Source organism: Lissotriton helveticus, chromosome 6 (genome assembly GCF_964261635.1).
Source record: "Lissotriton helveticus chromosome 6, aLisHel1.1, whole genome shotgun sequence".
NCBI lineage: Eukaryota > Metazoa > Chordata > Amphibia > Caudata > Salamandridae > Lissotriton > Lissotriton helveticus.
Genome location: NC_136067.1, coordinates 1,948,308,615 through 1,948,452,793, shown reverse-complemented (window position 1 = coordinate 1,948,452,793; position 144,179 = coordinate 1,948,308,615). Strand labels below are relative to the sequence as shown.

Genomic DNA, 144,179 nt, shown 5'->3' with positions numbered 1-144,179 from the left:
ACGTCCACAGCACTTGACCTTCGCCGTCGTAGTGACAAGATAAGGAGTCCCGGGCATAAGACTACAGCATCTGCGGTCTACAATAAGAATGTAACTCCCATTATAGAGTCTTTGAAAGAATGGTTCTATTTCAGTCGCAGGTGCGCCTTGCTGGTGACATGAAAGGTTGTATGAATTCCCTTCACAGGCTCCGTGCAAACTAATACCGTTACACAGAAGCGTGCCGCTTAGTGACATAGCACAATTGTTGCCACTAAGAAACACTTTCTGTCCTTTGTTACTGACACATGCATGTGAATAGGGCAGGTTCCAAGTTGTTTTAAGGTACCCCTTTCCCAATTTCTCGTACATGCCAGCCTGTATATATTTTTGGCAGTATTGAAACCTGAAGGTTGAGATTGGAATATTTATGATTCCGTGGATTATCCATTCACTGACAGGTCGTTCTGACATTGTCATTGGGAATCTTTCTAGTTTTTCAATGCTCAAGATTGTATAATCAGCACCCTTCTGCGCCATACCGATTTGTCTATCAGTAAGGTTAAAGATTTGGAATAGTGACGTAGTGTTGATTAAACGCCAAGGCACGTAGCCTGAACGCAGATTTTGTAACGTCCAGCCAAGCTGTACAATAGAACGCAATTGTGACTGACCATGTTGTAATAACAGTAAGTCTTGCGATAATATATCGATTGCTGAAGACACAATGCTGTCCAATGAAAAAATTCTGGAGGACAGAGTCATTAACCCATTGTCCACTACAGAAAGTGATTTTTCCAAATTAATACGGTCAATTTCCCGTATTCTTTCTGCTGTCTCAATTTGAGTAACCTTCCAGGCCTCATTGTATGCTGCATATACAGAGGCTGCTATGAAACGCTTATGACGCTGTTTGCGTGGTCCCAGTATGAAATCACGCAAGTCAGCACCATCAGTAAGTAAAGTTAGGTGTTGCTTAATTTCAGGCAGTGTGGAAGTTTGTAGCCATTGAAGGCATAATTTGCCCACACTGTAGGTTGTTATTATCCCTGGGTGATGTCTTTGGGGATATCTAGGGTCTGGCCTGTTCATTTTGAAACCCTGTGTTTTATTCAGGAATCTATCTTGACAGTTATTTGTATCTGTGGGCCAGATCAACCATTGTTTCCAATCAGGATGTGTTCTGTTTTGGTTAAGTATATGGTTTATGTCTATATCAGAGTTATTGCTAAACATTGTTGGCTTTGGAATAGACAGGTTATTTAAATCTTTGATTTTTGCTAGGCCAAGACAGGTGGTTTGTTGAACGGTGTCATTTAAAAATATCATTTGTTCTGGGATCATGCAGGCTCTAAACAAAGCTTCTAAACCCTGTACTTGCCATTCTTTTGTACCCCAAACACTTTTCAAATCAACATTTTTGTCCCAATAATCAAATCCAAAGGTATTCATTTTTTCAAAGAAAGAATCTGAATATATCAATTTTGTGTTGGTTATCATGGTTTTCATCCCTGTCTTGTTTGACAATTTGTAATAAAATGTTTCAGCATTAGTTATGTTAAAACCTGAAAAATATGAATATTTGTCATAAACGGTTCTAGAGCTCCCTTTTGGAGGTGTAGCACAATGTTCCCATTGATTATAACTTAAAACATTTCTAGGTTGTGCAGATTTATGCACGAAATGGTTACCATAATGGTTATAGCAGTACATGCTGTCATAATTTGTAGAACCCTGCAAATAATCATGTTTTGTAAATTTAGCAGACATTACTAAGTCAGACATCATATTGTTAATACTTTCAAAGTCCCAATCATCAGCAAATGAGTTTGGTTTTGCAAAGTCACTCAAAGAGATCTTAATTTGGTGTGGATATTTCAGGATCTCGACCGGACCATAAATTTCATAGTCAGTGTTGTCCCAGGCTACCCCACCAGGTATTGGAATTGCTGTGAAGTTGGCTGAAGAAAGTTCTGAAGAAAGTTCTCGTTTCTCGACGTGTGAAGATGTGTGTGGTTTGAGGACCAAGTTGATGTTCTGACTTGCTGTGTCCATTTTAGCATATTTTCCCTCAATGAAGCGTCCCAAGGTAAATACCATGATGAGCCAAAGTATGAGGATAAATGCACCAAAACCCACCCAAAATTCAATCCATGGAGAGATCAGATATGTTTCTTTTAGTTGTTTCAAAAGTTCCTTCGCTTTGTCTTTAAAGGATTTTGATGATGGCTGTGTCTTTTGTTCGCTGAAACCGTCGGAGGAATCATCGAAGTTGATGAAGTAACCGGATGCAGTTCTGTCAATTGTTCCAATTGGTTCAGGATTTTTGTTTCTTGCATTTTCACTTGGAACTTCATTGTAGATTGGTGTGTCTCTGCTAAATGTCTTTATTTGGGTTTTCAGAGGTCTTAGTTCTATTGCATTGTTGCATAGTCCTTGTTGTTCTTCTGTAGGCGTTTCGAATGTGATGAGCCTCTTTGTTAGGACCTCTGTACTGGTAGCAAACCTTGGTGTTCTGCTACTTATTGGGAGTCCACTTGGCCTACCGTTGGTTATCGGCCACATGTTGTGGTTTTACCAGGTCGATGGATACAACTCGGTTCTCCTTTTTTCCAGCAAGTGGCGGTAGTACAACTGATCTTGTCCCGTTGACAGACAATACAGGAACTGCTTTTCTGTAAGAAGGCCCAAATTCCTTCTTTACCGCGATCTTCTCCCTGACTAGATCCCCGACTTTTGGAATCCAGACAGGTCTTGCTGGGACAGGTGGTGAATCTTCAGTGGTCGTTGGCTGTTCTTTCAACTGTATGTTGCTCAGGTCTTTTCTTGTTTTGTTTAAGTCCTGCAAAATAGCCAAACGGTCTTTGACATCAAAGCTTTTTTCTGTTACCACTGAAGTCTGACTATCAAGGTCAGAGATCAACATCCTAGTTCCGAATAATAATTCGTACGGACTGAATCCCTTCAGAGAATTTCTTGGCAAGTTATTTAGACTACGTTGGACACTTATTAGATGTTTGACCCACCCAGCTCCCGAACCTAATATCCTTTCTATTATAGATTGCTTTCTGTCTTGGTTTTTTCTTTACACCATCCCATACCCTCAGGAAGGAAGTGAGAAGATTCCCGCTGGGCTGTGCTCATTTGGCCATTCTTTCCCCCCCCCAGGCTGGATTGCCTGAGAAAAAGAAAAAATTGGTCGAACGTAGCATGCTCTTAGCGTATATGCCATTTAGACTCGCAAATCTTGTATAACAGTCCGGACTTCAGCCGAGTGCTGTGGATCTACATTATAAGTGGGAACTAGCCTGTATATGTTAATCGCAAGCCATTCTTTTTACTGGTAATATTATCTGCCTTGATACGACGAGGTATTAAACTGCTTCTCTCCCCACTGCGATCTCTGTTGCAGTTTGGGCAGTTTTTTACAAACATGGTGTAGTGCAGGCTCATGCCTGGCCACCAGTACCGTGATTGTAATTCTTCCAGAGAATCTTTTAATTTAAGGTGTCTGAGACCCTCGCCCATGTGTGCGTCTGCGATTAACAAGTTTCTCCTGTCCATGTTTGGAATCACTCTATCCCCCACTCCAGGGATTCGAGCAAAAGGAATGGAGTTTGCATCTATGATGTATGTGTAATTGAGTGGATAGTTGATCGGTAACGCCGAGCAGTCGCCTTTTGATGACGTTTTTACTGCCAGCAATGTTTCGCCGTCAATGTATTTTAATGTACGCTTTTTCCGATCTACGGGAGCCGGTTTACTGGCTGCCGCTGCGGCTGTTTCAGCCAATGAATTCCCTACAACGTGAACGCCATCACGCTGGTGACTCAGTGAGTGTGTCACGTGAGTCTTTGGTAGTTCTTTTTTCAAAAGAGCTACCTGTTCCCAGAGCAGTCTCTGCTTTATTGGTGCATCCGTGTCATCTTTGTAATCGTTCTGAATCCAGGTCTGCAAATCCTTGTTATATGCTTTGACGCAGAAATATGAATCTGACACTATAAGTGTCGGGAATTCGCGATCCGCATTATCTAGCGCCATTTTCAAAGCTAATATTTCAGTTTGTAGTTCTGAATTAGTTTCTACTGAGTGTGATTTTGTTAATAGCGGTCTTAGTTTACCTCCGTGCCACACTTCTTTTGTAATCTCACATGTGGGATTGTATGCATGTTCTCCCCAAACGGAGGGTTGAGCATGTCCGTCTGTATAGATTACACAGGCGTAGTGTCGTAGAGGCAGAATGTCGATTGGCAGAGGATACGTTTTTTCATATTTTAGATTTTTTAATTCTTCTAGTTCTGGATCAAAGAAGTAATATACTTTGTCCGTTGTGATTGAATTTACCCATTGTAACCATTCTGGATCCAATGTTGTTGTTGGTAAATTACACGGTGTTGTTAATGCCTCAAAGGCTGATTCTGCTGTTCTGACTGTGATATGTCTACCGTCAGCTATGTCTTTTTCTCTAGCTATTGCGGTTTGAACTGCTTGAACAATTTTTCCTTTGTTGTTGAATCTCTGTTCAGCTTTTGTGTACAAATGTGATTTGAATGCAATTGGTACCTTATCTCCTTCATTAGAAGTCAGGTATGTGAATCCGCATCTCCCTGGGATGACTCGGATCACAAGGTTGCGTGTATTATCACGGGTTTCTAATTTTGTTTTAATTAGCATGTCTGTTTGTAAGGATCTCAAAATTTCTGTGTGTGCTTGAGTCCAACTGGATCTTTTAAAGTCTGGTTTAATTAGATCATAAAGGGGTTTGACCCTTTCTGCGTAATTTGCAATATATGTTCTTCCGAAATTTAGGAAGCCTAGAATTGACTGTAGGTTTTTTAGTGTTTTAGGAGCTTGGATTACGGCACATTTCTCTAGGAAATTGTCTGCCAGGCTTTTGCCTTCACTTGATAACTCATATCCTAAGAATAGGACCGTCAGATGGGCAATTCTGGACTTTTTGAAGTTGAATTTGTAACCCTCTGCAGCGAAACCAAGTATTATGGTGTTCACTCTTTTCAAGTGAGTCTCCAAGTCATCATCTGTTAAGTAAATGTCATCGACATAAGATAATGCTTCATCATCATATAGTTGTAGTAATTCTGTTACTCTCGCTGAGAATACCCCCGGGCTGTTCTTGTACCCCTGGGCTAACCGACAGAATTGTTTTTGAGTGCCATTTACTGAGAATGCAGTTAAATATCTGCTCTCTGGTGCTATGTTTTGACAAAAGAATCCGTTGGAGATGTCCAAGGTTGTTTTGTATTTTTTGCGCACTATGTTATTCATTAGTGCAGCACTGTGTGAGTTTTGCACTGCAAAAGTTTTGCAACATGTGTTAAGGTGTCGGTAATCCAAAACTAGACGGTACGAATTGTCTGGTTTGGAGACCGGAAACAAAGGATTGTTCATTTGTGAGGTGCAAGTTTCAATCACCCCCTGGTATTCTAGCTGATCTAGTATTTCATTTACTTGTTTTTTAGCTTCTTGCTTAATTGGGTACTGCCTTTGTGCAGTTGGTTGTGATTTTAACTGGATTTTGTGAGGAGGAGAATCCTCATCCCATCCTACATGATTTTTATATAAAGCAGGTGCTAAGGCCACTGCCCACTTTCTAGCAAGTGTGTATTTTTTAAGAATCGGTATTTGATTCGAGAAGGCAGGCATAATTACTTCTTCGCCATGAGGGCACTCCCTGACAAACTCTGGTGGCCAGTCTTTTTCAGCTAGAAGTATGTCATAACCCTTTGAGAGGTTATCCCAAAATAGTCCCCTTATTTTCCTAGTCTTATCTCCCTCTATACGTAATGTTATCTCGTATATTTTGTGGGGCTTGCTAACTCTGGTATCTGCAGTTTCCACTTGAAGGTATTCATTCGTGTCCACTGTCTCCAGATGATCCATAAGGACTTTGCGAGCTATGCTCACCTCTGCTGCGGTGTCTAGCATTGTCTGAGCCCATTCTCCGTTTTTCAGTTGTGTCCTCAGTATTCTCGGCATTGTTAACTACCTTGATACTGGCTACCTTCTTTTTTGGAAATTGTGATTTCTTTTTCAGTTGAGCAGGTTCCTTGTCTTTGGACTTGGCGTGCTCTTCTGATCGTCCTCTTCTTTCCGATTTCTGCGAGGAATTCTGAAAAGAGTGAGAGGGACGTGTATCAATGTCTTGATATCTATCAGGTTTTTTAATATTATCCCTATTTCTAAGGTTATATCTATTCCCAGAGGGTTCACTCTGAGGTGACCTTTGTCTCGGGTTTGGAGATTTCTCTCTTCGCCTAGGAGACCTTCCTCTGGACTGGAATTTCTTTTCTTTTGGATTGGATTGTTTGTTTCCATCCCAGTTCTTTTTTGGTGAATTATTATTATTATTAAAAAACATTTTTTCTGGACTTGTAGTCAGTTGCGGTTTTACTGGTATTCCACCTAGACTATCTCTGCCTAGTTCTTCATAGGATTTTTCTATGATTCTGGCAATTTCAGCTGGTTGGTCTGCTATATCTGTCTCTTTTAACCTCTGGCGGATCGCCACGTTTGCTGCTTCACCCTTTATGTTGGCTAGTAATATAGCCGAGACTTGCTTGAAGTCTTTTAGTAATTTCATACCAAGAGTTAAAGCAGGTTCTGGACCATATTCATCTTGAATTTGTTTTAGCACATCTGGTATTACCGAAATGGATGGAACACCGTGCGTTTTTGTGTAGATGGAAGCAAAGACTGTACCCCAAGTGTCACAGTCCTCAATGTGTGGTGCGATTCCCATTGGGAGACATATAGTCAGAATTCTGTGTTTTTCCAGCGGGGTGGTGTCAGGAAACACCGCCTCTATTTGGGTAATTTTCTGTGCCAACCAGAATGGTATCTGTTCCCGTTTAGCTGGAACTTTACCTAGGCAGGATTGGATGTTCTGTGGTGTAATTTTATTTGTGTTCCCCTGGTGAGGGGTCAGCTGTGGAAGTTTAATCGCTGGCTGAATTGTTGAAGTCCGCATTACATACTGAACTAATTGTCTGTGAATTTTTAGTAGTTGTTTTAGCTGTATTAACAGCTCTGCTGCAGGCATTCTTTCGATGTCTGGATATGGTGTGTATCCGGCTAGGACCGGCCACGTTGCTCCTGGTCTTCCTAAAGGACCGAGCCTTGTAATGTGATTATTATGTTTTAGGGCGCCATCAAATAAGAGCAAATGCTCTTGGAATTTGAGTGGTACTTCCACCTCCTCGAAAGGAGTGTACTCATTAGGAGGTTTGTAATAGTGGAAGTACTTTGTTATAGTATTAGCTGCTGGAAAATGTATCCATGTATAGTATACCTCTGTCTGCCGATATTCGTGTGCCTCGATTACGAATATGACTGTGCCACCTCTAGGTGTCAGTCCATTTTCTATAAGTTTTAAGGTTATAGATCTCCTTTTGGCGACCGGAATGAGTATTATATCCGCGTCTGCTGCTTGCATGGTAGCATCAGCATCTGCTATTTCAGTAGCTAATCTAGTAACCTCTCGTTCTTCATCGCTGTCCATTTTGCTGACAGGATGGTATTATGTTTATTTGCAGATCAGGTTTCTTATGGAAACAGAGATTAGATGCACAATATTCTGGAACTGTTTTATCCTTCAACGTTGACTAGACCAAAAACCATACATAGGAGTTCCCTCCTGCGAGGTTTTGGAGGATATAATAACCTTTCACCCACTCCAGACGTCTTTGGAGTATTTGGAAAAAGGGGTCTGAGTGAGAAAGCACGACTGAGTTACTCTAAATGTCTTACGTTAGTTTTATCGCCCTTTCCAAACGCGTTGGGCGCCATGTAGTGTAGCTCCTATTTTCCCAATAGGCTCTGCGCATTGGAATAGTACCTACAGCAGTAAAGGCCTAGGCCAGACGTTAACTAGGTCTACTACTGTCGATACTAGACTTAATTTTTGGGTTTGCCAGCTAAGCTCAGAGTTCGCTAGAAACTTTCTCGAATGTTCAAGGAAGGATTAACTTCCCTGATTAGACAAGAAGGGATTTAGTTTCTGACAACCATAGAACATGACAACTTTGCTCTCCCCTAATCAAGAGTCAATCTCAAGAGTCGTGTGAGCACAAGGCAATTATTTTACTCAGTCAGTACGTGCATTCTTAGTCTCATCAGAATGTAGAGAAAAGGAAGAGACGGGCGTGTTCAATAAAAGATGTTATTTATTGATCAGTCTCTTTTCTCGTACAAGAGAAATGGATCGATATTATTGCAATACTTATAGTTAAGTAAAGTGCATACATTAGAAGCAATAGTATAAAATAATACTGTAAAAACATTGATATGGTTTCTGAGCCATATGATGTTTAAAATGATTAAAATATATTTACATACACATATACATTTGACTAAACGTACTCAACTGGTGTTTCTAAATACGCCTACCCCGTGTACCTGACCTAAGTCTAATACGTGGGCGGGAATAGAAAGTTACAGTTTAAGTTAAGTTTGTTTTTGCCAAGTGAATAACTAAAGAATTCTCTGTGAGGGGTTATTCAGTTCTGTACCTGGAATTTAGGATGGATGAGGAATGGTATCTCTTTCTCTGCTCTCGATATTCCAGGCTGCCTGCGAGGGCTGCCCAGAAGCGCCGGTGCTGGGTCTCTCGGCTTGAGATAGCAGCGCGTCTCTCAGCGCGTCAGGAAGGCGGGGCTGCTGCCTGCGGGGTCTGCTTCGGCTCTCTGCTTCGGCAAGTATGGCTGCTCCGTCTTGTCACCACGCGTGTGTTTTGCATAGGGCAAAAACGGACGGAATGGCAACTGAAACGGTAAAGGGGCGCCCCACTACAACAGATGACACTCCACCTGGAGAGGCCCGTTCACGCCGCCTCCCCCGGGGCGCCCCACGCCGTTATTCAGGAGCAGCATTGTAGGATACCAAAACCAGTGCGGCAACTTACTGGACATCACCTTGGTGCCATCGTTCTGCTGCCTTGGAACTATTCGCACAACAGTTTGCTACTGATGACCCACCCCCCGCGACGCCCCACGCCGGAAATCTGGACGTTGTGCTGCGTTGGGACTATTCGCACAGCCGACCGCTACTTCGTTGTTTTTCCCTAAAAATGTTTATATGTTATTACTATTTTTGTTTTCTTGTATATATTTATAAGTTATTAAAGTTTTATAATCTTACTACTTTGTCGGAGTGCTATATATTTTTAATGTGACACATAATTGTAAAAACTTTGATGTACAAAGAGTCATCCCTGGAATCTTCCGCTTCAGGCTCGGTCCCCTCCCCAATCACAATACAGGATGGTTTTCAGATAATAGGAACGCGTCTGCTGTGACGGATCTCATCGAGTGTGGGCCTTGATCTATTATAACTCATTTGAAGAGGGGTGATTCTTTACAGCTGGGGCCATAAACTACATCTGCAGGGCTAGCTGATACCCTAGGACCAGCCTGGACAATCGGACACAGAGGAAAAGGAGTGTCAGAGGGTGCGGTAGTGAATAGGGCGAAAGGGAGGTGTCGGGCGGGCACAGGGTGTGATTCTCAGGGAAGAGCAGCGCAGATGGGGGGAGGTTTATTACCCATGCATAAGACAGAGAGCGGGGGTGACCACTGCCTGGGGGAGATGCTTGCGAGGGTGGGGAGCCACGCTAAGGATCGACAGCGTGCACAGAGTGGGTCTGGTCAAGGCATCTAAAATGGCTGCCGTGCACGACAAAAGTGTGGCATTTGAAAAAAGACAAGATGGCGCAGACAATATTTTTCAACACTTCCTGATTTCCTTCGAATCGAACGTTAACAGACGTTGGGGCATATTACCAAAGTTAAGCGATATTTATCCCTAACGATGCTTAGCAACGATTTTTTTACCGCTAAGCATCGTCAGAAATTATCGCAGATAAACCTTGCTATTATCAAGGTTTATCGCAAATACGATAATAAACGACCGCAATGCATTAATATCGCTGAAAACTCAGCGATATTCATGCATTACCGAGCTAATGCTCTTAGCCATGTTATCCACCTCCCATTGGATAACATGGCTAAGAACTGCTCAGGGCAGGTGCTAGCTTTTGGAGATATTCGCGCTTATCTCGAATATTTCCAAAAGTTGATAATAGGAGATAGCGATGTTAGCGACTGTTTCCAGTCGCTAACATCTTGGCATGCCCACTTTGCATGTCATTAGTGATAAATATCACTCACATGCAAAGTGGGGCCCAAGATGGTCGCTATCTCCTACTAGCCGTCGCTAACTGGTGTTAGCAACAGCTAGGTAATACAGATATAATTTTATCTCCGCGAAGCGGAGCGCTGTTACAGATATATATCTTGTTTTTGAACGTTAATTTCTCAAAATCCACTGAAGCACATATATTGAGACCTAGCAAAGGCACATCGAGCTACCAGTCCCTACAATTTTGCCAAGTTTCGTGCAAATCCATTCAGCCGTTCGATTATTATTATTATTTTTTTTTTGCCCCGCGGGGCCCTTTTAAAACCTCCACATCAAACCTAAGAGGTCAAGGAGGATCTACTATGCCCCCTTATGGTCATTTGCCCCTTCGCTTTGGCCTCCTCTTGTCTCTCGATCCTACCGAGAGACAAGATGGCGGCCGCTACGGACTGTATGCAATGTTTACAGACGCCGGAGAACCAATCAGCTTCGCAAACCTCCGTTACGTGAAGCGGAGCGCTGTTACAGATATATATCTTTTTTTGAACGTTAATTTCTCAAAATCCACTGGAGCACATATATTGAGACCTAGCAAAGGCACATCGGGCTACCAGTCCCTAATATTTTACCAAGTTTCGTGCAAATCCATTCAGCCGTTCGATTATTATTATTATTATTTTTTTTTGCCCCGCGGGACCCTTTTAAAACCTCCACATCAAACCTAGGGGGTCAGCGAGGATCTACTATGCCCCCTTATGGTCATTTGCCCCTTCGCTTTGGACTCCTCTTGTCTCTCGATCCTACCGAGAGACAAGATGGCGGCCGCTACGGACTGTTTGGAATGTTCACAGACGCCGGAGAGCCAATCAGCTTCGCTACGCGAAGTTCCGTTACGCGTAAAGTCCGCGAACCGGAGCGCTGCCCGGTCCGCTGTTACAGATATATATCTTTTTTTGAACGTTAATTTCTCAAAATCCACTGAAGCACATATATTGAGACCTAGCAAAGGCACATCGAGCTACCAGTCCCTACAATTTTGCCAAGTTTCGTGCAAATCCATTCAGCCGTTCGATTATTATTATTATTTTTTTTTTGCCCCGCGGGGCCCTTTTAAAACCTCCACATCAAACCTAAGAGGTCAAGGAGGATCTACTATGCCCCCTTATGGTCATTTGCCCCTTCGCTTTGGCCTCCTCTTGTCTCTCGATCCTACCGAGAGACAAGATGGCGGCCGCTACGGACTGTATGCAATGTTTACAGACGCCGGAGAACCAATCAGCTTCGCAAACCTCCGTTACGTGAAGCGGAGCGCTGTTACAGATATATATCTTTTTTTGAACGTTAATTTCTCAAAATCCACTGGAGCACATATATTGAGACCTAGCAAAGGCACATCGGGCTACCAGTCCCTAATATTTTACCAAGTTTCGTGCAAATCCATTCAGCCGTTCGATTATTATTATTATTATTTTTTTTTGCCCCGCGGGACCCTTTTAAAACCTCCACATCAAACCTAGGGGGTCAGCGAGGATCTACTATGCCCCCTTATGGTCATTTGCCCCTTCGCTTTGGACTCCTCTTGTCTCTCGATCCTACCGAGAGACAAGATGGCGGCCGCTACGGACTGTTTGGAATGTTCACAGACGCCGGAGAGCCAATCAGCTTCGCTACGCGAAGTTCCGTTACGCGTAAAGTCCGCGAACCGGAGCGCTGCCCGGTCCGCTGTTACAGATATATATCTTTTTTTGAACGTTAATTTCTCAAAATCCACTGGAGCACATATATTGAGACCTAGCAAAGGCACATAGGGCTACCAGTCCCTACAATTTTGCCAAGTTTCGTGCAAATCCATTCAGCCGTTCGGGCTAAAAGTGAGGCCAACCGCCCTATGGAAAACTCAATGTTAAAAACACGTTTTGGGACCCCCCTTTTTTCTCGGCCCCCCTTGACGAACCCCCCCCAAATTTTCTAGGGCTCCTCAGAAACAAAATGTGCCATTTTCCTGAAATTTCAGCCAATTCCGTCCACAAACGCCAAAGTTATTAGACATAGAATTTTCAAAAATCCCATAGAGAAAAAATCCTAACTATATATACCTACTGGCGACCGCCAGTAGGTAATATATATATATATATATATATATATATATATATATATATATATATATATATATTACCACAAAATTCCCCAGATACGAGGCCGCACTCCTCCACAGGGGTGAGAAGCAGCCTGTTACTGAAATAAAAGTAATGTTTACCTACCTGTGGAGGAGTGCGGTCTCGTATCTGGGGAATTTTGTGGTAATACATATTGCTGCGCCTTCAGGCGGTGGAGGGAATGCACCAGTCTGGAAATCAATGGATCTGCGCAATGAACTTTTTTCACTTGCGGACAGCGAAGCAGGTATCTTAATTTAACAGGCTAAGTTTCACTCGGGGCCTAATGGTGAGCTAAGGAAGTGGCCCCTTTAAAAAAGCACGAGCAAGAAACCCACTGGAGGGTCAAATAGTGCGTGAATTGAACTGCAGGTCCCAGGAGCCATCATAAAAAACGGTACACCATAGGCAAATCAATTATGCAAATATGCAATAGGTAGGGACTTGGCAGGTTGCACGAAAATGCTTGCTTGTGCTCTTGGACTCTGATGAAGGGGAAAGTATCCCTGAAACGCGTAGGCCCAAGGGGGGCACAATGACGGGGTGAGAAGCAGCCTGTTACTGAAATAAAAGTAATGTTTACATACCTGTGGAGGAGTATGGCCTCGTATCTGGGGAATTTTGTGGTAATATATATATATATATATATACACAAATGCATACACAATAAAACCATTAACACCTTAACCGCGGCGGCAATTCCGCCTCGGTGCAGGCATTCTAAAGGGTGGGCGGGGCTGCGATGGCCAACGGTAGTTCGCAGCACCAGGGAGGGAGCACGGAACAGGTTAAACTTAGAAAGAATTTATGTAGATAATCAATACAATACTATTCAGTATGTTATGTTTAGAATTTCTTCAAGCGCACGAATACCACAAGTTGTCTTGGCACTGTCTGAAAGGCAAACAGGTGATGTTTAGAGGATAAATGGCAACGTCTTTAACTGCTTCCTAAAAGATTTAATGAAAGGATTGCTCTGAGAAGAGGTGGGATGCTGTTTCAAAGTTTGATCGTTTTGAGGATTATACCTCTACCACCCATTGCATCTTTTTAAATGTAGGGACAGCTAAGAGGTTGGCTTTATCCGATCTAAGTTCTCTATAAGTCTTCTATCGCTTAAAAGCTGTGCTAAGAAAGTCTGTCCCTGAATCATGCATTCCATTGTGGGCTAAGCAGAGGGCTTTAAATTTTGCACGGCTGCGAAAGGGATGCCAGTGAAGCTTGCGAAGTCCCTGTGTAATGGAGTGGATTTTCAGAAGCTTAAGAATCAATCTAGCCGCTGCATTTTGAACTAACTGGAGTCGACTCATCTGTTTTTCTATAATGGTTAGATAGAGACTTTACAGTAGTCCAACCTGGGAAGGACTAGAACAGTGATTAGAGTTTTCCTGTGGAAATCCGGAATAAATGGAAGAATTTTTCAGATCATTTTTAGGATATTGTATGCTGAGGACGTAATAGCTGATATTTGCACACTCATATTAAGTTTATCATCAATAATGACTAAATTCCTAGCTTTGGTGACGGGAAGAGGAGGCTGGGGCAAATTATCAGGCCACAAATTGGTGGACCATGCTGGAGAAGGCTTTCTGAACACAATGATCTCAGTTTAACCTGAGTTAAGCTTCAGGCACTGCCCACTCATTCAGTCACTGACCGCTTTGATGCAATTTTGGCATCTTAGAGGGCCCGACAAATCATTATTGGCTGCCGCAATTATCAACTGAGTATCACCAGCATAGGATGTTACCTCCAAGTTGAAACTTCTAATTAGAGGGGCCAATTTCTCTTCATAAACATTAAAAAGAGAAGGGCTTAAAGACAACTCCTGCAGGAATCTGCATGACAGGGAAAAGGTGAAGAATTACATTTCCCTAACGCTACTGTAAGTGATTTGCCACTGAGAGAATAGGAGAGTAAATCAAGCTTGACCCCCTTCATCACTATTTACTCTAGACAGTCAATAAGAGTGGTATGATCAACAGTATCGAAGGTAGCAGATAGGTCCAGTAAAATCATAACTGCTAAACCCCCTATCTACTGCCTTCATCACTTCTTCTGTTACCTTGACCTGGGTGGTTTCTGTACTATGCCCTGGTCGAAAGCCATACGGTAAGGGGTGTGGGAGCTGATTCTCTATAATACAATACAATTTTAAACCCCAAAATAACACATTTAATAAAAATACTATAAACATTAAAATACATTTAAAAAGTAAAATAAATTAACAAATGTAATACAATACATTAATGTTAATGCTAAAAAAACTATTTAATCTATATTGTGAAAAGTATTTGAGTCTAAGAATATAACATATAATATTCCCACTCTGGTTTTTGCAGCAGTAGAGATAGTGTTGGACCTAGAGAGATTCGATTTACTATTTCTATCCCAGCCATTGCAACAGTAACAAAAGCGCTGGGATTCACAGGGGTTACATTTACAATTCCCACTCTAATCTAAGCATCAGTAGGAGTAGGGAAAGTGTTGGCAGTGTTGAAGATAGGTTGCAATGAGTCCCACTCTAGGCAAACTAATTGGGCCCCCTCACTAGGGTGACATTTCAGTCTGTAAGCTTTCCTCGACACTCCTCACCCTCCTTCAACATAATCTGCATCTGTCATATACAGCGCCAAGACACCTCAGGGTATACGCTTGCTTTATAAGTTTCATTAACATTAACATTAACATATTAAAACTCACTACCATTTTCATACACACATTCCTTGTACTGCAGTTCTGCAAACCAAAGCCATAAACCTAAAGGCATTCCACGATTTGGCCCCTGCAAAGTAGATCCAAAACTCAGGGGCCCCACACTCACACGGCTGACCTCCCATAGGCAAATCCCTAACTCTGCACTGACACATACCCAACTTTCAACTTATAGGCTGCTTACTCTACACTCACAATAGACAATGTTAATCCTACATTCACACAGGTACACCGGTTATTTGGAAGGAGTAATGTTTGGACAGTTGGTGGCATAGGAGACACAGTTTGAGTATATGGGCGCTGGTCTGCTACTTTGCTTCAAAGATCTTGAAGGAAGCTCCGCTAAATCCTCAGGTTATCTAATCTCCCATAACCACACTTTGACTAGTACTACAGACTATGTGAGTCTGACCTCAGACTACATGACAATGTCTGAAAATGAATTATCCACTGCCCAATTGTATGCAGGCTGTTCTGAAGGGCTGAACTAATAAATGAATGACAATCTGATGATAAATTACTGCAGCGGTCTTGCCTTAAGCACATTTTCCCTAAGCAAGATTACGTTCTATTTTTGAGAAAACCTGGGGCTGGTGAGAAAGCCAAAACAGTCTTTTGATCTGACCTAAACCACACAGAAATAGATAGAGCTCACATGCAGGGAACATGGACACCATCTGCAGCAGCAGATAACGCCTATGTGTAAACACACATAGCAGTATATCTTCCCCTCACATGCATAACAGGTTCAAATTGGTCATCAGCAGTGGCAGCTAAGATATCCCCACATAGAAAACAGGTTTCACATTGGACACAGCATCCAATTTTATTTCATGCACAGATTACACAGAGTAAAATATAGAGGTGGGTGAGCTACTGAAGATGCGAGCCAAATGCTAGACTCTGATTCAGCTGGGGTACTCTTTAGCCCTCAAGCCCAAAATGAGCTGAGCTTTCTAGTGGCTTTTGCTGTTACCCATGTTCAAACCTCATGCAGCAGAAATGAAAAACTAAGGGGCCCATTAGGATGGCGGGCAGATGGAAGTCGGCCCGCTACCCAAGTGGTGCTGGGACCGGCTGCCAGTGGTGCGGCGGTCCCGCACCAGCGATTAGGAGGTCACCACCATTCCCAGCATTGTGGCAGGTGGTGCTCACAGCATTGCCCGCCACAATGCTGGGAATGCACTGCGTGCATTGTCATGCACAAGGTGACAGGCACTACGAGGTGCCTGCCACCATGTCCATGACAATGCAGGGGGTACCATAGGTACCCCCCATGTGTACACCGGACCTAACCAATACCCCGGGGGCCCGCAATGGGCCCCCATATGAGAATTCTGCTTGCCTTTCCGGGGCGGGATGTTTCCGCCCCCATGCTAATACGGATGGCGGTGTCTAAAAGACACGTCCGTCCCGTCCGCTCTGTACCCCCGCCTTACTAATATGGCAGGGGGTAAATGGGTGGCGAGCGGGCAAAGATGTAGGGCGGATTGCCACCACCAGGTGGGCGGTGGCGATCCGCCCTACATCCTAATGGCCCCTAAGTATTAAACTTTGATGTAAAAAAGGAGCACGACAGGGATACCTATTTAGTTGTTGAATTACACAATGTGAGACCAGAAAATATGGGACCAATCCCAACTTGGCAACTTGACCAAACTGTTTGATATTGGGCAATTATTTTATTTTATTGTTCCTCCTATTTTTACAATACTGTATTTGAGAAAACCTTGAAATATGTGAAGTACTGTGCTATACAAAAATCTTTCTTGTGTTTGACTTAATGGACTATATGTTGCTCCCTGTAAAATAAGGCTATAGTCTACATACAGGGTGCAGGTGACAACTGTGTCCAAATAAGAGGAGTCTAAGGGGGAAGAAGAAAAGGGCACAGGCCGCCCCCCACTCAAACCATAACACACAACGATAGGCCTGTCACCCAAGACGCTCCTAAGAAATTACTAATATGGCATGGATAATGGTGATACAAATAAACTTTATGTTTTATCACCACCCCTCAGTTTTTCTGGTGATTCAAATCCAGCCAAGTGTCAAACATTAATGCGGTACACACACGGTGAACTATCAATCTGTCGTGATACCAACACCCACCAGACGCTACTTGTGGAAAAAGTGTGGAAAAGAGAGTGAGCCCCTCACGGAAGAACCGCCAATCGGGTTATCTGACTCACAATTGCCAGTATACCCAATTATCATCATTGGTGACTCACTCTCATAACAGTGGGAAATGGGAACAGAAAAAGACTAACAACATGTAACAGTGTTTTTTCGATATCAGCCCCACAATCTGCTGATAGTTCCTATCAAAACAAGTCAACGTATTGCCCTTGCTATACTTTTGTGCACATATAACACAAACCACAAAACCAAGAAACCCCCAGTGAGAAAGAAACGTGAATCTCACACAGTTAAAACAGAAGAGTTCACTGGCCACTCATGATTTATTCTGGGCTGTGAATCCTTCTAACATAAAAATTACTCACACCATATATACTCTTAGGTGGGTCATAATCGCCAACATGTTTCGTTGCTTGTACTTTCTGCAACTTCTTCAGGGCAAATGGGGGTTGCCCACTGTTATTGCCACTGTATTTCAAAACACACCTGTGATGGAAAACACGACAGATTTACAAAATAAAATGAGCCACAGGTTAAAAACTTCCCATATTCACTGATGAATTTGAGTTTTAAACATAATCCAAGACTGTGGAACTTAAAACAGATGTCAATGCACATAGTCACCTGGGGTTAGCGTTTCTCACGCATACTCACGCATACCTGCTACCCCTAAAATCAGTATGCCCGTGTCCTCAAGAGATCACGTGTTGGTTATGAAAACCCGCTATCGTCGGGTGTCCTGCACACAGAAACAAGGAGAAGAGCCGATTTTAATCAAAATGACGCTCCACCGTCAACTACCACACAACCCCCTGCACATTACGTCAGGCAGTACTTGTAGTTAGATTTTGGGGCAACAAATGTTTGCACGAAGAAAAATTATTATTATTTACATTGTGCCCTTCTCAATGAAGAACCACCGGTCATCGCCCCCTATAACCCGATTGGCGGTTCTTCCGTGAGGGGCTCACTCTCTTTTCCACACTTTTTCCACAAGTAGCGTCTGGTGGGTGTTGGTATCACGACAGATTGATAGTTCACCGTGTGTGTACCGCATTAATGTTTGACACTTGGCTGGATTTGAATCACCAGAAAAACTGAGGGGTGGTGATAAAACATAAAGTTTATTTGTATCACCATTATCCATGCCATATTAGTAATTTCTTAAGAGCTTCTTGGGTGACAGGCCTATCGTTGTGTGCAGGTGACAACTGACTTACCTTTTAGGTTACTAATGTTATTGCCATCCGAGCTGGGTGTGAGGGCATGAACGCTTCTAAGTTCATGTTTAAAAACTATCACTTTTAATAAACACCTATCAATTCTATGATATAATGTGATGTACTAAAATGAAACGCTTGTCAAAGAAATATACTTTTTGAATTTTGGAGCCACTTTCTCATATGTTTACTTAATATTTGTTTCACGATTTCCGTGGTCAAATGTTCTGATGGCTCAGCCCGAGCCTGGGTTTCTTAGAGCCAGGATGAGCTCTTTGAGCTGAGACAGATTCTTAATTCAGCTTGCCCTCTCCCACCTCTACTGCAGCACTGTGTATAACAGTTACATGAGTTTCCCCTCTCTCAATATCTCGATCTGGGGAGCAACATCTTGTTTTCAGAGATTCTGGCCAGTTTCCTCAGATCACAGAATAATATATATTCCTACTTATGGTTTTAATAAGGAAAGATTGTGCATTAGCGACCCCAAGAAGTTGTTTAACACTCAAATCATTAATTTCCCAAATAAGCAATATTATTTTACAAACAGTCATTTTCTGCTCTCCAACCGTAATGCTGAATGCAGTGATTACTTTGATTGATTTGTATTCAGAAGCCACAAAGAACCTCTGGTGGTGTAAGGCAGCCAGGACGAAATGGCCCACTCTGCATTTACAATTGCCCATGGGCAGTGCTCAGTCATTCAGTGTGCACGCAATTAGGCCTTTGCAGCATCCACGCAGGTGCTTCAGTAGATTCTGCTGTCCAGAGTCTGACTACTCCAGCAGATGGAATTGGACAGGGCTAACAGCAAGCTCCAAGTGATGTGAGAACTCCTGTGGCACTACTAGGCAGTGGTGCTGGAGCAATATTCAGACTGGTGGTGCAGCCTTAAGACCCAAATGGGTGATTAGCTGCGCTCCATATGAACCCTGATTGAATGTTACATTACTGAACTTAGAAGGATTCTGAAAAATCCAAGTATCATATAAAGATTGAATGGCTCATTACGATGTTGCGCGGAAAACCTCCACCCGACTGTCGGAATCTACTCGACTGCAACCGAGTTCGACAAACTTGGTCAGTTTACATTCTGACCTCCCAATTACAATGTTCGGAGTCGGAATGTAAACCGCACGGTCATTCCAAATCAGTTACGAGTGACTGCGTAGTATTCGTGTTGGTCGGAACCGCATCTTACACACCTATGGACAGCGTTTCCACGTCGGCCTGTCCGACACAGGAAGGGTGTCAGAAAGTGACTTTTGGGGCCCCTGGCAGGGCCCCTTTGAACCACGGCCTATGGTTGATGGCCGTGGGGGGGCCTAAGGGACCCCCCTGGAAAATCCTGCACTGTGTGGCAGGCACTGTGGGATGCCTGTGACAGAGTGCAGGGTTTTTCACAAACACCCCATTTCCCCACAGGAGCCTGTGATACAGCCGGTTGTCAGGCGGAATGTGAGGTTCCATAGGAAACAATGGGACTCCGACCGAACAGTGTTCAGTCGCATTATTTATTTCGAAAGTTTTATAGAGCGCGAACCAGAACCTTGCCGATATCAGAGCGCTTTACAATCAGTGATGCAAAATTATACAACAAAATAGAAATAGGTCAATCAAGTATACATGACAATGTGAAAAGTAAATCGAAACAAAAGAGGTAGATCAAATATAAGTAACATGTTGTGCAAAGTAAATAAACCAAAAGTGTGCAGTACAAGAAAGCAACTGTGGAGCCTAGATTGACTGTTTGTACCTGTGTGATAAAAGAACTACCAGTAGAGGTAATAGTGAGGTCATGGTTTCCTTGGGGTAATGATCATGTGATTTTTTTTCCAAGAGAATCACCTTTACTTCCTTTTTGAAGAATGCAGTAGATGTAATAAGTCTGGTTTCTGGGGGTAGTGTGTTCCAAATCCTAGGAGCCATCCCTGAGAAGGAACATTTATAAGTTTTCGTCTTGTTGAATCTGTGTGGCTTCAGAAGTAGGTTTTCCGAGCTTCTTGTGGATCTATTACACCCAGAGATAGTAAGTTTCTGAGTAAGATAGCTGGGTGCCTTATGGTGAATGGCTTTGTGAGTCATGCAGGCGATTTTTAGGTGAATTATGCTTACAGCGGTAGCCAAATCAAGGCTTTTAAAACAGGGGAGATGTGGGACCTTCTTTTCTAGCCCGTGATGAGTCAGGCTGCAGCATTGATGGAGGCTTTTAGTGGTGCTGTTGTAGCTTTGGGGAGGCCACAAAGAGAGACACTTCCATAATCCACCCTATGGATAACTAGAGCTTGAACTGCCGTTTTGAGATCATTGATTGGTAAGAAGGGTTTCACCTTCCTTAGTATATTAATCTGGTAATGTGCTCACTTTGTTGTGTTACTAATATGTTTATGCATGTTAAGGTTGCAGTCAAGGGTTATACCTAATGATTTTGCTGATTCAATGATGGTTGGTTGTACGGTGATTGCCGTAAGGTGTTTGAACCAATCATGCAAGAGGGGTATTTTGGCGGGTGGAGCTATTAGGAGGAATTCAGTTTTTAGTGCGTTTAGCTTGAGATGGTTTTCGGCTAACCATGACTGGGTGTTCAAAAGCGTTCTGTTAAGCAGTTTGATGTCTTCTGGTGTGTGTATCTTAAGGTAATGTTGTGTGTCGTCTGCGTACATGTGAAATTGAATGTCGGATGCTTGCAACAGGAAGGTAAGTGGTTCCATAAATTAATTAAACAGTGTTGGGGATAATGTGGACCCTTGTGGGACTCCCAAAGTTACTGCCATGGATTTGGACAGGGAGTTGTTAACCTTGAATTTTTGAGCCGGTGTTGAAGAAAGGAGGTAAACCAATTAAGCACTGACCCTGATAGGCCCATTCTAAGATTCAGCAGATCTGTCAGGTTCTCGTGTTTGACCGTATCAAAGGCTGAGGAGAGGTCTAATAGGATGACTAGGCATGATCCATTCTGATGATCAAGTATTTGTAAAGCATCATCAATAATGTGTGTCATATCTTATTCAGTGCTGTGTCCTGCTCGGAAGCCAGATTGGTGTTTTTCAAGAAGATCGAAGTGGTCAATGTGTTTTGTCAGTTGGTGGAGTACGCATTATTCCAAGAGTTTGGCTAGGGTAGGGCTATTGGAAATAGGGCAATAGTTGTTAAGGACCATGGGGTCACCTGTGGGTTTTTTGAGGATAGGCGGTAGGAACTGCTGACCACAAGTTTGTCGGTCCCGATTCTGAGTCGGTGTCTGCCTGGCATAGTAATGAGCCCTGAAGTGTCCCAATTGAGCCATTCCTATTCCACAGGAGAATGGCAAGAGTGTAATAAGTAACTGGTGTTTCATTTATAAGCACACTGTCACAATAATATTAATAAAGCAGGGTGTGGTGTCCACTTTTATTCACAGACTGTGCATTTTACATTGAAATTAACACTAAATTGGCACAGACATGCAATTTTACTGATAAAACTAGACAGTGCACAAATAATCTGTGGAATTAGGTTTCAGTGAATGTTTGTAATTTGCACGTCACTAAGTAAAGTGTCTTAATTTGTTTTGACCTAAATAAAATCTTTGTTTCCATCACACTTTAGAATTGGAAACAATACTTCATTTGTGCTTTACTGTTTATTTATTTTTAAATATTTGTACAATTCATTTATAGGTATTTAAATGTTGATGTGTGTACATCAAAATGGCATCCTACAGCGTTTCTTTCATATCAACAAGGTTTTTTACATAGTTCAGTTTACAAAATCCTCACACTTTGCTGTAATCTGATAAAAATAAACACTAGTCTCCATTTAAAAAAAGATAGATACAAATTTGACAGAAGCCTAGACTGACATTTGACCCCTGTCTTTGAACGCACATCAAATGTGATACAGAAAAATCTAAATTAAAAGTCATCTTTATGCTCCTTTACCTTTGTACCTTCAACAAGGTTATTTAGGTGCCCTCCCGGTTCTCAAGAGGCTGTTGTAGTTGCATCCCCTTCCAGCTCTGTGCCCCGGTCAATTGCACCAGTTGCACCTTTGGGAGCTACACCCCTGAGCGTTGGCTTTCCGAGGGGTGAAATGTACTAGTCTGACTCAAGTCTATGCAACAGTACTGAAAGCGTTGATTAAAGCGTTGGAGTTCCACTCCATGCAGCACAACAGTAGGGAAAGTGTTGGATTTCAATGATGTACAATTTACTGTTCTCACTATAAACAGTGCAACAGTAGGGAAAGTTTTGGACTTTGGAGTGGTAAAATATATTATTTCCACTCCACACATCGCAACAGTAGGGAAAGCGTTCAACTTCAGCTACATTACATTTAACATCCTCATTCTAAACAGTAAACAGTAGGGAACATAGTGGACTTGGAAGGTGTAAAACGTACTATTCCCACTGCAGTCCGTGCAACAATAGGGAATGCATAAATGACTAACCCCATAAATGTAGAAAAAATGATTAAACTCTTGAAATAAAAAGTATTAATTAACATTACATATATTTATATGTGTGAGAGTGTGTGTGTGTCTGTTAAAAGAAGTAAAAACAATTAATCAATTTACATGATTACTATTCAATAATGATCAATTAATGCATACTTTGTTATTTAAATATTAGTTCACTTCCTACCCTATATCCTTACAAATTATACAACAAATATTCCACAATTTACATATTTAAAATTCAATTAAATAATTGTTATGTTATGTTATGTTATACTTGGTTTTGTATAGCGCACGGCTACTCAAAGAGTGTCCCGGCGCTTTAGTTTGCACACCTATCTAATAACATAACAACATAAAAAACAAAGAAAAGAATCCAGACAAAGGGGAAGAAGAAACCCGAAGAAGCAGCTAAGAAGTAAAAAGCCAAGTTTTGAGCCCCTTTCTGAAGGCCAGCAGGTTTGGAATACTGCGCAGGGTCACTGGCAGCGCATTCCAGAGCTGAGGAGCCAGCAATCTAAAAGAGCGGCCTCCAATACGCGCCCTTTTGACCCGAGGAACTACGGCGAGGAACAAAGATCCTGACCTCAGGGGCCTGGCTGGATGGTAAAAGGCCAACCTTTTTTGAAGGTATTTTGCTCCGGAGGCATGCAGAGCTTTATGCGCCAGAGTCAAGGTCTTAAAGATAATCCGCTTCCGAACGGGAAGCCAGTGAAGCGCCTGCAGGCAAATAATAATTTTTAGTTCATTGATTATTACTTAACTACCTTTCCCATATACCCCTACAAACCTAGCATCCTACACTAAAAATATAAGTAAACTAAATCAGTATTCCATAGTATAGTGCACATATTTAAACATCAATTAAATGATTAATGAACAATTAATAATAAATTAACTAATTATTACTTATCTAACTTCCCCTCATAACCTTCCAAACCTAGCAGCCCACAACTAAAATATAAGTAGAATAAAAAGGTATTCCATAAATGACCTAATTGAAAATCAATTACATAATTAATTAATATTCAATAGGAATTTTTTATTGAATTTGTATTTAACTTACCCAGTCTATAACCCTACAGACCTAACAGCCTGCAAATAACATACAACAAAAATAAATCAGTGTTACGTTTTCCCGTACTAAATATCAATCAAATAATTAAATAAAATGTATTAAATAATTCACAATTAATTGTTATCTAATTACCTTCCCACCTATCCCCTACAAACCTAACAACACGATATTACATGTTAAATTGCAAAAATATATATTTTAAATTACTTCAATTTACATGCTATATTAAAAAAATATTAGCATTTATAGAAACAATAGAAACACATACATTAAGATATCAATAGAACACATTGGAAAATGATATTTCTAACTACTATATCATTGAAAAGAACATTAAATCAACTATATTATTTTAAACTATAATACATCAAGAAACGAGATTCCTATCAACGATATTCTTGCATCACAATATTTATGCATCACAATATTTTATTTTGGATATTTCTGTATTCTTCCATTGTGCAGTTACGATGCTGGCGCTGTGCATGTCAACTGTCTCTTCAGCCCTGAGAGTTGCTTCTTTCCATGGCTCCTGCTTCTGAGAGGAATTTGCAACCAGGTATTCCTCATTTTGGGCTCTGACCCCTGGTTAGTTGGTAGGCACTCCAGGGTTAGCTGTCAATAGAGCAGGGGCCGTTTCTCCATTGGGTCTCTGGGGCTGCACCCCCCTGAAATTCCTACATATTCCTTCACAATTAATAAATCCATTGACTTATTTAGAGACACAATCGTATCTCTAAACAAATGGATGAATTTAAGTCTGGGCTGTCTGTCACAGGCTGCCTGCCCCTCCTCACCTTGAATCAAGAGATGGAAGCCAGACAGTAAATCAACTTTCTGAACTGTGATGCACCACGGAGGGCTTGCCGTTCAAAAGCCCTTCATTCCATTGTAGTCTATGATAGTATCCACTATAGGCCAATGACGCTTTTAAGAATCTCCTTCCCTTTCCTCCGTTCAATATTCACATGGCATTGATTTTGTTTTGGTGCCTTGTCCTTGGTAAAGGTAAGTGTTATAATGCTAATCTTGTGTTATGTATTATGTGGTGAGACCCCTGGTCATGCTAACCTCCTCTACTGTGACACCCCATGCCCTGGCTGATTGTTGCTGGCCCGTTAGAAGTGGAGCTGCAGTATTTGTTCCCTCGTGAAATTGAGCCAAAGGACGGGCAGGGTTTTTGTACCTTTGCAAAGTTGATCCAAATATCTGAGCCAATCGCAAATGGAGAAATATGTGCTTATAGTAAAGACAGGTAGATTATGCATTCTAATAAAACTGGCTCTATCTTCATGCCCTTAACATTAATGCCAAAATCAAGATATGGGGCAGTTTTGAATGTTTTTGATATATCTAGACTATATGCTTTATAAACCTTGCTTTTTCACCAGATTAATCTGATTTAAAATTCACAATTTGGCATTGATTTTTAAAAAAATTTTCTTGGGAGGAGGACCCACCCTGAACCACATCTTTGTCCATTAAGTTTGCTCGCTATGTAAAAGTCATACCCAGCTTTTGCTCCTTCACCTCTTTGAAATGTCAACAGCCGCCACTGCAATAGAGTAGTGTTTATGTTTACCTTGTTTTAAGCCTTTATTTGTTCAAGAGGCGTGTGAGAATTTTTGCCTGAGAGAATTTAAGAAACCTTTGAAGACCTGATAGAAAGAATATAAAGTGGTTTTCAAGGAAAAGCCATTTTATATGCGTTTCCAGAGACTTACATGCAGATATATATAAAAAAAGGCCTGTAAAATTTCTGAGGAACTGAAATGGGAAAAACTATGTACAGGCTTTCATTTTCTTATGAACAGTAGAGATAATGGCAATCAGTGAAGGAAAATATATTTTTCAAAGTAGCCTAGAAATGTACAAAGATACCTTTTAGGAGACATGCTAATGCCTCTGAAGTCCTGAGTAAAAGAATGCTTTAAAGAAAAAGTGTTTGCCTTTAGTGAATGAACAAAATGTGAAAGGATTGTCTAAAAGAACAATAGTAGAAACATTGTTACATTATATTTCTAGATTATTTGCCATATCAACACTCAACCCAGCTGAAATAATACTAGAAGGTGGGTGCAGATTGAGCATTTAGAAGAGAGCATAGCAGACTTCGGAGGCAGTCTCCCTTCAATCCCAATCCATTCCCCCGTGGATGCATAGCATTGTGAATAAGTCAATTCCTTGGGTATAGAGGAATATTCTTCTGCTCCTGTAGAATCTGTCACTAGGGTAGTGCCTGATGCTATTTGGTCTACCAAGATCCTGCATAAGTTAGCAGCCTCTGTTGTCCAGCCCAAACAGCAATTTTAAACTGTTCTTTCTCCTCTGGAACAGTCTCTCATGAATGAAAGTGTGGTGAAATCCTTACAAAAAAACCCTATGGCCTGATTTAGAGTTGGTGGATGGATATTCTGTCACAAACAGGATGGATATCCTGTCAGCCTTTTTACAAGTGTCACAGGATATAATGCACTTATAATAAGGTGGACTGGGTATCTGTCACAGATGTAACATAGTAACAAACCCACAAAACTCGAAATCAAGCCCCTAGTCTTGAATCTTTGCTGTTATAAACCTAAATCTTTATTCCCTGCTATTGCTAAATAAGGGGAAAGATATCTGGCCAATGGGCTCAAAGTACCTTGAATGTTATAATCTGTTAGTGGTAATACAGCCCAGCTTCCACCCACGCATGGATATGGAGACAGTACTTGTGTCACTATTAGATGATTTTAGGATGAGCCTGTGTGGTGGGCATTCTATTGGACTCATTGTACCAGACTCGGGTCTTTGATATGGTTGATCACTCAAGCTCAGTGAATGGACTTATGGCCATAGGATTAAGGGGTGCTGCACTTGCATGGTTGTATTCTGGCAGGGTTCTAGCATTTTTTCCTTCAAGTCCAAGACCAATACAGTGAGGTGTAGCATCCTTCAAGGATCCTCGTTGTCTTTGTTGCTGTTTAACATCTATTTCCAACCTCTGATCAAATGATACCTAATTCACCTTTAGATTGGACTTTGCCATAGAGGAGATTAAATATACTTTTCAATCCTGCCTTTCATTCTTGGATGAGCAGGATTATGTTGAAGTTACATGCTGATAAAACAGAGATGCTCATATGTGGCAAGTAACACTAATGGAACTGCTCTTTCTAGTCCAGCTTACTAGGAGCCAGCTCACCCTTCCTGGTCTCTTCTATGCGCTACACTGTGAGAGCATGGATTACAATAACTTGATTTCTGAGGGAGAATGAGTGCTCTACATATCTTGTTTACAGCTAAACTCTAACTATTCGATGTCAAGCAGAGTTGTGTTCCCTGAGAGTATTGTCCCCCAAATTGACACATTCTGGAGGCTTCAGTTGCTAAGGTATTTGGGCCCACAATAGAAAAGGACCCAAAATACAACAAGAAACCATCAATATTTTGCCCTGCAGATTGCACTTTTGATCAATATGGGCAGTTGTGGTTTCCAGGCTCAGGCGGCACGCAGAAAAAACTACAAAACCCAGAGATTTATGAAAACTAGACATCCACTGGAGAACAGAGTTGTGTGAGTTGTGTGGATGCTGCTGCATTCTGTTACACAGAATACTCTGGAAATTGTGGCTAAAATCACTAGTTTTTCCCACATTTCTGAGATGGAGAGTTCTGAATTCTGTGGGAATGCACAAAGGTCCTACCACACAGCATTCCCACACTTTCCAATGAAAATTGTACTCCATTTGTGTGACTGGGCTTTCCGAACGTAACAATAACCAGTCAAACCTTCGACACTGAAGTCAATGTGCTTTGAATGAGGATTTCACATGATCACAGTCTTGGTCCACTTCAATGACTTGCATTAGGTCTAACTATACACAATTGTAATTGCATTTACATAGTGCTTACTACTCCTGATGAGGCGTCGAAGCGCTTTTTCGGCGAGTAGCACCCTACTCCGGGACCCATAGAGGATTAGTGTTGAATCAGTATAGTGAAACATGCAAGTACATTTTAAGTGGTGGATAGGTTAGTCAGTTATTTGGATTTGGAATGAAAGCAGAAGGATAGAGGAGGACAAAGGTATGTATTCATATAGCACTTCAGTTATTTGCGTAGTATATTAGTATAGTTTAATATGGAATTTGAGAAGTGAACATGTTAGTCTGTTAATTTCGCATGAAAAGTATAGTGGAGGGATAAAAGAGTGACAGATTTTTTTTAGGTCTTAGCAATAGGAGGAGGCTTTTGGATGAGTAAAAAGGAGTTTTGGAGGGGAGGACTCAGAGGAAAGAGTTTAGAATGGTTTGTTTTAGGGGATTGGTATAGTAAAAGAGGTGTCAGATGATCCAAGGAGGGGTAGAGTAGGAGAGAGTCTAGAAAGGGTTATTGTGGCAATCATAGTAGTGGTATGGGGTTTGGGAGAAATGAGAGAGTGGATGTAGAGGATATATTGATAGATGTATATGATGAGAGATAGGGTAGTGCATTGGAAGGAGTAGTAGAAGAAGTTTGACATGAGCCAGAAGGTTGGACTAGAAGATATATTGAGCGAAGTATAGGCTGAGAAATAGGGTGGTGCATTAAAAATGCTAAATTAGAAGAAAGTGATAAATATATAGATCCATCATTAAATTGAAAGTATATAGATACGTAAAGGAGGTAAGTATATGTAGTTTAAAGATATTGATAGAGGCACAGGATGAGAAATAGGGTAGTGCATTGGATATGCTTTTTCAGGAGAAAAGTAACAGACACACAGATCCAAGTATATGGAAGGCACATGGATGCACAATAGAAGTATGTACATGTAGACCAAAGATGATTATTATTTATTCATTATTATAATTTTTTTCTCTCAACAACATAATTATTTTACATGTTTATACAAAGTAATACACAAATATAGGTACATATCTATAGTGAAAAAAATGCTTGTATACAGAGGGATATGCTGTAAATTTCTGTTTGCGTATGGTGCTTATGTGGGGAAGAGCCAGATCTTGAGTAGTTTTCTGAAGATAATGTGGTTGTCGGTGGACCTTATGTTGGGGGGTAAAGAGTTCCATAGTTTGGCTTCTTGAACAGAGAAGGATGTGCCACCCATGGTTTTTGTTGTATGGTGGGATTTTGAGGCGAGAGGCTCCTTTAGAGCGGAGGTTCCTTTGTTGAATGTGTTTGGTGATTTTTATCCTGTTGAAGAGGAGTCCCATTCCATGTATTGCTTTGTGGGTGATACAAAGCAGCTTGAACGTGGATCTTCTGGCAACCGGTAACCAATGCAGGGCTTTCAAGGCAGGGGAGGTGTGGTCTCGTGGTTTGATTTGCAAGAGTAGTCTGGCAGGCGACTTCTGAATCCGTTCTAGTCTTTTCATGGTTGTTTAAAGGTGATCCGTGGTAGAGGCTATTGGCGTAATCGAGTTTGGACAGAACAAGGGAGATGGTAGCTTGGACCTTGTGTGAAAATCCCAAATGAGGGAAAATTTGTTGCAGCGTTTTTATAGTAGCAAAGCTTTATCTAGCTAGTTTATCCACTTGGGCATTCATCGACAGCTTGGAGTCCATGATCATTCCGAGGTTTCTTACTTCCTTTAATACTTTAAGCAGTGATCATAGTTCATCAGGCCATGCGGCAAGCGGGTTGTAATGTTTCCAATCGCCACACGTGAGTATTTCAGTTTTTGAAGCATTCAATTTGAGATGGCTCCAGGTCATCCACTGATCCACAGCTCTGAGACAGCTGAAAATTGGTGATTTTCCAATGTCTTTGGGGCATTCCAGTTGAAGGAGTATTTGCGTGTCATCTGCATAGTTATAGCACGTGAGGTGAAATATATTGATCAGTATCGGTAATGACTTCATGTAGATGTTGAAAAGCATTGGCAAGATGATAGAACCTTGAGGGACCCCTGCTTTTGTGGAGTACGGTTTGGACGAGAAAGGTGGGGTATGGATGACATTAGTTCTGTTTCGAAGGTAGGACGCGATCCAGTCTAAAGCAGTTCCCTCTATGCCGGCTTCATAAAGTCTTTGTTCAGAGTGTCATGGTCAACCGTGTCAAAGGCAGCTGAGAGGTCTAAGAGGAGTAGCGCAGCAACCCCATTGCGGTCAACTGTATTCTTTAGGTCATCCCAGATGGCAAGGATGGCAGATTCAGTGCCTCTTCCCAGACGGAATCCTGTTTGGAATTCTGAAAGTATGTCATTCTCTTCAATGAATTGTGACATCTGGGCAAACGCTGCTCTTTCTATCAGTTTGTTCAGGAACGGTCCATTTGAAATGGGTCTGTAGTTGTCAGGGTTCAGCGGGTCCAAGTTTGTTTTCTTCAGTAAAGGGCGAATGTATGACTTTTTGAGTTCTTCTGGAAATATTCCGGTAGTTAAGGAATCGTTGATGATTCTTCTTACTCGAGTGGCAGCAGAGGTTGTTAAAAGAATTGTCTTGAAAGTTTGTGGCGGACAGGGGTCAGAAGGGCTGCCAGCAGGCCTGCTTGCTTTGACCAGGTCCATAAATTCATCTTGTGAGATGTGTTGTAAGGAACGCAGAGACTTGATTAGAGCATTCTTGGATTGTTGTTTTGTACAAGGGTTAGTGCTGGTGCTTTGTTTCTGTTTTAAGTACGATTCCAATGTGTCTGCTTTGTCCGTGTAATGATTTGCCAGTTTGTCTGTGAAATCTTGATTAACAGGATGAGTTCCTACTAGGCAATTTGGTTTGCAAAATTCATTGAGTATTTCATATAATTCTTAATTTGCACATTTAGCGTTTTGAATTCTGTCTGAATAGTACCTTTTCTTACCTTTTTTTATTGCAGACTTGTATAAACTGTTAATTTTCTGTAGGTGAAGTTTGTCTTGTTTGGCGTTTGTTTTTAGCCAGGTATGTTGCAGCTTTCTAATTTTTTGTTTTATGTCTTTTAGTTCTATGTTCCTCCAAGGCACTTTTTTTTTGTTCTGTTGTGTGGTTTTGAGTGGTATCACGATGTCAAAAGCTTCCTGTAGCCTCATATAGATTTTGCTTTCCAGATTTGTACTGGATGTTAGTTGTGTTTCCAAGTGTTCCAAATTGAGTTTGTTCCACGGCCGATAGGTGGATGGATGTAAGGTAGTTTTGGCTGAGTCACTCAGCTTTGTTTTATGTTGGAAGGCAAGCAAATGGTGGTCTGACCATGTGACTGGAGTTATAGTTTGAAAGATAACTAGTTCAGTATTAGCAAAAATGACATCTAGGATATGTCCAGCGGTGTGTGTCAGATTGTGGACAATCTGTTGCAGGTTCAATGCGTCTAGTCCGGTGATTATAGTTTTTAGATGGGCCATATTGGGTTTAAACCAAATGTTAAGGTCACCCAGAACGCATAGGTTGGAGTGTATTGTTATCAGGTTTGAAACTGTGTCTAGAAGTGCGTCTGGGAATGTTGCCTTGCTAGGTGGAGGTCTGTAAATGAGCAGGAAGTTACAGGAGGAAGACGGTGTAGGATTGCATCTTGGTAGAAGAGCCTCACAATTCTTTATGGAGATGTTGTCAATTTTAGTGATATATATTGTTTGCCTGAATACAACAGCTAGACCACCTCCTTTTTTGGCTATACGATTTTGGGTGATTATTTGATACCCTAGAGGAATGGCTTCATAAGGGACTGGAGCCATATCTTCTCCCAACCATGATTCAGTTATGAATAGTATGACTGGTTATGCAGCGGTGAGAAGGTCGTAGATGTGAGTGGAAGTGATGAGTTTTCGTTCACATTAATATGGTGAAACAAAAATATAACTTTTTGGGCAATCCTTTTATGTTTCTAGGGTATTGTGGGTGAGAATACATGCTAGAATGCTAGAATGCATAAAAATCTCACCATATATTCCTTTGGATGTCTAGGTTTTCAGAAAAGCCTACAGTTACCAACATACTCGGAGCCTGAATAGTGAAGCTGTTCACAAAGGCAGGTAAGAAGAAATGTTGACATATGGGCCATTAATGGCTCTTCTGAACCACAGGGTGTTTTTTTGAAGTAAAGGTCCCAAGATGGGAGAAATGCTCAACCCTACCAATGGAGTGGCACTTCATCACAAAACCTTTGGAACTGGAGTTTCTGGGACCAACCACCATTAAACGAGACTTGAAATAATTGGCAGTTAAGTCAACACCCTCCATCAAAGTAACAAAAAGTTCTGAAAGGTGTTGCAGGCCCCTAGCCACGTGTTTAATTAAAACGGGAGCGTCTGTGTATAAAAAACAGGCAGGGGACAATCGCCCATGCTCAGGACACCTAACCCTTGATCCAATTAGGCTGATTCCAGACCATTAATATAGAGATTGAAGAGAAAAGGGGCAAGACTACACCCCTTGAACACTCCTCTCTTCAAACTAAAAGTCTAGGTGCATTCTCCATTTGCCCTGTACCATACAGAGGTTGTAAAAAACAGGAGACCGGAGCTTGTTTGACACCCATGGACCCCTACAAAGCCCAGAGCTTGGCTCTGTTAACCCTGTTGAAAGCCAAGCTGGGATACATGAAGGCTAAGTGAACAGCCCCTTCCTTTGACTTTCAAAATCAGCACAGAAGGTTCAGGTTCGGTTCAACAGTTGCCTGCCCTACCTGAAACCTATATTAGAACTCAGATAACACAATCTTTTCCTTCGCCCGAGTAATTAGGTGATCCAAGAGGACCCACCCTAAAAGGTTAACCTTATTTGCCACCAGAGAGATAGGTCTTTAACAAGCGGGGTCAGCCCTGTTTCCCTTCTTAAAAATAGGGACAATAACCGAATGTCATTGCTATTGGGAAGCAAACTGCGAGTGGCAGTGTTTAAATACTGAGTCAACATAGGGGCTGAAGATCAATCTCTGATTCAAACAGATCCCCCAGTATTCCGTCTGGGGCCTTGAAATCTGGGAGAGACATGATGTCTTTCCTAACTTCCTCCCACTGAAAATAAAGTCCAGCTGCCTCCTGATTGTCAAAAGGCGATGCCTCACTAGTCTCCAGGTCATAAATGGCCTCAAAGTGGTCTAACCAGGCCTGAGGGGTGATATTGAGGGTTTGCCCAGATACCTTGTCTGGAGAAAAAAAGGAGGGTTCACTACCTCCCAGAATGCCACACTATCCTGTAGGACACTTGCCTCCAATAGATTGTCCCATAATTCCTTTTTTAGATGTCTCTTTCTTTCTCTGTGTGCCTTACTGTAAGTAGCCCTGGCCCTCCTTACCTCCTCCCGAAAACAAGGTTGCTCTTACAGGGATTCCACAAGCACTCTATGGGCCTGAGAAAAAGCCTTACTAAACCATTTAGAGAGCACTATCAAAGGCTCGATATTAGGGAGAGGAAGATCTGACTTGATACACTGAGTAAGATTAGAAAAAGCAGCCGGAATGTTAATGTCAATAGCTCCTTCATCTAGGTAGGTAGAAAAATCTCATTGACAAAAAGATAAGGCAAGATGATTGAAATTGACCGGAACCACCTCTGTCCGTTTTAGTCTTCGACCCTGTGCTGTGGGATTGACAGTTTCCTGATATAAACTATCAGCCCTGTATAAGGTCTTCGAATACCAGAACATGGGCAGAAGAGGGTTATGGTCACAGCGAGCGTGCCAAATCCAACTGAGGTGTCCCAGCTCAAGCAGCGGATTCAACAGTAAGGGACGAGGGAACTTAAGGTCGGTTAAAAAGCCAAGTCTTCAGTGCTTTTCTAAATGCTTGTTCAGTCTCAGACTTTTAGCCCCTTCGCTGCGGGGGTTAATCCCCCGCTGTGCTGGGGGTGAAGGGGGCGCGCACAGCGCCCGCATGCTCATGTGAGCTCGTCATGAGGCACGGCGCTCCTGTGCTCATGACGAGCTCAGCTTGTCACAGGTGCATTACCTGCCATGGAACGCTCAGCACAGCAGGGGAATTATCCCTGCATGCGAGCGTTCCACGGCTCATGACGAGCTAAGCTCGTCATGAGCACCGGAGCGTCGTGGCTCATGACGAGCTCATCTCGTCATGAGCCGCGAAGAGGTTAGCACACTCTAGGTGAGATGTGACCAAAGCATGGACCACAGTCTTCCAAACAGTCCATAGGCAGGAGATAAAGAAATCTCTGCAGGGCTTTTAGTTTCCAGAAACAGGATAAAGAGACCTGGCAGATCTTGGCCTTACAAGAAAGGCGAGTGTCAAACTTAAACCCAAGATTCCTAGCTGAATCAACTGGGATCGGTGGAGGGTTTAGCTCTGGTGGCCACCAAAGATTGGATAGCAGAGGAGAGAAATGATTGAAAAATAATACCTCTGTTTTATTAGTATTCAATTTCAAGCAGGTTTCCATCCTCCAAGTCGAGATGTTGATCAGACACTGCTTAAAGTTGTCGAAACAGCTGACATGAATAAAGATGCATAAAGGCAATCCAACACAAAAAGTTTAATCAATTACCAAACTGGATCCTGTTCCCTTAAAGGTAGGAATTCACTTTGTGCTATTTATATCCCCTAATTAAGAAGTTTCACAAGTGTGTGCTCAATAAACATAGTATTGAAGGAATCCCCCTGTGGTGTATGTTTCAAATGTGCCTGATCTGCAAGCACCAAGTCTTTATCATGATGATCCCAATAGCAGTCTAAACAAGGGTGTAGGTTAAAACTTCTCCTCAATAAAACACTGTAAAACATGAAGGGGTAGCGACAAAATATATGTTCACAAATAGAACCCTGAGCTGGTTCGCCAAAGTCAGAAGGGTGCCCAAAATGAGAGGAGATTGTGTGACAACCCCCTCCATTTTGCAGTAAAGTTCAATTTAATAAAAAGGACTAAGCCCCCATTAGCTGTACTGCAAGGCGAGGGCGTGGCAAGTGACACAAACGAGGCAAAACTATTCAAAACAAGGATACCCCTAATATGCTATGCTTCTTGTACACAGATAAAATTGTGAAGAGTCAATAGGTCAATACACTTCTTGTCCACTAGTTTCCCTCGAACCCCGATGATATTCCACCTCAGCACCTTAAGAGTCCCGGAGAGACATTGTTGATTAGGAGTGGCGAGATAGACCAAGTCTGGGACCAAGTCAGTCCTGAGTGTATAGCTCACATAGAGGATTAAAGCGAGTGATCAATAATAAGCTAGGAGTTTGTATAACCTGGCGTGCCCAATAAGTGGCAAACCCCTGGGCAACATTTCTCTCACCTTGATCCTCCTCTCAGGAATCAGGTCTGGGGGTATGTAAAAATAACCCATGGGGAGCAAAGTGATTCTGCCTAGAATGATTCCCACTCCCATGTGTTAGAGAAATTATTCACTATATAATCACCAGCAACGGTTTTAGGAGAACATCCTATCCAGCCCAGTCTTTGGTCCATAATCATTTTATTAGCAAAGAAATGGTCAACATTGATTTTGCTTTGAAAGCCAAATTGTAACTTTGTTACTGAGTTACTGGTAACTCTCTGTAACCTTTTTTTAGAGGAGAAACATTGGCCATAACTAAAAGATAGAGAGTAGCGGCTGGTGGAAGCTGGATAATGGCATCACTAGAAAGGGCCCCCCGAAGGGTGCTTCAGGTACACAGCAAACTCTTCACATCTGCTGGTGGGCTGAAGATCACTTATATACAGAGGTTGGTTGATGATAATTGAGATTGGGCGCCCTGCCTGGTTGAGAGACAGAGTGTAAAGATAGTGGCATGGGAGAGAAGGGAAGGGAAGAACATGGTTCGCAGTGGAGTCAGTCCGTCTTGGTCTCTGGCCCTCAACGACTAGTTGAGGGGTGCAGTGGGCCTTGGCTTGAGCTTGGGGGAAACACTGGGGATATTGGCCAAGTTATCAGATGAACCTTGATATCTATTGGAAGTGGCCAGAGAAAGGAAGTGCAGCCACAGAGTCATTCAAATTACTCATACACTTTTCTGCCTTAAAAAAGTGAGCCACCAAATCATAAAATACCTGTGTAATAAGCCATCTGATTATCGCAAATGAGTCAAGATGGGCACATGAGTCTACAACTGTTGATATTTCAGGAGGCAGATTCCCTTTTTTTTAATCAGGATGCTTTGGTGACCACTTTAGATTTACTATATGGCCCCAGTTCATTGTTTCTAGACCGTTCACCTTATTAATAAACATTCTCCTTTTTTGTCCATTGTAGACCCGGTTTTGCAAAGAATGGACCAGTTCGGCCCTTGATGAGTCCCTCTCCGGACAGATGGTCAAGGGGGATGGCTGAATGGGAGAGCTGTCAATAGGCCCAGAAAGCGTCGACAAAGAAGCCCTCTGCCTTGAGACCATATTGGGCTCAGAATGTATCATAGCCACTTCATCTTTCGCAGAGGTTTTCTCCTAGGCGAGTACTCCTGTTTAAGAAGGATAGGCTAGATTTGCTTGTCATTGGGCTTTTATTAATAGGTTTTGTAGAGGCCACCGTTCTGTTCTCCATTTTGCTTTAGTAGTAGACCCTTCGCGTCCATATACCATGAAGCCCACACCAGAGGTTAGATCACAGGAGGAGTGTCCAGCCACTACCTTAAGGACAGCCAGGAAACCATACTCCCAAGGGCTGGGTGCCCCGTCACTTGCCACACAGTCATAGTGCAGTCCTAGCAATCAGACCAGAGAACAGGGAAATAGTATCCCGTCTCAGCTTCAAGTCATTAACTTAAATGCTGAAGTAAATGACTTCCCTGGAGGGTCCAGTAATGATAAGCCCAAAAATGAACGGCGCCACACCACAGGGCCAATGGGGGAGGCCCTGTCCGGTAAACAGCCATTTCTACGAGTTTTCTACTTCACGATACCATTACAACGCAAGCATTACCACGCATGCATTGTACATCACAAAGTAATTACTATGCATTTGTGTAGAACGCATGGTCATTTACCAAGCATGCCTTTACAACAAATTTCGTTAAAAAGGTATGTATAGTAAATGACCATGCGTTCTAAAAAAATGTAGGCGATCCATGTCGTTGTAAGGGAACAGAGGCTTTTCCGTTTCCTCATAATGACGTGCACCGCCCCTCTGAGACGACGTTGAGCAGGAACCAGGAAGAAAGAGAAACCACGAGGAGAGAGAGTGAGGGGGTTTGGGCATGGGGTGGGGGTTACTTTTTTAGGGTTTAGGGGGTGGTGGGTCGTGCTGGGTGTAGTGTTCTAGGGTTTAGGGTAGTGTAGTGGTGTTTGTATAGTGTATGGGGTCATGCAGGGGCTAGTGTTTTAGGGTTTAGGGTAGTGTTGTGGTGTTTGTGTAGTGTAGGGCAGCGTTTTAAGGTTTATGGTAGTGTTGGGGGGGGTGGTGCAGGGTAGTGTTTTAGGCTATTGACCGGACTGGGGGTCAGGGGGACGTGCTGGGGTAGTGTTTTAGGGTTTATGGTATTGTTGGGGGGGTCATGCTGAATAGTGTTTGTGTGTAGGGACAGGACTGGGGGTCGGGGGTGTCATGCTGGTGGTACACTGTTCATCAAGTACAACATAACTTCGGTACCGGAGCCCCAAAAATTCTTCTTTGCATCTCCATCAGAAATAGTTGGCATAACATTTTTGACGTTTTAAAAAATATATTTTAAAAATATTTTTTAGATATGCTTGTACGCTGTAATTCCATATTACATTAAATATTTTATACAGCATAATTGGATGTACTGCCTTAGTATTGTTCTGCAAAGCTGAATGTATTTCATAAATAGAAAACTCTATTAGTCTTGTACTGTAAAATATTTTACACCATTTATGTGTTGTATTATATTAGGCATGCATAGTTTCCACATTTTCTAGGAACTGTACCACAATACTTAACTGATTTAATTGGACATTTGCACTTTTTTGTTTGAGGGGTCTTTCATCTAAAGTTGAGAATGGTTGTACATTAAAAGGCTTCCTCTTGCATTTTATAGGGGAGAGGAGTTGGCCTAACGGCTTGCGTGGTCGACCTCAAATCTGGGGAACCGGGTTTGGTCTTGGCAAAAAAGCACAACATCCTGTGATTCTGGGCAAATCACCTAATCTCCCCATGTCTAACAAAAAAAAAAAATGAATGTCCTCATGCTATGCAACTGGTGCTCATGTAAAGTGCTCTGATACCCGATACCTTCGGGTCAAGTTTGCGCTATATAAAACTGTATAAAAAAAAAAATATATATATATATATAATTCTGTATATTTTATTGTATGAATTGCCTTTTTTATATTTATGTGGACCTCTTTCAGTTTCAAATCATTATAATAAAAACTTGAAACTTGAAGTATCACTTACGTTTAAAGAATGCCACCTAACCTCTTAATGAGTCTTTCTAGAGTAATTGATGAGCTGTCTCTTACTAATGGAAAACGGGAGTATTAATCTATAACCACCATCAGGAGATACCCATTTTCAAGTGAACCAAAGAAATCAAGAGCGATTCTCTCCTACACATACTTTGATAAATCAGACATGTTCGAGGTATGTTGTGTGATTTTGGATAAGCAATTGCATAAATAACAGACTTTCAACTCTCTTTCTGCTCTACCATCATGATGAGGAAGCCAAACTCGGTCTTGAAGAGCTCGTTTAGTGATGGACAGTTCATCTTTCACGTTTTTGAACTTCTGATATTCGCTGTCGCATGTGAGAGGTCAAGCGTGCAGTTCCTGTATTGATGTACAATGTCTTTTAGTGTCAAAAGGTCACTATCTTTGCAGTTTACAGTAATTATTTGCTCCAATGAATAAGTGGCAGGTGTACTGGACTTCAGGAGGTTAATGTAGGCTTCAGCCATTTTGGAGGGGGTATCATGACACTGTACTGGCACTCGTCAACAGTATTGAACCAGGCTTTAATCTTTCCCATTTTCCTACGATAGTATAGTCATATTCCTGTAGTCTTAAACCCCAACATTCAATTCAAGGAGGCATCTTGGCTTTTGGATTGCCAAAAGTATTAATGAATGCTTGATGAAGCCAACACCACTGTTAAACTTTCTTTCTCAGGTTGTGAATAAGCACGTTCACTCAGTCACAAACTTCTGCTTACATATGCCACAATATGCCGTAAAGCATTTGGGTGTCCTCTGTGTTGGGCAAGGACCGCCCCCAACTCAAACAGTCTTGAGTGAACAACAACCTCTGCATGAAGCTTTGGATCAAAGTAGGACATTTGAGTGGCGTTCTCATTTGCATGCTTGATTTTCTTAAAATGTTGCTCATATTCGTGTGACCAGTAAGATGAAGCATTTATTTTTGTTAAGTCTCATAAGGGAGCACGGACAGTGGCAAAGTCACGTATGCATCAGGAACAGTAACTGTCCATGCCAAGGAATTACCGTAACATGGTAACCTCTTGTGGGAGATCAGTGGCTGACAAACCTTGTACTTTAGCTGGATCCAGCATCATGCCCCAGTCAGAATAGATATGGCCAAAGAATTTGAATTTTGTTTTGTGCAACTCACATTTCTCAGCATTCAAAGTTAAACCTGCATGAGCACACTTGTGTAAGAGCTTTCTCATGTTTCTTTTGGATAGCTCCAAAAATCAATATGTCATCAATTTAATTGAAAGCATACATGACAGTTTGTATGATGTGTCGAATGACACTTGAAAAGGTTCTGCAGCTGATGACACACAGAAACCTAATCATTTATATCTGAATAAACCAATATGGGTAAAAAAGATAGTAATGTGCCTGCAATTTTCTTTGAGATCCAATTGATGATATTCTTTGTTCAGATGAAGGCGAGAGAAGTCTTTAGGGCTATTTAGCTTTGTGATCATGTCAGCAATGTGCGGACTGGAGTTTCGTTCTCTTTCAACTGCCTTGTTAACTTTTTTTTTAAAACATATTTTATTACGTTTTCAAATAAGAACTTTCCAATATGGCATAAATGGTACAGTAGCAGAATTGTAGAAGTACAGCAATTTATAATCAGCAGAGTAAAATTACTGCGTTTACAATCGGACAGACCTAGCCAACAAATAAGTTCCCTCACCCATCCCTGTGTCAATTAACTAAAGATACCCATCCACCCTCCAGCCCCAGACTCACTACTGTGTTAACATAGTGAAGTGGACGGCAGACAAGTTATGTTCTGGTACATGTCTCCAAGTACTCAGCATACCAGGTTATGTGTGGCAGTCCTGTAGGGATTGTGTGGGGTATGTTACGTGTTGTGTCCATAGTGATGCCACCAGACCTTGGAGTGACACTGAATCTCAATGCAGCGATGGCTCAGTTGAAATAAACAGCCCCAACATTACATCCCACTCCAAAGAAATCTGAGTATTTCGTAAGCCTCTGTTTTCCTCCCTTCTGATTTCCATGCTTTCAACCCTCCCCCATCGGACAACCTCACCATGCCACGCCAAAGCCGTTGGGGGCCTGTGCAGACTTCCATCGCATAGTGATTGATCTTTTTGCCAAAATTAACACCAGGTTGGCAAACCTAGACTGTGTTCCCTGATTCGTATGCTTTTTGCCGAACCCCAGAAACCAGTATTCAATTGTGTCTCCTTGCGCAACAGGCGCCACTTCACTAAGGATTTATAGCACGGTTGCCCAAAAGGAGGTCAGTTGTGACACGCCCATATCATGTTTAGTAAGTCAGCTGGTTGTGTGTGGCATCTGGGACATATATCTGCTGTGCCTGGGAACATCTTGCTCAATCTGTGCAGAGTCAAATACACTCTGTGTACAAAAATGTATTGAACTAGTTTAAACTTGACGTTTTGGGATACTTTCTTAGGGTGTTCCGGTATTCGCTCCTATTCTTTGCCTGACATTACACGCCCAATATCTCTGGTCCATTTTTCTCTAAGCTCCTGGAGTGGGATTACCGCATGAGAACAGATAAATCTATACAACCACCTAGTTAAGTGCCCCCATTGCCCATGGGATATAGCATGTGTACAAGATCATGTGTCTGGGGCTCTGTACCATCTGGTAACCAGGTACTTCTCACATAACTGCTGATGCTAGCGTGGAGGATATATAGCAAATTGGGAACCCCTCGCTCCCTGATAAATGTTTCATGGTCAATTAGCATGTTATCTGCGTACAGCATCCCAATCATGGTGACTCCCTCTTCTGACCATTTGGTCAGACATCTTGTGATGACTATTCTGGACAGTGTAGGGATCCCTAACATTGGGATGTTAGGAACATAGGGAGGTAGACAGCTTTCTTCCAGTAGGGGATAATCAACTTTAACAGTGGTGGTGCTGTCAACAGGGGCTTTCCTCTTGGCAACAGCAAGTTTTGGAGCAGACCTCTCTCCCATGCTCTTTGTGACATCCCTATTTCATGCAAGTGGTGTCCAGTATGAGAGCCACAGGAGTTGGCTCGCATAGCAATATGCCTTGAAGTCTTGAACACCGAGGATCCCCTGGTCTGTGCCCAGCTGATGTTTCAAAAGTCCTGATGTTTCAAAAGTCCCACCAACCTACGCCCCCTGCCCCATAATAACTCCAATAGGAGCGTGTTTAGTGGTGTAAAGATGTGCGCTGGGATTAGTATCAGTAAATTAGTAAAGATGTGAAGCAGTCTAGGGAGCATAACCCTTTTAGAAATAGCCACTCTCCCGCTACCGAAAGTGGCAATAAGGTCCAGAAAGCTTTTTTAGCGTCTTGATAGCACGGCCCAGAATGCCGTCCAACAGGTCCTGTGGCTCCCTGTATATTTGTATGCCAAGATACTTAAATGTGGCGTGCGCAATGGGAAACGCCCAGTGGCCAAAGTGAATGGGTTCCAACAGTGCGTGTCTTTAAAATAATAAGCATACGATTTTGACTTGTTTATAGGTAGGCCTCAAAAGGCTTGAAATTGCTGAAACACCGTGGATAGGGTCTCACTGGCACCCTGCAGATTGTTAAGGTAAAGAATTATGTCCTCCACGTAGGCGGAGAGAATATGAGTGGTGACACCCTTTTTAATATCTCTGTCTACCGCAAATGCACGTAAATTAATGGCCAGTGGTTTAAGAGCCAACACAAACAACAGAGGTGATGGAGGGCATCCCTGCCTCATGCCTATAGCTACCGGATAGGGCTGTGAGTTGTGGGCCTCCGTACGGGCCCATGTCGTGGGATTCGTGTACAGCAATCTGACCCAATTCATATACTCACCTGGTATCCTGAACTGCGGAAGGGCTTGCAGCATGTAGCGCCAGTGCAGAGTATCAAATGCCTGTCTCAGGTCTAGTGAGATACAGCCCACTGCGGCACCATCTGCCAGTACACAGGTTAGTACCTGGTGTAAGTGTCTGTTATTAAGAGAGGTACTCCTGCCTACGAGTCAAAATTTTGCTTAGGATCTTATAGTCAGTATTTAATAATGAAATGGGACGATATCCTGACATGTCTATGGGGTCCCTCCCGGGCTTCGGGAGGGATGCATCCAATGCCTGCCATGTAGTGAAGGTAGGAAACCTGTCTCTAGTGCTGCATGCTATAGTTTTTCTAGATGGGGGACCAATTGTATCGAAAATGCTTTGTAAAACTCTACAGGTATGCCATCAAGCCCTGGGGTTTTGTTACGTGGGAGGTCTTTGATTTTGGTGTTTGTTATTGCCGCTGCCTGTCTTTTTTTCTGTGATATCCAGAAGCTTAGGGAACTCTAGGCCGTCGAGGAAGTTTACAAACTCCTCCTCCTGGCGCTCTGCTGGAGCCGCATACAGTGCTTCATAATATTTCCTAAAGGCCTTATTAATGTCTAATTGCATTTTAAAGCTAGTACCCTCTAAATTGTTGACCTCGTGTATGGTGGCAGTGGCCGGTGTATCCCGTATAATCCTCGCTAGTAGGTCACCCGCCCTATACACGTCCGCCTGTTGGTTTTTAGTGTAAGTGCTGTCGTCAATGGTTCGCAACTGTTCTAAGAGTTCTGAATGTCTTATATGAGCTTCTTGCAGGGCAGCATTGTTCGTATCCTCCGATAGTGCGGCCTGTTCGAGCCTACCCAATCGGTCTTCTAGCTCCTGCAGCTCACTATCTAATGTAACGTGGGATCCCACTTTGGTACTAATGGCCACCCCACGGATGACCGTTTTGAAGGACTCTCATTCCACCTGTCTCGAGCTTGCTGTCGGTGTTTTCTGTAAAGTAATTAGATATGTCGGTGGAGAGGGTGGTGCGAAATACTGGGTCTTCTAAGGTTAGCACCTCCAGCCTCCATGTCTGCGTCTTGTCGATCAGCTCGTTCCTCAGCTCTGGCAGCCATGAGAACTCACTCCAGACTGAGGGTTTCTCCCCAAATTCATCATCTCAATTAACTTGACAGACATCTGTTGATATGTCGATAACTTGGAGATGTATAGCTTCTTTATCATTGAATTAATTGAACGTACACTGTTTGATGAGCGTATCAAGTCTCTCAACAAATTGTTTCTCCAGCTTTCTGTCATTCTTGACTGAAAATATATCTTTGATGATCGACATTCACTATTGGATTGAATTTGAGACTTAGTGCTTCTTTGATTTGACAGTATGTGACTTCATCAGTTTGCAGCAGTTTCTTTATTATTTGTGAGGTATATATTTTTTTGTTATTTCTTTCTTCCAGTGCATCGATGAAATCATTGAATACTTCTATCCAGGCAGTCCATCTGTCAACAATCTTGGCTGTATGGAATGGAAGGGGTGGGTTCATGTCAGCAGCAGTGCTATAACCAGCTGTGCTACTTATTGACGAGAGTGGAGCCCACTCCAGCATTGTCAGCTGCCCACTTGGATCTGCACCTTTGTGGAGCACTAACTGCGTGCTAACATTTGGGTAATTTCACCTGCTCTCTGTTTGTGTGTCTCTATCTTTCGCTTTGGCAGTGGGTAGCAGCTTTGTTTCTTGCACACGGTCTTCACCACTCCCACATCTTTGCACTGTATTTATTTTTGAGTATTTTTCTGCTTTTAACCACAGTGTTCTCCTGCGCCTGGCTGTTGCCACTCATTGCACGTCAGCACTTGGTTGTCGCTGCCTTTAGTGTTTCCCTGTACCTTGTTGTTTTCACCTTAAGGGTTACTGTTTAGTATGACTTATAGCTCAGTGTTGCATTAATGTGCAGTACTTTCTTCATGCACTTACAAGCAGGTTTCTGGCCAGCCATGAGTAAACCTCTCAGTGAGGCTTTCATTATCTTCTAAAGCATCACACTGAATAGAGTGACACTTTGATGCCACATACGACAAACGTCAATCTTACTACGACTGAGACATGTGTGGCAGGCATGATCAGTTTGCTGAACTATGGCAAACCATCTGGAAGAACACTGTTGACCTTCGGGTTACAGTTGCCAGTTGTAGCATCCTCCCCAGCCTGGGTACACATAAATGAATATGACACAAACGTAGCTTAGTTGTGCATGTCTTCATTGCTCTGTGTGTAACTGTGAACCCAGCATTCTAAACATTAACTATATCCATCAAACCAAAACATTTATGTCACAGTTCCACTGAGTTCATCAGGAGTCAAAAGGATCCCGTCATCACAAATTCACAAGACACTACACGCGGCTGATTAGACAATTAAATAATATTAAGAGATTGTTAAATTGCATAGAAATAAAGAGGCAAAATGTACAAAATATATATGTAAACGTTCTGTAAAGGTGAAGGAGTTTTAAATTAAAGGCTATTTAGTATCTTCAGATTGATTTATGGGAGCAGGGAAAGTACATCAAACAGAATATAGTAGGGACAATCAGTGGCTTAAATTGTATTTAGAAACACTCCAACCATTGCATTATAATTAAAATGTTGTGTGACAAATGCTTATTTCTGTATTTTTTTGTGTGTTGTTTTGCAGTTCCAATCATCAAAACTGATTTGACTGGAGTCCATGGCTGCCAGTGATAATTTAGAGAGGGGTCCCAGATTCCTATAATGATACAGTGTGGGTGCCAGAGTATCAGTAATGATTAAGTGGGGGTCCTCAGAAGTCAAAAAGTTAAGAACCACTGGATTGGATGGCACTCATTCATTTTACAGATAAGACATCAAGAAAATGTAGGACACCACCTGGTGGCAATAAGAAGGTACTCCAAAGTAACTGAAAAATATAATTTCATGTGTAAGCGGAATGAATGCTAAAACACAAAACTTCTATTTTGACTGAAAAGCTAGAAACCCTGTTCCTGCTTGTTCTTTTAGAATCACTGAGACGGAAATATCTGAATCTGCCCTTAGCTGCCACATCTTTTAAGAATTAACAGATGCTCTCAGAATAGTGCCAAAATATTGTTTTGAGAGCCCTCCAGTCTGTTAACATAATTCATGCAAAAACAGCACTCCTTCTGAGAACTGGATTTGATGATATTGTTCCATGGCATCCTGTGATCTATCCCTGGGGTAAGTTTTAAAGGTTGCTTTGCACAATATGCAAATTACCAAACAGGATCTATGGTAACTATATAACCTTTAGTAACCCAACAGCACCAAACCACCAGAATAGAATTTTTCTGAAGGAACAAGACATCTCACCACTAACCCTGCCATCAAACGGTGAGTAGTAACGCGTAAAATGTTATTTGTGAAATACTACTGTGTGGATTGTGGAGGATTATATATTTATTGGCTTTTTGGCAGAATGTGTTTAATGCTGCTCAGTACTCAGCACATGAGAAATTGGATGGGCTCCATTGTTTTTTAAATACAAGAAGTATAGCCCAAATAGTAACTTTCTCAGATTTTGTTAACATTTTTAACAATACTCAGATTTAAAATGAAGTATAAAATAAAGTGTTGGATAATGCTTGAATTAATCTGAGCCCCTGGTAATTACTCAGCCATATCCCAGTCCATCTTTATTTTGCCCACCCTTTGCTAGGTCCTCCCTGAAATGCAAAACATGCAACCTAGTCAGTACCAATAATCAATAGTCGCTGAGAATATTTCAAGCATTTCATCACTTATTTGTATTCTTTAGTCTGTCAATCTAAGTGGGACGGGTATACTCAGACGTGGGCCCTGTGCACACTGTGTCACTGGAACCAAGCTATACCTGGATGATGATTCCTAATCAGGACAAAACCGGTCTTGGGCTGCTTGTGTACCATTTCAGGAAAGACCGCCCTGGCAGTTCAGGCTTGACTGTTCCACTGGAGCAGGGTCAATACTGATTTGCATATTACCAAGTCCAAACTGAGGTGGCATGGTGTGCAGAATAATGATGGATTGGCATGTTGCCCAATGTAATTACCGACAAAATAATTCAAGCATTCCATCCATCATTTAAAATGAGGCAGTTTAATTTCTCTTTATTTTTTAAATAAAATTGCCTTTCAATTAACACCATTGGGCGCACATACTTTTTTGCTCTTTTTCCCATGTTTGCGCCCGGGGACATACAGTAAATGTAATTATTATTCAGTGTAAGCTATTGTTAACACTCTTATGATTAAATGCATCAGTTCCAAAAACTTAAGGCCTGAGTTAGATTTCAGAAGACAGGTTACTCCGTCACAACAGTGACACATATCTCGTCTTCTGAAATATAAATCCTGTTATATCCTATTCGAATTTATATTTTGGCTGATGGGATATCCGTCACCGTTGTGTCGGAGTAACCTATCCCCCGGGATATAAATCAGGCCCATAGACGTGTTCTAGATGGTTGCACTGTGTCTAATTCAAAAACACTAACTGTCACATGGAGAAGCTAGACATTTCCAGTGAAACTTGTGAAGTATCATATTTTTGTGATACCCACAAAGTTAGGTCGAATGTACCACGTTATCCAAATGCAGGAGACAGATGCAGGAGCATTTGTTCAAAGACTCATCTATTTACAACTGCAGTTGCATGCTTCAGAAAGTCCTTTTCTCCATGAAAGAATACAATTTAACTACCATAGGACTGTATGGCATAAGATGGGTGTTGGAACCTAATGATGTCAGGTCACCTAGGGTAGCCTGGCCTAGGGTAAGACATTATCCATAGAGGCACATGTGCAAAGGTTGCAAACCAACCAGCAGTAATCCAGCGCAATATCACTCAAAAATGACGCTACACCAATGTTTGGAAAAATACGAGCTTGTTTATAAAAATATTCTTTGCTCTCTTGTCTTTACAAATTACAGTCCAATACATTTCAACACACTTAACCTTAGTACTTTATCACATTTAGCAAGTACCCCCTTTTTTTTGTCTTTCAATTGGTAAAGTGCAACAATTCAACTTCTCAAGGTTTTCTTCACTCCCCTCACAGGAATTATTCTCTTGCCACAAGTTTAGTTTATAATACCATAAGTTTCAATTGCGATACAGTGGAGGGCACAACTAACTCTCAAGAGGCTTAGGGCTGGCAATCTCCTAGCTGGACCCACCAGGCATTAATCCCTTACTTGGTTTACGAGGAAAGAAGGGCACACCCAACTAAGCCTGGTATAGAACACGTGAGCACAACCAGAATTACCACCCCAAGCCCCTCCTTTACATTAGCGTGAGCTTTCACCCTCGACCAGAATCACTCGATCCTGTTGAATTCCCACAGGACTCTTCACCGTTACTCCCAGGACGTGTGGGGGGTCACTGGAGATACTGTAGCTCAATATGGTACCACTCCTTAATACTGAAGGTTTTATGATCTTATACTGAACCCAGAGAGAGTGTTGTCTCTTTTTCAAGTTGGGTACTGTTCTGCTTTCACGTTCAGTGAAGTCCGCCTCTCCGGACTAGTTCCCCGCCTTCCCCACCTTCCCGGCTTACTTCAGCTCAGTCAGAAGTCGGAGTCAGACGCCTCCCCGACCTTCCGGTTGGAAAGCCACCTGGCCGGCAGTTCTCGCGGAGAATCCCCACTCTTCCCACGCTACCTGGTGACCTGGGGAAGCAGGCGTTCCGCTGGCTCGCTTGGCCGCCCCTGGCGCTTCTTCAACAATGGAGCGAGGTACCGTTACCTCACGGTGCACTCCGGTGTCAGCGAACCTTCGCACGACCCTCGGCGGCTCCCTCAGCGGCTCCTCCCACAGGGGGTCCGCCTTCCGCCGAGCTTCGATACTGTGCCCCGCCTCCGGCCATCCTCTTCCGGGGTATTCTCCACCTACCAGCCGGCAGCTGATCTTCCGGTGACAGAACTTCCTCAGCGCTGCAACCCTCTTCACGCGTCACAGCAGCCTTCCTGAATGGCGCTCCTAATCGCAAAATTGGCAGCTACGGAGTAAGCTCTCTCCCACCTTGCCAACAGTCAGGGTTAGTGCCACGCTGCTGCGAGGGGGTGGGGGTCCAATTCGGCACCCAGTCGGAGAGTTCTTCTCCACGAGCAGGGGGGAGCTGTTTTCTCACGAAGGCGGTGTCACGCCAGAGCCCAATTCAGCACCCCTTTTTCCCTCTGTGTTGAGGACTTAAAGCAATCAGGGTTCAGTCCTTGGGTCAAGCTCTTCCTCTTTCAGGGACAGGGCTGGGTAGGCAAGCAAGAGGGCCCGTCCGTCTGCAGGGGAAAGCTGCCCTTTTGACCAGTCTCTCCCTACTCCAGTGCGCGCTCCTTCTCACTAGTCACCTTACTCCTGTCCAGGCTCACTGCAAGACAAAATGGCTGACCAGCATTCCGCCTTATATAGGCTGTCCCTCAGAGGTCAGGAAGGGACCAGAAGGTTCTGGAATGCCCTACTCTTTCCTATGGGACTGGTTCCAGGTATGTCAGTTATGACAGTTGGTAGCCACCATTTTGTGACTCCAAGGGAATTCCTATCAGGAAAGGCCTCTGAACTGAGGTGAATGATTATGAGGGTAAAAGAGCACCTATCCACCCAGGCCAACACCATAAAAATCTAGTGGACACAAAAATAAATAAAGGCATGAGGGGCAGAAAGGGGACAAAATAAATAATAAATTGGAGGGACTACACAAAAGGTCAGACAGGTCTAACAATGGGCATCTCCAAGTATAATTTTATAAAGAAGGACAGTATCCTACAAAGTGAGCACTTGAAGTGCTAATGTACGACACAGTCTCCCCAACAGTTTGAGGTTGTCTGATATCTTAATAGTTAAAGAGCTGGAACAGAGCTGTTTTACCAATCTGGACAGTGGTAAGTTGCAAAAACCTACATTACACTTAACCACTGCAGCAATATACCATAAAACAAATATGCACACACATTCTCATCACACACAACCACCTCTAGAAACCTAATTTCATAATACAGTCGAAAAAGGTGCTTACACCAAGAAATAGAAGTGAGGAAGTAAGAATGTGTTCCTCCCTTCTGTCGGTCTATTATTTCATTAGGTTAATTCCTTTTTTTTTTAAATAGAACACAGCAGTCCAGGTGGAGTAGAGTGAAGGTAGATATTTTATTTCCATTTGACACTTTTTTTAAAAAACAATCCACACTTTTTTCATCATGTTGGTATGACAATTTGTTAGGCAAAAGGAGAGAGCTAACATATGTTTCGCCCTATGTGGCAGAATGAGCCACGGCTTTCTTAAGGCAAGTTGTAATGTTCAGAAGTCATACAGCCTAATCATTCCAGATTTCTTCATAATGGTATGTGGCATTACTCATAATTCAAGATCCCAAAGTTAAGTCCCAGGGTAAGCGACGGAGTGTTTCCGTGGATCTCTGGATCATTTCTTTTTTTCCTTGAAAACCAAGAAGTGCCTTGCCTTACCACAACGAATGTCAAATAGTGAAAGTGAAGCATGTTTTGCAACACAGGCACAAAAGTATTATTTAAGAAATGTTTCTGCCACAGTTTTGGGAGGACTGGTATCTTTAATAGCTAGAGACCTGGAACAGTGGTGTTTTAGTAGCTCAGACTGTGGCTGCATGTCACTGGAACTTTAAAAATGTCCTACTTGCGGCTGGAAGTGTTGCAGTATTTGCTGAGATCTCTGAAGTGATTACAGACCACATATAGCCAAGTTATATATTAAATATAAATAATAACAATACCAATGTTAGTAATACCAATGCCTATAATGCTAATACTAGTAATCCTAATACTACTACTAATAATAATAACAACAATAATGAGAACTTTGAAAAACTACATGTTATAATAGGAGCAGAACTCGAGGTAATCCATGAAAGGCACTGACGTCCCTGACCTTTTATAGATGCTTCAGTTATACTAAAAAGGATTGTGAATTATGCAGCAAGGAACGAAAATGACTTGTTTCTGAAATATTGTGAGTTATACTCTAGAGTGATTGAGAGGTATCTTTGAATTAGTATTGATACATTTCATTTCAGACACGTGCATAGTTAGACTAAGAGCACACATAGGGCCCTATTCACATGCAAAGACAGAAAAGTAAGGACAGAGAGCCAGGTCTCTGCTTGAGTGTATTTTTCAAAGCTTTATCCATTTATAAATATTCACAAAAGTAGTACTCGAAAGTTGAACTATGTGCATGTTTCTAGGTTTATGCCGGGAAGGTCAATTGACTGCTACCCCCATGTAGAATTCTCAATTGAAGTGAAGTATGCAAAGAGGGAATGCAGCCCTGTGGGCAAACTCACACTTTTGTCATGCAGGGTAAATGCTCCCCCATGGAGAATGATTTTCCCTTTCACTTCCACTAAATGCCGGGGTCATTTCTGCTCCTTACCATCCATGAAGGTTAATCATGTCAGCCCTATGCTGGAGTAAATCTTTGACCATTTCCAAGGTGGAAAGTAGTCTAATTGAAGTTTGAGAATAAACACAAATGTAAATATTTGTGTGCATCCTACACTTTCAAGGTAAACTGAATTCTCCCAGATGAAATGGAGATAAAATGTGCTGCTTAGTGGCAAATTTGTCCTTTTTAAAGTGCCCATAATGCGAGACCTGGTATTGCATGACTCGGTGACAGCAAACAATTCTTTAAATACTTTGCTCATGGAGTAAAAGAAATGCAAGCCTGAAATAAGTTGTAAAAGTTCCTGAAAGCCTCTTACAACAAATGACATTGTGGTCCCTAATACATAATGGCCTGTGCCTAGAACGTGGCATCAAAACAGAAGTATTGCAGGACTGTCATATGAACTTTGCACTTTGGTGTTACAAAAGCATCTTTGCAGCTGCTGTAACACTGCTTGCCGCTGGGGATACTGTGGGGATTCACTCACTGAATGGAGTTTCCTGTTTTACATGATGGTAAGCTTCATGCAAAACATGCATTTTCTCAGGCCCAAACCTCACCATGTGACATTTATCCAGAAAAGAGAAAATTACTTTGGGTTGGGCATAATTTGTCTCCGTACCAGTGGCTTTAGAATGGTGCTGTGAGGTGACATTTAGGATTTCACCTCCTGCCACTGTGACCAAAGGATACTGTTCCTCTGATTTATGAAACTCTGTTTACAAACCCGAAGGTTCACATTGCAAGCAGGGCTGTGTTTTGCAATGCTGCTGATATGGTAATCAGGAGCACTAAAGTGTATATGGGTAGAAGCTTGCAATACCTTAAGCTTTGTGGAAACTAAATAGACAAGATGCATTGTGTGTCCTCTGTGAATGGCTGCAAATGCAGAACTGGAGTCTTGCGAGGGACAGCATACCTCTGTCCCTGACTTCACATTCTCTCTCTGTAAACCCATTGTTTTGTTGAAAAATAGCCTTTGCTCCTTCAAGGAACAGGAGCTGCTTTCAATAAAACAATGACTTCAGACAGGAGAGACATCTGGGGCCTATGTGACTCCCAAATAGGAGGGAGATGCCTCCTTGACATTATTTGCAATTCAGAAAGAGTTGCAAAATCATTTTAGCAGTTGGAAACACTGGCCCATGAATAAGCAGGCTTAGAGCCTCCATCACAGATTCAGATTGTAATGCCCATAGGCGTGTCACCTTGATCTGCCCTGCAATATACCAGTCACTCAAGGGGCAAGAAGGACCTCACCAGTTTGAATGCAGTCAAAGAATAAACCCACTCTTGCTTGGTTCTCCTGGACACAATACACAGCAAGAATGCATGGAAGAGCTCCATCACACGGTCAGAGTGGGGCATTGGGACCACAATTTCCAATCAGCATTCTCAGGAGCATGCATGCTCACTTGCGTAGTGTGCTTATATGGACACAACTAGGATGGCTTTTATGTCTCAAGGTGTGCAGTGAGGAGTTTGCTCCTGGGGGAGGGTGGACTTCTATGGGACTGCTAGTTATTCCAGTTCTAAGAATGGTGAAACTATGCCCATTAATAGCCCAACAGAACAAACATAAAAAAAATGTAACTTGATGATTTTTAAATAGTAAACAATCTGTTGCTCTCCTTTTCAGAAATGAAAACACTACTGCTAGCAGTGATTCTGGCTTTGGGACTGCATTGCTCTTCTGCACAGGTAAGAAAAATAAATATTATATAAGGTGTGATCAAAGAAAAGGAAACACTTCAGAGTACATAAACTCACTAAACGAATCACAAAGCTACAACTATGCAGAGCCCTGCGTTGTTTGGGGATATATCTAGCACTTCTAGTTTTCAGACCTGGTTTGTTAGATAAAACAACCACAAAGTATTGTTTTTGCTTTTCAGGAACAACTGAAAAGCACTGTAATTCACTGTATTTGTAATATTTGGTACTATCTGTTTTCAAAACAGTATTAGTTGCAGGCCTTTCTCTAAGCATCTTTCTGTGATGGATGCTGCTTCAATGATCTACTTTGACCATTGCAAATCACTTAGAATGCGATTGTGACCATCCACAAGGTCCCTGGACCTCCATGCCCTACTTCCACTCTCCAATTGTAAGCCTTGGTCCCCTCATATGGCTTCAGTTCTCTGTACACTTCAAGTTTCTGAATAATTGTTCACAGCTGAACTCAGGGCAAGCCCTCAATCTAAGTCAAGGGGCACTATCAGTATCATAGAGTTTCACTTTCTGAAACTCAGATATCAGGATTGTGGAAAACAAACATCATTGTGCTTATTGATGCCTTCAGAATCAATGTCTTTCAATAAAGAGCTGCACCAAAGACACCTCTTCTTAGTTTGACACTGTTGTGGTGTTAAACACATGACTATAGAATCTGCTTTGCTTCATACAGGAGGGTCAAGCACCTTATCACAAATATCACCTGTGTCCCATGCGGATGCCACTTTGCTCGGTGTTTCATAGTACATGCCGCCGACACCATCATTTCAACCAGAGCTATGGCTCTGGCACCTTCTGAGCTTATGCAGCACCATGAAGTTTCGTTCCTACCTCCGCAGCTTTTGTATACACCAGCACTGTTTACAATATGAAATAGGGCAAATTGGGCAGGAATAGTACATTTATTAGCACTGTCATTTCTTGGTGCCTCAAGATAAAAAACAAGGCAGTGTGACACCGACTTGCAATAAGAAAATACTAAGCACCCACAATATATATTTAAAATAGAAACGTTGCCTTTTTTCTGAAAAATAGAGCAGCAGGAAGATGGTTAAATGTCCACCAATAACATTGTATATGCAGCAATCACATGTTAAAGAGGTGTAAATACTTCTCAATCCTTGCACATGCTTGACATTGGGTTGGAGTTGGTCGGCTGGGAAAATGAGCTTGAATAAAAGAGAAATGAGACAGGCAGGGAGGTCAGATAAATAATGAAAGGTTACCAGAGTTAGAAGCTGAAAGGAGGTGACCAAAGGAATAATTGAGGGAAAAATTAAATAAAAGCAAAATCCTTTATAAACACTGAAAACATATAGTTCTGATTATGAATGGAGCTAAAAGAGCGTACACTGATAACCACTGTTTTTTGCAGCTTAAAAAACATTGGAAAACACTGATAAAACTCCGGGAAATTCACAACAGAAACTACAAAGTGGAATGCCTAAATATATTTGTAATTTTTTTAAATATATTCCATTGGATATAATGGAACTCATAATACGGTGGACAGGATAACCGTCACGTTTGTGATGGAGCAACCGTACTCCAAACTCGTAATCAGGCCCTTAGTGTTCTTTGAGAGTTGAGCTTTCAAATCTTTCAAAAATTGGCGCAGCGTAGGGGCAGTCCAGGTGGATATGTGGATGTTGTTACTGATCCTGGGTACATAGATGGGATAGACCTGCTGCATTCTTTTTTCTTTTTTTACACTACATAATTTGCAATCTCATGGTGTTCTGGCTGTGGGTGTGACTGTGCCGAGAGTCACTAAAGATGGTGAGCGTGTCTGCAAGATGAGCAGTGGTGCCAGTCGTGGTGGTCTTGTAAATGATGCAGCTAGTTTTAAAGATGGTGCAGGCCAACAAAGGAAGCCATTGGAGCTCCATTAAGATGGGGGGGATGTGATTATATTTGTCCATGCCTTGGATGAGACATGCTGTGCCCTATAGAATTTCTTTAAGGGTTGCTATTGTGGAGTCTGGGAGGGTATGATGATGATATACATATAAAAAAAAGACCATGCCCGGATTACATATTCAGAGCACTGTCTCCGTTTGCACTGGATTACCTCTCTAACTCAACGCACTCATGGCAGACCAGAACAGCTTGCTCTGTCGCACTAAAAAATAAATTGTTCTCAGGGCTTGAGCAAACATTGAAAGTTAATGCCTGTGCTAAGGTGAGCTTGTTATTGAGAGGCAGAGCCTGGTTTGAAACCAGAACTCAGTCTTTCAGTGGAGACAGATGAGCTCCTGTTTAAAGAGGGGGTTGGTATCCACCCATCCATAAGGGTATTTGAAAACCTCTCTAGTGGCAGTCCATCCCTTCCTTGGGATGTCCATCGGGTGCAGACTGATCGTGTGCCGCTCAGTCAGCACACCTTCCAACACCTTCCCTGCATCTGCTTCCGTGTCTGAATTATGGTGCAAAAAACAATGTGGGAACACCCTATTGTAATAACTCTTTCTCAATATGCGTGCCCGTGTGATTCATATTATAGAAGGGGCAAAACAAGTGTCTGTGGAACCTTCTAAAATGTAAAAGTATCCAAAGCACACAAATGAGGGTGCCAATGTGAGTTGTAGCCCTCAGCACTTTTTGGATTTGTGCTGAGGAATTGATCTTAGGTTTGTCTTTTTTATGTTGATTGAGTCGCTTTTCCCAAGGGTGCAATAGTTGTAGGTCTTAGTCTGCCTTGTACATGCTAGCTGCACAGTTTTACAGCTTCTGCAAGTGGACTCTATGTACCCTCCTGGGCTGTAATACTTGTTTCCGGCTCTTTGTCTCTGCCTTGTCATTTTCTTTCTTTCTCTTGGCACTCTCTTAGCCTCTGTAAAATGTATGAAGCCTAGCTCCTACTAGGAGTTGCATACACAAACACAAGCATGCTTGTATCAGTGTCTACTAATGTTTTGCAGACTTTATCCTCATTAAGTAGTCACAGTCAGAACCTATATAAGGAATGGCCCAACTGATCATGGCAACGTACAACAAACATTTCTGCACCAAAGGATTCCTTGGAACAATATTTTAAATATTACGCTACAAGTGGCTTCTTTTGAAAGATCCTGGTCAATAGCCATTGAGGTATGGTCCCTCTGAGGTATCAGCTATTCAATTCCTTGAACCCTAACAGCTAGCCCTGTGCTAAACTTGAGTAGTAGCATGAAGTTCAACCCTGGAGGATCCTGCAGGCAGTACTTAATTTCATTTCTGAAGCATTAATCCACTGTCCCTCTTTCTTTTAAACCTGTTAAAGATATAGCCCGCCCCTTCCTGAATATTGTGCGTCCATTTCAATTTTTAGGCCAGTTGATGATGGAGCACACGAGAGACCTCTTCCTCACAGACACAATCAAGACTCAGCGGCTTGCGTCTATTTAAAAGCAGCCTGCAATATATTAAACAAAAACATATTATAAACTTAAAGCTGATGTAGCAGTCTGTACCTGCCATTGAAGGAGCCCTCCAACGTTATGAAGGGAATGGGCCTTTAATGGCCGATAGAACCCGCTTAAGAGGAATTAAAATCCCCTCCAGCTCCCTGAAGCCTTTGTTCACAGCCAGAGCTGTGAACCAAGAAACATTGGAATGTTGGAGCTCCGGGTTTATACCAGTCATTAAAAAGCCCAGAGTACTCCATTCTTTTCAATGGAGCTACCAACATTCCAATGTTCTAATTTGTAAAACAAAGGCCTCACGGAGACCTAGGGAGTTGAAATCCCCTCAGGCTCCATGGGGCCTTTGTTCACAGCAACATTAGAATGTTGATGCTCCGGGCTTCTACCAGCCATTAGAAACCCAGAGCACTCCATTGTTCACCCCTCCGACTGGACAGCTGCTCTTGCCCGAGATCCACCGAGGAAGGCTATTAATCCCGCCTCGGCCACCAATAACTTTGACAACTGGATCTCTAGTACCCTTGACCAGGTTCTTCCCAAATGCCCTTGTAAATCCATAAGAAGACCTAAAGTTGCCCCATGGTATACACCTGCCCTTAGGTCTATGAAACTTGAGTGCCGTAAACTTGAGAGAGCTTGGAGGAAGGACCACTCTCAGTCTAGGAAAGCCGAATACAGGGCTGCAATAAAGCTTTATAAATCAGAGATCAAGATGGCACAAGTCCTCTTTTATGAAGGGAAAATTAGTGCAGCTGCCAACGCTCCAAGGGAAATTTTTAAGATAGCAAAGTCCCTTATCTCACCTTTTGCTGAGCGTCCCTCCGCTGAAGGCGCGCAAGACCGTTGCAATGAGCTGGCTGTTTTCTTTTCTCAAAAAATCCAGACCATATACTCTTCATTCAGCAATCCTAAGGACGATGCGGGACTTACCGCACCCAAAATATCTGATTCCTTGGTCCCTTGTGGGCTTGACGTAATTCCACTTCTCGATGCCTGTGGTCTAGACAGGTCAATCTCTAAGGTCACCTCTGGGTCGCCTAACGACCCAGCACCCCCTCAGACCCTTATCAATGTCCTGGACGTTATTCGTCCGGTCATCTTAGAGGTTCTAAACACTTCCATCGTCTCTAAATCTGTTCCATCCTCATGGAAGTGTGCTATGGTGAGGGCATTGCTCAAAAAGCCAACTCTGGACCAGAGTAACTTGGCAGCAAACTACCGCCCTATTTCGTTACTTCCGTGGCTGAGCAAGCTGCTTGAGAGGCACGTTAATAACATCCTAACGGACTATTTGGAATCCAATGGTCTGTTGCGTGCCTCCCAGACAGGATTTCGTCCTCAGCACGGAACCGAAACTGCCCTTCTAGCGGTAACGGAAGAAGCAAGAGCTGTACTAGATCGGGGAGGCAAGGTGTCCATCATCCTATTAGACCTCAGCGCCGCGTTCGACACGGTTAACCATGCCACGCTATTACAACGATTGGCGGGCATGGGCGTGTCGGGCGCGGCCCTGGAATGGCTGGCATCCTTCTTAAGCGAGCGTTTCTTTCAGGTCTTTGAGGGTGCGGTAGTTTCTCCCAAACATCCGCTCAGGTGCGGGGTCCCCCAGGGCTCCTCCCTGAGCCCCACCCTATTTAATGCCTACATGGAACCTCTAGACAGGATAGTACATCCCTTTGGTGTGCGTATTGTCACCTACGTGGACGATACCCAACTGGTGGTCTCTTTAGACCACTCGGAAGGATCGTCCAACACCTTAGGTCCCTGTCTAGAGGCTGTTGCCAGGTGGATGCAATCTTCCTGTCTGAAACTCAACGGGGAGAAGACAGACATCATCCTTCTCGGTAATCCTCCCCCGTCTGCTCTTGCATCCATCTGGCCACCATGTTTAGGCCTGCCCCCCGCCCCAAAGTCCCAGATAAAGAGCCTCGGGATCTGGCTTGATACTGCACTTGACTTCTCGGTCCAAGCCACCAAGACTGCCGCCACCTGCTTTGGGCTAATGAGGATGCTCCGTAGGGTGCTCCCTCTACTCCCTTTCCAGGCGAGGAGGGTCATGGTCCAGGCCCTGATACTCTCCCGCCTGGATTATGGGAACGCCCTCTATTTGGGAGCCCCGGCCTATGTCATACAGAGGCTTCAGGTCACCCATAATAGCGCGGCCTGCCTACTGTACAACCTGCCCCGTTGGCAGTCAGCGAAGAAGGCCCTAAAGGAGCTCCACTGGCTCCCAATAGCTGCAAGAGTGCAATTTAAGGCTATGTGCATTTTGCACAAATCCTTTCATCGAGCAGGCCCGGCAATCTTGCACTCCATGGTCTCGCCTTATGTTCCATCTCGCCCCCTTCGCTCTGGCACCCTCCAGCTGGCTACCTCCTTTAAAATCAACAGAGCCCGCTGGGGTGGCCGCTCCTTTTCCCATTCTGCGGCCAGACTCTGGAACTCCCTCCCTCTCCCTATCCGAGGAAACAGTAATCATATGTCCTTTAGGAAAGCTTTGAAAACGCACTTGTTTGCTAAAACCTATTGATCTACCCTGAGCCCGCGTTAAGCAATTAGTCACTAGCGCTGCGAGGCCTCCGGGTAGCTACGCGCTATACAAGTGCAATTTTTCATTTCATTTCATTTCATTTCCATTGTCTTCAAAGAAGCGATCAACATTCCAATGTTCTAATGTAGGCAGGAACCTAGATGAAAGGACAAACAGGACGAATAGAGCAAAGGAAATAGATGGGCAAGGCAAGCATTCCATGAAGACCCTGGGAGTAATTTAGGCAAGTCAATATCTACTCACTCTCTGCTAAGCACTCAAAAATGAAGGCAGTACACACCTCTCTGTCCTTGTCATAAACACAATATTTACAGCATCAGTAGAATAAATTGCAAATGCGAACCCCACCTTAAAATACTCCTGTTACCATTACCTACATAGTCAAGAACAACTTGACAGTTGCACTCATGCTTCTCAATGCAGCTAGTAATGTTTCATTTGGAAACCCACAGGACATTGCCAGATAGAGAAATAAACATACAAAGAGCCAAATATATACACCGAAAGACATCTGATCCAGCTCGGTTAAAATAAATATTTCCTTATGACACTAACCCAGAAAAAATATCTACGCAACCTCTATTCATTTACAATTCTAAGTCGTGGGGCCCCTAACACCGCAAACATACATTCACTCAATTTTCTGGATCAAACACTTATGAAATAAGCTGCTGGACAAACAGAGTACTTTGTGAAATGACAGCTTTTATAACGTTCACATTATATACATTAACATAGAATCCTCTGCATTTCAAACATCAAAGTACTCCACTCAATGGGCCAACTAGTAGAATCAGAGGATGGCTATTAAGTCCAGCTCAATCACGATTAACCCTTTGACATTTATAATTCATAATTTTATTTCAAAGAACCACAGACTCATTTAGAGTTAGCATATCATTTTTATCTAAATTCTTTGAGCAGATAAGTAAAGTTCTTTATTAGGTAAAACACTTTTAATATTTTGATCAGTGTTTAAGTAAAATTTAGAAAATAGAAACGGAAATAATTCATTACCCTTGGCCATAGGGTGATGACAAGAAAGGTTCACCAGTATAGAAAGATGAAGCTCAGATCACAGGATAGGACTCCCAAAACTGACTGTCTGTCCCACTAACCTCCTCGGACATAATTACCTCCCGGAGCAACTCCGGCAACGATCTTGTTTCTTCCCCAGTCAAAGTTCTAAAAGACCGGAATGACAGAGTCTCTCGCAGCATCAGGATAGGTGAAGCGGCAGCAATGACAACTGCTTAAGGGCAGACTCTCTTTTACCCTATTCTCCTTCTTACTTCATTCAAAAGTCTTTGGGGGCAGAAATCACGCTAATTGTTCCATTGGAGGGGTGGTGAAGGTCACCTCATAGCCCACCTTGTTAGAACCGGTTTGCAGACAATAACGAATACAGAAGTTCTCATGATCTACAATGTCCAAAGGTAATTTAACTTGTTAATGCATTTTGTAACAAAGTCTGATTATCACACATTACTTCATCCTCTGTAGCTCGATTCTCTCGTCCATTCTCATGCATTCATGCTGAGCTCTTGGCACGACTCTTGCTGCAGGTCAGACTCGCCTGGACATCTCTCACTCCGGGCATAGGCCACATACACGTGACTGAAGCATTTACTCTGCTCATGCGCGGGCCATTCTGTAACCGTATCCATTTCCAACAGCCATTTTCGAAACGCGGCCTAACAGGCCTGAATGGAATTAGTATAAGAACAAAACACATCAAAATTAGACATAGAAAATAAGCCCTTCTGCTTACCACCCACTATTCTAAAAAAACGTGGTAGCTATTACCTAGCAGAAGCGATACTTAAAGCCATTTTACGCAACACACAATCATGCAATTTGCTATATTTTACTATGCAAATCACATTTCCAATGTTACATTTGTAAATGAATTAGAATTTGCAAATTCAGCAAGTTGGCCGCATGTACTGTTTAACCAAGGTCGATTTGTTGATTAATTCATGCATTCAAACAGTTAGTGTCAATAAAGTTATGAGGTCATTAACTTCCAAGGGGCACAAAAGATATTTTGCTTCCCCTGCTCCATCACATCTTTCAGATGAGGGTGTATGGCCCAATTATAAACTGGCTTGTAAACCACATATTATGTGGTACGTAAGGCCTTGCAAAAAATACTGCACATGATAAGGGATTTGTAGAACTGACAGAGTGGACGCCCACAAAGCCTCCATTGTCTTGTTTTGATTGGACCAGATTTTGGGCTTATGTCATCCACTACCTGTGAGTGTACTTTAAAGGGGTCAACCTGTGAAAGATGTCAAAGCCCAAACAGACATCATCAAACAAAGGAACATTCTGCAATGCCTATTGTTGGTGATTTCCAGGGATGCAGGACTCGATAAGGGGAACTGTATTTCTTCTGTACACTTTATGTGGTTTACAAAACCTCATCTCAGTACACTAAACTGTATGCATGCTGTTCTCACAGCATGTTTCAACAGTGCATGCTATTTGGAAGCATAAGGTCAATTATTTACATTGATTATATTTTCAGAGATTTATTCCGGGACTGGAAACTGACAATGCTGATATTCAAAAGGCGATTTTGGACAAATGCAATGAAGTGAGGCGAAGCGTCGACCCACCTGCCAGCGACATGCAAAAAGTGGTGAGATACATTTTACATTCATATTTAAATTAACAAATAAGGATTAAATGTTAATTTAATGGATGTAAAGGAAAATATATTCACCTTCAGTATTTCTTACCTCATATTAAGTGAAATTGTTAATAGCCTTAGTGCATATCTCTAAAGGAGGCTGTTTTATATCTCCATTGTAAGCGTTAGACACATATACAATCCCACATTGTACATGGTTACCCATGCATGCCTGTTCATCTAATATTCTGAGAACTCTAAAACCTGTTCTAGCTACACCACAATCAGTAGAGAAAGATTTATGGTTGGGTAATGGAAAATCCTTTAATTTGGTGGTAGTGCCACTTCCTCTGTCTCAAGATTTGCCTTGAGTGAAAAATCCACCAAAGGAATTAAATAAGCCAAACCTTTGCTCTAGCATATTGTCTATCAAATGAGAATCTTCTATTATTCAGTCCCTTCTCATCCAATTAAAGTTGTTCTCAGGAGTTAAACATATGTCGGTAGATAAGACAAAATTCATCTTACCCCAGTGTCGGCAGACCCCACGCCAATCACTGAATGCCCCAAAATCCTCCTCTTATCTTTGACCTAAAAAAGTTATAAAAGTACAGATTCAAAATGAAATGAAATCATCATTAAAATATGTATCATTTTCCATATTGTATGCAAAAAAAGTTAAAAATGTACAAACCTTTGCAAGTAGAATCCTCATCCTCATATATTACAACTTAAATGAAAACTTAAGGTTTCAATATAGTTAATCCTGTTGTTAGTGGTCTGCTTTGCCATGAAACTTCCTTGTCTCCAAAGCACTTTAAATAACACTAATTGCAGCTAGACAGCACTTTGCTGTTAGAAGTTGCAGTAGTGCCTTCAGCTCTTGCCTGCATTGTTTAATGTTAAATGATCTTCAAAGTCATAAATAGATAATGTTTCCAAGCAGCAGAAAATAATGTGCCAAATAAAAAAGAGTGCAATGTCCTTTGCTTTGAAGGGTCATTGTATTGCCATAGAAGGCGGTTTCTAGAGGTGTAGACCGTACAAGGAAAAAAACAAGATGGTTTATGTTGTTCGGTCTGAGACGTGTCATATAAAACCTATGCTGAGTATTTTTTACAAAAAAAGGATGGGGTTCTCCTCCCTTAAATGTTACTAATTCACTGTGGGAGAGCACAGATGTTTTTCACAACACCAGGCTAACATGTTCACAATGATTGAAATACAGCTGTTTAACCTTCTCTTTGGTTTAAGCCCCATAGATTCCTGGTCTGAAAAGAGCCCTGGAACTCCCAAGATATAAAAAGTTAATTTTATGCAACCCAACAAGTGGTTAAATACTGCCTTATCAAGGGGCAAAGATTGCATTAGCATAGCTTGTAAAAAGTGTGTCCCCTGAATAGCACATATGATGAAACCCAATAAAAGTGATTGGATTTTGATGTAATCCCAGGACTCAGGAAGCCCCTGCTCATTGTGGCAGACAAAGGGGGACCACCCACCAGGAACCAAGAGCAACCATTTCCAAATTTTTTTTCCGCTCTCTCCATGAGCTAGATACACATTTACTAGAAACCACCGCAATGGAGCGCACACCGCTAGCCCCTCCTCCGGATCGCCCCTCGGGATTCTGGTACTTGTAGTTCAATAGTGGATCACCCAGGTGGGTGCAAGTCGGTACTTGTTGGACTGATGAATCTCTAGACCCGATACATGTCCCGGGTTTTTGGGTATCGCCCGAGACATGGCTCGGGTTTCGGGATAACTTCCCTCATCAGTAGAGAAATGGTTAGGGGTGGAGGAGAAGGCCGCCAAACAACCGTCAATGGCCTCGATGCCCGAACCGGCACGCAGGGCAGCATCCAGGAGCCCGTCGGCTCAAAGCTCAAGGGAGCCAATTAGTAGAAACCACCGCAATGGAGTTCAATAGTGGATCACCCAGGTGGGTGCAAGTCGGTACTTGTTGGACTGATGAATCTCTAGACCCGATACATGTCCCGGGTTTTTGGGTATCGCCCGAGACATGGCTCGGGTTTCGGGATAACTACCCTCATCAGTAGAGAAATGGTTAGGGGTGGAGGAGAAGGCCGCCAAACAACCGTCAATGGCCTCGATGCCCGAACCGGCACGCAGGGCAGCATCCAGGAGCCCGTCGGTGTGCGCTCCAATGCGGTGGTTTCTAGATACACATTTACTATTATGAATGGGAAGCTTTTCTTTTATAGGCTTGTTCCTCACTTTGGAAGCAAATCTAAAAAGGGCCGTAACCAATCCACAAAACTGTGTACCCAAGTGTTAGGAGTAGCAAGATTTAAATCCATCCAACGAACTAATAGAAAAATTATCTTTGTAATATATTGCACCATCATAATTGTTTCTCTCTGAGTTCTAAAAGATTTATGGTGTGTTATATGCCTGAAGTTGTGTTATGACTCATTGAGGTACTGTAGCAATGACCTCATTAATTAATTGTGGCTGGACTGGAAGGAGACATTTGAGAACCCATGCTTCAATCTTTCCAATCTTTGATCAGAAATGTTGGAAGGCCTAGGTAAACATTAAAGCGCGCAGGTCAACTGACTATAATTTTACCAATTGTGCATCTGGGCCCATTTATTCACTTCCCATTCATAATTTACTTTAGCACAGGTAACCTGGGCACTGTTATCAGATATATGTACTTTCTAGGTCCTATACATTTTGACTTACACTCCTGGTCATTGGTACCTGTGAACCTATTGGATCAGAGAGTTAGATATTGAAAGATAGAATAACCTTGAACAACAACATGAACACTAATATGCACTCATATAATAACCACAGACTCGAGAAGTTTTGAAAACCTTTATCTAATCTTCATCAAAAGCCATGAACCAGATATTTATTGCAAGCAAACTATCTATAATCAAGATCAGAAATAGCGTACAACTATGCAAAAGATATATTATGCCAACCATTTAGAATTCTGAAAGGAAAGGTAAGAACAAGGAACATACTAAACGGAAAATATAGATAACTGACTTGCAATGATATTTTATAAAGGACGGGTAGGATAAGGTCATGCTATAAGTCACAATTTAGTCGATTTCAAAGAGGGTGGGTAAAGAAAAGGAACACGAAATACAATGACGAGACTGAATTAACCACGTATCTATAGGGTAGGTAAGAAAATGGAACACGCTAATAATTCAGAATAACCACTTGGCTTACTAAAAGGGAAGGTAAAGAAAGGAACATCTTTACATTCATGGACAGTATTTTAACAATTGACTTCAAGGAGGGGAAGAAATGGAACATGCTAATAAACAATTAGGAAATAAGACTTCATTATTTGTCATAAAGGGTGGGTAAGAAAAAAGAATATATGGATATAAAACTTTGGCATTTTCAGGGAGGGTAAGAAAAGGACGCAAATTTGTTACCCATACAGAGTTATATTTACCTAGCACAGTGTGAAGACCAACCCTGGCCACGGGTCAGTTAAGGACAGAAACCCAAAGTTGCAAACGCCAGTAGGCCAGCAGGTGCAGGACAGAATCAGGACAGGAAAGCCAGATTTGGATCAAAACCAGACCACCAAGGCAAAGACCAGCACCCGATGTTCAGTTGCAACACCTGCGCTACTCCCTCTCTGCAGCTATCAGTTAGAACCCCGATTGGGTTATCGAATTCCCCAGCAAAGTGCTCCACCAGCACTTCAGGTCCCAGAACCCCAATTGGGTCAGCGAGTCTTCTGAGAGACTGCTCCTGAGCACCTCTGTTCTCGATCAGCTATTGAGTGCGTTCGGTCAGTAACAGGTCAGTTATTCGGACAAGTCAGACAATTTCTCTAGCTAAATCTATGCTAGTTATACTGTTTTCCAGGTCAGTGTACCACCCCCAATGTTGCAAGTGTAAGGATCCCCAATTTCGATTGGGCAAGAGGGGAGGAGAGGTCGACACACCACCTACATTTTGGATACTTCAGCATTGAATATTGATTTTTACCTTCCCACCCATCAATTTCAGGTTCACATTACATCTTCATTTCACCGTAACAATGGTCTTTTATTAACAAAAACATTGTAATATAACAGGTAAACTCTGGCTTCTCTGGGCAAGGACAAAGTTCAGGTTCTCAGGCGCATCTCGGCTGTGGCCGTCTTGGCTGGGTTTCAATGTCAAATGACTTCAGCCCTCCTCTGGTAGAGTGCCGTGTGCAGAAGAATTTTCAAAATGGCATATTCCTGTCCCTCAGGCCCAAAGATTACGATACATAAAAGGTAAAAGGAAACAGTTTTAGAACACAAAATACATGATTTCACTGTATACCATGTATTTCTACTCAATACCCCTTATCCTAATTTTACCTATAGCATTAGGATTAAGCAGAATGAACAGCTTGGCAAAAGCAGCGATGCAAGCTTCTAGCATGTGAGAACATAAAACAGCCATCTTAATTCTAGTGTGCAGGCGCGAACAGATTTCCCACCAAGACAGCGAGTACGTCAAGTCACATGGGTGTGACTAACGCATGCGCAGTCGGAATTCCCACGTAGCAGCGGCCATCTTAGATGCAAGGGTATTAGGATTAGTAAAACACATAAGCAAGCTTCACTCGGACCCCCAATGTAGGGGAAAAAAATAAAATTAGTAAGACAAACATGTTGATTACTATTAATAACTTTATTCGAGGTTCATGAGTACAAGCAAGTCGCTTTACGTGCGAATCCTTGCTCCATCAGTAGGCCTAGGTAAACATTGGACTCCCGTTACCACAATAGGAGAGTTCAGGACTACGCCATTGAATCTGCAACAGTCACTGATTCACAGTAGCTGTTCTGAAATAGTTTTGTGTATTCTACGTGGGCCAATGTAAAAGCAAATAGTTTACATGCACTGAAACGTAAATGCAACACTATAGCTCAATTGAACTTTACAGCTTTGTCTTTTTTCTTCATGTTGAAAATATATTTCCATGTGTAGTAACCTCTTTCCATACTCCCAGCCCATGTTTGTGTGTGTTCTTTTAAATTTGTAAATCAAGAAACTTGTGCCCCTAAGTTAAATGTAGGTGTCCAAATGGGTTTGTGACTTAGCCCCACAGTTTTAATAGTCCAAGTGTGACAACAGGAAATGTAGCCAGCAAGACAAGGACTATATAGATAAAAAGTAACTGTTTGAAAGCAGAGGCTTCCCAAGCATCATAGATGTATTTGAGTCGACTGTTTAACAAAAGGCCATGACTGGCAACCTAAACAATAAAAAAGCACTCTGTGGCTTTTGCCAAGTCTTTTTCTTGCAAGCTTTGTTAAGTTCAATTGGAAACTTTTCAACTTTGAGAAGTTACAATCTTTCATGATTTAATAAGAAAGGTATGAAAAACAGACTTTTTCTACAACTGATGTTGCAGAAGGAGAACTAGCCCAGACAGTTCTGTATTCATTTGCCATTGTGTATAAGAAACTCTGCAAAAGTAAACCTACAGATAAAAATTATGCATAGATTCCTCTTAGCGACTATCATGAAAATTTCCCAGCAAGGCACGGAAAATAATGGCACGGCCAAGCTTAAAATGGGAATGCATGCAACACTACTAAATTGGCCAAATGGAAGGCCTCAAAGCTTTGCAAAGAAAAATACATTAGCAAAGCCAGTTATAAGCCGTATATGGTGGCTCTGCCAATCCAATGCTTGTTAGAAATGCTTCTGTCAAATTAGCAAAAGATACATGTGCTATAATTCTATTGCAATTTTATTGCCAATATTACACCAGCACAATAAACAATCACGTTGCCTCTAATATATGTAAGGATTTGGTGCTTCCTTTGTGTTTGTGCTGCCAGTCATTTTAACCCATTACCACACATTCATCGACACACTGTCACACTAACTATCTTCGCACAATAGCTCACTCAGGCCCTGCACTCATGCTAACTCATACATTCACTCACTGTCTCACACCAGCTCACTCAATATGCTCACTTGCAGCAAGACTCTCATGCACTCACTCACTCTCAATAACCTCCAACTCACATAGGCTCACCCTAGAACCTTACTCATGCCGTCACTCACATCAACACACATGCATGATTCAAATTTGAAATGTATTTATTCATGCACAAATAATTAAAACCTTTGCATGACAGTCCATACTAATTCTTAAAAAAAATAAATGTAAACACATTTTCACTCAATCAATAAAACTAACTCACACGGTTTTAAAATCGTGGAGTGCTAAGTATGATGTATTTTAGACTGTGATTTTTATATCTGAATAAACAGGGCCTTCGGTGAGTGTGCTCAGTCTTTTTTCTGCATGTGTCAAAAATTGTGCAAGTGTTCAAAATAGGATAATTGGGATTTAGAAAAATGAATAATGGCCTGCCTGCATGCCCTGATATTCCATTGATTAAAGGGCTATTGCAGTGTGTTATTTCATTAGAGAGGACAGGACAAATGCATGACCAAATGAGAATACTCGCTGTAGCTGAGCTTAAACCAGCTCACATATGACCTGCCCACATTAATACACGCGGCTGGCAAGTTTTCAGAGTGCTCCTTGTTTGCAGTGTGCCTAGGTTTCACGCTTGCTTGCTTTTTATGTGACGTCGAGTGGCACAAAACTGCCCCGAGCAATGGAATTGCCTTCCATATTAAAAACAAATGCCCCATCAGTATAATCAATAAATCTGCAAAAAAACAACAAACAAGCTTATGCTAAACAAATGTAGCCTTTCAATGTAAAGCAGAACTTACCCCCAAAATAGATGGACTTGCCTCAGCTGACATCCTGCCTAGTAGGCATTGTGCCCATAGCAATCACCCACAGTCTGTGATGTTACAAAGCATCATGGGGCTCCCCTGCAGAACGTGGTGAGTGCACCCTGAGACGCCCGTACCTCACAGTTATACATGACATTTGGTTGAAACGAGTTCCTTTGAAGTGTTGGGGTCCCTTTCATCGCAGCGGGTGCAGGAACCAGCATTATGCTCCCGTTCACAGTGCAGCCTTTCTCATTGCCAAGACAGTGCTGAAAACCCTGTTCTTATGGTGGAGGAGGTGTTCTTTTGCTCCAGGTTCATGTAACACTTTCCTCCTTTTTCCTCCCCTCAGCCTTCTGCTGAAACCACCCACCCTCGGCTTTTATTAAGTTCTAATTACTTGATTCAGGTGCTTGCAGTATTCAGTGTCATTAGGATCACCCCTCACTCCTGGTCCTAGCTCATATATGGCCCTACCCCGACTGACTCCTTAAGCACCACCCTGTTGTTTGCTCCTGTAGTAGTCTCTGCCTACTACCTGGCTCAATAAAGTGCCCTTCCCCACTTTTTTGTGAGGCACTCCACCCTGCAGCCCCGTAATGCTTTCAATCTCTAGGCTCCATGCTCTCTCCCTTTCTCTAGCCTCAACCATTCTCCTCTCATCCCTCTGGCTTGGATTATTTACTATATGATGCCGTATTGCCTGCTAGCCACACCCATTAATGAAGTAGGTAAAAAGAACCCCCACACATATCCTGTTTCTTTGTATCTGCCAAGACATGATGTGAATAGGGACCAGGGCATTTGAGACAGTTTTGCACTAGTCCTGCAAGACTGTCTGCGGCAAAGGTCTAAACCTTGATTGAAGAGGCGGTAGCTAAAGTTTTGACTACAAGTCTAATAAGCAGGAGAAATCCTATAAACACAAAGACAAGTCAGTATCCTCTGACTTTTCTAGTGAATCTGCTACAGACATAATGAGTACTTCCTGCTCTGGGAAGTATATTGTGAGGGAGGATTTGTCCCGCTGTCTTCTTCATATTTGGAAGTACTTGAGTTTCAATCACCCTCCAGCAAGTGAGCAGGAAGATGGGTTGTTTCCACAATATTCCAGCCTCCTTAGTCAGCTTTTCTTATGCATTGAACCCAGCTGATTGATCTTCAGCAGAGGCGCTGGATCACGAAGTTGACAATAGTTATAACATTTTTTATGAAGCAAGTAATTTGTCACTTAGAGCACCGATGTATGCACTATACACTTCCCAGTCATTGGTACAGGACTTTGAAATTCTGGCACAGGCCATTCAGGAGGGAACAGATTATTTAGAACTACTCCTAAAGATGGACCAAAAATGATCATTTTTGGCAGACATGTCATCTGACATCATTAAATCTACTACAATTAAATTAGGATCCACGATTTTGTCCAGACAACATTTTTGACTTCATTGTTGGAAGGCGTATTTTGTTGAGAAGTCCTCTTTTTTAATGATTCTATTTTTTTGGTCAAGAAAGTTTTGGGGATCATCTTAATGTGATGATAACAAGGTCTTTCAAGAGAAAAGGCACACTCGGTCATACACAAGTATTTCTTTGAAGTCTTCAAGACCTTACAAGTCCTGTACGCCACCGAAACAGCACTTTTTGTTTCATTCCGGTGGCAACGGAGCTTAGCCATAACAACAAGGCCATGTATAGCCATCCTGTGTGGCTTTTCATGACTATGTAGATATGGATTGAGGCAACGCAGCACAAGTCGCTGCATTGCCTCACTCTTAGATGGGTAGGCATGCCTTGGGCTTTATGGTGGGTGTTCCCACTTAAAACTTATGGCATTTGACACATTCCCTGATTTACAACAAGTTGCAAACCTGGCAATGCATCATACATTTATGCCTCCCTAGGGGAGGTGAAGGGGAGGTGCAACGAGGAGAAATAACCATAGCATTTAGCATTTAGCAGCTCACATAGAAAAATGAAACCACCTCCATTGATTGTTTATGTGCAGTAAGGTGTCCCTTCCTCTACAAAAATAATCATCCCTACAACGGGGACACTCTTGCACCACGGTGCCTTCTTTGGCGCACAGCAGCCATTTGAGCACCAACGCAGTAAAAAGGACAGGAATGCAGCGTATCTTATGTATAAAATGCATTTATGCCATTTACTTGTGACGTAGAGCAGCACAGCAGGAAGGCTTGCGGCGCTGCCCAATGCTAAAAGTTTGTAAATGAGGGCCAAAATCATCTAGAATAAAGAGATTTCCGGCAAAAACATTTGATAAAAACACAGCGATCTGTAATGTCTGCAGATCTAACCATTGGTTCCGACAATTGGCCTTTTCTATCCATATCAGATCAGATGGGGGAAGAATTGTGGCTTATCAATCTTGTGGCTCAACTCAATCACTGTGCTGAATTTATTCAGGTGGGGATTTTTTATAGAGTTCAAATCATTGCCTCCAAACAGGGGAGCCATCAATACTCTTCTCCCCAAATCTTCAGTAATAAGGAGGCCTTGTAGTTGGTTTGGAATTTCAGCATTGGTAGCAGAGAGAGCTGTTTTTTAATTCCTTTGGGAGAAAAGGTTTCGAGGTGTATATTCCAATCTCTTTCTTGTTTAAAAACCATCTGGGAAGTTCCGACACTTCCTCCATCTCAAGAAAGTCAGCTCATGGGTAAGGACAATTTATTGAAAGATTGTCACTTTACAGCAAGTTATTCCAATGGTGTCAAACCAGGACTTGCAGACAAACAGGATCTACAGAACATGTATCTGCATATTCCTATTCACCTGGCTAATTAAGTTTCTGCATTTGGCAATGGAAGGTTCTCGTTTCCAGTTCAGAGTCATTCCTTTTGGGCATAAAGTCTGCCCCTCAGGTTTCCTCAAAAGAGTTCATTAATAGTTGTACTGCTTCAAGAAAGGATCTGTGTCCAGCCCTACTTGGGTGATTCCCTTATTCTATTGTCATCTATGCTGCTGACAGTCTCATCTAACAAAGGTTCTCATGGTTCTTGAGGGACTCAGATTTGTAATGAATCTCATGAACTCCCAGTTGATCCCCTTCCAGGATCAGATCTTCATTGGAGCAAGAATTCTGACAGAATGTGAAATAGTGACTCTATCAGACAGGAGAAAAGTGAAGATTAAGACCAGATCTCAAAGCTGTTGACTATGGACTACCCAAAGGTGGCAGCTTTGGTACAAGTTGAAGGGGATTTAGCTACCAGAGAGTTATTAGTCTTGTGGGCAAGATTCCATCTAAACAAATGGATCAGACACATCCTTCATCACTGGTCTCCTATTTTCCAGGATTAGTCAATCAGCAACTTCTGTGGTGGATGGATTCCGAGTAAACACATATTGAAAAGTATTCTTCCATGTCCACAAATTCCAGTGAAAGAGGCTGTGCTGCATGGACATACTCTCATCTGATTAATGGGTTATAGGCCTATGCCCAGTAAGGCCAGTGATCCAACAGAAAGGAGCTATAGGCGATCTGGCTGCCTCTCCTGGAATTTGGTCTTCTGCTGTGGGAGAAACTGGTGGTAATCAGAACAGACAATATGAAGACGAAATCACATATAAACCATAAGTAGGAAAAAAAAAGCTCTTTCATTATAGAAGTTTACAGAGCAGATTTTTGCATGCGCCCAGGGCAAGATCAGCTCTCAGGCAACAGGTTACTTCAATATAGTGACATATAAAATTGAGCATGGAGATTCCGTCATCTTGGAAGTTCTGTCTCTTTCCCGAAATATTTGTTCAGATTTGTCAGACATGAGGTCTCCCAGCAACAGATTTGTTTGCATCAGTTTGAAACTTTCCTCTTCATCGATTTTGTTCAAAAGCAAAAAAGACAAAGGGGCCCATTAGTATGGTGGCATACCAGTGGGAAATGGGATTGCCCTCTAAGGGTGCGGCAGTCGCGTACATCCCATTAGGATGCGCCCGCCACACTGGCGGGCGCATCCCGCATTTTTAACATTGCAGCGGGCGGCGCTGAAGCCACCGCCTGCCACAATGCCAAAAATGCATGTTGTGCTTTTCAATGCACAACTTGACAGGCACCATGCGGTGCCTGCCACTTTGTACATTGAAATGCAGGGGGATACCATAGGTACCCCTAATGTGCACCCCCAAATGCCCCGGAGTCCCTGGATGTCCGCAACGGGGCCCCCAAGCAGTCTCTGCATGCCTTTCCGGGCGGCAATGGCACCACGGAAAGGTATTTCCAAAGCCACATTGTAATATGACTGGCGGTGTCTTTCAGACACCGTCACCATATTGAACCCTTTGTGACCGGGCAGAAAAGCTGCGGACAGTCTTTCCATCTGCCGCGGACCCCCCAGCCATTGTAATATGGCGGTGGGCCATTTCTGCAAGGATGGTGGGTGGATCAACCCGCCGGGCTGGCGGTGACTACTGCCGGCCTGGCAGGTGGCGATCCGCCCCATCCTAATTGGGCCCCAAGTCTTTGTACATTGATGCCCCCGTACACCCATGGCCAGTCTCTGTGCCTTTAATCTGTTTCCTTTGATCGTCCGATATCTTGTCAGAATGAGGAGAGAGTGTGCTCAGGTTATCTTGATTGCTTCAGTTTGGCTTGCCCTTGTTGCTTTAATTTGTATACAATGTGTACTATCTTTCACTGCAGGTGTGGAGCAAAGAAGCTGCAGCGAATGCTAAAAAGGTTGCTGCAAAATGCATTTTCAAACACAGTTCTGCTGAGGAACAATTAATTGGAAGTAAGTCCAAAATTATTACTCCGTATGGCATATTCTTATTTTTATTGCACTTAAAAATTTAACAGAACTCTGCGCGCTACAGTAGCTTCTTCTTAGCTCTTTGCAAAATTACCTCCACAAGGTTTTCTAAGAGGTCATGAGAGAAGAGAAAACAATGAGAATCATGTTGTTAAATATTTTCCTATAGGGTGATGTTTCTGTTTTGATGTTTTTCTGAAATGTTGACCTTCCCAGTAGGTTTCTTATGTTGTGATTGGGGTACATTTTAAAGTGACAGGCCTCGATGGTAGAAATATTTCTCCTTTCATAGATGTGGGGCATATACATATATATATATATATATATTTCTATTACTATTACTGGCAGGCACAGACCACAGCAGAATATCCTTCAAAAAGGTACGTGGGCAGGTTTCAAGGTTCCATCGTGTAATTTATTCTTCACCCATATTGATACAGACAAGTGTCCGCCTCGATCGCCTCCAAGGTTCCCACCTGTTGGAAACGCACTCTGACATCGGATCAGCAGGCGGATCCAGTTTACAGCATGCCTGTCGATTCACGCCGGACGGGTTTCGTGCTCATTGCACTCTTCAGCGGTGCGACAGTCCCACCTCCCACTTAAAAATATGAGACCTCCAATGAGCGACTCAAATGAGTCCGTGCAGGTTTTTGTGGGTCCTGTAGTGTGTGCCTCAGTTATGTGCCGCTGTCTGAGATATTTCAAGCCCACCAATGGGCCTCCACTCGCACATCCGGCTTGTCAATCCTCCATGGATGTCTCCACATTGAGACTCCATTTTTCAGAGCTCCGTGGCCCCAAATTTCCGGGTGGTGCATCCGCCGCGGCTGGGAGGCCGCGTATAATTCAAAGCTCCAAAGTTCCCACCTATTGGAGACGCACTCTGACATCCACTGCAGCAACCTTCATGAGGTAAAAGTGCGAGTGGAGGCCCATTGCTGGGCTTGAAATATCTCAGACAGCGGCACATAACTGAGGCACACACTACAGGACCCACAAACCAATGCAGACTCATATTTCAAGCCCAGCAATGGGCCTCCACTCGCACTTTTACCTCATGAAGGTTGCTGCAGTGGATGTCAGAGTGCGTCTCCAATAGGTGGGAACCTTGGAGCTTTTATGAATATAAATATATATATATATATATATTTTTTTTTTTTTATTGACCAATTTCATAGAGACAAGCAAAGTTATACCAACAATAAGCAGTAGATCAATAGGAACCATATAGCTCAGTGCCCAGTTATTTAAGCAAACCAATCCTTCAGAGCACTGCCTCTTTCCGGTCTTTCAAAACTGATCTAAAAATACTTCTCTTCCAAAGACACTTCCAGGAATAATTCAACCCAGGTCATGACCCTCATGGCTGCATGGCATTCACATGAGCTCAATTATGTAAATATGTTTTCTATACGTGTTTCACCTTAATTATGCTACCCTTCATTTGTATAATCATGGTTGTATGTGTAACTTGTTAATATGTAAATGTCATCGCGAATCCATTATGTAACTTGCTTTGTTCTATTGTAAAGCGCTCTGACAACTTTGGGTAATGTTCGTGCTGTATCAAATTGCATTAAATAAATACATTTGCATTAATTACATCATGAATGCCGGGTTAGAGTCCTCCTCCTAAGGGTGTACCACATTCTTCATAAATTCCCTGTATTCATGGATATAGCTGGCTTCCTTGCCAGAGCCACTTGCTCCACCAGTCGACTCCGCAATCCCCACCCCTGCTGTCAAAGTTCACCAGGTCACTCAACCCATCCTATACCCCCTCCTTATGGTGTAGCCTAAGTGTGCTACCAGGGGTTTCAAGCAATTGTGTGTGCACACTTAGTGGGCACCCCACCCCATTTGCATCTTGAAACACCATCAGTAGTGTAGTCCATGCTTCAAGATTGTCCTGCAGGCTTGTCGTCCCGCCTGCAGTCTTTAATGTTTATCGCCTCTGCAAACGCCATATCCTTATACCACAGTGTAACCAAGGGGGCCCTGTTACCCAACCACCCTATTGCCAATGGCCTTTTAGCCAGTAGCAGGGCCAATTGCAAACATTTCCAGTGCATTTTCCTCCCTCTATGCTTTATGACCCACTGGAGGCATTGCAACAACCCCTCATCTATGGTAATACCAGATACTGAGGTCAGAGGTTTGACCAGCCCGGACAATAAGCGCGCACCCTGGAACATGTCCAGGCCAGATGCAAGAAGGAGGCACATCTGCACCGCACCACGGACAATCTGCACTCCTGCCCCAGAGCATCCTGCAGATGTGAGTTACATCTGAATGTCAAGCCCTGATTCACGTATCTTTTCATATGAATAGTTAAGAGAAGGAAGGCCTGATGTTTCACAGAATTTATCAGAAAGCAAATCGCACTGTTGAAAATTCATGAGTAATTTGCATCTAAGGCCCTCATTACAAGTTGGATGAAATAGAATAGTGTATTACCACTATTGGTAAATATCATTACTCGGGATAGATATTTACGAAATATGGTAGATACCTTCTACTCCAAGTCTCGAATTGAAAATGATGTATAACATACAGAAAATGTGTTTAACACACCAAATTCTACATGATTTGTCTTTTTTTCAGAACTGATACATTTTAAAAGGTTTGACTCTAACAGGGGAAAACTGAGGAATCCAATAATTCTGTCTCATAATACAGCTGTCAGAATGTAGCTATAGGTTCTAGAGCTATTGCAGGTCCTGAAAACATTCTTATTATTTCCATGGATTTGTCTTCTATATTTACTTTATTTTTAGCCTGTGAAAATCGATTTAAATTGTGCGATTATAACAGTTTCCATTGTCTTGAAATGTTTGTCTCATTGCTTTAAAAGGTTATAGGTAAGAAGTGAACCAGAGTGTTGTCTGGAACCTTGAAGAAGCTTTTGCATAAAGAGCATTTGTACCTACATCAAAAATAGAACAATCAATGTACAAATACATCAGATTATCAATTTATTCAACTATATATGAAAAAACATTAAAAACTATGTAACGGTGCAGTAGAGGTGTGGTGAGAAATGTACTTGATGTTCTCATCAAGTGATAAACGTGTGACAATACGTGGTCAAGAGTGTGTATCAAGTAAGAACAACACAGCCCATTTTATTCTAATATAAATTCAGATTGGGATCATGAACTGGTCGGCAATGTTTCGATCCTTTAGACATATAGAAGGATCTTCATCATGACTCTAGGAATACATGAGCCCAAGAAAAATAGAGGACTAAAAGAGAGCACAGAAAAAATAGTGTTAAAGTAGAAAAGGCTGTAGTTCAGGATTACAATGTTCACAATAAGCAGATATGCAATGGGCCTAATCAAAATAGCGGTAAAAATTGGAGGTGGGACATAGTGAATCAGACTAGAGTAAATCCAGAGAGACTCAAAGTTACCTGTGTAAGGATTGTATAGACTCTCGAAGGCCTCAAAAATTGCCAGTGTAGTTCGGATAGTACATGAAAGAAGTGTTTCCAGTTGTAAATTTTAAAGAAAAGTCATTGATAAAGAAGCTCTGTTTTGATGGAGTACATGGAAATCTAGACTCAAAGTATCCCTCAATGAGACAAATGAAAGGGTTATTCTGAACCCTATTTTCCACTCTATAACTGATATTTTTCATTCACCACTTCTAGGACAAGTAAAGAATGTAAAAGTAGATTCCCAACGCTTACCAAAAAATAGAAACAATATAAAATGTGTGGAATTTAAAAATGGTAACAGCAAAATCAAGAGCATAAATTTGAATTCCAATTGATGAAATACTTCCAAGAAATGTTTCTCTTTCACTTATGTTATATATTAAGTGCCTAAAAAGGGGAACAGTTTGATAATTGCAGTTTGGATGACCTCAAAAGGGGTTCTCCCACTGCACTACTGTTTTCAGCTATACAAAAAATGAGCAAAGGCAATTATCCCCTAAGGAGACATAATCTATTGCAGATTATTCTCAAAATTAATTATCTAATTCTTTGATATAGCTTAATTTCCTTCGATAAAGGCATCAGCTAACACCTCAATTACAAAGGTACTTTTTAACATAGAACTGACAGAGACTGTTATCATAAGCATATGCTCCTCTAAGAATTTTTGGCCTGGTGATGTATCTGCCTTCTGAGACTTGAGTTGATGTTAATTAATCTCATATTATAGAAGGGCATTGTTCTGTCCCTTAAACGTTATGTCCTAAAGAACAATCCAGTCGTCACTTTTTTCCTCCAAATTAGGTGAAAACTGGTCTGGGGTTCCTTGTGTCACATTCAGAGGGGACCTGGCCTGGAAGTTCAGCTGGACTGCTGATTTGCAATTGCTGGGTTATCTCTGAGGTAAAATGTCCCCAGAGACTAAATTCTAATCCATCTAGACCCTACTTTAGTTATCCTAATCAATGATTAGTAAATTTGCTAAATCAAGGCAGTATACATATAGAAAAATACACACACATAACTATCAGCAACAGCAGAATCAGAACAAATATGCCCTGTGGTGGCCTTCACTCCAATTTTCCATAATCCACAAGAGAGCCAATATACACACAGCCTTGTGGTCTTAAGTTGGACCACCAGGCTGTGTGTAAGTTGTTGGCATAATTCTCTCTACATGTGTTGCTTCAATAAAGAAACATTCCATTGACCTGCAGACTTTTGCACCCTAATTCTCTAAAGACAGAGGTTCATATAAGGCACTTATCTACTCTCTCCAGTTATGGACGGACACAGCTTAGGAACTCTCATTGGTTCAGATTCAATTACAATAATATAATTTGTAAATCAGAGCGATCAAGTGTGGCTCAATGGTTAGAGCGGCAGACCCTGATGCAGAGGTCTAGCCCGGGACCAGGGTTCAATTCCCCGCCTCGGCGGGTCTTGAGCTAAAAAATTCCACGGACCTGATAATTCTCGCCTCGGTGCCTATTCCAATCATGGAGTCCCACTCTGCAACTCTGGGCAATAGCTTGCTTAATCTCCACAACCGCCCCCACAACACTAAGGATGCCTGGCCTCCACCTGGGGGTGCCCAGGAGTGGACACCTCACAGGGAAAGCCAGGATGGGTTCCACAGCGGTATTCGTACAAGCGCCTTGAGACCCTTGAGGGTGAGTAGTGCGCTATACAAGTATCAATTTAAATTTTTTTTTTACATTTTTACTGATATGCAGGTCTAAAAAGTACTAAGTACCTTATATGACAGACAAAGATCTCAGCATGACATATTGCAGTTCATTACAAAAAAGGGACAGGCAGGTAACTTTAGTCCCGATGTTTATCCTTAACCCGTAGTGACAGCTATGTTGTATCAACTGTTACATCATATCTGAGGCTGCTGGGATGTTTTGATACTGAAGATGCCTCAGGCACAACTCCTTGTTCATGCAGATTGGCAGGCAGCAACACTTCTTGAGTAGCAACCAAAGCAACTTGAACAATCGCCAAAGCACCCGTGTAAAACCTCGGAAAGAAACACATGCATGCTGAGTATTAATCTGGTTCTGCAAGTGTGAGGAGCAATGAAGTGTGGTAATAATTTCTGAACTACTTCTTGTTCTTAGTATTCACTTCCATTAATATTTTAACCACGCTCCTTCGTAGGTTAGTAGAGCACACTTCACACACATACACACACACATTAGCGCAAGATTAACACTTAGATTGTATTTGTTTGGTGATTGGGCAAGCTTTTTCATAATATGAAAAATGTAATTAGTACTGCAAACACATTGTGCTCATAAACATCAAAATGGATGTTGCATTGGTGAGGCAGCAAATTTGAAAAAGCCTAGTTTCATTATGGCAATCGAAAAGACTGAGATTGACATAACGGTCTCTAAGACGGTTGCTATCTGGTTGCCAGACATAAAAAAAAAGGGCGGAGGGTTGATTAGAATATCTAACTGCGCCTGTTTTGAAGGGGGAAAACTACATTGCTTAATAAACAGTTTGAAGGACAACCTGGCAACAAATTAAGCTCTCTTTTCCTACGGTGCTGTTGCTGCCGGGGGGAGGAGAGGACTGGAATGTAGGTTTAATAGTGTAAACTGAAATAGATAATAGGGTTGAGGCTATGAAGGATTCCTTTTTTCTTCCACCTTTTTGGCTTTTATATTAATCTTGTTATATAGGATACATTTTGATGCAGTTGTGGAAGGAGTTTCATCATTGTTATTTAATGGGTGCTTTGAATCTAATAGTCCAGCAGATCATATATTTTTAGCTGCAGAACTTACTGCCTAATTGACTTTCATGCTAGTGTGTATGAGGACTTTATCAACTTAAGGGATTGTAAAATCCTAGCATGGACATAAGTGGCTATTTCGCCATCTTCATTGCTTGATAGCCGTAAACGGCTCTCAGGTAATTACAGCTTTGTAGATAAGCAGCTGTAAAAGAAGGGAAGATACAATATACAGACAAAAATTATACCAACAATCATCAGATTGTTCCTGATAACAATTTTTATTTTAAAACTGCTGATTGAACTCTGAATGTGTTACTGGTGAATGATGTTTTGGTCAACTAAGCGATCCATCCAGGCTTGTTAAAGACTGTCTGAAACGTAAACACATTCTGCAAAAGCCTCTTCATGACTGGTAAAGAGAACATTCTGACAAGCATCCCTCAATGTAGGAGGTCAAAGAATGTTCAGGTATAACTCAGCAAAAAAACTTCACTGAATATATAATTGGAATTTAATAGAAGATGTGATTCATTTGACTGCCTGTTGAGGGTTTATGTTTACTGATTGCACAAGGTACTTTGAATGTTTTAACCAACTCTGACTCTGGTATCCCAGAAAGTATCTGGGCTGATTATGTAGCTAAACGTGTTGCAGGAAATATGCCTGATGGTTCACCTGTGCTACAAGAGGCTGTATGTAAGAATTTCATAGTCAAACATACTGACCTACAACCTGTCCAATATTGACTACCAATTTGTGATTAAGGTAGGTATGTATAGATCATTAGAGATTTACAATTCTTAACTCCACATCTATGTACTTCAAAGATACATATATCTTTATTGAATGTAGATGTGAAGTTAAGAATACTAATTGTATTAACGACTTAGATGTAGTTGGTATTCTGTAATTGATATTTTTGCAGGGTGATGTGAATACATCAGTATTCTGGTAGTACAGCAAGTCACATCAGGATGATAATTTGTTAAAATGTTTGACAAATGATATGACAACAAATAATGAAGTTTCTCAAATCTAATAGTGCTTCTAACGCAAACTGAATAATCAGCATTGTGCTACAGTATCTTCAAAGTTGGTGGGATTGTTGTTCCTTTATTTAAGTCAGTGGTGGCTGCTTAGCTCCACCTTGGAGGGGTTGGTATTATAAGGCCTCTATTTAAATTAAAAGGAAGCTGGGGATCGTAATAAACGTCTTGGAGTATGTTTCCTGCTCCTTCAGGGGACAGAGGCAAGCTTTCTGCACATGCTTCTGTACTTTCCTCTTGATGGTGCACATAACTTCTTGAAGTCAAAAGGTGATTTTGTATGCCTGTTTTTAGATAGCCAGCTCACATTTAGAAGCAGTGACAGGTAAGGACCAACCAAGTGACCCCTGGATTTAAAGCCAGCTTCCTGAAATGTGCAGTGACTCCGGAGTCCTTGGTGAACATAGGCATGCCATATTATCCCCTGTAATCGTTTTCTGCCTGAACATCTGCAAATCAGTCTGTGTCTCTTTTTGTCAAAGCTGGACATATGATGAGGCAGGTGGACAGGCAGAACACCCCTTTTGAGAGGGTGTTTTGCAGTGGCCTTGTCCTTTGCCACATTTCTATACTCATGAGTCCAAATATTGATCCACTTTTATGAAAGGGAGTTCCTATTAGACACAAATATGGTATACAATGGCTTATACAGGGAGGGATCACAGGAGAAAGAACTGCAGAAGGAACATCAGGAAAGGGAAGCAGTCCATTTGATTCTTGTTGCCTCTGTCTAGCCCAACCCACTATTCATGAAGCTAAAGACTGATATCAGCACTGAATCTGCTGTTGACTATACCAGAGAGTTTGGGCCCATAGACACTCTAAAACCACTTACAAACACAAGGGCCTCCGATTTAGCCTTGTATGAGCTAATAGGGACTAAGATAATTAGAAAAGGATGCTATTTCCTTCATGAGTACCTGCAATGTAATGAAGAAAAGGCCTAACTAACAACAAGAGTCAAAAATATGTATCATGTCAATAGCACATTTCAAAATAAAGACACAATCTGTATACTCAATACAGAAAACAATGATAGATTGTCAATTCTTTTGTTATTTCAAATGTTACAGTACAGGTAAAATCACAATTAGAAATACAGTTCATGGTCGATACATTATAAAATCAATAGCCAGCATGAGAGGAGAGAAAGAGAGACAAAAAATAAAATAGACATTGCAATATCAATATGCAATTCAAGATTCTTATGAACCTAAGATCAATGAGCTAATGCAATAGTCAGAAAAACCCAACCCTTTGGCCGAAAAGGTATAGCTTGAGCAACATCACCAGCCGATGGAGTGCAATGTATTAGGATAATTCCATTCAAGGAAAATTCAAAGTTTGGACTGACATTATGTCACGCACAGGATTGCAAGGATATAGCCAGCCAGAGTAGCATTGAGAGTACAGCAGCAATAAGCTATCCCACTTGTTCTTTTCCCACAAAATAATTTATACCCCAAGAGGCTCACAATTTCAATCTTCAACTGTTTTTTTTAACAGTTTACACAGTTATATTGTTTAGGATCCATGAAGTGATCATTCTCCAGCCTAATTCATCGGGAACGTCTAACAAAATAGTATTTTTTTCAACTGCAAGATGTCAAGTCACCTCGGAAGAAGGAAACAGTCGAAACATCTCCATATCCGCACGCTCGCTTCCACATCGGCCTGCAACATAGTTGACACAATTACTCAAAGAGAGAAATACTCTAACTGTAGGAAGGAAATTCTAGTGATATGATGTGCACAACTAAAGCTAATAAAGCAACATTTTTTGGAAATAATGAAGGACAAACTAGGTTCCTTCCGAGGCCAACGTTACACAAAGGAAATAACACTAACATGTTTTGAGACCTTCGCAAAGAAATCATAATATCATAGTTTTTCTAAGAATAATAAACACTGTCATTAATAATGTATAAGAAAATAGAGAAAATGCACAATATAACGATATACTGAAATCATAATTTCAATTAAATTCATAAGTATAGTCTAGTTTTTGAATTATAGGTTATCACTTTCTTAATATGCAAAAGAAAACATAATCAAAAAACCTTTTACTCCACGCATTTTTCATTATCGTATTTTCTACAATTCTACTTGTAAGTTACTTAGTACATTCATTAAGTCGCACTCTCATTTCATAATCATTTCTCAAAACACTAGTTTTCTACCTTTCTGCATGATTTTCATTGCAGCTTTTGATTACTAAATGTGTTGTGTCTTTTCTTGCACGTTTTCACGTTGCACTTTAAAAACTCCTACGTTAATAATTTTCCACACTGTTAGATATGTTTATTAAAACACACTTAATGAGCAGACTTGATCAAGAAGAAATATTCTCAAATAATCATGATCCATCAGGTGAGGCCTGATTACTACCTAATCCACCCCTTCATAGGACATGAACATCCTGAGTTCCTCTTCTGACCTCCGCCTGGTTTACTTCACCCCATTTATGGTGGGCCCTGAGGGAGAGGTGTTTTATAAACCCATAGTACCTCAAAATTAAGAGGATAACTTAATAAAATACAGAAGGGTCCTGATCAGACCTTTTCTGAAAAGTTGGATTCATTTAATTAAGCGGTAACACTGTGGAAGGCCAAGGTGGTTAGAAGGCAGGCTATATCCTAGGCACTTGGGGAAAAAAAGAGAGCTAATGTATACAATTGAATCAGAAATACTTAAGATGGAAAATTCCTGTAACACTGATATGTCAAATCCATATAGAGATTTAAGGAATGGATACACTGTCTTGAATTACTGGCTCTACGATTGGTTGAGCAAGAGAGACCTGCTATCCTCCAGAAACCAAGCATCTGATGTTTTCATTCCTGCACTGTCAAAAAGAAAATTAAATCAGTAAAATCAAGCAATCGGAAAGAGTACATTACCTGATATTAACACCGTCCTTTATGAAATTTCCCTGGTTTTATGTACCGGACCCTTCATGCTTGCAGTGAAGTGCACACAGGATGCTGGGGACAGCTAATGAAAATAGGTGGAACTTGTGAGAAGTAAGCCTGGCATATGATGTCCACTAGTTCTAATGGGCACCTTGCACCAGTTTAATCGACCCTTATTGATGGTGGTTGTAAAGTCAACCTTATAGAAAGCTATCCTAGTGGTAGCATGGACCACTAGGATAGCTGGATTCAAGCTGTCCCACAAAGGATCTAGTTGACTGCAGTGTCGGGATCTAGACTGGACTCAACAAGCCTTGGCAAACACAACCCACGCAGTATGTCAAGATTGGCTTTGGTGCAGACCAGCAAAGTCTGAGGAACATCTCCTTTGCAGGGAAGTTGGGGCAAGCCTGTAGCAACCAGGAGCGCAAGTTAGATTCAAAAGAATGTCTTCAGTGGGCTCACTAGCCAATAGACTAGGAACCACGAAGATGCATCAAGCTGAAATGCAAAAGCCCACGGGTCACTCGTGGAGTAGGGGCCTCTGAGCTTCGGTGCAAATGGTGCTCGGGTTTGGGGCTTCAAGCACCCCAATGCACAACTTCGAGTTACCTCGTGGAATAGGTGCAGCTTGCAAAATGCAGGATGTCCAGGAGTTCCGGTCCCACATCTCATGTGTCCTTCATGGGTCTCAGCTTTGCTGTGAGCTAAGGTCTGGGTCAGAGATGTCTGGAAGTCCATGTCTTGTGTCACAGATTCTTCGGGATCTGACAGGGTGGTCACTCCTTGACTACAAGGGAGATGTCTTCTGTCTTCCAGTCAAAATGGAATGTCGAAGGTCCAGGATATATGTTTCAGAGTTTCGTCCAGGGTAATCTAAAGTCCTAGGGACTGGGTTCCTATACTTATACTACGTTTAGAGGCTGGACTACCTTTAAGGTCCCTCATATGTGTGGACCTGGGAAGGGGGTGGTTACACCTTTGTCCAGTTTCATGCCAGATCTGGGGCAGAGCGCCCCAGCAACCGGTTTGAACTGGGAAATGCATGGAGCACCTTGTGTGCCCCAGGCAATGTCTAGAAAGCATTTACTGAATGCAGCCCTCCCTACCCCAATACACAAAAGCCTGTCTGGGGAGGCGCCACCACCTCCTTGGACAGGAAACCTATTGTCCAGGCCTCCCCTGCTGGAGTTTCATCCAGCAACAGGAGGTCAGACTCGTGTCTGTGGCAGCAGCATCCATTTTGTGATGCTGAGGCCTTGTTTAACTTTAACCGGGTAAACCAGTAACTACATGTCTTCTCCCTCTCGAAGGGTGGAATGCCAACTCCGCCACCAGAAATGGCGGGGGGTAGTATTCCAAAGTGTTTGACACCTTACACAACATGTTTTGATAAAGCCAAACCAAAGTTAACATTTACCGTGAGGATTATAATGCACTTAAGAGTATATGGTATGGCTATATCATAAAACAGCTATAAGGAGATGGTTCCGAAAGCTGCAGAGGGACTCAGCTCATGCTAGGGCACCCTCTCAGATAAAACCAAGCACTCTGCCTCCAGGATTGTTAAGGCCTGCCATAGGAGTGACTTATAGGCGTATATGTGTCTATATGTAAATATAGATATAGGTATACTATATCTAAGCAAGGGGTGATTACACCACCTTACCCAGGTTGTGTGAAGAGACCTGTGGTGTCAGATTGGAAGGCAAACCAGGGGTGGCACAATACATGCTGCAGCCCCTGGTAGGCCTAGGGTGCACCTATGCCCTGGGTAGCTAAGGTACACTATACAGGGGCTCACAAGGGTGACCCAGTAACCAATCTGGTATGTACCTAAAGTACATGGTATCAATTTAGAGAGAGAACAGCTAGGCTGTGGGCCTGATTAGCAGGGCAACAGCCATACTAAAGTCGAAAAACCAGAGAATCACAGCAATAAAGTGTGGGTAACCATAGGAAGCAGACCCTACTCTCCTACAGAACGCTTATATTTTATGTTGAATGAGAAATCCCCAAAAAGCAGGGAAACATAAAAGTAGCATGGCAAAGAAGTCCTAGAATGTTTGATATCATAAAGAGGAGTTGTTTTATTTGGCAACTTATGGCCGATAAAATCAGAAAAGCCCACTAGTCCATAATTTCTTCACTGTATGAGGAGGCTCATTGCAACAGAAAGAGACAGCTCCACATTTGAGGATGAAATACAAACGTGAGGTACGAGGATATTTCTGTATTATTGAGCTAGATTGCGCAATGTCAGCTTTAAAATAAGATGCAATCTAATATTGTATTGCTCACAGAGCTGACTTTTGAAACTACTTTGCTCTTTATTCCATCGAATTCTGCTTCTGTACCTAACTCAATGGTTTCCACAAACAGAGATGGTTGCAGAAGCAACCTTTGCACAGCTGATTCTCATGGGTGTTGATGTGTAACAAGTCCCCCAAGAACCTCACCCACCAAAGATGCTAATGGCTGATGAAGCAGCCTGCATATAGGCACTGGAGCATTTTAATACCTAAGATGAGAAAATGTGTAATTCAATTGACTCCATTAATTGCAAGTATGTCAGATGTCTCTGTAGAACCTGGGTCAAAAATGTCTTTCTGTGCTCACAAACCAATGTCTGGTGCCAACTAATGCTTTAAGCCATGCTAAATGCAAGGAACAGGCAGAATCTGTAAGTAGACCTTGCAGCAATAAAGCAGGGCCTTGAAAAAGCGAAGTGGCCAAGTGAACACGGGCCCCTGTAACAGCCCTATGACGGCCTCACTCATTAATTGTAAACTGTTAAAAGAGGCCCTATTAGTACCCTTTGAAATTTATAGAAATGGTATAATCCACTCAGACCCATTCTAGGATTACAACCCAAGTTTTCAGGTAATTGCAAGAAGGCACATGCTGTGACTTACGAATGCCATTCCTACTGGTTCCTGTTTCAGCCCTATAAGGCCGGTCGGCCCCATTTCGCTGAAAAATCTATTTTTCTACCTACATTGAGCAATGCATTGTTTACATTAATCACATCACATTTTGAATGTATAATGTACATTGGTGGTGGTAGTAAAGGTAACTGTGCGTGTTTTATTAACACTGTCATGTTTCAGCTACCGAATGTGGGGAGAACCTATATAAGTCAACAATACCGCGGCCTTGGGAAGATATTATTCAAGAATGGTTCAACGAGAACAAGGATTTCAAGTATGGCTTTGGCGCGATAAATCCAAAGAAGATGATTGGACATTACACCCAGGTATGTAAACCTTCTGCTCTTTATTTCTTTCTCTATTGGACTAACTTTGACCTGTTCTGTCCTAAGAAATAAATGTAAGCCAAATTGACTTTGAACGTGTGGTTAGTATTTGAATGTTTTCAGCAGTTAATGCTGGCACTATATTCTGTATTGCTTTAAAAACTCACAATAATACAGTACAAAAATGCATATCATTAATTTGTTTAAAAAATTGCCAGGGCCCTCATCAGGAGCCCACTGCAACTTGCACCACTCACTGTCCCCGCCAGTGCAGCAAATGCCTGTAACAACACAACTACTAACCATCAAACTCCTACAGGTGTGCTAATTCAGACTATTCCAGACCTCAAAAGCTAAAATAAGAGCTTGAGCAGCACGTATTAGTCGTTTAATATTGTATATTTTGAATTACTAAACTACTGGTGTTGTTCGCATCTCCATATTACACAAACAGCACCACCATGTGTCAGGCTGTCATAAGTGCTGATGTTGACAATTATGTGCTGGAGCTGAGCACCTGAAACCACCAGCTCAAATTAAGCACTGTATATAATAGTGTTTAAGGCACACAGTTTCAGAACACAGGTAGGACTCTGTGTATGGCAGTGCATATTATTATGGAACAGCACATGCAGGCGCCAAATGGTTAGGACATGAAAATGACAACTTTTTATAAGTGGAAGTTTTAGAATTGCTACTTAAAATCCAACTTTACCATTAACGAGAGTTTTAATTTTCAATTTTTATAGACCAAATTCAACTACCCTCTCCTACCTGCTCCAAATTGAAAGTTATCACTAAATGTAATACCTTGGACCCACCTGTTTCTTTGCCAATACATCACCAACTGAGCTCTAGCTCTCCGTACTGGCACAGCCCCTTCCGTGGCTGGATATTTTAACGTAGAAACAGCACCAAAGGCAAGCCTGTCTACGTCCATCCATGCCCGGATCATACCTAAGGTCCGTCCCCGAGCTGGTTCTGTTTCAGATTGTACTCCCAGATTATGTTATTCCAGAAGTGAACTTTTAGCCCACAATGTCTTAGGTAAGGGCACAGACTGCATACACCTAGACTTACACTTTTGGTCCGCTTGCTCCATGTTCTTTTGTAAGCACTGTAAGCTTCATATAGATAAGGAGGGGAGTGGGAGGAAAATGTACCTTCAGGACAATTCCTCGCTTGGCACTACTCAGACCTCTAGTTCTAATAAATGGCGTTGGGCCATAATTAATGCTAGATCTCTGATTAACCACAAGCTCGAAGTTGCTGACTTGATTGAGTCCCAAACGCTAGACATCTTGTTTATAACAGTAACCTGGGCCAATCAGTCTTCTGGCTCAGATTTCGTCACTGCTACACCCCCAAATTAGCAATCATTTATCGATCCCACATCTTCCTGTTCAATTCACACATTGTGAGGCTCCATCACCCTGAGCATGCTGACACCACCTTCTTCTGTAAATTCAATGATCAAACCATAGAGCAGGTTACCTGTAGTTTAAAATCCTCTAAATCCGTCTCTCGGCTGCTTCCCTTCGGTGGCCAAGCAGGCACCATAAATAATTGCCTCATCTCTCACAATTATCTTCCAACATATGTTTACCAGTGGTGTATTTCCTTCCTAATTGAAGGTGGCATCGATACTGCCCCTTCTAAAGAAACCTTTGTTTAGTGCTACAGATACCAACAACTATCGGCCGAGTTCAAGGATACCCCTCCCCACAAAAATTGTGGAAAAAATAATTAACTTTCAGCTTGCCACTTTCATACAATAATACTTCTGGCCCATAAAGAAATACTAGTGTCTGTGTGCATTGATTTCTGAGCTGCGACTTAGGGCCCATCACAAGGTGCTGTGACGCCTGCCTGAGTGAGCAACACCACAGAGTCAATGGGTGGTTGTTTGATTCATTCTGTTTGACTATCTAATAGCTCCGACGTTGCCCTTGGTGAAACGCCGCACTTCATAGGCATCCCGAATAGAGACAAATATTTAACAAGCATTTGCAATGCAATAGGTCTTGCACTCTTTTAGAGTTAGAGCTATTGGTGTTGTAATGGAAATGTATTTTACCAATGTGAGAAACAACGCAAGTGCAAAAATGACCGAAAGGTAGAGTGAGATTATATATAGAGACAGTTAGAGTTACGTATGTATATAAGTGTGAGGTAGAGTGAAGAGAGAGAATGAGATAGAGAGTGAAAGAGAGTTAGAGAAAGGTAGAGTTACATGCTGGCAGGGATGTATGACGTTACAACGCATGCTTTTGCAACGCATGCCATTACGACGCAGGTTTTACGACGCAAGCCGTTACAATGCATTGCGTTGGGGGGTGCTGGATAGTGAATAGTTTAATTTACTATTCCAACTCCAGTCCCCGTGGATAGTAGGGAAGGTGTTGGATAGTAATTAAACTATTCCCTATCCTAGAGCGCCCTCCAGCGCAATGCGTTATAATGACTTGCATTGTAAAAGTTGCGTCGTAATGGTAGTGCGTTGTAAAAGGTGCGTTGTAAAGGTTGTTTCCCACTGGCGGCATGGGTTACTTGTAAAAAGCATTGTCAGGGTGAAGCTGCTCACAAAGCTACTGATTATAATTTGGCATTACCCTGTTTTGTTATACTTTAAAAATATACTATTGGAATGCAAAACAAAGGGGCATATTACCAAGCAATAGCGATAATTATCGCTATTGCTTGGTTAGAGACAAAAATTTACCGCTGAGCTGCGGCGATTTTTATCGCAAATAAACCTTGGTATTACCAAGGTTTATCACAAATACGATAAAAATCGGCCGCAATGCATGAATATCGCTGAAAAGTCAGCGATATTCATGCATTACCGAGCTAATGCTCTTAGCCATGTTATCCACCTCCCATTGGATAACATGGCTAAGAACTGCTCAGGGCAGGTGTTAGCTTTTGGAGATATTCGCGCTTAGCGCAAATATCTCCATAAGTTGGTAATAGGAGATAGCGATGTTAGCGACTGTTTCCAGTCGCTAACTTCTTGGCACGCCCACTTTGCATGTCATTAGTGATAAATATCACTGACATGCAAAGTGGGGCCCAAGATGGTCGCTATCTCCTACTAGCTGTCGCTAACTGGTGTTAGCAACAGCTAGGTAATAGGGAGATAATTTTATCTCCGCTTTCTTGGCTTTTAAAGCCAAAAAAGCGGAAATAAACCCCCTTGATAATATGCCCCAAAATGCTGTGGATGCATCATGGTGGCCAGTAGCACTCGCTCACCTGCTGCAGAGTGTCCTCTGGCAGCTGTGTTGCCCTGAAGAGCCAGCCCACATTGCGGCTCCCTGCTCTGCTCCCTCGTCCCACCCTCTCCATATAGCACCACTCAAACAGCCGCAGCGCAAGATGAAAATGGTGTGCCGCACTGTTTAAAAATTAAATATAATATACATTTTTATAAATTGTTTGTTGAGCCAGGCATACCAAAATGAAAGCGCATGGAGGAAATCACCCACTGTATCATTGCTTCGGAGACGTGCAGGATTTGAGGCTCTGTTTATTTGCCACAATTGTTGCGTGGTTAGGCAAATGCAGTCTAAGTATTTGAAGTGAATTAAATGGAACCAAGTGGTATTTCCAGATATCTAATGGGATATTAGGGCTGCTGACTAACATATATTTTTATAGTTAGGAATAATGTTGAACATAGCTGTAAAAAAATCTCTTGAAGCATTAAAGGAGTTTTTTATACAGGCATTACATTTTTTGATCTAAGGGATCACAAAAACACATCGCACAATAAACAAAACTAAATTATAATTGCTACAGATATTGTCCTACTTATTATCTTTCTAAAGGTTTCGCTTGTATTCATTTTCTAAAATGTGAGGGACACCTCGTTGAGAAGCAGTACTTTTTTTTAAAGTAAATTACTTGCAGAGTTCATTAGAAGTTGAACAAAGATGCACATGATTGGTTTGATTGTAAAATGAAATGATTCTCAAGAAATACTCCAAGAAAGGTCAGTTACATTTTTTTTTACTAAACCACTTCTAATAAAAATGACCAATATCAGAAAATAGATTTGATACATTGGTTACTGAGCCCTGACGAATGTTTTAACACTCACTGTGTGTATTGCCAGGAATGCCAGACAGACAAAATGATTAGGCATAAGCTTACATAGTCCATCCAAAACACCACTGCCCTCTAGCGGCACAGCTTTACCAGTCTTTAAAAGTGAACACATAACCTAAAGCTTCTTCCCGAAGGGATCGGAAGGTTTTGAAGGATTGTGACTGTTACTAAACAAGTACACAACAAGCACCACAGTAGCTGTCCACGTGATAAGTAGTACAAAAGGAAAATCCCTCCCCGGGAAAGGTTAAAATCTAGAGCACTCTTTTGGCGATACAAATCGCTAATTGAAAAAATAGGTAGAAGAAGCAAGTTTGCTGTTCTGAAATGATCCCAAATGTATTCAATCTGTAACGTTTCATATTACTGCATATGAAAAGTAGTCTATTTTCAGAGAAATAATTCCAGTAGGGAACATCAGTGATTCTTCAAAGATCCATTAACATGTTGCAAACACGCTGAAAATATCTCCCCGATGCATTTCAAGCGGTAGCTCTTCTTCAGGGGGAACTGTCTAGGGAATAAATGAAAGAAACCCAATATAACGCTATCCAAGTGGGAATGCATCAATAAAATACATGAGGGGTATCTGTAATCATTAGGGGGTGTTGGAGAACAGTAACATAGATACTGTAGGACCTTCAGTGAGAGAATAACATAAAAAAACGAAAGTGATACGAAGACACATGGATAGTGCTCATTAAAATGCTTGATAAGGTGATAATTGATGTGGAGTCAAAAGGATAAAAAAGTGAAGGATATGAAATGTGGGTCCGCTAAGAAACTAGAGAAACACGTGAGAAAGTATGGCGGAGGAACATAAAAATGTGACCGGAATAGTCAGCAACCGGATTGAGGTACGGGATCTGAAAGGTGAATCATAAAACTCATGCGAGTAGGTAAACAACATTGGTGGTGTCGCACATTGCGTTTACTCTCAATTTGATAGGGGTCCCCTGGGTAGGATGAGTTATGGTATTGCCTCAAATAATGCTGTTACAATTTCCACAGTTGTGGCATGGGACTGTCCCCTTGTATGTAGCCTTGGTGGTGCTTTTGTGTAGTTTCAACAGTTTTTGTCGATTTTTGGTACGTTGATAGGCAAATATAGGATAGTTTTGAAAAATATTGTTAAAGTCCTGTTCCATTTGTAGCAATTGCCAGAGTTTGCGAATACATAGTCTAAAAACAGCCATAGCTATAAATATGAGTTAATGTCCCACTATCGCCTTGTTAGGATCTGCTGCTCCAAGTAGGATAACGCACTTGATAAAACTATTGGGCTTTGTAGTACTGTTGATAGAAACTTCTCAATTTCTTGCTTGGCAGATCTTAATCCGTCACAAGTAGAGAAGATGTGCACAGGGTCAGTGCTGTACAGCCTGCACCTAGGGCAGCATGTGCTTTTGCCACTTCCCCACTTAGCTATTTTATCTGGGGTATAATATAAAAAGAAGCAAGTTTAAAAAAATTGTGCCTGTAATTTAGTTGACAGGAGAATCGTTTGTGACATTGAAAAAGTATAATTAAATTCGGCATCAGATACTCCCACTTTCTCTTGCCATTTCTGTGAAGTTATTACCATATCATTCGGGAACAATGCATTAATAAGTGAGTAAATCCCCCCAATAGTGTTTCTTTTGCCGTGAATTAAGGTCTCCACCAGATTTTTTTTTAATGCCCCCCCGCCCGCCAACTTTGTGTCCCTAATTTGCAGGTATTTGAAGTCCTGCCACTCCAGACCAAAATTGTTTTTCAACTCTTCAAAGGAATGTATCCCGTCCCAGGAGAGTAAGAAGCTTATTGGTACAACCCCGGCCTCCAGCCACTTATGCATGTAGCTGTCATTAAAAATTCTTGGAAGAAGGGGATTGTTTTCTAGGGGAGTGTAAAAAGACCATCTCCCTATACTCACCCTTTTCCTAACGGCCTTCCACACTTTATATCCACAGAGTAGTGTTTTAAATTTTGCTTTCTTGTGATAACTATTGTGTATGTGTCGCCAAAAATACCCTCTGTTGTCTCGTCCTAGAAGTAGTTGGGATATAGAAGGTGTGTGCTTCTCTCTCCTCCAATCCTCGGGTGTTCTGTAGCAGCTTGTTGCTATATAATAGCACTGTCGCTCAATAGTATGCTTTTAGATTAGGGAGGGCTAGTCCTCCTCTATCTTTGTGTAGTGTGAGAAGTTTAAATGCCCACCGAGGCTGTGAGTATGCCCAGACAAAATTCAAAAACATCCGTTCTAGTGATTTAAACCATGAGGATGAGAATTACAAGCAAATTGCCCAAAAAAGATATCGAATTTTAAGAAAGAAGATCATTTTGATCACATTAACTCTTTCAATGATAGAAAAGTGCAAGTTGTCTAGGCGCTGAAGATCTTTCTGTATGGCCGGTAGCATAGGTTTCAATTTTATATCAACCAGAATGTCCAAATCAGATGTGGTACTGACTCCCAGGTAGGTAGCTTGTTCCACCACCTGTGCATCCCGCATTTTGTTATTCTTGTTTAGCACAATCTGTGTTTTACTTTTATTAAGTGCGTATCCACACACCAAGCCAAACTGATTCGCCTCTCCTTCAATAGCAATCATGGCAGTGTTAGGTCCGGCTGTCACAATTGCGATGTCCATCGCATATGCAAGTTTTTGGGTGGCTTAGTCCTGTGAGATTATGGGTTTGATTGCACCATTCCCTTCTATCTTTCTGATGAAAGGGTCTATATATGTTGCGAAAAGCAATGGTGAACAAGGGCAGCCCTGCCGAGTTCCCCGTGATATCGTCAGTTCCTCAGTTAAGCTGCCATTCACCATGACTACAGCCCTTGGGTACACATATAATTTGTGATTTGCCTGTATGTACCCTTAGAGGCAAACGTCTGTGTACTTTCAGACCTCAAGATGAAAGGGGTGCACCACTCTCCTATGGTAAATCCCCATCAACTGCAGGGGTTGCATTTCTGTATGGAAGCAAGATTTTTCTGGACCATGGTGTCTGGGTGCAAAGTGAAACTTCAAAAGACAATATAAAATTCTAAACAAAATTTGAGGATGCGCAAATCAGCTTAGGTCACCTTAGTCTTCCTTGACATCCCCTAAATGAACTCAGCACTTTAACAACGAAGTAAAAAACATGAATGGAGCATTGAAGCAAAATCCGTGTGGAGTCATTTATTGTAGGTAATCAGGAAACATACACATTTGCCTCAAAGTATTATGACTATGATATAGCAACTGCTCTAGAAACTAATTCCTAGAGGCGTTTTATAATGGCGATTTAGAACAGGCACTTCACATTAAATTGTATAACAGGGTATTGTCATGTGGGAACGCAGTCGGTGATGAATGACAAAACTTTGCTCAGAAACTCACACTGAAGTTATAGCTAATAAGAACTGCAGACACACAACTTGCTGCTTCTGCTTACAGTTAATTTTTCTCCTTAGTTTGCTTAGTCAGGATGCAGCGTCCTGCAGGACAGGAGTGTGACTGCTGGGTTTACAATTGTTTACTGTTCCAATAAATAACCCCACGAGTGTCACATTAAAGGAGGGTAGCCGATAAGTGGTGCTTCAGGAACAGTGTGTTCGAGAAGGGAGCGAGGCAATCAAAAGCACATCCCCTCGACCGTTTTGCATAAATAAATCACTGTGTGCAGGAGGGAAGGGAGTTACCCCGAGGGGAAAAAAGACTCCTCCTGTTAATCTGCAGCTCAATCTCCGGAGAGGGGGCTTGCAGAAGAGAAGCGGGGGTCATGTGGTTTCCCGGGAGATCTAAGGCTGCGGGAGGGTCCCAAGTTAAACAGGGCGCCGTGCTATGCAGCGCAGTGCCCGAGCACATTATTTAAAAAAAATATGAAAGCGGGCGCCATGCTGGGCAGCATGGTGACACATAAAATAAGTAGTTCCTTGACATAACACATGAACACTTGGGGCCATATGTATCAACAAATGGTACGTATGAAGAAATTCGCAATTTTTTAGCGATTCCTTAATCTTCCTTAGTTGCGAATTTGCATTTTGCGAATTCGCAATTAAGGAATAATTTCCAATGCATTCCTATGGGCCAAGAGGCCCATAGGAATGATTGCGAAATAATTCTCAAATTGCGAATTCGCAATTTGCTAATCGCACTTTGAGAATTATTTCAAGGGTGCAGGGGTGTCTCAAAGACACCCTGCTGCACCCCTGAAATGTACATGTGTGTGCATATGGCACACATACATGCCCAATGGGCATGTGTGTGCATCACATGCCACCTTCAAAAATGCTAAATTGTGCATTTTCTGAAGAATTCGCAAGTTACCATCAACTACAAGTTGGTGGTAATTTGCGAATTCTTAACCAAAATTCGCAACCTAAAAATGCTACATACATAGCATTTAAGGAATCGCAAAATTGTGATTCCTTAAATGCTATGGCAAAATAAGGAATCGCAAATCTTTGCGATTCCTTATTTTGCGAATATTTCATACATCCCAAAACAGGCAAAAAGGCCGTTTGCGATTCGCAAAGGCCGAAATTCTGTGAATTTCGGCCTTTGCGATTCGCAAAAGGCTTGATACATATGGCCCTTGGAGCATAAGACTCAACTGTTCCAAAACCAGAAACCCTCATCCGGGGAACTTGGTCCCACTACCCCACTGGAACTTGAATCTCCACTGATAACTGACAACAAATTAAGGATCCGGAGATATGTGGTCAAGAAGTAAACCAAAAAGTGAGAAATTAACAGATCCAAACGAAAAACCTGAAGGGATGCAAGGCACAGAAATACTTGGAAAGGTAACAAATCTACAGAGAGGAGGTGTAAAAAAATACATCTTGTCAACCGATTGACAATTGAAACAAAGCAAAGGCATGTCTGTGACACCTATATGTCATGCCGTGCCATATCACAACATCAAGAAGGAAGAAAAGGAGGATAAGATGGGTGACAGTGATGGATGCGTCCAGCAGAGAGCAAGTCCTAAATAATAGACCACTCCGATCAATTGACTTCATTATCAGAAAGGACCAAAAACTATAATGTCAACAACTTAAGTTTTGACCAATGAAATGTGCCACAAGTAACAACATTTGGAAAAGAATCAGTAGAAAAATAGCTGGGTTGCAACAGATCCCTGGTCGAAGGGGCCGGGACACAAGGCAAACCCTTGCGGTAAGCGGAAGTAAAAAACTAAAATGACCCCATCAGAATGGGAGATGGCTACAATAATGAGAGGAGCATTGCTATTTTTTTATTTTCAAAAACAAAAACCCATTTTGGAGATTTTTTTTTTTTAAAGAAATGTTTTGAAACTATAACATGTTTGACTGATCCATTAAACAAAGTTCCAATACATTCACAGGAACCTCCGTCACAGTGGTTCTTAGGATGCATCTGGCACTGCCACTAAGAAGCTTGGTTCAGGGTATAAGAAGAGTGTGGATAGCGAAGTCCCAAAGGTGTCTAAATTGTGCTGGGAAGACATTTGTGGTAGCCAAAGAAGGTGGTCAGGAATGAAAGAATTAGGATAAAGGATCTCGATAAAATGCATTCCTATTGGGGTAAAATTTAAATCTGATCCCCCATTTCCCAGTAAACTGGCATTGTGAGACTCTGTAAGAAATATTGACATCTCTCTGCACCTGGCCTATCTGAGGAAAAAGATTTCCATCAGCTTCTCATTAAAACATTTTGGCCAGGATCTGGTTTTCCTCTACAGTTCCCAGCTACCTGACCCTAGACAACGAAACACATTTTTTCAAAGGTAAGGGTAGGGTGAAATCCAATTTTCTTTGGCCCAGAAATAGTTCACTGCGGTTTAGAATGGTAATGGATTCGATACATACTCGCTGAATGCAAAATGCTCCTTGTCTTATGTACTTATGGATTGTGTCTTTTATATTTCTGCTTGTATTAACCCTATAAGACCCTTATTTTTAAATTACCAAACATTTCAAATGTTGGAGGCGATGGAGCTGTTGTCTGAAATGCACTATTTTGATGTGGCAGTAGGAATTGCACGTTTTATACTCACAGTCAACCAGGATTGTGAGGATGTGTAGGGAATAAGATGTGCAGTTTTGGGGGGATGTGAGTTTTAGTTGATTTTACAATGCACAGGTATTTTATTGTTTTAGAATATTTATTGACAATTGTCCTAATAATCTTTATTTTACTATTAATATTACTTGACAGTGGTTCTTGTGAATGTTTGAAATGCCCATCGGGCTGCCAGACATTTCTAGCTTTGGCAAACTGTCACTCATTGAGAGTGGTGGAGAGATTTACGCTGTCGCTCTGACAGAGTACTATCTGTTCATGAAAATATAAATAAATCAGCCCCTCTGTGCTGATTTGACTTTATACACATAAGGCTGTATTCTGTTGAACAATGGTAAATTGATTCAGTGAAGTAACATGATAGTCAAAAAAATAAAAAAGCATTCTCACAAACAATCTGCCAAAGATTAGCTTAATTTGAGCAATTTGATGACCACAAAATAGTGTCACTTACAATAAATCTAAAAACTAAGTAGTGTTATGATATAACAAATGAGAGATTAACTGGAAAATGGACATAACTCTTCAAAAACAAGACATTATTACCACAATCATGTCATATACAGAAAATGAACTACATTTTGCGATAAATATGAAACCTGATGGAATGATTAGAAAGAAAACAACAAGTGGGTATATCCATAACATAGAGAAAACATAAATGTTAAAATGCATGTAGTGTGTATTTGTATTTTAAAAACATTTGTAAAAGATGTCTGAACCTGCATTTGAGTACATACTGTTGCTCCAATAATAAATTATTTATCTTTAACTGTAAAGGTCGTTTGGAATGATAGTTCCAAAATCGGATGCGCAAGTCAGCAGTGTTCTGGATTTTTTCTGGCTGTTTGCCATTACGCCCCTGCGTAAGTATTTTTTTGAAATCTAAATTGATTTATTTTTATAATGTTTCCATTTGATGAGTGTAATAAATGCATATTAACATGATATTGAATGTTACTGTTTATAAGGATCATCTGAATAACCTGTTTTATACCTGAAAGATAGGGCTGAATCTTTTTTTGTTTGTTTTGTATTGCTGATGCATCATTTTATATTTGTATTATACTGTGCCACAAATGTGCCACCTCCATGTTGAGGTACATAACTATTTTCAATGTAACTTGTTTTAATTGATTTACATGCATTTCTGTCCGAAGATGTCTAGAAATAAATAGACATCGTGCATCACAAACTGTATTATAAAAAAAACTAATAGTTCCAAAATGTTATGATACTCATTATAGAGTTCAATGCATAACCTACAAGAAACGAATAACAACCCAATTAAGTTCCCTAATAGTGAGTCTAAGGGTAGCTATTGTTTAATTACATTTAAATAAATACGGATTAACAGTTAGGAAACTATCATATCAAGTATAACATATATTAAATTAAATTGAGCTATTTAAACAAAGAATGAATTTTTCAGCATCAGTCATCGAAGCCATTGCATAGGTTGTTTTGGTTATTGGCTTTATAATTAGACATTAAGGATTGGTTCACAAACAGATATTCCCACCTATGTGAAAACTAGAGCATGTCACCAGTATATAAAATGTGTTATGTTGCCTTACAATAGTGTCATGTTCAGTACATCAATCTGACCACTACATCCCAAGGTTTTTCTAGTTATGTTGATGTGAAGCTACTACCCTACTATAAAGTACTTAGGTTGACGTTGTGGATGTAATATTATTATAGACAGATAGTACTGTTCTTGGTGTACTGAGATACAACTAAAACTTGCTGTGCAAATGCATCTTTTTGTGAGGGTAAAATCTGATTCAAGCATTCAGCCATGGTGGAGTTTTGAATGTGTTAATATCGCTTTCTCACAAGAAAATTATGCGGAGGACTTTTCACATGAGCAAACTAGCTCACAGAGACCTGTGTGAAGTTGCCTCATGGTAGGTCCACCTAAAAAACTGGTAAAGAAATTGTAAATAATCTCAAGCATTTTACAGATAGTTCTCATTATCAGGTCCAGCCCTGAGCCAGCGTGCAAGCGCTGCTCTAGTGTTGATCTGTGGTAGTTGACTACGCGAGGGAAGCCCCACCCACTCCACCGCCCACTTTTTCATTGGATTGTGTCTTTGTCCTTTTTAAATGCTGCCTTCCAATTGGTTTATAGGCTGCTAGTCCCTCCTTATGATTATGATGGCCATGTCGTCATTTGTATCCCTCCTTGGCTACTGGCCCCTTTACTTCGTACTATTTTCTTCCCGTGCCCCCCACATGCTGTCCGTTCCTTCTCTCCTCCCCCCACTCCCGTTGTTTGTGCCTTCTCACAACCCACCCACACTCCTGTTTGCAATGCAATAGGTCTTGCATAAATGCGAGTCCTATTGCATTTCAAATTCTTGTTTATTTTATTGTTGCTTGCTGCCCGTCACAACTTGTTTTGATTGCTTCTCCCTTTCTCTTCCTGTTATAAGGCCTCCCCCACCATCCTAACGCAAGTGTTTTCCTTCATCAGAACCCGATACTTTAAGATTGCGACTCTGTGTGAAATGTTACTGTAAACACCGCGTCGTGAAAGTGTCGTGTTTAGGGATGCTCTGGGAGGGTTAATGGGAGCACAGCAACTTTGTTCCAGCATGCCAGCCCATACAAAGTCCAACTTCTTGGTTACCACCGTCTCTTAATTCACTCAAATCAAATCAAAAGCTTCTTTATTCGGTATTCAAGTTAGAAAACCATAAAAGTACAATTTCATGATAAAATTTCCTTTAAAACAGAGGTTTAAAAAGAATAAAATATCAAACTTTCGATACTTGTCCAATGGATAAAGTGCAACAGTACATAATAGATATTTGAAAAGGAATGCTTTGAATGATTATGGGGACAATGGCTAGTATTTTTGCAGCTAATAGATAACATTTAACAATAGACATCAGGTATATAAAAACATTCTACAGGTTGATTGTAAGGGCACAGAAGAACAGAAATCCTTATTACCAACAATCCTATACAATTCATTAGGCTACCCTAGATTTGCCTTGTGTTTAACACAGAACTTCAAGAATCGTGCAATATTTCCCGCCATGAATGGAGCCTCCAGTAATTGTAGAGCAAGATAGGCTGGGCGACATCTCCAGGTGTCTTAGTAACGGAATCAACCAACGGGTCCTAGGCTCTTTATAAAATTAGCAAAATAGGACCATGTGCAAGGTAGATTGGGTTGAAATTTCGTCACAGCGACAAGTTGTTAGATGCGTAGCACAATTATTTGTTTCTGGGAAGGAAACAAGACGGTAGAACATGTTCCACCTGAATCAGGTCAGCAAAAGTCTTTTGTAACCACTTAGGTCAAAAGTTAAATATGGTTGAATGACCAAAGTCGTTTGTATTGTTAACGTGTGTTGAATGGAAGATGTGCTTGCCTCGTTCCCCAACCTGAGTTGCTCAAGGTGGGTCAGACACCGTTTTTTTAATTCCTTTCTGGGTATTTCAGATATTGTTGTTGGAAAATGGTAGCACTTTACCAAACCTAGATCGTACAAGAATCTTTTAATGTACATAAGCCATTTCATCTGGCACCCATTTTCAAGGGAGAGGCAATCCTCTAAAAGCCCTCGGCTGAAAGTAGCGATAGTAGAAGACCAAATGCGATACCATAAAAGTATACGTTGGACTTTGACTATGTCAGTTATATAGGAAAGGCCAAGCTCTAAGTGGCAAATGTAGGCGGAAGAACTTCGAGGAACAGCAAGTAAAAATCTAAGAAAAATATTCTCGATTTTTTGTAGGGCTTCAACTTTTCCATGGCCCCACACGCCTGCTCCGTAAATTGCTACACTTATGCATTTTGCCCGGTAGATTTGTATCAGTTCCGCCGGGGGTCTTCTTCCTAGCCTCTGTGTGAAATTAACCAAAGCTATTGTAGCCCGCATAAAGAGCAGTTTTCTTGCCTCTATGGCCTGTCTCCATGAACATTTGTCATCCATCAGGATGCCTAAATAGGGATAAGTCTTTGTAGTCTGAAGTTTAGTGTTTTCAACAAAGGTGTCCCTAATTACCTTGTGTCTATTACCTATGGACATGGTAAAAGTTTTTTAAATATTTATTTTAAGGCCAAGGTCAGCCATAAAACCATGGTATCTCTTCAGGGCATGTTGAAGTTCTATAGGTGTACGTGCTAGAATCACGGCGTCATCGGCGTATAATAGAGACGGTATTGGTCGTCCTTTAATGAGGGGTAGATCCTGGCACCCTTCTAACATGGCAATTTCCAACCCATTGGTATAATAATAATAATAATAATACTAGAATTTATAAAGCGCGAACAGCTGCCTCAGCTAGGAGGCGTCCCGGCGCTGTGAGGGCATAGCAAGAAACTAGCTGGGAGTCTACGGCCTACAGAGGCACCGAGAATAGCCACGACTTAAGCTGTTTCCTGAAGGTTGTTTCTGATTGGGCCTTTCGCAGCTCAGAAGGTAGAGCATTCCATAGAGGGGCCACATTGACTGAGAAGGTCCGGCCGCCCAATCTAGCCCTTTTGACTCGCGGCACACTCAGTAGCACCTGATCATTGGAGCGAAGGGAGCGGATCTGTGTGTATCTGGGCAAACGGGCTCGCAGATAGTTAGGACAGGTGCCATAGAGGGACCTGTAGGCCAGAGTCAGAATTTTGAATTTTATTCTGCTGGCAATCGGGAGCCAATGCAAGGCACGAAGATGGGGGGAAATATGCTCTTTGAAAGGAATATGCGTAAGCAGCCTGGCTGCTGCATTTTGTACCGTCTGCAGCCTTTGGACCAGATATTTTGGGAGACCGCTATACAGACCGTTAGCATAATCCAATCTCGAGGTAATGGTAGCATGAATCACAATTTTCCGGCAGGACTCAGGCAAAAGTTTCAGGACTGGGCGAAGATTCCTCAATTTGCTCAGGCAGCAGCCTGTGACCTGATGGATGGTATAAAGGGTGAAAAGAAAGGGGGCCAGGACACAGCCATGCCTGACTCCCCGCTCCACGCCAAATGAGGCCGTGAGTTCCCCCTTATTTCCAAACCTGACCCTGGCAGTGGCGTTGGTGTACAGTTTCCGTAGAAAATGTATCAGCGGGGGCTCCACCCCCATATCCAATAAAATGGCCCATAGCTTGGAGTTCCTAACGCAGTCAAAAGCTGCAGTATGGCCGATGTACGCCATATAGAGATTCCCGCCTTTGGCATTTACATACTTGCCAACAAGAAGGGACAAATTGAGCACTTGCTCTGTGGTGCCAAGTCCTTCTCTGAAACCAAATTGGAGGTCTGAAAGTTTTCTATTATCTTCTGTCCATGACTGAAGACGATTAAGGATGCTATGAGCCGCTACTTTCCCAAGAGAATCTAACAGGGATATGGTTGGTAACAAGCTAGGCAGTTGCAATCCCCCTTTTTGAAAATTGGCACCAGAATTTAATCTGACCAAGAATCTGGGAGGCCCACAGCACATGATGCCTCCAAAACTCTCGTCAGTATGGGGGTCCAGAGGTCCAGTTTGTAATTAAAAAGATCCACTGGGACCCCATCCGGACCAGGTGCCTTTCCTCCTTTACTAGCTAAAAGGGCGTGTTCTACTTCCAGGTGGGTTATTTCCAGGGAAATAGGAAATACAGATTTGGATAAGGGTGGGGTTACATTCTCTTTATTAATGTGAGGTGGCTGTACCTGGAAAGGAAGACCAAAAAACCCCAGAAAATGCTGGACCCACGCTGATTCATCGATAGCTATGTCTATGTTAGCGTTATTGGTGTCTTCCGAAAGGAAAGGTGACCTAATAACTTTACAAAAATAAATGTTATTTTTCATGATAGAGCTACTGTGCAATTGGGCCCAACGATCTTCTTTAAGTTCTGCTTTCCTTGTTTTTATAGCCTTATTATATTCCTTTCTGCAATGGGAAATTTCCCATTGACCCCTTTGCATTTTATGGAGGGCCGCTTTTAGATTAGAATAGGCTTTTGTGCCGGTTTCATTAAACCATCCTTTACTTTTGGCCTTCCTTTCCTTTAGATTCCTATGCAAGGCTGCATTCACTGCTGTTATTATATTAGAGAAATTCTTCAGGATCTCTACGTTAGTAGTGTTAAAGTCCAAACAGTTATTTACTGATTGTAGTGAATTTTTTACTACTTCGGTGGTTCTTGCAAATGGATCAATCTTTGCCCACTTAAGCGAATACCCGTTTAATCTTTCCAAGGATAAAGTTCCTTGCCCATATATTCTCACAGGGTTCCGCTTATGTCGGTTAGTTGGGAATAATACTGTAACACTGTTTGGAAAATGAGCACTAGTAGAGTTATCATGAGTTTTAAAATTTGAGTGCTGCATTGACTGAAACAAATATAAAATCTATGATGCTAAAAGCTCCCCTTCCGTTAAAGGTTTTGGTGAGCGGGACCAGAGGTACCACTAATTGGTTTGCCAGCACTAGGTCCAGAGCACATAACACTTCATTCATTTGCTCTCCAGTGTTTGTGTGAGAAAAATGAGTTAATGTATTTTCATTTTCATCTAGAAGGCCACAATTACAATTATTGTTTTGGTGACATAAGGTAAGATTAAAATGTCCCCCCCAAATAATTATGACATTTTTGGCAGAGTTATCTTTTAAGTCCTGTAAGGAAAACAGTATTTCTTTTAGGATAACTATTAAGTCAGTCTGGTGAAGATTATTATAAAAAATTAACCAAGATGTATATGTCATACTTGTTCAAGTCTAATGTTATTATTTGAAAGTTTGGTTTGATTTTGTAAGACACAATTTTCTCAATTGCTAATAGATTAGAAATGAAAATTGTCAAGCCACCTTTTGCTCTCCCAGAAGCGGAGGGGAGCGCACTGGAAAATAATGTTTTGTAGCCCTCAATGTGTAGAGGAACAGTAGCCCAGGTCTCCTGGAGACAGAGGACATTAAAAAATCCTGCAAATCGAAGCCAGATGTCATTCTTTAATTTGGAACGTAGACCAGCTACGTTCCACAAAGCTATTTTAAGGGCTGAATCCAGCTAGGACAAAAGGGTCTCAAGACTTTGTTTGGTGGACCGTTCACATGAATCGAAATTCTTGGTGATTTTAATCCTTTTCTGGTTTTTATTGATAGGCACAAATGAAGGTGGGCCTAAGATCTCCACTATGGGGACGTGGGTTAAAATCTCTGTTTTGGGCTTACTACTCTTTGCCTCGTTTTGAGTAAACGAGATAGACGAGGGGAAGTAGTTACATTTATTTTTAGGCGTCGCAGTCACAAGTTCCTCCTGCCCTGAATCTGTGGAATTGTGTGTGTCCGGTCAATCGATGCCCTCCAGACCAGATAGCAGATTGAATCTGTTAAAGGTTGGAACGCCATTGTGATCGACTGGAGTTGGGGCGATGTATCTGCTCCCAGACAAGCTTGGGTGGTTAGAGCGAGGAGGGTAAAAAAACCAAGAAGTAGGATATTGATCAAGCCTGCCGCTAGAACATTATTGCCAGCCCCCCAAAAATATTCTTAACCAGCATGGGAGATCTAAATGTGAGTATGATACAGTCTCCCGGCAGCGATTTCCTAGTACTGCCCACCCACTGGACCATCTTAAATTCATCGAACAATTGGGCTTCTAGGCCTGTCCTCCTACCCAGCCAATGAAGGGCTTTATTCCCTAGTACTTCCCAGGATTCTCCTTCTGTTAGACCCTTGCTTGGCACGTTTGCTAAAACAATTACTTATGGTGTAGCACACGGTGGAAGATCAAGAACTGGATCTGTCCCAGGACATGCCCAGTTTTGGGCTAATAGAGTGGGCAGTAAGTGTTGACGTGTCTGCAAGGAGCGCGGTGAGAAGGTGGGACCTGTCCCCCGGGAGACTCCAACTCCCACCTTCTCTCATGGACAGCCCTTTCTCCTAATGACAGGATAAAACCCGGGCTACTCTTCATCCCTCCTAGACGTCCTCACATAAGCGCATCTGAACCGCTCTCACTTCCGGTGCAGTCAATTAAACGCTTATTTTAACCCCCGCTTAGCTCAAATCCGCGTGCTTAATTAGTTCAACTTGTGTCACATTTAATTGGCTTTGTTTTAATCTAGCGGACTAGACACAGGTGGGCATCTAGAGTGGTAAATGAAACACTCTGTATTCTCCTTCACCATGCGTTCCGTGGTTTCAGCTGAGACGACTCTGGGTTTCCACCTACCCCAGAATGTTTATGATATATTTGGGGCTTCCAGTCTGTTCCTGGCATCATTGCCATGCACAACTGCCAATATAGAGATTAGACATTTTAACTGCAAGCTGTAATTTTTTTAGGCGTGTTTCAGCCGCTTCATTGTTATTTTTTTGCCCACGATTAAGAGAATAAATTTACTAACTGGCAAACTAAATCAAAATGATGCACAGGCACAGATGCAGATCTGTCATTCATCATCATGGTAGCAATATAAACATGTGACTGTCGAAACCTGGTACAACTCTGCATTGGAGACCTCCGCAGATGTTCAGGGAGGCTGGTACGTCCGCCTGATTCAGTCATTAGTTCTCAACCAAGATGTGTGTCCTTGTGCTCTTGACCATTGTCCTCAAGTAACAAGAAAGTAACCCATTGAAAATCAGCATAAAAGCATACCATGTACACATTCCATTATAATGAATACTAAGATGATTGAGCAATGGGTCTGTGCAGCTTGACCGCACTTATAGCAACCACATTTGTATACTCAGTGAATCAAAAGTAATCCAGGATGCTAGACACGCCAACCACTACACCCTTAAGAAAAACAGACCAATTAAAAACTTGCACAAGTATGACTCCTTCACACTGCACACTAGGACAGAATGCCTTACACTTGCATGTCATAGTAGTATACTACACAAACTAATGTCAAACAGCTGGTTTGGTGAAAATATGTAAGACAGTAAATGACCCAACAAGCACCCCAGACACGCTGCAGAAACAGGAGTATCTGCACATAGGCAATACAGATCAAACAGAGCCAGCTCCCTGCTCCATTCCATCAACTGCTTTGCCTCTGAATTCAAACATACCCAGCACTTTATTTGTGGCAGTAGTTGCTGGTGGTGGGCACCAACACTTTTTTTGGGGGAATCGAGTTTTATGTTTCACTAACAGATTTACCGAGTGGGAAGACAAAAAAAACAGAAATGGGAAAAATAAGAAAGGAGTGGAAATAGAATATCAGTGAAAAAGGGAACAAGCATTTACAATGCAATAGGTATTGCATTTGCGACAGTTTGAGCAATTGTCATTCTAAATGACAATACCTTTTAATTATTTGTTTTCAAAACCTGCAAGCATTGTGTGAACACCCATTAAGTAATTATACTCCTTGCTTACAAGAAGCAAAGTTGGCAAGACAACAGGCTCAGTTCTCGTAAGCAACAACTATAACTACAAAGTTTACCCACCGCTTGCAAGATTAATTTTGTTTTTTAAAAAGTATTGTCATTTACAATGCAAACAGCACAAACTCTCGTAAAGAGCTCTTTTTTCTCTCTCCTGCATTCTGACAAAACCGCTCAGATGTGTACTTCTGCAGTGCTGCAGCAGGCCAAGGAGAAAACTTGAGGAGTTTTATATGCCTGCTGTGCCTAGGATAGGGCACAAGTCAGGTGTGGATGTGGGTGAACAGAGTCCATCTTCACCGCCTACCTCCACCCCTTTTACCGAGGGGTCTCCACTCTCTCTGCCCAAGACTGAGAGGCATCACCCTGGGTCCCAGGACTGCAGATGCTCACATTTACTAATATTGTGAAATGTGGCTTCGGGACAGGGCGCCAGGTCTGGCGACGTAGTAGACTAATGAGTCCAAAGTAGGGTCCTGTATTAGGCCTCATGGTCACAAGTACAAATCCTGGAAGGTCCACACAGTCTTTCATGCTTCTGAGGTCAATAACATGAGTACCACAGAGGAGGGAAACAGTAAAAATCTGTTGTTCAGGGCTAAGATACCATTCTGGGTGAACATGCTCTATACAAATATACATGTCTTAAAACCCCCTTTATGTGCGAGAGGGGTCCAGTGAAAGAGGGCGGGGGCAACTCCTTTATCTCCTAATGTACACCCTGTTTGTCTTTCTTATTCTCTGGACGCAATTTGAAGATCTAATGCCAGACGTTCCTCAAGTCTCTTTCACAACTGTGTCCCTTGCGCTACTCCTAAGCTGCATTACAAACTGATCCATAGGAAACCTGGACGTGGTTTACAAAAAACGTAATGAAAAATCACCTTTCCTCATTTCTTTGTGAGTGTGCACATTGTTTTTTTTTGTAAAATAGGCGAGTTCAATTTTAAATAGAGCCTAAATAATGATTTAACACTACTTATTGTTGAATTAAATACAAGTATTCTCTCCTTACTGCTTTTTCCCAGGATTTGTGCATTTGCTTTGGATTTTATCAGCGGATAGGTAAAGAAATAAAGCTGCTGTAAAACCTACGAGATGCCACTTGCAGTTGTTTATATGGCCATGGATTGAAATGCTTTTAAGAACTCATTCCAAGCTCAGTTACCATCAGAAACTGTAACCTACATTTAAGCCATTCATTGAGAAATGAATAGGCAATCCACCATGTTAATCAAATACAGTCCTGTCAATTAAGCCACTCCCCTGCGAGGGATGCTATGATGGTATTGTTTCAAGATGTATGCCGGTTCTCCATGCAGGTGGGAGGTGTTCAATGGTGTGGAGCGCTATCCATAGACCCCCGTGTAATTGCAGGCTGTCGTCGGTCCCGCGGTGATCGCAGAGAGGGAGCCATGCCTCGCACTCCCAGGCGTGCCGTTTGGTATGGCAGATGGAATAGTCTGCAAGCCCAAGGATTTAAGCGTCAGTGCTTGCCGCCATTTGGTGGAGTGCGGCCGCCATGCTAGGGTCAGGCAACTGTGACGGCAAGTACCGCCATCTTCTCAGTTCCCAGTAGAAAGCCCCCGCACGTGTCTCAGGGCATATCGCTATGGGGGTCAAGTCACCGCTGCATTCAGACGAAGTACGGTGCCCATACCTCTAGTAGAAGGACAGGGGCTCCTCCTGTCGCGCCTGGGCTCTGGACACCATCCTAACTCTCGCCGATCTTACCCCTCAGGACAGAGAGAGGCAGAATGGAGCTGGTACAGGCACTGGTACAGGCACTCCCAGGGTAAGAGGATGGACTGAGCTGATGCCTCACATCCTCAGCTGCAGGTAGGCTCTGTTTGCGGTGGTTGTAGCTACAGGTAGATGCCAGAATCCGATCCGGAATAGCGCGTGTACCGGGAGCCGAGACGGGCTACGTCCGATAGGCCATCTTGCCCGGCCACCATGGACTTTGTTTTTCGCGAAGCGCAAACATCATCAGTTGGAAGTTTGGCAGGATGATATATTGTGGTATGCAGAGGCATTTGTGGGGTACGGCTGGTAAGTAGGGTAAGATTTTTTTACATTTTAAGTGTTATATTTTTGACTGTTGTAGTACCAAGGTACTACCGAGGTATATTGCGATGCCAAGTTATTAGCTGATTGGCTAATGACTGTCTTTGGAAAAGTTAAAGGCAGGCATGTTGTTTTTAGGTCCACTTTACCTGTGTTCTATGTTACACTTTCGGGTACAGGTAAGCGTTTAGTTTGTTTACTAAAGTGGTAACATGCTTTGCCAAATATTTGTTTCCTTATTTTTTTTGTATAAAGAGGGAATATGACTTATAGTAATGTGAAAGAGGTGTGTAAAAAAAAGACTCAAACTTATGTAAGCTGCACATAAAACAATGTTGACCTCCTCCCCACCCTATACGCTCACTGTATGGATACCACTACATCATCTCCCAGCTGGAGTAGGTTTGAAAATAGTTCTTGCACACATGTCACAATGTTCAAGCCTTTCACCTCTTCTTTTAAATTTTCATTGGCCCATTCCTATTCAGCCTCTTAAGCTGAAGATGCGAAGGAGAGATGGTAGACCAAGCGAGCTAATCTGCATCTAATTGATTTCTTGGGTGTGTTTCTGTGGCTTCCAGGTGCTCGTCTAACACTTTAAAATCCTCCCAGACTTCTGCTAGCTCCGTTTACAGTTCAGTGCACAGCACCTGAATATTATCCATAAGTGATTTGTCTATTTTTGCTTTTAGTAGCATGTCTTAGATTCTTCCTTATTCAGAGATGATGAAGATTTTGTGGCATTATTGCTTCAGAAATTATGACAGTCAGGGGGGAGCAGGGGTTGCCTCAAAATCAGTAATATTGTGCATTATCTGTTTAGCTGACACATGTATCCATGTGGACTGATGGATTGGAGTATGTTATTGGCCCTTGTAAAACATCCCTGAGAGGCATGGTATTGTTTCTCGGCTAAGTCCTCATTATAGGGCCTTAGTGCTAGAGCATCCTTCCCCCTCCTGATGCCTATGTGATTTAAGTAGGGAGGAAAATGACACTCTTTGTTATTGCTATGGACTTATTCCTCAATATGCGATGCAGCACAGTAATTTTTCAGGTAAAACAGAGACAGTAATAGGCACCAAGCAGACGTTACTTAAATATCCATGACACAAGTTAGACCATTACAGTCATCTGATAGCAATATTAGGCACCATGGAAAACTAGCATTAATAACTATCTGGAAGGATTAGTACAAGTGGCCTCAAGACACTGGCTCTCATACACAGACCTTTTCCATTATCAGCTTACTTCCCTACCCTCACACATGCAGTTTCCTACTTCGGTAAACCCACGCAAGACACCATCACCCCATCGCCATTTTTACCCGTTACTTTTATCTCCTTTTTCCTTTTCGTCTCTTCTCCCACTCAGATATCCATGTTATTGCTCACACCATACATAAGCTCCTGAAATGTCCCCATCAAGTCCACTGAATCTCGTTAATACAACCCCCATCCTCTACATCATCCACTGATGGGGAATGAATCCTCCATTCTCACACCTCGTATGCAAGGCTCAATCCCTACTTACAAAGCATCACCAGCCATACACATACCACTTGTAGAACAAAAGTTTCGATACAGTATGCCATCAATCAGAGCACCTCACAGCCGAATGCATACAGACACAGGTAGAAACATGTGTTTTACAGACAACTACAAAAATGTGATAAATATATGTCAGGTAAGTCAGACCTGCTCTCAAAAAAACTTTGTGACTCAAACCAAAAGAGATCTGGGATGGGCAATGCTGAAACCTGACCAGGAGATGCCCATACATTTTTATATTTCTTTCCAATGCTTTAGGGGAAATTATGAAGATATGATTAATACACCATACACAACAGGTATCCCATGCAGTAAATGCCCGGACAATTGTGAAAAGGGACTCTGCAGTAAGTATATGAAAACTATTTTTATTTACATTGAAGATTTTAAGTTTCAATGAGTGTGCTTCATATCTCCACAATAAACACAAAATACGAACAATGATTTAAGCAGAATGCTGTTTTATAAAGTCAAGAGTATATTTCTTTTTACCAATTGCATTATTTTGTATTTTAAAATACATCTGTTTCATTTCTGTTCATTAGTCTTAGAATTGTATGGAATGTGTCTATTCCCTCCATGTGGCATTTGCTTCAATGCTAATGTTTTTCAACAGAAAGAATCCTTAGGTATGAGTATGTTTATGTCAAATGGTGCAAACGCTTGCTTTATCCAAAATACAACTTAAGAATTATTTCAGCACCGAGAAAAAGTCCACAGAAAGCAAGGTATTAACTGAATGATTTTTTTATGGATTGTTTATGTAGGCAATGCAATAGCTATCCTTCATTTGGGACTATGCTTAATTTCTTAAACATGTCTGCAGAAATCTATCAACCACTGTGGGATATTGGGTGACTGCAGAACTTGATACTCACAAGTTTGAGTAACCTTTATTTTTGGTGACAAAGAAAGAAAACAAGGCTTAGTAAAAATTGAACAGCCCTGAATTGTACTAAATATGATGGCAAAGTTTAACTCTATGTTGGCGAAACATATCCATTAAAAGTAACAATTGTTGTTAAAGGATCTATGATTACATTTATTAGCGCAAAAGCTGCACTTAAACTAAATAGGCATGCTAACCTGGAGAGAGAGTGAGAACAAACTTGATGAGCTACCATTAAGTCCAAATACTCTGGTGCACATTTAAACTGTTTCTGGAATATGTTGGCCCATTGTTGGTAGCTTGACCTAAGCAGCACAATGTCCTCAGAGAAAGAGCTTGCAGTATATCTAAAACAGTTAGTTAAGCAACAGTACTGGTAAGTCAAAGTGTAAACAATTTATCAACATACGATAAGTATAACAAGAAGGAAAGATGAACAGAAATTAACAAAAAAGAAACAATAGCAAAATAATAAATAGAAATAAAAAAAAATCAGTCACTAAATGGTCTTAAAGTATTCCTCTAAGCCATGGTGTGCCACCAAAAGAAGCAATGTCAAATCATGGCTAATTGGTATGATGGCTCAAAAACACCAATTAGAGCCTTAGAGTTTTGGTTATAAAGTCCTACAGCCAACTTGAGGGTGTCAAGTTTCTCGGCGGCAAATGAAAAACAAAGAGAGTTTGATGATGTTGATTAAACCCTCACAAATGAGTTGTAGACGCGGTGCTCAGGTGATGCTGCATAGCAATTGTTTACTGAATGCAATATTTACTAAAGCATGGGCCTGATGCCAGTTCAACAGACACAGCTTGACTCAAAAACTATCAACGGGCGGAGTCCAAGATTCAAATTTAGGAAAACATGTAAAATAAATCCTGAGTACAAGCTGTAGGTTTCTCAGGACTTGTTCACATGAACCCAATGCAGTGCCTTGGCTGGAATTCCTTTCTGCAGTTGGCCTTCAAGTTCTTGGGTTACCATGGGAGCATGTTATACTTTTTTACCTAGGTAATGGGTAAGTGTCCTCTTTTTTCTTCCTTAGTTGGTACAGGATTGCCAGGACCACAGCATTCTAGGCCAGAGTAAAGTTTGCGCTCTCAGGCTGTGGGACCCCGCTCAGAATTGGGGCATGCTCTTACATGCAGCTGTTTCTTTCTTTTTTTCAATGATTGCTTTTCCAACATCGGGAACGGGAAGAATGGCTGGTTTAAGAGTAACTTGCTTGAGAGACATTTGAGCCGAAAGGTTGTAAAGGCAGCAGTACTTGCTATATAATGCTCGGCACATTCCTGCAGGTCTAATCAAAGATGGTGCACATTTTTTACCTGTTAAGCTACCCAAAGTAAGATGGGCACTGACCCACTTCTTGCCAATATCCTTTCACATGGGGCGGCTCTTACTTTTGAGAACATGGAAAATGACAGGAGTAAAAGGTAAACTGCACCGCAGCACAGTTGAAAGTACTTTTAATTGGCATCAATGTCTCCTTCTAATATTTTCGTACTGTTTCAAGTTGGTTTTTCATGATTCACTTTCTCTTTATAATGAACCTTCTCTGGAGTGTCCTGGGCCTATCCTGTTTTGGTTAAGGCTGATCCCTGCCTGGTCTCTCTTCTGTCTCCCATCTGCTCATCATGTTGCCTTGCCTTTCTGGGGTTATTTTTTGCTTTTGAGCCGTTTCACCTGAAATTGACCCTTCCTTTGAAGAAGACTTCTATCACATACTTTATAGTGGTCATGCAAAAGAGCTACAGAAGCGAGTCACTCTTGAGCTTCAAGCAGGCTAGTCAAGATGGTTGGAATACCCACTACATCCTGCACTTACAGATGGTGGTGCCAGGCGACTTGCATGGTCCAGCACTATGGATCCTAATCTGTTGCAACAACAGAGATACAGGAACTCTACTGCACTAAGACAGAACATTTGACTCCCGAACCTTTGATCTTTTGGTAAAAGCAGTCATTTTTCACGGGAACCTTCAAAGCTGAGGGACGTTTTACAATCCTTTACTGTAAATTTTATTTTTCGAGTCCTATTTTTTAACATCAATGAGCTAAGGTGGAATTTTTAGTTAGTTCAGTTTCTGGAGCATGTCTATCATGGGCCATATTACAGGTCCTCTCTGAAGACTCTTTGTCTGAATGATTATTTTATAATTCCTTTTTTTTTGTTCTCTTTCTTTTTTACTCATCTCATATGACCTCCGTAGCTATAGCACCCCTGTACCACCACTGATGCGTATTTGCATGGTGGTTCCACTCTCAGCTGATGCTTTTTTTTTTACAGGGAATACTCATAACATACAACCTGAGCTGACCAGAGGTTTCAATTATTGGGTCATCGTCCTGTCCCTAAACTGGACCAGATGCCGTATCATCCAAAAGATTCCAAAACAGCCCCTTATCTGGCTTTTCTCAATAAACATTTTCTCTTTGATCTAACTTTCTGAAGTATCTAACAGAATTCCACCAAGCATTCCAAGTGGGAGATATTGTCTGGCGCCACAATTTACAGATCTCCCTCATGGCCAGCAATATCAAGTAAAATACCAGTTTTTGTTGGGACCCTATCGAGTCTGATAATCCCCCGAGTGCAGGGGCAAAACCAAATATTATGAGAGATGGGCTTACCTCCACGATGCTACCCAGTGCCCAATATTCTTGTATCTGAGGGCAGGAAACGAATACGTGGACATCATCTGCATTCTGATGGTCGCATCTCAGACAGATATATTGGATATCTTAAGGGGGGACCAATTGGATCCTGTGGAGTGTGAAAAAGTGTTTTTTTCTGAGTGCAGCTGATTTAATCAGGGGGTAAAGAATATCTAGAGATACCTGCCATAAGGTTTCTAGCTCCTCCCTCGGCAAGTAATTCTCCCAGACTCTGTACGGCTGCTCCATCTTTCAATCTGTTGCTGCCAAGAAATGAAATACCATTGTGCCACTTCTTTTCTTCTGCGGGCTAGGTATTGTAGTTCGCTTTCCATCCTGTTATCATCCAAGAGTGGCCAGCATTGACTCTTACACCAGAAAGAGAGCTGATAGAATTTGAACCTGGACAGAGTACAGTTAGTGATATGACTCCAATATTCCCAGGAATTCATTTATCGCCCAGTACGGGGTCTCTCCAGTATACGACTCCTCCTCTTTTAATGGATAAGCAAGAGTATCCAAAAAACACTGTGGTGTAACGGGAGAATCCCAAACTGGAGCCCATTCACTATAATAAGATAGCCCTAAAGAGTCTCGGCAGTCCGACCATAACCTAGCCGCCAAACGCAGAGTCTTTATTGGATTTCTTTGAAGAATTTAGGAGAGCCAAACTTATACATGAAACCTAGCTCCCCTTCACCTGCTAACATGGCTTTGAACATGCAGCCTATCAGTGAATTGTCAGGAGAGAGCAATAACATCCTACAGTTCTTTATTGGTAGGCCCAACAGTACAGCTGAAAATCTGGTAGGCCCACCCCCCTCGCTGAAGTTTGCATCAAAGTTTTTTCTAGGATAGCCGAATCGCTTTACGTGCCCAGATAAAGGAAGATATATTGCCCTGGATTTTGAGAATGTCAGATTTCCAAATTCTGAGGGGATGTTGTTAAAAAGGTAAGTGTATTTTGGAAGGACGAACATCTTGATCAAATTGACTCACCCATAGAGTGACAATGGGATACTCTGCCATCTTTTTAGTAGGACATCGACCTCCTTTGAGACTTTATCTAGATTGGTTGTAGGGATTTGGGCGGGATCCTGAGTTATTATAACTCCTAAGTATCTGAGTTCTTTGGCAAAGTTTCCCTCCTGATCGACGATGTTTCAGGCCATAATCTCAGTTTTCTCATTGCTTATCTCAAAGCCTGATAGACTTCCAAACATTTGGGCTTCAGCTACAAGCTCTGAGAGTGTAGAGCTAACATTAGATGATAAAAGAATCAAATCATCCACATACAGTGCTAACTTTCATAAAAACCCATTTATTTCAATAGGGATGATCTTCTGATTTAATCTTATGCTTTTAGCTAGTGGTTCCTTTATATAAATCAAATAAAATGGGGGAGAGTGGGCAGCCCTGCCTAGTGCCGCGTCCTATTTTCACTACAGGGGAGAGATTACCATTAACCAAAATTTGAGCCCGGGAGGACTTATACATTTCTTTCAACACTTCCCTGAATCTATCAACAAAACCGAAGATCTTCAGGACCCTGTCCAAGAAGTGCCAGTTCAACCTGTCAACGGCCTTGGCTACATCAACAGTAATAATTGAAAGAGGGAGGTCCTGTGATGAAGCCAAGTCAATCGACCCAATTAAAGTATGTACTAAATCAGACATCTGTCGGCCTGGCAAGAAACCGTTTTGATGCATGTGGATTAATGACCCTGCAATTTTACTAAGCCGTCTGTTCAAGATTCTGACGAAGACTTTATAGTCAACATTTAGTAAAGAAATTGGGCGGTATGTCTGACATTAAGTTGGATTCTTACCTGGCTTTAAAATCAATGTAATGATTGCTTCACTCCAAGAGTCAGGCAGGGGAGATGTACCATCTAAGATACCATTAAACAATTTCAGCCAGCCAGACTGGGATAATTTCCTCCCTCAAACTTATATAAACCTCAATCGGAATAGCATAAAGGCTTGATACATTCCCTTTCTTTGCAGCATCTAAGATAGTTAGAATCTCAGACCCTGTAATTTCTGATGTGAGGATTCCCTGGCTATCCTCAACTAATGTAGGGAGATGTTTCTCTTTAAGCCACCCATCAATATGTTCTTCTGTCACCCGAAGATCTTCTTGGTAGAGTTCCTGGACGAATTGTGCAAATGCACGTTCTATACTATCCTTATCCTCTACAACTTGAGAACCAACTTTAATCTTGGTGATATTGTTATTGGATCTATCGACCCTGCTCTTCATTGCGAGAAGTTTACCACAATTCTCCCCCTGCTCAAAGTCACTCATTTTGCTTGCCTCCCATTTTTGGCGCAGGATCTCATCAGACCTGATTCTAAACGTCAGATGCAGCTCTTCAACTCTCATAATTAAATTTGTATTATCTACCCCAGAGGACCACTCACCTTTAAATCTGTCTCTGCCCCCGCTAACTGCTTCTAGGTCAGCTAGTTCTTTCCTCTCAGCCCTGTCCCAACCCACAACCGCTCCTTTTAGTATCCCTCTCAACCAGGCCTTAAAGGTGTCCCAGACCACATGTATGCTGGCTGAACCCAGATTCTCCCAGAAGAAGCAAGCAGTTTCTGACTTCAGAAAGCCAGGGGTTGAGGATTTCAAAAGAAATCTTCTATTTAAAGTCCACCTCCTCAGAGAAGACTCTGGGGGGAGTTCTAATTTCAGGAGTATGGCATCATGATCAGATAAATGTATGGGCAGGTATTCTATTAAGCAGATGTTATCAAGATCGGGATGCTCCATACAAATATAAACTATTCTTGAATAATGTGCGTTCTTCTTGCTGTAAAAGGAATATTCCCTTCTCTTACCCATTTTTTTTGCCATACATCAAAAAGATTAAGATTCTTCAGCATGGCAAAGAGATAAGCTTTAACTTGCGAGACTGCTACCTGGTTTCGAGGATCTATCTAATTTATTGTTTAGCAGTATTTTAAAATCTCCACAAAAAATCAGGGCTGAATCATAGTCTGCTAGTGCACGACAAAGGTTATTCAGAAGAGTAGTATCATCCTCATTAGCTCCATAATAACTAACTAGTGTATATTTTGCCTCCCGGCAATTAATTGCTATTATAAGCCAACGCCCTCCGTCATCAACTACTCCTGAATTTATTTTGATTATCACAGCAACCCCTTTCGAAAAACATTGCTGGTCTGTTGCAATATTCTTATCCACCCATCTTAATTTTCCAAATAATGTCTTGCATTCTGATTGTAGAAGATGGGTCTCTTGTATCATTAAAATACTAGCTGAGCTACTGAAGTATCAAATGCTGTCTTCCTTTCACCCTCAGTCCATTTACATTCCAGCTTAGTAAGTCAAGATGTTGCTTCCCTTCCCCCATGGGCCTATCCTCCATCACTGTCTTGTCTCCACTCACTACTATAACTGCTAAAGCTAGTAGAGGCTGTTATGTCACATGAAAATATTACACCTTTTTAAAAAAATGTTTTCCCAATGCTCCCCACCAACAAACGTGAATACCATTACCTCCCCCCACCAACCCCACAACCTCCCTCCCCCCTGCGGGAACCCTCCCTGATTAGCAATTGGCAATAAAGTATTGCCTGTTCGGGTCGGGCCCTCCAGCCTCAAAATAAAAAAAAATCTGAAAATAAAATATGGAGAATGATATTTAATAGTAACTGGTAACTAGTAACTAGTGCCGGCAAAGACCCCCCTTAAGCTTAAGTTAACTGGGTTCAGTCTGTGCCAGGAAACTATCTACTTCCTCTGGGAATCTGAATTCATACATTTTATTAGCCCATACAACTTTAAAAAAAGCAGGGAATTGCAACTGTACTTGGGCTCCCTGGTCTCTCAATGCATCCAGTCTCTTGCGCAGTTCCCACCTTCTATCCTCTGTGACCCGAGAAATATCAGACAGAATCCTAAAGGTAATTCCTGGATCTGGATGGATTGAAGTTTAAGGGCAGCCCCCAATATTGCTCCTTTAGCAGATAGGATTGGATGTAGATTAGTATTTTCCTGGCCTTTTTCGGGGCAGGATTCAACTTGAAGGGATCTCTGTGTATTCTCTGGATTTCAGACTCCCAGATATTAGCTATGGCGATTCGGGGAAAGGCTTTAACTAGAAGATCGATAACATAGGCCTTTAAATTATCCCCTTCCAAACCTTCTTTTAGATCTAGGACCCTGATATTGTTCCTCCTCAAGATATTTTCTAACCTCTCCAACCTCTCTGTTATATCCCGCTCTTTATCCTTCAGTCTTCTCACCTCACTAGAGTTATCATTAACCTCTAGGCCCAAATCCTCCACTCTGCTCGCAAGAGTCTCCATATGATGCGTCAATGCTTTTCCTCTAGGCTAGTGCAGGGATCTTGAATCTTCTTTTGATTTGATTCAGAAGTAGAAAAGGTGCTCCCGCCCTTTATTGCATAATTCTCGACCAGATTTTAAAAGATACTTGAATTACCTGATCATGAGTTTGTAGCTAATGAAGCTTTCTGACACCGAACAAGGCATTTAAACTATATTAAATTATGTTTTCTCGTTTGTCAGTTCGAAAATGAGAAGATCTGAATGGAAAGTACCCAAATGAAATTAGTTCTCAGAGGTTGTAAGGACAAAATAAGGATGAGTTAATGAACTCTGTGTGACCATCTTTCATAAGGGACAGCTGTACAGATGTATGTATTACTGTACCGAATTTCCTTTGCACTCTAATGCTTAAGAAATCCCAAGGTACATCTGAGCATATCAGCTCCTTATCAGAGGAAGCAATGAAAATACGTCCTGCCAGAGCATCTCTTTCAAATGCTGAAAAGGAAAGAAGAGAAAGGACTGGACTTTATGGACCTCATATGCAAGAGACTGACACATCACTGTGTTAAGCAGCAATCCATCAGTTTTCTTGTGCCTGTATCAGAAACCCTTGTGCCACCATGGATACACCATATTTACAATACAACTCACCATGGCACAGGAGTTTTTGGCACAGTGCTAGAGTTGGCTTGAAAACCGAGGCAACTCCAGCCATGCTTCAAAATACAGAAGTTACTGTTTTAACTGACACTTCACCTACTGAATGGGGACTAATGTGTTAGAGCATGAAAAGGTGACGAAGCCACCTTGTGATCAAACAAATTGGTCCTGCATAGTGCCCTCTTGTATGTGTGACATCAGCACTTAATGTCACAAATTGTGAAATTAAGTGCATATACTTACCATTTGTGGCCCACTTACCTTGTGACTCGATTGCATATTACAATTAAATCACTACAGCTGGTGTCGTGCCTTGGGCACAACCAATGGGGTCATCCCTGCGCCTGGGTTTGGCAGGTGTAGGGATTTTGAAGCATTGGTAGAGCAGTGGCAGGCCGCTTGAAAAAAAAAGTGGTAAATACACTGCATCAAATTCAAGGTAATTGTTTTGGATGGAACGCCTACCTTGCATAAATTACATTCCCTCGAGACGCAGGTGATTTTCACGCAGGTGAAAACCGACGCAGCCATCAAAAAAGTGACACATTTGCATCCATGCAACAATGGAGCAGATACAGCACTGCCGTCGCGTCAAAAAAGTGAAGCAACGCCGGTCCAAGGTGAAGCAAGTGGCTTGTAATAAGCTCCTACGTGTGTTGTGATAACCCAGGTGATATGGGGCCTCATTTACATTATGAGGATGTGCCACCGGAGCATCACTTTTTGCGACGCTGTGGTGGCGCAGGTGTCTGCCACGTATTTACGATGCAGCCCTAAGCCAATTTGCATGGCTTAATGCGGCCTTGTACATATTGTTTCCCAGTGTTGTGCTCTAAAGGGCCTTGCAATGGGTGTTGCTGTGGGTGTTTCTGGCAACACCAATGGCTATTTGACACTGCCCCAGATTTAAAAGGAATCGTAACTCTGGGGCAGTGCCAAAAATACCTTTATTTCTCCTTGTTTTTGCTTTTTCTTTGTGTGCCGCATAACGCAGCACACATAGAAAGAGAAAAAAGCCTCTTGTGATTGTTTTTGTGCAGGAAGGTGTCCCTTTTCGCACAATTACAAGCCCAGAGGAAAATGTCAGGAATCTGATAGATACAGCGCATTCCTGTTCTTTTCTTTTGCCATAGGGCAGCGCAGCGGAAGGCCTCCGGCACTGCCTTACAGCAAAATATTGTAAATAAGGACCATGGTGCGGGAATTTCCTGTTAAGCCATAGAGAAAAGGAAAAGGGCAGAGCTGTCCTCTGCTGGACAGAAAATTATGAGTGTACAGTAACAGAAAAGGCCCAGAGGGACAGAACACAAGTCACCACCTCACTCCCATGCTGCCAGTCGCAAGCTCCTCGCCCAGGGACCACCTCCCACAAGTCTCCCTCTCCTTCGCTGCACATCGCTTCAATCCTTGGGAGTACAGATGGTCAGCAGGGCTTCAAAATCTAATGCGAAATCTCCTAAATGTTTATTTAAATACCAAAGGCAGGGAAAAACACAGATATATGGTGCATTTTTGTGTTAACATCAATCATTGCGCACTTTGCTGATGACCAGAGGTGCATCTATCATTGGTGCAGCAGGTGCAGTGAATGGCCCTCTGCACCTCAGTTATGACTGTATTTTACTAACAAACGAGGGAGGAGAGGGCCATTTCTGGTGCCTACATAAGGGCCCATGATACACTACTAGGCCACTGCTCTTGACAGCATCTACAGACAGCAGTCTCAAATACCGCCAACATCTATTTAGCTGCAGGCTCAGGTGCACAATAATCATTTGCTTCTTACGCTGCAAATACATGGAAATATATTTTGCTGTATACAAATAATAATGCTGTTCTTCCCACATTCCTCTTGCTAAATGTGGGATTTGTTCCTTCCTTAGCCAAATCCTGATCACTCAAGAACAAGGCTGCTAGCTGTGGGGGTGTCATGTGCACGGCATGAAGGCAAACAGATTGAAGGAGCGAAAACACCAGCTACAGCATTTATTTGTATTTACCACAGGTGTCATGTCCTAAATTCTTCAAACTTGTACTCATTTGAGATGTTCTGTGATATGTAACAGGAATTATCTAGTTTCTCAAAATTTCGCATTGTTCCTATATTAGTCTCCCAGTTGCCAGGACCCTGAGTTGTAGATTTGATTTTCCTGGTAGTTTTAGTTTTCTCAGGTTGTCTCAGGTGAAAGGCCTTTAAATCGTAATTTCCTCATAGGGCCTGGAAGAATTTACTTTTACACTGTGAAGCACATGTAGTGATATTTTACGTCAAATTCTATTCCTAGTGAATTGCGAACTTCTACACTTATTTAAAATTTTACCTTTGAATGTGGCAAAAGCATATACATTTGTTGCAAATACAGACCTTATCTTGAAGAAAAACAATAATATGTAATCAAATAGTAAAAAAAGTAAAGTCTTGGCAAATGCCGAATCAATTTCGACAAAAACGGCTTCCATGGCATGTGTGGGGTCAACAGATCTGTGGGATTTCATATTTTTAAACCGCACCCCGTGTGTGTGGCTTTGGAAGAAAACATTGTTGGCAATCTTTTCAAATTGTTCACTCCAGGAAAAAACGTTTATTGAATGACTGGATTAGGCATTACACGGATAGAAAATAGGTATTAAAATGTGATGTTCGTGACCATCCAGCAGCCCACAATGTATGTCCATCTCCTGAATAATTTTGATTGCAAACAAAATGAATACATTGTTTGCTTTGCATTACATTTCAGTAAACCGTTTCGGGAAACCACTGATCAAATCATATATCATGATATGAAACTATTATTCTCATTACATTCAGAACTTCTGTAATATCAAACTATGTTATTATAATGATGCAGAACTTGGTATTGGGGTTTTGCCATTTTATAATGCTGCAAATGTCATATGTATTGTTATTACTACACAATTAACAGTACTCAACATGTTAGCTTTGGAAGAACTGTGGTTGTCTCAGACTAAATCTGTGGTCTTTGGGCCCAGCAGAGCTCATTGCAATACATGCTTAAGTTACTTAACTCTGTCACTGGAATATGTTTTTCAAACTGCACAGATAGTTTATGCTACTAATCTGAATATAAATAAATTCTTGTCATGTAAGAAAATGTAACTATAAAGAATGACTCAAGCTACTGAGATTAAGTGTCCAAACTCAAGGCATTTCTTGTTTTTCTGTGGTCCAACCAAAGCTTCATGGAAGCTCACTGTGCTGATACACTGCTTAACAAATTAGGCGTTCTTCTACTTGTGCTAGATCTGCCATCAGAATGAGATGAAGTCGAAATTATTCAAATTTTGTGGTTTTATTAATTGGCATATACGTGTCCCCCACTTTACTTTTTCATCTGTGAATTAATAAACTGAAGCTTACTGTTTTCATTGTTCTGTTTAAAAATGTTTCTCCACAGATTCAGCCAATAAATTGTTCAGCATTATCACCTGATTTTGTGTATTCATTAACAATTTCTGCAAACTGAGGCTTGCTATGGTAACACCCCAAAAGTAAAATAAGGAAGTCATGGATTTTACATGCAGTCTTCGAAACATGGTAGCAATATGCTAAAAATAAAAAAAATTGAACATGTGAGTTTTAGGTCACCCAGAGATATTGGCAATGAATGCTTAGGCACAGAACTTTATTTAACCATGTGCTCAGTGTTTCAGTTCTATGTTTTAACAAGTATTGGTAAAGCCAATTGGTCGGTTTCCATTTTCATTTATAACCCAGACCGGCTGGCTTTGACCATGTTTGCAATACTATCATGATCCAAGAACACAGATTCATAAACAAACTTTTCCAACTTTCTAAGTTCTAATGAATGTCACCGCATAATACAATAACAACCAAATTTGAAGTTTTCATTAAATTATGGTGCTCTCAAGGGTGATTTAGAAATGGTTTGTCCAGAGTAGAAGTGCAGCTTGTGGAGTATGAAGCATGTTGGAAAGAGCTAACTAAGTGCATCTAATGTATCAACAGACGGGTGCTTGGAAATCAGTTGTGATGAACAACAGTCTTCACAGTATTTGACAAAGGCTGGGGTCTCTAAGGTTGAGTGAATATTCGGATGTATATTTAAGTCACATAGAATTCCTGGAAGGCTATTGTGTACAGTGAAGTGCATCAAGTATTTCAAGCCCCAGTTAATAGAATTTCGTCTACTGCTATGGTGGATTAGTGAGATTCTAGAGAATTAAAAAGAATGTATATGTTCTTTCTTCAGTGGAGAACATCTTAGAATGTGTTCCTAGTATTTGACCAGACCCATTCAAACATCGCCATTGGGGATCCACATGCATCTACTACAGCCATCTTTGAAAGAGTTTGCTCAAATATTATATACCCATTTTACGTTGACCACCATTCGTGTGTGCAGATACACTTGTTGGTGGCCATCTTAAAAGATGTATAATCCATTTTAAGTGGGACGCCTGCTAAAACTTGGCAGGTGAAAAAAGATTAAAAAAGTAAAATGTTGCATAGGGGAAGGGAACAACAAGTAGGTAGGGGCTGGAGAACAGGGGTGGGGTCCATAAATATATATTTGAAAACAAGAAGAATGGGGAGAGCAAAGCAATGGATGAGCTGGGCTGCAGAGGCAACAAAGACAATGAGGGAGAACTTGGGGAGGTGCAGGGGAAGCAACACTTTGTGTGAGTCGTGGAGGGGGCTGCAGCAGACTGGGAAGGTAGAAGAGATAGAGCATTAAAAACACATCCACTCCCATGGAGTGCTAAAGTAAAGAACATGTGGTTATTGAATGCCCACCACATCAGAAGTGGTATGAATAACCAATCAGAACAATGCGAGGCCTAAATACTTCTGGGTGGGACAAAAAAGAGGAAAGAACATCAGAGAATAAAGAAGGGGACTAGTGAGACAGTCACCTGAGGTCATTCAGTTGTGTGAAAGGGCTGAATGAAAGCCTACTCTGTGCATGATGGAACCAATAGGTTGGCTAACAAACAGCTAAAGGTATCTGTAGTTCAGACCTAAAATGATTACAAACTGGTCAAATAAATGAGGGTGCCTTTGAAAGATACAAACAAGAAACAATACTGTAAATACTGGGAGTAGCATGCTACCTCCTTTCACCTTTCCTATAAAAGGTGTGTCTGAACTGCTCTGACTTCATTTGAAGAGTTTCTTTAGGAACTGTAGTGCCCGCTTAGGGCTGTTTTTGTGTTTGCATTTTATGTGTCCTGAAAGTATATAAAAAGAACACAAACACATTATGTTTATTTTAAAATGCTTTATTGATATAATAATTTTGACATTTAATTTCATAATGTAATCTAAGGTTTTTCTATCTGCCATATGTACACATTTGTAAATGAATGTGTAGTATTCAGTAGTGTGTCTAATAAATTAACTTTTCTTTTCTAAAGAAAAAGCACTGACTGGACAATGAAACAATATCAGTGTGGCAAGAAAGATCAACAGTTAATGGCTACCAGTTTAAACTAATTAACATAAACACTTGAAAATCACACATAAGCAATGTCAGAATCGCGGCTCCAGGGAATTATGCAGGTCCAGAGCTGTACGATGTCTCCATGTGATTGAAAGGCAAGGGTATATTTACAATAAAGTGGTGAAGTCTGTCGTTAAGCCAAGAAGGCCGACTACATGCTTCATCACTTTAGAAATGCAGGCCTGCACCATATTTAATAGACTATGGTGCAGCTTTTCCCCCTTCAATGGCACTAAATTTGCCTGCCTAGCGCAGTAAAGGGACCCTTACATCAAAAGAGCATAACCATACTATACTTTTGTCCTACACTTTCTCTCTTTTCAGAAATGCTACTCCCTTCTACAAACCTGGTGGCACTGGTTAGTGTAGACCGCCACTGATACTAAAATTGACCTTCCTTTGATCCTGAAGAAGTGCTTTGGATCTCCTTCTGAGGGCACATACAGCGTGAAACATGTTGACCATTATATATGTCCATTAGGGACATATACCCAGCTACAGAGGGACATAATATCCCCTAGAGCAGCACTACACACTTAACAATGTCAGAGGATTACCTTAATAAATAGTACCCACTGTCCCTCTAGTCATTTTTAACACACCACTTTAGACTTCATTGCCACTTACACCCACACACCCAATCAGCTTCTCATCAAAAGATCTCCAATAAAGAGACCCTTCGGGGGATCCGTAGGGCATTGCAACGCCGGCCCGACTAGGAGAAAACCCCCAAATGCTGAAGCATGACATCCTTCGGGGCGTGTGAGGGCATTATGATGCGGACACACTGTCCCCCGAAGATAGAGTAGTTTCTTCCTCTTTCATCATCAACAAAGAACAGTGGCTCCATTTATGTACTAGTTAGTTTCACAGCCGTCCCCTTGTTGCAGCTGCCAATGACATCTAATTGCTTTGACGAGTGCATAGACATGATAGCAGTTTAACGCTAGGTCCTGGAATTTATTTGCCATCAAGCTCTTCAGAACCTAGTTGGTGGTTGACTGTTCCACTAACACTCTGCAGGGTCCTCTCATCCAGGAAGGTATTGGAAACAATACAAATGGTGTATTATGTATGCAAGTTACATACTACTGCTGAATTTTTAATTTAGCAGATGCATAGCTTCTTAATGTTCCTGGAAGGTCATAGTTTTCTGTTTTAGAAAATGTGTATTCCCTTGACTAAAGAAATTTTAAGTAACAAAATTGGTCTGTGTTATTAAAAAATTCAAACTGCGTCTAGTTTCTCTAGCAATCCTGTTTGAAAATCTAGATGAACATTTACACTCGGTAGTAGTCAAGTGGTTGCATAGGTGTTATTATTTTCAAAAATAATGAGCTGGAAACGGGATTTTTATCAAACTGCATTTGGAAATTATTATTGGTGTCTATTGATTACATCCGAGGGCCACTGCCTTGTCCTATTTCTTACTACACAAGACATGATGCCACCCTGACAAGCCTTCCTTTCATATATGTATTGTTAGGAAGTCATCCTATTTGCTCTGATCACCCCAATTGTTTGACTGTTTGACTGATACTGATGGTTTCTGACTCTCATTGTACCCTTGGCTTTGCTAACCAGACCCAGAGCTACTGCTCTGTTTAAAAGGTATATGGTCATTAGGTGTGATTACAATTGACATGACAACCTATTTGTAAGCTCCTAGTATATGGTAGGGCATGTAGGTCTAGAGGCCCAGTAGATTTAAGGCACTTGAGTGTGCACTACTGTGGTGCCTGCTGTCATTTTAAAAGCCAGCCTTGACTTGTAGACTGCGTATACATTTAAATTATATGCAAATTCGACTTTGGAATTAACACTGCCTTATTTTGACATATAAATCGTCTCTAAGGTCTTCCCTAGGTGCCTCTGGAGTAGGGTGCCTTATAACTATAAGCAGAGACATTATCAGTGCTTAATTTGTGCCGGTGCTTGCCAGTGCTTAGCATCGGCACTTATTCAACAGGGCCGGGTCTATGGGGTGAGGCAGGCTGGGAAAGTGCGTGTCTACTCTTGGCACAAAGTCAATGTGAGGTCAATGTGAGGTCGTCGGAGTAAATGAAAAGTGCGTGCCTTCGTTTTGAAACAGCTCGAGCCTCGCACGCACTGAACTGAATTCAGCTGAAGCCTTGGTATTTAATGAACTTCACATCTTCCTCTGCAGTTCGGGTTGTGCCGGCCAGGCTGGCTCAGATGTGCTCTCAATTGGGCTGCAGCACCACGGCAAGTTGACAGAATTCACAAAACCTGAGGGGGCCCCCCTGCAAAGTACATGGAGGGGGCCCCCTGACCCACCGCCCACCACTTTGCCCTACCGCCCAAAAATCTGGTATATTTTGAATTGAAACCTCCAACATTTAATGAAATGCCTCCATATTTGCGTACTCAAAATTCGAATAAGAAAGTAAGAAACACTTTTAATATATAAGCTACACCATTTGTAACATTATTGTCAAGAGCAGATTATTTAACTGAGACAGGGATCAGAGCAATGCTAAGGAGCGGTCGTATTGTTTGAGGAACTGCCTTCGCTGAAGAACAAGGAACAACTACATAGGGTCTGAATTAGAATTGACATTAATGGAAAATAACTTGAAACTTTGAAAGACAAAGCCAAAACTGCAATTTAACAGACTCGACTGACAATATACATGAGCAGTACACAAGATATAACCCAGTATCCTGCCTGCTCCAATAGAAATAAACTGGTGTGAATTATCTGCATGCCAGTTTTATAGCATCACTCATACCAGTGTAAGGTGTCAGAGCACTTTACACCTCACACACATTGCACAGAGACAAACTCTTATGTGTGTAAATTAGTGTATAGGAAATATTACATCAGACAGGACTACAAGGTGTAGTGTAGGAGTGACATGTCATCCATACTGGTAGGCAGTATAGTTTCTGAAAAAGCACAAATTCAGAATTTAAAACGTAACATTATTGTTAGGGATTCTCTTTCATAATAAGAATTGTTTCCTACCCGAATTAACCCTTTTCGCAAGATTAGGATGATGAAAAACTGGGCAAAAAACCTATAGCTCTAACATATACCTTGTAGTTTACATGCAGCTCTTTGATGATAGTTAATAGCTCAATGTTCTATATTACGATTTTGACTTTCACATGTCAAGTAACAAAAGGAGCTCTCTTATAGAAGCAGTACCCACTGACCTATTTACATGTTATGCACTTTGTTATCTGCATGGTACACGTTCTTAGCGGCAGGCATTTTAAACTTCTGCACTACCTTAGGATGAGTCAAAACTTCCTCTAGACAAACCTCCGGTCTCTTTTCAGGAAGACGATAAATCACCGGAGTTATATTGACGTTTTAATTGATGTCTGAAAATTGCTGGCGGCCGGGAACATGGTAACAGGTGCTTTTAAAATTATAGTATACATTTTTTTTAAATGACGCCATCACCCCAAGTCAACGTGCAGTGCGGTTGCACCGATCGCACCGCCCTGCCACTATGGAATGTGTAGGCGGTTCGCAGCACAAAAGGCTGTGCTAGGAGGTGGGTAGCCGAGACTAGTGAGAGGCCAGTTTTCTGTCTGTAGTTTTGGGCTGTCTTCACCTTAACCCAGAACCCACAAGCAGTGCTATTCTACATTACTTTCTGCCATTTTGTCACACTGTGCCTTAATAGATGTGGTCAGGGCAGAGCAGGTCAGGTCTTCCTCTGGTCATTAGGCCATTCACAACTCGGCCCCTGTGGGACACGGGTCTCGGTACGTGGAACAGCTTCACACAAAAGCAGTGTCTTTGCAGTACACCTCTGCCAAGCACTCCCTGCACTGAGGCAATGGCAGGCGGGGGAGAAGAGAGTGTGAGGAGGCAGAGAAGCCACACAGGGAGGCCTGGCCAGGTGTTGTGGCGCTAAGGTTGTTCGGCAGCCTAAACATTGTGTTTCTCCCATGCTCCCTCCCAGGCAGGCGCTTCACCTTCATCCCGTGGTAGGCTGGGAGTGCAGTTACTATTCAGAGGCCTTCCTGATAGGCCAGGTTTGGCTCTACCTTTTGGGCCGTTCCAGTGCTTGAAATGGAAAAATAGAAGTGCAGGTACTCTCCAATTAAAAGTATAGCATTTCTCTTGAGAAGTGCCGGTACTCTCCCTCTCAAAATAAAAAAGTGCCGGTACTCCGTACTGGACTGTACCGGCCCATTTAAAGCACTGGGCCGTTCCCACGTCAGCCCTAAGGGGCTAGCCCGGGGCAGAAGCAATTTGTTTCAGCTGACCTCTCTGCCAGGCCATCGATTCAGGCCATGGTGGGTGTGGGAGTGTGCAAATTCTCAGAGGCCTCACTGGGAGGCCAGGTGAGGTGTTGGCGCCATGGGGACATTTTAAGCTCGGCCCCAATTTCAATAATTAGGTTACCTGCAAATGTTCCATTTTTCAAGCGCTAACAAAAGTACTTGCCGAAAAGATCTGTGCTTTATGTGAAAACAGTTTTGACTCGTTATAAGCTAGCATAGAGGGTTCATGTGCTTGCTGCAAAACACAACATGCTGATCCCAGATTTGTATTTTAGGTACAGAGGCATATGGGTTACTAGTTTTGCACACCAATTAAATGTCAATCAAATCAAATGTGTGCCCCTGGCCGGGTCCCTTAGCACTCCCCGTAATCCCGCCCCATAGCCCCCCTCTGCCCAAGCCCCACCCCCTAATCACATCTTAATATGGTGAGTACCTGCACTTATTTTTTTCTATTTAAAGCACTGCATATATATATGTACATCCATATATATATATATGTATGTGTTGGAACTGGGGTCGCCAGTTCCCCGAGGGTAGCATGGCACGAGCGGGTAGGCATCCGAACGCTTATGTGTAAAGCGACCATACAGCACACGCATCCACTGAGATGGTAAAATGGGCATGCAATGAGTGACGCCACTCCAGTTAGTTCGTATAACAATTAGATACCTTTTATATAGAGCAGAGTCGGGGTAATCAAAAATTACAGTATCAATTACTTATTAGTTTTCCTTCAGAATACATATGTTTCAACACTTTGTAATAAATACTCAGAGGAATAAATATTAAATGTCAGATAAATATTGAATATTAGATAATATTAAGTATAGATAACCACAGGCCTGACCTTAGCCTTGCTCCTTGTCAGAACCTGTAAGAAATACATTACAAAAGGCAACTAAATGACATTACATCATATTGGTTCTATAGGCATTTTACCCACTTCTCACCAAGCAAGGGTGAGCGTTTCACAGCAGTAAACATGTAAATAAATAACTGAAGGCTTCCAGTAAATGCGGCACTAAAGGGGAGAAAACATTTCATTAAGGATAAACATCCCCTTGTGCAGGATTAACCATTTTAAGAATCACTCCCAGGAGGAATGAGCATTAAGCAGTTCCATAGTAGACGTAGAACTTTTCATTAGTTATGCATCAACATTTCATCCAGGAAGTAACCACTCCTCTGAACAGAAGTAAACATTTAATAACAGGTAAACCATGCATAAGGCCTAGGCTAAGCAGGACACTAGGCGAAATATGGATAATCCCAAGGTTTAGGCCTAGCCCTCGCTAATACTCTTCATCCTGGTACTGTAGGCATTCTATTACAGCCCCTAAACAGGGGTTACCCTTTTAGTAATTGAGGCCTATAAACTGTGGGCTAGGGACCTCTAAAACGGTCCAATACCAGGGTAAACACCCCCTTAATCTAGTAGGGACCTTTCACTAGGAATTATCCAGTTTGCAGGTGAGAACAACATTTCATGTAGAGCCATTCATACTCTCAATAGCAATAACTTATTTCAATAAAGGTTAAAACATTCAATTAGCAGAAGTAACCATTTCCTTAATCAGGAATAAACAGGTCATTAGAACCCAGGCGCCATTAGCAATTTTGCGCAGCAAGCTCCTCGAATTGGCAGGGCCTGTAATAAGGGTTTCCTAGCTCCTGCAGCTTAAAAATAACAGCCCCCTATGCAGGACTAAACATTTCATTTACGAATCAGGCCTGACCCCTTTCCTCGCTCAACTGAAGGCATTCAGGAACACTGCGTTAGGCAGGAGACTAGGACATTCTATTAGAGATTAGGCAAATTCTCACTAGGCAAGAATAAAACATTTCCTTAAGCAGAAATAAGCATTTCATTAATCTCATTCGCCGGTAATGAACCTTTCCTAAATCAGGGCTAACCAGGTCATTAAATGTAGTGCATTTAACTAGCACAAGGAGAACCTTCCATTAGGTATGCATCAACATTTCATTACCCAGCGATGGACCTTTGATTGTAACCCTGTAGGCCTTGTATGGGGCTAATGGGGGCCACTGGTGCCCAGTCACCAGTTTTCCCCAGGGAGGGGCGAACTCAGGGCCTCTGGGGCCTTCCGCCCTCCTCCATGGGGGTTTGCTGACTCTTCTGCCTTTAATTAGGGCCCATGGGGCCCAGCAACAGTTTCCCCAGGGGAGGGGCGAACTCGGAGGCCTTCTCCGGTCTTCCGCCCTCCTCCCCGGGGTTACCTGACTCTTCAGGCCTCCATGGCCCCTTGCGATGGGTTCTGGCTGCCGGGGGAGGGCTCCTACTCCTCCCGGAGCCCTCCGGTCGCAGTTCTTCCTGTTCCCGGGCCTGCGGTGATGTCAGGGGCCTGGGAACCAATCAGGAGGAGGCTGGTGGAGGTTTCCGACCTCCCAGCCAATCGCGGAGCGGCTGCAGGGAGGGGCGTGACACTTACAGCTAATGGCTGCGCGGCTATTGACGGGGGCGCGGCACCAGCGCTCCTGGGCTGCGGCGGTGATCCCAGTCCTCAACAATGCAGCGACGGCCCTCCACTGGTACCGGGGGCCGCTGAGATTGACCACGGTGATGCCGGCGGCACGGCGGGGACAGGCAGGCTCAGAGGACTCCCGCACTATAGCAGTAAGTCGTCCGGCGCTTTTGGGGCACAGCGCTCACAGCAGTTTTAGCAACAGCGCTTCAAGGCAGAATAGTCTGCAGAACCTCAGCGCTTCTCGAGGCAGCAACCTCTTCCAGCAACTCAGCGCTCCTCACAGGGACAGCAGGAGAGCGCTGGGTAAGCAGGGCAGACAGCACAATCAGGGCAGGGATCCAGTGTTTAGTAGAGATAGCGCCTGGGAATTCAGCAGGTTACAGGCTCCAGCGCTTGGGTAGTTTCAGCAATAGCGCTTCACAGGTAGTTTATTTCAGTGGGAGACAGATCACAGTTTAAACAGGACAGGTAGTTCAGGGTGTTAGCGCGACAGAATAAGAGCGCTTAGACAGCAGACAGTTCATTTAAGTTGGAATCAGATCAGCAGGACCAACAGGACAAGCCACACAACAGTGGCAAACCAGCAAAAGGGGTCCCAGGTGGCGTCAGAGAGCGCGGGGAGCGACACAGCGCCAATACCTGGTTGATTTCTAAATAGTCCTGTGGTGATTTGGTTTCTTCTCGGCGCTTTATGTTTCTTGCGCCCTTGTAAATAGCAGTCTCTGGGTTCCTTGAAGGGGGGGGTGTTGGATTTGATGATTTGATGGCTGGTATCAAATCTCCTCAGCCGGTCTCCTTCAGGTGGACTCTGGGTTCCCCTCCCGCCGGGCTAGATCAGGGGGTAAGTTCAGGATTCCTCAACACTTGGAAGGCAACCCCTAAGCCCTGTCACTCCCAGTATCATAAGTCCCTGACTAGGCCCCACTGCCTAAAACTCCTGCGTAGGTTCTTCCCCAGGTCTGTGCTCCCTCAATCTGACAGGAAAGTTTCCCTCCCTTTCCTTATATAGTGCCAGTTGACAGTTGGCAGTGGCAGTTGGTGTCACCTCACCTGTTCCAGAAGGTTCCAGGAGGTTCTAGGAGGTTCCACCATTCTAGCTATGGGCAGGCTGGCAGGCTAGTATTGATACATTGTTTGAAGGGTTCCAGCCAGCTCCTGGCCACAAGAATGCACCTGAAAGGACCACGCTGCAGTAGCAGGGGTCAGGGGCAGCCATGTTAGGCGAAGAGCGCACCTGTACCTTAACATTAGTTTAACATCACACAGGGCATCTCCACTACACAAGGCCTATTCACTTTTGTTACAATAGGGGACATCCTAAATTAAGGGAATAAAATGCGAAAAATTTCTGGGAAAAGGGCCAAGTCCTACACGTTTCCCCCCCCAGCCAAAAGCCAGGGTAGACCGATCATCACCTTGATGGGCTTCCCTGCTTGGGGCGGAAAAAGGTGGACGCAGGCCCATTACTCCAATGGCATCCGCCAGCTTTTCACTAATCAAACCACCCCACTGGTGTTCCCTAGTGGGATGCGGCCAGGACTGACCTCTAGGCAAACCAGAAGTCTCTGGCCCTTGCTTTCTCTCAGAGTGGGGGGCAGTAGCCCCAGGCCCGTGGTACCTTTGGACCACTCTTCTTCTCAACCTAGAGTCTAAACCCTTAGGTTGAACTAGTGACAGGTCCCTCTCCCTGCATCCCCTCTCAGAGTTCTGCACCCTCCCAACTGGAGTAGTACCCCTGAGATTCACCACTGGGAGGACTCTGAATACAGAGGTCCCTCCCGCCAACTCAGGCAACCCCTGAACCTGGCCACCCAACCCGGAATCTGCACCCTGTGGCTGGTCCGGTCCCAGAGGAGAGTCCTTCCTCCCTCCGCACCCCCTTCCAGGGTTCCGCACCCTCCCACCCGGAGAGGTACCCCTGGAAGTCACACCGGTAGTGTCCTTAGTTACCGGTACCCCACCCTCCAGGTCAGGCAACTCCTGAACCTGAAACCCCAGTCCAGGTTCTACACCGGGTCTAAACCCAGAACCTCGGGTACGCTGCCACCATTAGAAGTACCTGGCACACATAATTCCAAGGCTTCCAGCTCTAACTCTTTTAGCTGAAGCCTGTGCGCCAGCTTCCTTTCATCCATTGCAGGACTCTCTGACAGGAAAGTTTCCCTCCCTTTCCTTATATAGTGCCAGTTGACAGTTGGCAGTGGCAGTTGGTGTCACCTCACCTGTTCCAGAAGGTTCCAGGAGGTTCTAGGAGGTTCTAGGAGGTTCCACCATTCTGGCTATGGGCAGGCTGGCAGGCTAGTATTTATACATTGTTTGAAGGGTTCCAGCCAGGCCCTGGCCACTAGAATGCGCCTGAAAGGACCACGCTGCAGTATCAGGGATCAGGGGCAGCCATGTTAGGGGAAGAGGGCACCTGCACCTTAACATTAGTTTAACATCACACAGGGCATCTCCACTACACAAGGCCTATTCACTTTTGTTACAATAGGGGACATCCTAAATTAAGGGAATAAAAAGCGAAACATTTCTGGGAAAAGGGCCAAGTCCTACAGTATGTATATATATATGTACATCCATAACACTGCTGCTTTAAATAGTATTTGTTTTTTCGAAACATAGCTCCAGCTGACTTGTTTTTCAGCCCTTAGTAACATGCTCACTGAAAGCTGGCCTGGCTCAATATTCATTAGCCTGGGGAGAGAAGAGGTTAAAGTCAGCAGCACATTTCAGAGTCCGTCCGTTACACATTTTGCACACAAGCATATTTATTCACAAGGCAACACATGCGAACCCACGGGCACATGGCCTCTTGTTTATTATGATTATAGCTAAGCATCAGGCCCTAGACATACTGTATAACCTTAATTTAAACCACAATAAAGTTTCATCTCAGCACCTCTGCTTCATATGCTCACCTCCACCCCACTCAGCTCAGAGCTCTCTTCGCTTGAGGTTGCCTCCACGACCTTCACTGTTGCATGGCTAAACACTTAAAAGTTCCAAAAGCAAGACCTATTGGCTATGCTTTTGTAGGCTCAAGCGTGCATCAGAGCACCTTTTTTTAAATGTAGTTCCCTTAGCCATGCTGCAGAGAATCTGAGCTGTACATCATGCCAAAAAAATGGCAAAGCAAAAGGGTCCCAAAGACAAGACCTATCGATTTTGCCAATGCTTGTTTAGAGCATGTTGTCAGGGGCATTAATAGTCTTAGTGCAGTGTCACCATGGATGTGAGAGGCCCATTGGCTGTGCTTTACTACCCAAACAGAGAAGAGGGCGGACATTAACCCTGCCACAGTTAGGGTACAGTGCACCTTTCCTGCACCGCTTCATCCTGGAGTCCCAAGCGGGAGACAAAGTCCTTTAACACAACAAAAGCTATCGATCAGGGGTTAATTATGGTCAATCAGATACCAGTGCAGATTAACTTTTAAAGTGGTTTACACATCACGTGGATTCGGTTAGTCGCAGTATGTAATATCTTACAAAAACATAGAATAAATACCAAATCTCAACACAACAGACATGCAAAGAAAACTGAAAGGGACTAGATGTAAAAAAATGTGAGTTGCTTATGAAATACCAACAAGCTTACTGAGTCACCTGTAGCCCTCTCCACCCATGTGTCACCTTTCTGATACTAAAGCCTATAGCGCCTAAAGTGTCATATTCACTGTATCTTACATACTGAAGAGGCTTTAAAACGTGTAGGCCAGACCCTCCTCTTTGCACCAAAATACAGGCCTGTACCAGGCCTCTGGCGCTGCCCGAGACAGGCAGTCTATCCACCTTGGTTCCGTCCAAACAGACCTAGCATGGTTCAAGCAACCATAACCTTCTGCAGGACGGGGCACCTCTTTAGTGTACTTGTGCCATTAACTACGTGGGCAAGAATGAGTCTAGAGCCAGGGTAAGGAGCAGTCGACCAAGCATAGGTTAGTGATGGGGCAGGACTTACAAACACCAGCTTGCTGGTAAGGGATACAGGATGCGAAGTGGTCAACACTTAAAGACTGTGCCTCCATGCCACTTCTGCCCCTCCTCCTTTCTACCTTCTACCCTATTCACCCTTCACAGCTTCTATTCCTTCTCTCCCTTCCTATACTCCGTACACCTCAGGTCGCTAAAATATTAAAAATTCCTGCTACAAACAACTAATGTGGTTTAAGGTGAATAATTTGGTAAATGAAGCACTGGGAGGCGCAGCAAGAACAACGTGTATATAACTCCACCCAGATTTAGCAAGTGTATCCTCACCCACTTGCTAATCACCACTGTGGAGAAAATTCCTACCCTCTAAACTACACCAACCATAGTAACACAGGCCAGGGGTCGTTGGTTAAACAGTGGCCCCTGGAACCATGTACTGAGGATGCACACTTTCTGAAAGTGTAAGACTCAATGACAATTTGAATTAATTACATGCTATATTGTTCAAATAAATGTCGAGCACGCTGTACATATCTCGAACCACATGATTGTCAACGTAAAGTATAGATATATTAAATAACAGATAAATTACGAAGAGGAGCGCTCAAAATCTGAGTAATTCTTCTATAACTAACAGGTAATTACATTACCTTGAGTCCTACTCTCGTGTATTTCCATTACGCAGTGCATGCCAGCCTCACTGTGTAATGAAAATAAGCGAGAGTGACGAGGAGGTAATTGTGGCGTTAAAAGAATTGTCTTGAGCACATAAAATCACCCTTCCGATTATAGGAGAAAATGTCCATAGATTACATCACCTGAAGAGGGCGCCGTCAGTGGTGACTAAAGGGGAAGGAGTGAACATTCTTTTATTAAGAAATCAGATTGATAATTCTTCCAGTTTCATTTTTTTATTCGACAAATGTTGCATTGAATTAAAACGCCCATAAGAACCACAGAAACTGTTAATATAGTTAAGCCATATGCACAGGCCAGCTGAAGCTGACGTCAGTGACGGCACATGTACTGGTTAATAAACAAAACCAGTCACACTGAGGGTTGGGGGTTATGTTGAGGCGGTATGAAGGAAATAGGCAGGGTAGAAAATTAAGAGCCGCTTGCTGTAGTGTCGCGCTCTAGCTCCGGGCACCGGCGTGATGACGCGGTACACCGGAGCGAGAGCGTGAACGTCTGCGCATGGGCGAATGAGTGGAGAGAAGCGCGAGTAACGCAGATCGGCGGCAGAAGTGACCGGAGCGAGTTAAAAGTAGACGCTCGGCGCTCTTGTGAATAGGAGCATCTTTTCGTCAATAAACGAACCTGATTAGAAACGCCCCACTCTACAGTGTCCTCATTTGGGGGTGAATCAGCATCATTACAGTGGCGACGAGGAGTGGGATCCCCCACCAACCCCACCCCGAAACAAAAAACAGTAAAGTACTGCGACAGCGACGCCTAGACCACGCGCCAAGGGCAGAAATCGCTGGGGACACTGGAAAAGAGAGCACACAACAAGGCAGGAAGCACGCTATTCACAAAAGAGCGCGGTAGAAGCGCACAAGTCCCAACCACGCGCACCACGTGCCCCAGGGCCTACTACGAAGCACCCCAGGAGCAGCACTGTGAGGTGGTGACGACGCCCCGCTGAGGCCCTGGCAGAGAAAGGAGACAGTAGCTCGGGGGATGAAAAAGAACAACTCCCCAACAAGTTACAGGACAGAAGCACCAGCGCACCAGGCAGCCACAAAAGCCAGGGAGAAGGTTCGGCCCAAGGAGATTACAGCAGTGCGCCAGACAGCCCCGAGAACCAAGGAGAAGGACCGAGGGCAGTGCCCAAGATGAGCAACCAAGCGACATCCCTCACGGCGCCAATTCCATTCCTACCCAGATAAGGTGAACCCCAAATGAAATGGGAGGATTGGAGGGAATATTTCAAAAACTACGTAGAAGCCTTAGAGGATGAAAACGGGGAAGCGTTCTCTAGCGCAAGAAAAAAACGGTTACTTCTACACAATTTAGGCCCCGAAGGGATAAGGGTGTTCGCAAATATCGTACCAGCGACAAGGCAAGCAGCAGACGATGACATTTTTAAGCATGCCTTGGAGGATCTCGACAATCACTACCGCCCGGCTGTGTGTGTCTCCATTGATCGGTTCAACTTCCAACAAAGGAAGCAAGAAGAAGGAGAATCCATAGACGATTATGTCGCAGCACTGAGACGACTGGCGATCACTTGTAAATATGGACAACTTCAAGATGACTTCATCAAAGATCAAATTGTAATGCACACCACCAACAAATCAGTGCAGGACAAATTGTGGGCACATGGAGAAGCAACACTCAAAGAGGTGATCGCAATGGTAAAGAAAGCGGAACTCTCCAAACGTTGTGCCCAAGCAGCGAAAAAGGAGAACGTCCAAAGGCTTATGGTCAACAAAATTGATGAAGCTGAGTCCCCGAGCAAGCAGAGAGGGGCAGCGGGAGACGGAAGAAACGTGTCCAAATGGTCAGGAAAACCAGGACAGTCAGGAAGACAAACCGCGGACAACAGGTTCGTGTGCTATAGGTGTGGAAGCACAGCACACACAGCCCAAGACAAGCGATGCCCAGCATTCCGCGCCAAGTGCACGTTCTGCGGCTTGGTCGGACATTACGAGAAAGTGTGTCGCAAGAAAGGGAAGAAGTCAATGGTGAAGTACATTGCGCAATCCGCGACATGAGACCCAGCGGAGGAAGATCCGGAGGACGATAACATGGTACTATGTGTTGATGAGCAAGTGTTGGAGGTATCTGGCAAGCGCTCAGACAAACCACAAGCAGACATGCTAATTGGAGGAGTAAAAATCCGGATAGCAATTGACTCTGGATCACCATACTCCATTGTACAAAGATCGGTATGGGAAGAAGAGTTCAGACCCAGTCTTGGCCCACAATTAGATCCGCCGGACATACGACCGATATCGTACACCAACAACCTAATTCCCATGGTGGGGTACAGAACCCTGAAGTTTGAATTCAGAGGTAGATCGGCAGTATGCAAGCTGTACGTGGCGGAGCGAGGACCCTCGATGCTTGGATGGAGAGATCAGGGAGACCTCGGAATAAAGTTAGACCCAGGTGGCAAGGAGCAAGTGCTACTGACGGACGGCGGCAGTTGGCCAGATCTAGAGAAATTGAAACAAGACTTCCCCAAAGTGTTCGGAGGCACAGTTGGCAAACTCGAGAAATTCGTACACAAGATACTTCTCAAGGAAGATGCGAGTCCAGTATCCCACAAAGTCAGAAACATACCCATTACGGTTAGGGGTGCCGTCCAACAAGAGCAACAAAGACTGGAGGAGCAAGGAATAATTGAACCCATTGACAGCTCGGAATGGTTGGCGCCCCTGGTGGTGGCCAGAAAACCCAACGGCAAGGTGCGTCTTTGTGTGGACCTGCGCGAACTCAACAAATGCCTGATAGTCGAGAAATTCCCTTTGCCGAGGATTGAAGAGATGCTGGCCAAAACGAGAGGGGTGACATGGTTTTCCACCATTGACCTCACCTCTGCATACCATCAAATAGACCTGCACCCAACGAGCAGGAGGCACACCTCATTCATCACACCCTTTGGGTGTTACCAGTATCGCCGCATGCCCTTCGGGTTGGCGTCAGCCGCGGCTGTTTTCCAAAAACTCATGCACCGCCTGTTCAAAGATGTGGAACGCGTCCAATACTTTCAGGACGACATCCTGATAATGGGGACAAACCGAGAAGACCATGATAAGAAACTGACCAAAGTGCTGACGGTGCTACAAGAGAAGGGCCTCACCGCTGAGTGGGACAAATGCAAACTAGGCATGTCAGCAGTCACCTATCTCGGGCATGAGATAGGGAGTCACAGAATCACCCCGAAAAAGCAAAACATGAAGGCGATCTGTGAAGCCAAAGCTCCAGTCAACAAGGATGAAGTGAGATCATTCCTGGGAATGGCTGAGTATTATAGTAAATTTGTCAGACATTTTGCCACTAAGACCCACAGGCTCAGACAACTCATAAGAGATAAGACGGCGTTCCAATGGGATGATGAAGCCCACAGTGAGTTTGAGGAATTGAAGAACAACATAAGTCAGGCGGTGCCACTGCATGGGTATGATCCCTCAGGGCGCACAATCCTGACAACCGACACTAGGGAAAGAGGTTTAGGAGCTGTACTGGCACAGGAGCGAGATGATAACACCGTGGAAACCCTGAGCTTCGCCTCCCGGGCGTTGTCGCCCACAGAGCAAAAATTCAGCGTCATTGAAAAAGAGATGCTAGCAGTGACATGGGCCATGGTAAAATTCCGGCAGTTCCTGTGGGGCACCCGCTTCAAACTGCAAACTGACCACAAACCATTGGTCAAGGTGCTCACCTCGAGTGGGCATGATACTGCAACACCACGCATAGCAAAAATGACCTTCAAATTATTGGAATGCACCTATGATGTTGAGTACTTACCGGGGACACGCAATAAAGTAGCAGATTACCTTAGTAGGGCCTCAGCCATGGAGGATGCACCCGAAATCTCACCAGGAGAGGACGTAATGGTAGCTGCTATGGAAGACTCGGAAAGAACAATCAGCAGGCAAGAATGGGCGCAAGCCTATGAGGAGGATGGTGAGATGAAAGAAGTCAAGCACTATCTGATCACTGGCTGGCCAGAGAAGAAAAGGCTGAAAGAAACTCTGAAGAAATTCTATGAAGTACGGGAGGAATTGTCAGTGAGTTACTCGGGAATCTTCCTGTACCGCAGCGACAAAATGGTTCCCCCCACGACTTTGATCCCGCTACTGCTGAGCCAGCTACACGAAGGTCATCTCGGCATCGTGAAGACGAAGCTACGTGTGAAACAAATGTACTGGTGGCCTGCTATGGACATTCAGATAGAAAGACATGTGAGAGAGTGTGACCAGTGCCAGGGAGCGGACAAGATTTTGAAACCCCTGAGACCAGCTTTGGGCACGTTTGAGCAGCCGCGCAACCCATTGGAAGACATTGCGGTGGACATCTTAGGACCAGTGTTAGACACCCGAGGAACAGCAAAATACCTATGTGTTGTGGTAGATAAATACTCCAAGTGGCCAGAGGTAGATGTACAAGAAGTAATGGACTCTGAGGCGGTGTTAAAATTCCTCACCTCAGTGTTTCTTCATGAAGGGATACCAAGTACAATCCTAAGTGACAATGGGCCGCAATTTACTTCGGACAAATGGACCAAATATATGGAGAGGAATGGGATTAAATCGAAACACACCTCAGTGTACCATCCTGCAGCAACGGACAAGTAGAAAGATTCAACCGCGTCCTGATGGGATCCATACAGGCCGCAATTATGCAGGGTAAGGACTGGGAAGTGGAGATACAGAGCATGCTGTGGGCATACAGAATCAGCCCTGCCCCGATGTGCTACAGCCCCTTCCAGATTTTGAGGGGTAGACTCCCCTTTACGAGAGACAATGTCGTCTGGAGAGAGAAGACGATCACTAGTAAGTGGTCAACAGCTGTTGTTCAGCACAACCTGGAGAAGGCCCAGAAAGTGTACACCGAACATTACAATAAGAGACGGAATGTCAAAGACACAGATCTTGAGAGAGGGGAGTCAAGCTCGCCACACTCAGAAGGAAAGGAGAAAGCAAGTACAGCATACCCCTGCAAGTGGAAGAGGTGTATGGAAGAGCCGCATTACTCAGTGATGGAAAAGTGTGGTCCCAAGACGCATGGCAAAAATCAACAAGATTGTGCAATGGCCCCTAGGCCAAGAGAATGACCTAGGCGATCAGAGACAAGCAAGTAGGGCAGAAGAGATGACAGCAGGAGAGGAAAGTCAAGAGGAAGGACAAATGCAAGCAGAGAGAGAAGAGAGCGAGAAAGCGAGTGTGGAGGGATCTTCGACGACAAGAAAAACCACTTCCACCGAGAATGATACTGGGACACAGAGAATGGTGAGAAGTCCCACACGTGAAGGTACCCGTGAAGAATCGACTCCGGTAAGACGCACACGTGCTGGGAGAATAGTGGTCCGACCCACTCGATTTAAAGACTTTGAAGTAAAAGACTATTGAACCTTGGGACTTATAACTTTTACATTGTTGTTGGAAAAAGAGGAGATATGTAGTGTCGCGCTCTAGCTCCGGGCACCGGCGTGATGACGCGGTACGCCGGAGCGAGAGCGTGAACGTCTGCGCATGCGCGAATTAGCGGAGAGAAGCGCGCGTAACGCAGATCGGCGGCAGAAGCGACCGGAGCGAGTTAAAAGTAGACGCTCGGCGCTCTTGTGATTAGGAGCATCTTTTCCTCAATAAACGAACCTGATTAGAAACACCCCACTCTACAGTGTCCTCATTTGGGGGTGAATCAGCATCATTACACTTGCCTCTGGAGGCCTCAAGCAGGGTGTGGGAGAGAAAGAGTATGTGTGTGAGAGAGTGTGCGAGTGTGAGTGTGTGTGTGTGTGTGTGTGTGTGAGAGTTAAGGGGATGTGTCAGAGAATGAGAGAGAGAGACTGCTTGTGTGTGTTTCAGAGAGAGAAACTGTGTGTGTCTGATCTGAGGATCTTACCCACATGTTCAGCAACAAGCCGTAGACGCCCGGGCCAGCCATCACCCTGCTTAGGTCCACACACAGGAGGACACCACCAGCCGGAGACGCTGGGGGCCGCATTTATCATGGTCTGGATAGAAGACAAAAATATTTCTCCCTTCCCTGACTTGTCAGGTCACAGGATGACAGGCTTAAGTAGTGTTCTAAGGAGGTGAAACAAAGAGTGTTCCAGAGGAAGCGGGTCGTAGACCTCACTTTTATTGGCACTTTGCAGACACCACGACTGACTTTCACTGCTCCCTTTCATTCTCGCTCCTTACCTGCCAACTGCCTCCACAGCAGCAGCACAGATTGAGGCTCGGTCATGCTTCACTCGGGAAAGGGGAAGCGGGCGGGCTTCGGTTGTGTAAACTCTGGGCAGCCCGTGATCCAGACAACACCGCTAAGAGTGATAATGAAAGAAGAGGCTCAGAGACCAGGCCCCGCACATGCGCAGTGTTGTGCACCATTCAATTATTAAAGAGCGGGCTTCTGAAGCCCTGGGTGGGCCGGCCGGGGCCCAGGCGTGCACACCATTATCTAAAGAAGGATGTATGACATTACAACGCATGCATTTACATCGCATGCCTTTACAACGCATTTATTACAACGCAGTCCATTACAACGCATAGTGCTTTGGGGGCTGGATAGTGAATAGTTTAATTTACTATTCCAACTCCAGTCCCCGTGGACACTAGGGAAGGTTATTGGATAGTAAATTAACCTATTCCCTATCCTAGAGCGCCCCCCAGAGCAATGCGTTGTAATAGTTTTCGTTGTAATGGTTGCGTTGTAAAGGCTCTGCGATGTAAAAGTTGCGTTGTAAGTGTTGTTCACCTTTAAAGAAGAGCCTCTGAGGCCCGGCCGGGGCCCAGGCATGCGGGTTGCATGGTGTGCGCCATTTAATTTATTAAGAGGCCGGGCGCACCATTTAAATTCATGCTGAAGTAAGGGGGCCCCTGGAGTGCTAGGGCCCCCCCAATACGCGGGGGCTGCGGGGGCCTGTGTTACGCCCCTGGCAGCATTGTTCATTTGCCGCCCGGGCCTGAGACAGAAAATTTAGTCATTAACTGGGCGGTGCGATCGGGCGGAAGTTCTGTTTGTAAGTTTCGTTTTTGAAGCCCCCACTCCTCGCACCACCGCCTGTGCCTCTCATTATGATGTCCTGCTGTGACTGTCCGGACGAGGCTGCTTAGAGACTCCTTCTGGAGGCTGTGAGTCTCTCACTCTGGAGACCGAGGGGCTCCTGCCCCTGGACCTGCTGCAGCTGCTACTATCATGCTGCAAAAGCAAATGAAATGGACGGTTTGGAGGACACACACGCACAGCTGAGGGTGAAATACGAAGGGCCAGCATCCACGCTGCCAGTCAGCCACCCTTCAAAGGGGTTTGCTCCCAGCAGGATGCCAGCCGCATCCACGTGGAATAGCTGGCACAGGCACTGAAAGTAGGGGGTAGGGGACTACAGCACCCCCTCAATTTTACTACACATTCTTAGGAGACAAAATCACCTTTCTCTCACACAGCCTAGCAACTGCAATGCAGCCTTTGGCCAGTTACAGAACAATATCACGGTGGTTGATGCAGACATTGGACATTGTTTTATATTCAAAGGTGTTAATGACTATAGGACTCTGAAAAGGAGAGTCACAGAGGAATCCCTCATCTTCCAGTGCATAAGCGACAGGAACTGACGAGCAATCAGATCACTGCAGCTGCTGCAAAAAGGCGAAGGTCTCCTGCAGCTCAGTGTTTAAAGAGCCTAGAGGGGGCGAGGCCCAGGCTCTGAAGGACAGACTGATTCTCCTGTGAGGTTCTTGTCATCTGATTTGTACATGCAGAAAAAAAGGGCTATTGTAATCTGTACTAAACAAGCCTGGCAAGACGCCCTGGAACTGAATGAAACAGGGACACGAGGCATGTAAAACATCAGATGTTTGGGACCACACTGCATGTTCAACTTCTGTTCCTCAGTGTGTGCAAACCAGTCTAAATGCACCTTTCATGGAAAGTGTATGTGGTAAAATGCAGTTTCTAAGCTAAACAAAGCTTCTTTTTATTTTTTTCTGGCCTCAACGATCATTATAAAGTAAAAGTGAAAGGGTCTCAAGAAGGGGTCTTGTTCCTCAAGAAGGGTCGCCAACTTTCTCTGAAAGATTCTGGGCCCAATTCACAGAAATAACTTAAGACAAAATCTTAAACTTACTACCATTTTCGTATTCACAGAAGACACTTACTCATTTTGGTATTCACAGAAGACACTTACTGATTTCGGTATTCACAGAAGTTAGGAGTCCTAACTTTAGGACTCCTAAAGGCCTTCAGTGAATACTGAAAGTCGTAAAGTTAGGTTTTTCCTCAGTTTAGTAGTAGTAAAGTTAGGACTCCTATCTTTAGGACTCCTAAATGCCTTCTGTGAATACCAAAAGTCTTAAAATTAGGATTTTTCTCAATTTAGTAGTATTTCAATTTTTATTAATATATGATTTGGAACTCAATTGAGATCCACATATAAGCAAAACATAGAAGACAACAAAAATTACAAAACATAAAATCCTTAAGATACATTCTATAAAACACAGAAGCTGAAATATGGAAATCATATCCGTTAATATAATTCTAAGAAACATTTAAATAAGTTAAAGATTCTATAACAAAACATTTCATTGGGGGGGTTAAGAATAGCATCGATTAAAGATTTGGCAGATAAAATGCTTGATTGTAAACAAATTGGTCTCACCCACTTTCGGCGATGAGCCATTAGGGCAGGGCATATGAAAAGAATATGGGCAATATCCTGGATCGAATTATTGTTGTTACATAAATTACATTTATCGGAAGAACCATACCATATAGCTAGTAATTTATTTAAAGGGAGGAGATCTTGCCTCAAGAGGAACCAAAAACGGCGTGGGCCGTGAGGGAGGTTCCAAGAGGCATAAGGTTATATGTGTTTAAATAAATAAGAATTTACAACCTGCGTAGCACCTTTCTTTGTAATAATGGCATCTCTGTCCCTCCTAAAACTTAGCCCCCATGTAGCCAGTCTTAGGGTCGACTTTAGCTGATGTGAAGATAGCAAAAAAAGAGTTGATTCCTCCAATTCCAGTAATGTGACAGCCCTCCTGAAATTCTTTATAAGTAAGGAATATTCTTTTAGGGAACCCAGTAATTCTTTTTTAATAAGAAATCTTAAAGTGGTCGGTTTACCCTTGGCTAAGCAAGAGACCCAACGTATTACTCCCGCCAGGGCCTGTACCCAACTACTTCGTATGCCAAATTCAAGTCTAAGAGATTCCAATGTACAAGCATCATTGACCGTAGTTAGATGTCACAAAAGTCTGCCCTCAATGGTATCTAAAAAACCCCATTGCCCCAAATCAATAAGCTCGATGCCATAGAGCAGAGAGGCTGGAATTTTTGCTCGGAAGGCCTCTAGCAAATGGGCAAAATGTCTTTTGCCAGTGGCTTTATAAAGAGCACTCAGTCCATTTCCCTGTGTCTTGACCTTCCAAATGTTGTTATCTATGTGAGCCTTATCGCTCAAATTACCGCATACTATTTTCCCTAAAAAAACATAGGATTTTACAATTTCCAGCTTCTCACTGCCTAAAGACCAACTAAAATTCCCAGATTTCGATTTTTTCTTCCCCATCATACACATTATCTTGCTTTTAGAGATGTTGATCTTCAAATGGTGGGACTCGGCAAATACATGCAATGCATGCAGACGATTATTAAGCCCTTTCGGAGTAAGGTCTAAAAGTAATATATCATCTGCATACATTAAGCATGCAACCGGTTTATCCCCTAAAGTGGGGGCAATTCCTTCGCTTAAGGATAAGGTCTGGGGGAGGTCGCAAACATAAAGGGAAAACAATAGTGGAGCTAATAAACAGCTCTGTTTAAGACCATTGGCTGAGGGGATTGCTTGGTATAGGCCTCTCTCTCCTCCCAGTAATACTCTGCACCAGGTATTGGAGTGGAGGTCCTGAACTAGATTTAGCAGCCGAGCTGGCATACCAAAGGTAAGTAGTTTCTTCCACAGCAAAGGACGATCAACTTTATCGAAAGCCGTGGAAAAGTCTATGAAGGCTGCATAGACTCTCCCTCCTCTGACCCTGATGTATTTATCGATTATTACTTGCAGAGCTGTTAAGTTA

At 42.5% G+C, this 144,179-nt stretch overlaps 1 protein-coding gene across 1 annotated transcript; it reads left to right on the top strand.

The window, feature by feature from the left end:
* Positions 1-45,179: 45,179 nt before the first annotated feature.
* LOC144763915 (cysteine-rich secretory protein 3-like) lies at positions 45,180-120,692 on the top strand. Its single transcript, XM_078649948.1, has 8 exons — positions 45,180-45,294; positions 51,998-52,059; positions 60,581-60,694; positions 72,090-72,180; positions 85,464-85,609; positions 96,547-96,632; positions 108,975-109,063; positions 119,130-120,692. The coding sequence occupies exons 2-8, from the start codon at positions 52,000-52,002 to the stop codon at positions 119,138-119,140; spliced, it is 597 nt and encodes a 198-aa protein (XP_078506074.1). The 5' UTR covers positions 45,180-45,294; positions 51,998-51,999; the 3' UTR covers positions 119,141-120,692.
* Positions 120,693-144,179: the final 23,487 nt, after the last annotated feature.

What these genes read in the sequence shown, in the direction of transcription:
- LOC144763915 (XM_078649948.1), top strand. Translation starts at nt 52,000, where the DNA reads ATGAAAACACTACTGCTAGCAGTGATTCTGGCTTTGGGACTGCATTGC. An exon ending in CCAGCGACATGCAAAAAGTG is followed by an intron (nt 60,695 to 72,089) that starts GTGAGATACATT and finishes CTTTCACTGCAG; the next exon opens with GTGTGGAGCAAAGAAGCTGC. An exon ending in TGAGGAACAATTAATTGGAA is followed by an intron (nt 72,181 to 85,463) that starts GTAAGTCCAAAA and finishes GTCATGTTTCAG; the next exon opens with CTACCGAATGTGGGGAGAAC.